The 133,239-nt window shown below is 26.7% G+C and overlaps 4 protein-coding genes across 8 annotated transcripts; 2 read left to right on the top strand and 2 right to left on the bottom strand.

Annotated features, from left to right (window-relative positions):
• The first annotated feature begins 36,143 nt into the window (after positions 1 to 36,143).
• Positions 36,144 to 37,571, top strand: LOC135931906 (translocon-associated protein subunit beta-like). 2 transcript variants are annotated; one of them, XM_065469223.1, is made up of 5 exons: positions 36,144 to 36,363; positions 36,407 to 36,505; positions 36,680 to 36,791; positions 36,931 to 37,008; positions 37,339 to 37,571. In XM_065469223.1, the coding sequence occupies exons 1-5, from the start codon at positions 36,164 to 36,166 to the stop codon at positions 37,456 to 37,458; spliced, it is 609 nt and encodes a 202-aa protein (XP_065325295.1). In that variant the 5' UTR covers positions 36,144 to 36,163; the 3' UTR covers positions 37,459 to 37,571. The 2 variants fall into 2 exon arrangements, with proteins under 2 accessions (XP_065325295.1, XP_065325296.1); XM_065469224.1 differs by lacking the exon at positions 37,339 to 37,571 and adding an exon at positions 37,054 to 37,324.
• Positions 37,572 to 43,542: 5,971 nt separating this feature from the next.
• Positions 43,543 to 44,136, top strand: LOC135930374 (DNA-binding protein HEXBP-like). The gene has a single exon (XM_065467167.1). It carries the CDS (start codon positions 43,543 to 43,545, stop codon positions 44,134 to 44,136), a length of 594 nt encoding a protein of 197 aa, XP_065323239.1.
• Positions 44,137 to 56,602: 12,466 nt separating this feature from the next.
• On the bottom strand, positions 56,603 to 56,983 carry LOC135930368 (uncharacterized). Its single transcript, XM_065467158.1, has one exon. The coding sequence runs from the start codon at positions 56,981 to 56,983 to the stop codon at positions 56,603 to 56,605; it is 381 nt and encodes a 126-aa protein (XP_065323230.1).
• Positions 56,984 to 70,195: 13,212 nt separating this feature from the next.
• LOC135931357 (uncharacterized) lies at positions 70,196 to 127,311 on the bottom strand. Of its 4 annotated transcripts, XR_010573020.1 has the most exons (4): positions 124,854 to 127,311; positions 75,093 to 75,173; positions 72,813 to 73,008; positions 70,814 to 70,950 (listed from the first exon to the last, which is right to left on the bottom strand). XR_010573020.1 is itself a non-coding variant. In XM_065468410.1 (3 exons), the coding sequence occupies exons 1-3, from the start codon at positions 126,849 to 126,851 to the stop codon at positions 70,772 to 70,774; spliced, it is 2,376 nt and encodes a 791-aa protein (XP_065324482.1). In that variant the 5' UTR covers positions 126,852 to 127,311; the 3' UTR covers positions 70,196 to 70,771. The 4 variants fall into 4 exon arrangements, 3 of the variants coding, with proteins under 3 accessions (XP_065324482.1, XP_065324483.1, XP_065324484.1); XM_065468410.1 differs by lacking the exon at positions 75,093 to 75,173 and having other exon boundaries at positions 70,196 to 70,953; XM_065468411.1 differs by lacking the exon at positions 75,093 to 75,173 and having other exon boundaries at positions 70,196 to 70,950.
• Positions 127,312 to 133,239: the final 5,928 nt, after the last annotated feature.

Genomic DNA, 133,239 nt, shown 5'->3' with positions numbered 1-133,239 from the left:
CCAATTTTGGGTTAACTAAATTTTGAAATCATGTTTTTTTTATTCAATTAAGGTTGTGTCCAGAACATCGAAAAATTAAATTCACAAACTTTCAAAAATATTAGTTAAAATATAGTGATATTAAAATATAAATTAACGAGCAACTTAAAAAAAAAAGGCAAATTAGAAAAAATAACTTGTTCAATTTTTAAAGGCAATTTTGCTTTATTTGATTCGAAAATGTTTATATTAATAATTAATTAATCTGGAATTTAAATAAATTATCGCTCTCATCACGTTCATCCTAAAGGGGTCAAAAGAATTGAGATTTTCCACTGGTTGAACCTTCCCTCGAATTCCTTCTTTTATCACAACCTTAGGATATTACCAATTTTAAATTAGTTAACATGAATAGTAACACAGCGAATGGTTTCTAACATCCCGGTCATTTATCGGTAATTGATAATATCCATCTGGTTGTACAGATTATAACCAGTGCCATGCCGACAATTTTGGCGGTCCAGGGCAAATTTGCGGTCCCTTAAAAAAACACAATTTACCTAAGCTTTTTTGATAATTTTTCGTAATGAGAAAAGCATATATATTCTATTAAATTCATAAATGAGTAACGCACTTTAAAAATGAATATAAACATAAACTAAAATATTGTAATTTAATTTGTTCTCGCTTTTTATATGCAAAAGAGGATAATAATATAACGATGAGTCGATATTATTTTCTATTGAAAAAAGAAGAATTAACAAGTAGGTTCTGTGCCATAGAGGATCGTAGGTAAGTTTTAATTAATTTGATTGAGAAGTTGCGTTCTGCGGATGCCACGGTAGTTGGAATGGTTAAAGTACCTTAATACATTGGATATATTTGATAAGGCTTCATTTAGCCTTGTGTTTATATAGCGTAAAGTTTTCAATGGAGTTTTTATGGGATTCTTGCTTAATATATTCACTAAAATTTTTAATTCAATTAGTAGATCTTGCGGATAAATTTTTCTAAAGTATCCTAATTTGTGAATAAAATATTTAATTGACAACATTTTTCTTTAGCTATCTTATAGGCGCATTTATCAATCCTCACATATTAAATAAGATACAGATCTTCAAAGAGTTTTAACTGCTGGAAACGTTCTTCCAACGAATTTTGCTTGATCTAGTAATGCATTGAAAAATTCAATCTCATATTCTTTTTGAGGTTCATGCATAGGCGTGTCGTCTCCTTAAGAAAATTGTTTTTGAACTTTACATTTACGAATGAAAGTTATTGAAGGAACTACTCTTCTAAACTCATTTCCTATTCCTGCACAAGCTCTTTCGCTAAATTAAAAAATTATGAAAGCCGTTCCTTAAAGAGATCTAAAATATCTTGCATACTTTCTATAAGTGTAATTGTTCTTCCCAATTCAATATTGCTATTTTGCATGACTTTACTTACTAATTCACCTGGGTTAATATGTCAAACCAGATGACAAGAGTTACCAAAAATGGAAATTGTTTTAATACTCTAGCCAAAATGGCTTCTGTGCAGTATATGGAGAAATTAGTTTTTTAAGATAGTCTATTTGTTGCAACGTAAATATCACCAACCTGATTTTGAATGGCCTAACGGGGTTAAGATATAATTATTTATATGATCCTTCATAATTTGCCGAGTTGAAAGAGAAAAGAAAATATATATTCATTGGACATCGCCAAAAAATTACTTTACCACTATTGATGATCGTGTCATGTCATCAAGCAGCAGATTTAATCTGTGGCAATCACAAGGCATAAAAACACTTTCCGATTTATTTACAATATTTGGGATTTAACCCCTTTATAACCTACTTTTATATTTGTTCCGTTATCGTTACCTTGTCTATGACAATTTTTTATATCTAATTCCAAATTTTTAGATAATGATAAAATGCTTCTACCATGACTTGGCCAGTACAGTAGTGTTGTTAAATAGACTGATTTGGGTCGATTTTTAAAAACAGCTTAAGATTTTAGCCGAAATAATATTATGTAAACATAAAAAATTTGCTCATAGATGGCAGACAGATTTCTACCCTTATTACCCAAATCTCGAGGCTTACATAATATTATTTTAGCCAACATTACTTGCCAGTACTGGAATCGATTTATCCCTCATTCATTTTATCGGAGTTGTTAGTTCTACGTTTTGGCGTATGTTTGATGTTCAGTTTAATATTACGGAAAAATATATTGCGTTTTTAAAAGCATCAAAAATTTTTTAAGCGTTTATCTCCTATCAAGTTAACAATTTCATTTTGAAATCGATATCCAAGGTAATGATGAACTTCACTATCCTTAATTTGAAGAATGTGGTCGATATTATTATATCAAATTTCGATAAATTTCTTTACCAAAAGATAAATGAAGTTATTTTCTTTACTAAAAATATAAATCAAATTTTTTGTTATAAACATATATGGTTAGGCATGCCAAACCTAATTTATACATGGATTTTTTTACAAAAAAAAGTATATACAAATAAAATTCTTATTTTCAAGAGGATAAAAATAATTGAGTAAAATTGCAAAATTTGGCGGCCGGGGCTGCTCCCACTTGTCTTTTGTCTGCACGGCCCTGATTATAATATAGTATTTTCCTATACATGCTCCCTATGTAATACAGGTTGAGGAAAACAGGCGCTACGCTTTCCAATGTAAATCTCGATAGGAAACCTCCCAAAATACTGCACAATGGACATCATCAAATCCAGACCCTAAAAAGAGCTTGCATCAGTGGTGTGTTGTATAAAAGTGTAACGGTGATGGGGGGGGGGGCAATTTTTTTTATTAACGAATATAAATAAATAATTTATTTATGTTATACTTTAAAAATAATGTCAAAATTTAATACCACCGATATATATACAAATTAAAAAATATATAAATATGAATTAAAAGATTTCCATAAATCCTTCATTCCTTCGTTTTCTGTGGGATGCATTTATTTGAAACGATTTTATTCAACCCGCGAATATTCATTTTCTATATCATTATATATGGATCTGGAATCCCCTCCGATATTTAAAATCTATTAATAGGAACATTAAATTTGACAAATTAATTACTCTTAAACCTGTTTTATTATCTACCTAATCAAAAATTCATAAAATAAAAAACCTCTTTAACATTAAGAAGTAATGTTGGATAACGTATCCATATAAGTAACTTTTTATATTTTTTTATATCTTCATCGATATATTGTCGAAGCTAATCAATTGTTTCATAATTATTTAATTTGAACAATATATATTTTAACAGATTATTCAACAAAACTATATCAACGAGTCGAGCTAGACTTTAAGGAAACAATTCTATCTTTATTTTTAGACTTAATAATGCATTGCTAAAAAGCAATTAATCATATGTATTTTATTATATAATCTTTTTTTAAGAAAATATTCAGTAAACTTTTTTTAAATATTATTTTAATTAATTTTTTATTAAATTAAAAATAAAGATTAAAATAAACTTGTCAAAATGTACCCGACACGAAATCCGATGACATGAATCAGTTGCAGTTTTTTTTGAATTAATAGACCCAATAATTGTTGCATTAGAGGAAATACATGATTGGACCGATATGTCAGTGTTGGCAGAAGCTAATGGAATATTGAAAGCAATTCAAGATCCTGAGTTTTTATTGATTGTACATTGCATTAACACTCTTCTGTCACACAATATTATTATGCAGAGCCTTGCAAAGGGTGAACCAAGAATGGTTCAAGCATTATTCTTAGGAGAAGAAGCATATGATGCTATTTTACATATAAGAAAAAAAATGCTGATTGTGAATTTAGCAAGATTCTTCTTAACAGTTCAAAAAAGGTGCATTTATATAATATGATAATAAGCATGCCAAGAATTGAGTACATAGGAATATTATTTCCACACAATCAGTTGAAGAGTATTATAAAATTACGATTTTTATACCACTTATGGATACATTTTTTAACTCAAATTAGAGAACGCTTATTGAACCATAAACTATTGCTCAATATCCTCTAATCCGTTTGTGTGCATCTCGGATGAGATTAGAAATAAAATTCAGTATTTATATATGCTTTATTTGCAAGATATGGTAGGGAGCTAATTGGAAGTAATAACCGAATATAAATATTAGCTAGTGTTGCGTAATCGGCTAATTTTAGCCGACTAAAAACGGCTTAGCCGAGATTTTAGGTGGAAAAATCGGCTAAGTCTAATTAGGTATAGCCTAAAAATCAGCTAAACCTAATTAGGCTAAGCCTAAAAATCGGCTAAACCTAATTAGGCTAAGCCTAAAAATCGGCTAAACCTAATTAGGCTAAGCCTAAAAATCGGCTAAGCCTAAAAATTGGCTAAGCCTAAAAATGGGCTAAGCCTAAAAATTGGCTAAAATAAATTAGTCAAAATTCTGCATCGATGCTTAGCATTAATTATTATTTATTTATTTTAGTAAAATAATTTATTTTATTTATATTTAATGTAAATATTTTATTATTATCAACAAATAAACATGATATAATTTAATATTTTTTATTTATATTATTATATTTTGAAATGAAAATAAATTTATTTATTTGATGTTTTTTTAATAAAAAAAATAATATGCTGCTATATTGTAAAAATTGTAATATTATTTATAATATAATTTATTAGTGATTTTCACAATCTTCTTTGTAAATACATCTTTTATTGAGGAATTATATTGTAAATTTTATTAGATAAATAAACAATCTTTTAGGTGAAATCTTTTATCATTTTTTTAAAATTATCTATTTATTATTAAATAAGGTGGATTTTATGAAACTTTTTTGATGTTATTTTATATGATCTTTTTAAGGATAATATTTTAATGTGACAATTGTCATAATCGTTCTTTTATAAGTTTTTTGAATTTTTTTGAAGGAAGTATGTTAAAATAAGTATTAATAACATGTGTAAATACAAATTTAGTGAAGATGTACCAATGAAAAGTGACAATTGTCATAATCGTTATTTTTAAAGTTTTTCGAATTTTTTTGACGAAAATATGTTAAAATAAGAATTAATAACATGTGTAAATATAAATTTAGTGAAGATGTACCAATGAAAAGTGACAATTGTCATAATGGTTAATTTTAAAGTTTTTTGAATTTTTTTGACGAAAATTTGTTAAAATAAGTATTAATAACATGTGTAAATATAAATTTAGTGAAGATGTACCATAGAAAAGTGACAATTGTCATAATCGTTATTTTTAAAGTTTTTTGAATTTTTTTGACGAAAATATGTTAAAATAAGTATTAATAACATGTGTAAATATAAATTTAGTGAAGATGTACCAATGAAAAGTGACAATTGTCATAATCGCTATTTTTAAAGTTTTTTGAATTTTTTTGACGAAAATATGTTAAAATAAGTATTAATAACATGTGTAAATATAAATTTAGTGAAGATGTACCATAGAAAAGTGACAATTGTCATAATCGTTATTTTATAAGTTTTTGGAATTTTTTTGAAGAAAATATGTTAAAATAAGTATTAAAAACTAAATATAAATTTAGTGAAGATGTACCATAGAAAACTGACAATTGTCATAATCGCTATTTTTAAAGTTTTTTGAATTTTTTTGACGAAAATATGTTAAAATAAGTAATAATAACATGTGTAAACATAAATTTAGTGAAGAACCAATGAAAAGTGACCTTTGTCATAATCGTTAATTTTAAAGTTTTTTGAATTTTTTTGAAGAAAATATGTTAAAATAAGTATTAATAACATGTGTAAATATAAATTTAGTGAAGAAGTACCAATGAAAAGTGACATTTGTCATAATTGTTATTTTTAAAGTTTTTTGAATTTTTTTGAAGAAAATATGTTAAAATAAATATTAAAAACATGTTTAAATTAAAATTTAGTGAAGATGTGCCATAGAAAAATGACAATTGTCATAATCGTTATTTTTAATTTTTTGAATTTTTTTGACGAAAATATGTTAAAATAAGTATTAATAACATGTGTAAATATAAATTTAGTGAAGATGTACCAATGAAAAATGACAATTTTCATAATCGTTATTTTTAAAGTTTTTTGAATTTTATTGACAAAGATTACTTAAAATAAGTATTGATAACATGTTTAAATAAAAATTTAGTGAAGATGTACTCTAGATAAGCGACAATTGTCATAATGGTTATTTTTAAAGTTTTTTGATTTTTTTTGACGAAAATAGTTAACTTGCATCGCTATTGATTTTAAAATAGAAAAAAAAGTTTACCCAAATTTTAAACAAGATTGTAAGGTGAAAATTGGTAAAAAAAATAATAATTTTTAACTTAGGATTAGATATTATGATATAAATTTTGCATATTAATTTCTGACCCGATGAACAAATGTAATAAAATGCCAATTTGCTCCTGTTTTTGGGGAAGAATCTATTATTACCATATGTTTTTCTATGGCATATACTCAGGCAATTTTAATTTTACAATCTATATTTTTACCCATTTACATCAAAGAAATTTTAAAAATAACGATTATGACAATTGTCACTTTTCTATAGTACATCTTCACTAAATTTTTATTTAAACATGTTATTATTACTCATTTTAACATATTTTCGTCAACAAAAATCAAAAAACTTGAAAAATAATGATTATGACAATTGTCGCTTATCTAGAGTACATCTTCATTAAATTTTTATTTAAACATGTTATATATACATATTTTAAAATATTTTCGTCAAAAAAATTCAAAAAACTTTAAGAATAACGATTATGACAATTGTCACTTTTCATTGGTACATCTTCACTAAATTTATATTTACACATGTTATTAATACTTATTTTAACATTTTTTCGTCAAAAAAATTTAAAAAATAACGAATATGACAATTGTCACTTTTCATTGTCTTTACTAAATTTATATTTACACATGTTATTAATACTTATTTTAACATATTTTCGTCAAAAAAATTCAAAAAACTTTAAAAATAACCATTATGACAATGTCAATTTTCTATGGTACATCTTCACTAAATTTTATTTAAACATGTTATCAATACTTATTTTAACATATTTTCTTCAAAAAAATTCAAAAAACTTATAAAATAACGATTATGACTATTGTCACTTTTCTATGGTACATCTTCACTAAATTTTTATTTAAACATGTTTTTAATACTTATTTTAACATATTTTCTTCAAAAAAATTCCAAAAACTTATAAAATAACGATTATGATAATTGTCACTTTTCTATGGTACATCTTCACTAAGTTTTTATTTAAACATGTTTTTACTACTTATTTAACATATTTTCTTCAAAAAAATTCAAAAAACTTTAAAAATAACGATTATGACAAATGTCACTTTTCATTGGTACATCTTCACTAAATTTATATTTACACATGTTATTAATACTTATTTTAACCTATTTTCTTCAAAAAAATTCAAAAAACTTATAAAATAACGATTATGACAAATGTCACTTTTCATTGGTACATCTTCACTAAATTTATATTTACACATGTTATTAATACTTATTTTAACCTATTTTCTTCAAAAAAATTCAAAAAACGTATAAAATAACGATTATGACAATTGTCACTTTTCTATGGTACATTTTCACTAAATTTTTATTTAAACATGTTTTTAATACTTATTTTAACATATTTTCTTCAAAAAAATTCAAAAAACTTTAAAAATAACGATTATGACAATTGTCAATTTTCTATGGTACATCTTCACTAAATTTTTATTTAAACATGTTATTAATACTTATTTTAACATATTGTCGTCAAAAAAGTTCAAAAAACTTTAAAAATAACGATTATGACAATTGTCACTTTTCTTTGGTACATCTTCACTAAATTTATATTTACACATGTTATTAATACTTATTTTAACCTATTATCTTCAAAAAAATTCAAAAAACTTATAAAATAACGATTATGACAATTGTCACATTAAAATATTATCCTTAAAAAGATCATATAAAATCATCAAAAAAGTTTCATAAAATCCACCTCATTTAATAAAAAAGATAATTTAAAAAAAATGATAAAAAAATTATAAAAGATTTCACCTAAAAGATTGTTTATTTATCTAATAAAATTTACAATATAATTCCTCAATAAAAGATGTATTTATAAAGAAGATTGTGAAAATCACTAATAAATTATATTAAAAAGAATATTACAATTTTACAATATAGCAGCATATTATTTTTTTTATTAAAATAACATCAAATAAATAAATTTATTTTCATTTGAAAATATAAAAATATAAATAAAAAATATTAAATCATATCATGTTTATTTGTTGATAATAATAAAATATTTACATTAAATATAAATAAAATAAATTATTTTACTAAAATAAATAAATAATAATTAATACTAAGCATCGATGCAGAATTTTGACTAATTTTTAGCAGATTTATATAGGCAGCCACTTTTAAAAGTAGCGCGTTAATTGCAGGCTTAACCTAATTAGGCTTAGCCGATTTTTAGTTTTAGCCGATTTTTAGGCTTACCTAATTAGGCTTAGCCGATTTTTAGGCTTAGGCTAATAGGCTTAGCCGATTTTTAGGCTTAGCAACATTATAAATTATTATATCTATCTTTTATATTTTATATAAACTAATAAAAATATATTTATTATTCCCCCCCCCCCCCTCCCTTAGAAATATTCTGGCTACGGCTGTGCTATTGATATATAAATGTATATGTTGCATAATATAATTTATTAATAATATCAATCATAATTTTGTTTTATAAATTGATATAAATCGATGAGAATATATTCATTATTGTTTTTGCGCGATTTGAAAATTAAAATAAAGAAAATTCACAGCAAAACAATAACAATATTTAATTCTATACTTTGAAGATTTAAGAAATTATTACTTTTATTATAAAATTATAAAACATTAGTGCACGTTGACATCAAGATATCGCAAATATTCTTCAAAAAATCTGGACATAACTCTATGGCACAGTTCATAACAGAGGATTCACAAAGGGATATACATAATGCAAAAGTAAATATTATTTTTACCTATACAAATTTTTGTTTGGGGATAATAAATTTTAATTAATTAAAATTTTACGAATTTTTGGAGATATTTAATATTTTACTTAATTAAAAATTGTATGTATAATTAAAATTTTTTCAGAATAATAATTTTTATTAAAATACAGATTGGCTATACATCTTGTTAATTTTCGTAGGAATTCTCCTCCTAAAATTGTCACTTTTTAAGAGTGAAAAATGTTTAAGAAATTAATTGAAGCTGATTTAAAGAATGAATAGTGGCAGTTTTTTTCTTCATATTACATGTCGTTTACATTTATTATATTTGTAATTAAGAAAATTAGTAAGAAACGCTCTATTAGAGAAGAGTGTAGTTAAGATAGCCATTCCCATAATGCCAATAGACAGTCAAGATATTAACATTCTGGGCAGTCATGCAATACATTAAACCTGTCTGAAGAATCGAAAACTTTTTAATTGAATTTGGAAAAAATTAAAGGAATCCCGTGGGGATAAATTGCAATATTCCAGTGATGAGGAAGCCAATACGGAAGTACAGCTTGATTGTAAAAATTCGGAAGTATCGAATGATATAATTAATAGTTTAAATTTAATTTTGAGAGAAATTAAAAAACAAATACCTGTGTCTGTGATTGAGAAACTTATAGTGGTTAAAAAAATTAATAATTTAAGATCAAGTGGAAAATTGATGAAAGATTAAATTTTATTTTACTAAAAATAAAAGAAATTAAAGGGATTAAAAAATCTTTCTAGTGAGATGTATATGTTAAAAAGTTAAAGTAATAATGTGATAACTATTATTTGTGGCCGAAAAGATCAAATTGAAAAAAAAATGTTTTTCTGGGGACAGAATAATTAATGAATTTTAATTAAAAAATAAGTCATAAAGATGTCATCGATTGTTACTATATAATTTTCAATAAAATCATATAAAGGACAAGAGACCATATATTTAAGATAATAAATCATTTAATACATATAGTATTGTAAAAAATCCTTTGGATATATTTAATAAAAAAGACAATTTTCATGAATGAGAGTTGTAAATAGAGTTTTAACTCGAATAAAATGAGTTGCAGTGTTGGAAATTTTTATTCTCATTTTGATAAAACAGAAATTTCCAATAATCTGAATAAATAGATTATGATAATAAAAAAGTGAGAAATTGGGAATTTTTAATAAGAGAAATTAGTGATTTAGAGGCTGGTAAATTCAAGTACTAATTTTGTCATGAATATTAATTATATTGAAAGTAAAATTTCGGATATAATAATATAATTTAGCCTATTATAATGCATAAAATTCCAATGACTGGGAGAGAGAATGGACAGTGTTCATGCCCTTATGGTAATTTCGAAATTGATAGACATAATATTGAAATGTTGTTTGATAACAGTGCAAGCATTTTAATAATATCTAGTGATTATTATAAATATTGGCCCTAGGGTATACTCGAAAAAAAACATCTGTATTAATTATAAATATACTTTCTAGGCTGGTAATTGATCTTGTAAAATTTTAATATCCAAAATTTGAAATAAGATAGAAAAATAATTGAGCGGGTAATATATTGCAATTTTACCATAAAATTTTAACAGGCAAAACAAATTATAAATTATTATATAGCCTAATCCCTCACCTATAAATTAAAAAGGTATTGGAGTTATGACTAATTATGTGAAGTGCGCTATTTTTGCCATTTTAGCACTAGTTTAAAGTGGTTAAAATAAATTTGAACCCAACTTTATTGTTTTATTGAACAAAATATTACTTGTTTGACATAACTAATTACCATAAGGGAATTTTATAAATTATCATACATTCATTTATTCTTCTCCTTTGGGACTATTTTTTAAAAATTTTATTCCATATAACATATAAATTATTGATTCATATTCCTTTTTGCTCAAAAATATCCTTATATGTTTTAGACATTAATATTTAAGAAATATCTCTTTGCATTTTTATTCAGACTGATATACTTTTTTTTTACCCATAATGGCTTTACCATATATTATAATCGTTATTGCACTTCTAGTTAAGCTATAAACATCAAAATTTATATTATAACTAAGACTAAGGAACATGTATACAAATTTTTAAATCATGATAATAATATGTCTTGCTAAAAACAAATTATACTAAAGGGTAATTTTTATAATTTTTGTGTAAAAAACGGTTTTGGCCAAGGGAGATTTTCCAGATATAGGTAAGAAATTATATCTCAAAATATACCTTGAAGCCAAATTTAGTGTTTTTAGGTCAAGGGGTAAAAAGTTATTCACGCGTCTATCGCTTTATCCCGGTATCCCCTATTATGTTGTAAAATTTCATAATAAAAATTAAGACATTTAGGCTCATCTCAAGGAAATTGCCGTTACCTCATTAAAATTTATATTAGTCTATCTTTAATCACATGACCTGTCAAATTTGTTATCAAAAAAATTATTTAACTTTATCTAATTCATATCTCTCAAACCTTTAATTAACCACCAATTCTATCCCATATCTCTTTAGCCTTTAATCCTACTTCTTATCTTACCTGTTATTTACATGTTTTAACTCTAAATATTTCTGCTAATTAAAAAATTCCCTTCAGATAAATATTCCTTGAGTAAGCTTATATTATGTTGAGAATGATTGAGAATGAAAGTAAATAAAAACAATACACAATTATGACTTATGAACCACGAGAAAAAGATATTATAGCAAAATATAATAAAAATCATAATTATTTGATAAAAAAACTCATTAAGAAAATTTGGGAAACTATAGGGGAAATTTCGAATTTCTCCGGGAAATATAAATTTTAAATAAAATAATTTTTAATTTGATAATTCGATCAAAAACAAAAAAAATAACTACAAAATAAAATAACTTTTGTTTGATTTAATTATGTAATGATTACGCAGATATATTTGTTTTAAATCAGAAACGTATGAATAATTTTTATGATTTATTATACGTTTTTTAAAATAATGTTAAATATGATTGGTAATAAAACGTAATCAACCTGAAATTCAGTGTATCCCCAAAACCAAGAAATTTCAGAATCCTCCCTCTAAGGTTAATTTTTAATACATGATATACATTATCCAATAAAATGAGGGATTTTTTTTTGATTTTGGGGTAAATCATGAAATTCGGTTGATTTTAAAAAATTTTAAATTAATGCTTTAAAATTTAGTTGATTAATTTTTTCCTAAATTACATGTAATAATTTTGGTAAACTAAAAATGACTTATTTATAAAACGGATCAAATAAACATTCTGGTTGAAGATTTATATAAGATTCGTTTAGATATTTCGCATCAACAAGCTCAAACAACTCACTAACCCATAATTTGGCAAGTATGAAATCTTATAGGAACTTACAACCGGAAACACATTTTTATTTATCAACGATTGTCATCTTATCTCTATTAACAACACCTATATCTAGCCGAGTCACACCTGGGTCTTTAGATAAATCTAGGAAAGCTCCAATCATCGTTCCATTTCAACAAACAATTGAGAATAATAACATTGCCAGTTATACTCTTAAGAACAATTTTATACTGAAATTTCTTTCAGATGCAATGGCATTGCGGGTGAGAAGAGAAGTCACTGCACCTGATTTTACTACAATTCCTAAGGTGATGAATTTTACATCTTTTACCAAATCAAAAAACAAATTACCTCCTAAACCTAAGCCAAATAAACAAGCTAATTCCTCTATAAATAATGTTACATCTGACACATTAGAAACCTTGACCCCAACGATCTCAAATATTACTTCCAATACAACAACTATATCCCCTCCTGTAAGTAATATAACGATATCTAACGCATCAGAAACATCGCCTTCAACGACCTCAGTTGTTACTTCCATTACAACTTCTGTAAACAATTTTATAAGTAATTTAACAACATCTAACGCATTGGAAGCCTCGCCTTCAACGACCTCAGGCGTTACTTCCATTACAACTGCTGTAATTACCCCTGTAAGTAATAGGACGACTTTTAACGCATCAAAAGCCTTGTTTCCAACGACAACAGGTGTTACTATATCTACTTCTGTGAGTGGTATAATGACATCTAATTCCGAATCACCCACAAGTACAAATGAGTACTATTGCTACTTCGATTTCGCCGATATATTTAAAAACGGCTAAATCAAGATTTTTACCAAAATAATATTAAATAAGTGAAAGGTTTAGCTTTATTGGTAATACCTCGTTATTTTTATGTAATAATATTAATTTACCCGTTTTTAAAATATGCTAAGCCGAAGGTAACACGACATGTGAGACATCTGTTTCAGTTATTAATACAATTTTTTATTTACTTTTCACTACAGCTAATGTTAATACTACAAGCGTAAATACTACTATACTCTTAACTAATTTGAGTACAGAAGTTTCTGCCACTACAAATGAGACTTTACCTACCAAAGGTGACTTTCCATGGTGGTGGTGGATACCCTTATGTTGTGTGTTGTTACTTATTCTTATCATAGTCATCATATATTATTGTAGAAGATCACCCCAAAGTAAATAACCTGGTTTTTTTTGTCGGTATTTTACCAATGTTTATAATTAAGCAATTCTTTTTAAACTAACAAAATATCTTGCAGTAAAATTGTGTAATCAGTGAATACATGTATTGCCTAGGTCGAGTTATGTAATTTCTTACAAAATTATCGGAAATCTATCGAATAGGCACCCGACATATGCTGGAATATACTTTTGAATATAATATTAAAATTTAAAAACGCACTAAACAAATGAATTAGTAGTTTAGCGCATTGTTTCTATTTTACATTTTAATTATCTGATTTTGCCAAATATGTATTCCAGAATGTTTGGAATACTTATCTTACAAAAGTGATATATAATTATCATTAATTTTTTAAATCATTTTTAATTTTTATACTAGCAATACGAAAATTGACTAAAATTTAAATCAGTCAATATGTATATTCATTAATTTATTACACGAATTGTCTATAAAAATACATTATACTATTTATTAATTTATATTCTAAAATTTATCGGCTATTGAACAATTATACTAATCTTATGAGTTGATATTAGAGCCCTTAAAGTTAGCCCGAATCATAGCTCTTCGGGCTGCTTGAAAAATATATAAAAAATTCAAAATCACATAGAGAATAATTTTTTTTCTTATTTATTAAAACATAATATTAATAATAATTTAGTGATAAAAGAACAAAACCATTAGTTTTTTACTCACTTATCTTCATAAAAATCAGGGTACAATTATTTGGATTTATGACTGATATTTTATCGGTCAAATAGACAACGATAAAAATGCTTTTTATTTATATATTTCAGAGACCTGCAGAGGTACCATTTGTACGGCCCGGCCCGGATTCTTTTTTAAAAAATTTTTTCAGCCCGGCCAGGCCCGGGTTTTTTTCAAAAATTATTTTCGACCCGGCCAGCCGGGCTTAGAACCGGGCCTGCAAGTCTCTGATATATTTAAATAAAAATTTCGGACCGGCACCGATAATAAAGAAAAGATCGGGTTACCTCAGGTCAAAAAATAAATACAATTTTTGGGCTGAGCAGGGAGCCGAAAATAATCGAATTTGCGGAGCAGGGCGTATTTAAAGAATAATTTTGTCATAATATAGAAAAATATAAATATGTATTTGAAATATAATAATTTTGCATTTCAGTTAATGAAGGAGATGGTCCCTTAAAAACGTTGATCAATCCAACTTTCAATGTAGATGATGTATTCCGAGAAAAAAAGAAAAAATAAACGAAATTATGCATATTTTTTAATATATAAACTATTATTTAAGGAAGTGTAATGTGTTTTTGAATAATATATTTGTATAAATATATTCAACTACAAAGATTTTATTGAATTAGACATGATGCTTTGCATCGAATTTAAAGAATGTAATTTTCAGTGAGTTTTTGTTCTAGCAGCTGGCATTCATGAGGTGAGTATACGAATCTTACTAGATTCATTGTCATAATAACTATTATATAAAATATGAATATATTTTTATTTAAAATCGGTCTTAGAATTATGGTTATAAATTATATCCTATAATCTTTTTCCAATATAAAAAGTAAATTATGCACAATGTGACTGAGTTTGACACATTGGTTATATCATGAGTACAATTAAATATCAGTTCTTACTATACTAATTAAAATATGCTAGTTTTTAAGAAAAGAAAGAAATAGTTTAGAAGCACAGGCGCATCCAGGATATTTTCCAAGGGGAGGCTATAAAATTTTTTAATTTATAACGTCATATTCTTTATTTGTTTTTCAGTGAACTGACGCATACCTATGTATGAATATAATATAGAATAAAGCTAACGCAATATAAGAAACTATTGAATAAAATAGAAAGGGTAAATGGAATTAAGAAAATAAAGAAATATTTTAGATCAAGTTGATATTATATGAATTATTTTATAAGACAATAACTATAATGTATATGACAGTATATCTATAGTATATAAACAAAAATCCTAGCTATCATGTAAATATATAATGATAGCATAGGCGTAGCCAGGATTTTCCTAAGGGGGGGGTTAAAAAATAACTGGGGGCTTCGCTTCCAGACCCCATTTGGGGTGGGCCTGGCCCGCTTTGCCCGGCCTTCGGCCGGGTTACCTTAGTCTATCTCTATATATAGTCATAAAATATTTTTACAAGATAGGAGGTTAATTTTAATAAAAAAAATAAGCCTGGAACAAATATGAAATATAATTTTATTAGTTTATATAAAATATAATAAATTACTTGTATATACATTAATATAAAAGCATGGTAATAATTTATTGCAAACAAGTATAAAAAATTTATTTATAAAAAGTAAGTAGACATATAGTTGATATTCCTCTACTATATAGAATTGATAACAAAATACTAGGTAAAATTCCACTTTTACAGAAATATTTGACAGTTAGAGAATATATTACAGTTAATATTTTAACAAATTTTACTAATCAATTCTTTTGATAATAAATATAGCAGCAATTTGCATTCAATTATTTAATGCCATCTATTTATTTTAAATAAAATATGATATTAAAAATTAATCTTCATATTATTCATCCCACAAATGTCTTTAAAAGATATTTTTGATGTTCTTATCAATATTTTATAGTTTTCTGTAAAATATATAATATTGGTAAAAATTACTTGATTGTCATCTATTGATAAATAGATATACTGAAATAAATCTACGACATATAATATTCCACTGTTTGTATTGTGCTTTAATTTTTTTATTTAATTTATGTTTTAATTTATGATTTAATTTTATCAAATAATTAGATTTTACTTTTATTAAGATAAATAAATTAAAATTACTCACTTTATAAAAAATTATATTTGATAATTATAATTCATTTCACTTTTGTCTTAAGACTTATCTTTGGCTTATATTCCATTTCTTAAAAACATTTTTGATTCTATAAATGCTTTTTTCCAAAAATGTATAAATTATGATGAATAGTTTTATAAAAAAGTATCTACTTTTTCTTTCAAATTATTGTTTAAGATATATGCATACATTTTTGGAGGTCAGAGAGTGGGAGAGGACTAAGGGGGATATTTTTTTATTAGCTTAAAATGATATTCACAAAATGTGATAAATTTCTGAGGGGGGGGGGGATTTATTTTTGCACCCCTGGCTACGCCTATGAATGATAGCATAAATTATTTAACGGATATTAATCAGAGACCTGCAGGCCCAGCCCGGGCCATTAATTGTATGAATCAGGGCCGGGCTTAAAAAATAGAAAATCCGAGTAGGACCAAGAGCCAACTTAAAAAAATCAATTCAAATGTCAGCTGGGAAATCGTGAAATGGAGCATTTAATATTCATTTATACTGCTCATTTATTCAAATTTTGAAAATTCTGGGTCAGGCTGCAAAATAATAAGAAATAAAATCCGAGCAAAGTCGGGTCGGCAAAAAATTTTCAAAATATCTTGGGTCGGGTAGAATTTTTTTTCCAAATTGCCTAGCTTAAAATTTGGATCAGTGGCCATGAATTTGCTTATTAAGATTTGGGTACCAAACAAATTTACTTCTTTTCTTTAAAATAAAATTTGAGTCAAAGCTTTATCTTTAATAGTATCTTTGAGCTAGACAAAGTATAAATCTGAAAGTTGTTTTTTTTGTCAATTAAAAATATTTCATGTATTAACTATCCATATACTGTGTCAAATGGTCATAATATATTATTTAATAATTTTATTATAAATATGAGCGAAACTGGAGGCATTAATAACTGAAATTTATATCCATAATTAGTGCCTATTTAGTATATTTACTTTAGTTCGTTTGGTAGATATTCTTAATAAGAATTCGGCCTCTAATGTTGTCAAAGCTTCTCTCCTTTCTCCAGGCAGTCCTAACCAGGCTAAAAATGCGCGCTGATGCAAGTTCAGGCATTCATCGTTATTATAAAAAACTAACCCATTTCTTCCCTGCTTTAAGGTAATTTATTTTTAAGGATTCCGGCAAATCATAAAAAATTAAGTGTATAATAATCTTTTCAAACAAGATATCAATATCATATGGTATTTTTAACATATTTATTAAATCAAAATTCATCAAATGATAGTTTTTGTTTCAGAGTCATAATAATAATACATTTATAAATAGACATAGTAAATCATATTTTGATTGTAAATATTGTAAAAAATTTTTAATAACGATATCTTCTTCGTTTGAAAGCCATCAATTAAAATTAAATTCGCACAATTTAAAATCCTCCCTTTTAGTAGCCACAAAATTTATCATCTATTTTAAGCTATAAGGACGAACAGAGTTGAACCATTATTTTGTCCACTTTATTAATAACATATCTTAGATTGCAACTTCATATTAAGAGCATTTATAAACTTCCTACATGTAAAACCATGCCGTGTCTATATATGCTTCCGCCAATTAAGTTTATTTTATTTTAAATCATGTTATATGTCTTTTATTTTAGTCAGCGTATAAAAATTTTTAATATTTTATTGAGTCATAGTCGTAAAATTTATAATATTTTATTGAGTCATCATCGTAAAATTAATATTATTTTATTCGTCATAAAATTAATATTACTTTCGTGAGTCATAATTATAGCAAAAAATATATTTTTTATTCGATTATTAATAAATTTGTATTTATTTGTAAAAATTTAAAAAATATAAAAATCCTTTAAAAAGGGAAAAATCATTCATTAAATTTATTATTAGATTTTTTAAAATATAATTGATTGATTAATTCTTTTTAATAATTTTTTTTGAATTGATTAATTTTTGGTTTCCGCGTTAATAGATTATTATATATTTAAATTTGTGTGAATATTAATAAAGTAAAATAAAGAGTCGAAATTGTGTGTAGCATTAAAAAAAAATCGTGTGTTATAACTATAAAATTGGTGACCAAGACGTAGTGTACGGGATAATAATTTTTTTTTAAAAATAATGTTGAAAACCATGTGGTAGGAAAAGCGTTGTATATACGGAATAACGTTGAAAACTAATTAGTGGGAAAAGCGTTGGATATACGGAATAACGTTGAAAACTAATTAGTGGGAAAAGCGTTGAATATACGGAATAACGTTGAAAACTAATTAGTAGGGAAAGCGTTGTATGTACGGAATAACGTTGAAAACTAATTAGTGGGAAAAGCGTTGGATATACGGAATAACGTTGAAAACTAATTAGTGGGAAAAGCGTTGTATATACGGAATAACGTTGAAAACTAATTAGTAGGGAAAGCGTTGGATATACGGAATCACGTTGAAAACTAATTAGTAGGGAAAGCGTTGGATATACGGAATCACGTTGAAAACTAATTAGTGGGGAAAGCGTTGTATATACGGAATAACGTTGAAAACCAATTGGTAGGAAAAGCGTTGTATATACGGAATAACGTTAAAAAATAATGTAAGGAAACGTTAAAGGATTGTGGAACACATTTTTTTTTTAAAGTACACTGAGTGGCCAAATTACATGGAAGTGCTGCCTGTTTTAGCCGAAATTTTTTTTTTGTTTTGTTTATTAAAAAAAAAAGGAAAAAATCCTATTGTACGGAAGTGCTGCCCGAATTTTACTAGATATAAATCTATTATACGGAATTTACCCAAATCACATTAACCTGTTACACGTAAGTGCTGTTTAAATTTTATCCATCTGTTACACGAAATTTGCTCTAATTGTTGTCATATCTAGACTTATAAAGTGTGGATGTATATGTGCACCATTGGATTGTTTACGCTCTTAATAATATCGTATCTGTTGACATTGCAAGTAACCAAGATTTTTATTTTGAAACTAATCATAAAATTTTTATAACGACGGGATGAAAAGCTTAAAATTTGTTAAATACTGGGAGATACAGTACAATATTTTTGGAGAGTTGGTTATACTAGTAATATGGATGTGTAGTTTGATATGGGGAAGAAGGATGAAGAGAAGCCCCAGTGTTAGAATAAAGGGACAAACTTTGACAATAGAAGGACATAATGGAGAAGAAGATGTGATGGGAAAGGTGACGTGGCTACCAGTTCAAGAGTTAATTCAAGGGTGGATGAAGAGTGATGTAAATGAATTAGTCCGTAGACCAGAGAGGCGAGAGTCCTACGATAGTCAAATGTGGGGAATGCAGAGGGGAACAAGAGAGAATTCACAAGGAAGAAGAATAGAAATGAGACGGGGTTTTGATTCTCGTGGAAGAGGAAATATGAATTTAAATTGTTATAATTGTGGAAGACAAGGACATATAGTCCAGTGGCGTCATTAGGAGGGGCGCGCAGGGGCTCAAGCCCCCTAAAAAATTTGAATAGCCCCCTGAAGCAAAAAAGATTTTTTTTTAATGGTTCCTTAATATCCCCTTAAACTAAAAAGAACTTTTTTTGATTGTCCCCTGTTTGTTATAATTCTATTAAGTAATATATAGATTTAATTTTATTATTTAAAAATTAATAAGACTATCTAAATTTTATTAGATTATATTAATACATATAAATTATATTTTCACTATGTCAGCTTGCAATCAAATTCTTTGTTAAAAATAAAATATCAATACCATGCATAATGTTTAAATATCAATTTAGCATTAACAGTTGAAGTTTAATTGATTTTTATTAATTAAATTATTATATAACCCTAATTAAATAAATATAAAGATTTATTAATTGAAAATTAACAAATTTAATATTGTAAGCCGAGTTTAAAATCACTATTTAAATAAAATGACTTTGCGATTTAAAAATTTAAGTATTAAAGACTTTATGAAAAAAACTAAAGATAAAAGTAGCAATAATCTTGAGGACCAAAGAAGAGGATTCAATAATAAAGCTGGTGATGAACAAAATATATTTCATACAGTTTTTAAAATTCAAACTTTGATTTAGTTGAAAGACGATTAATTGTAGTTTTAAAAGATATAAATATTGAAAACAAAAATGTTAAAAGAAAGAAAATAGGTAAATAAATTTATACATAAGTCTGTGTCCAAAATGTTTTGAAAAAATCCTTAAAATTTTCACAAATTAATAACAAAATACTTTGGACATTTAAGTTTTAAAAAATAAAAATTTATTAGTTAATTATCTATTTTAATGGAAGGTTTCTTTTTCACTTGATCATAATTGAAGTTATATGTTTTTCCTATTTCCTCCCAAATTTGCCTAATTTCTATAGAATTTCTATTTAAGTCATTTTTCACCAGAGTATTAAACAATATTGATTTCTTTAGTTTTCACGTTAAGCAAAAATTGTTTTACAATATATTTTCAGGAGCAGGACACTAGAAATGGGAAATTTTTTTTAAATTTTTCTATTATAATCACATAAGGTGATGTCAAAATATTAGCTAAATAAAACATAGTAAATATTTTCTATATAAATAGTCAATATCTTAAAAAATCATACACTATTATTCTTTTTACATTAATAAAGATAATATTGGCTAAATTGTTTACTCAATCATTCTTTCATAATTTGATAATTATATATTTATTTGTTTATCCTAACTTAATAATAAACTAAATTTAGAATAGTTTGCTTATTTATATATATTTTTGAAAAATGGACACTATAATATGGAATATTACTTTTTATATATTATATTTACAAAAATAAATACACTGAAAAGAAATACATTTTAAAATTAATCTTATTTAGATTCATTGAATAATAAAGAAAGTATTGTGAATGACATGATTGTAAATAATGTAAGTACAGAAGGAAAGAAAATAGGATTTAATAAATATTTTAATGACAATAAAAAATTTCATCAATAGTTATATTAAATACTTAATACCAATATATTATATGGGTGAAATTATGATAAATTTTAGTATATAATTACACAAATTATATTATTAAGCAAGCGTTTTACAAATTTAATAAATATTTTAAATGACAAAAATTTCATCAATAGTTATATTAAATATTTAATACAAATATTTTATATGGGTGAAATTATAATAAATTTAAGTATAATAATTACAAATTATATAATTAAGCAAGCGTTTTACAAATTTAATAAATATTTTAAATGACAATAAAAAAATTCATCAATAGTTATATTAAATACTTAATACAAATATATATATCTTACAAATTATATTATTACAAATTTAGTAATTATTTTAAATATCATTTTTCTTTAATAGTTAAAATACTTAATAAAAATATATATCCTAAGGATAATATAATAAACTATAATATAATTATAAATAATTTAGCACTTATAAAAAAAAAGTTAACTAAACTAAAAAAGATAATATAATTTTTTTGTAAAATATAACGCATTGTATTTTTTCCGGAAAAACTTTGAACACTTTTGAAATTCAAAAATCTGATTTTACAGAAAATGTAAAACATAATATTGCCTATGAATTTTATAAAATTTTCCATAAACTTTTTAACTTACTATAATATATATTATTTTTTCCATATATTTTTTATATAAATTATAAATGACATTGGGTTTATTATAAATTAATACTTTCATAAATTTCGACTTATATGGTATATTCCCTAAGCAGCCCTTCGGAGAAATATATTAATATTAAAATGATCTAATTTATATTACATCTAAATTAAAGTTGCTAACTTTTTAAGAAAAACCCCGAGGCCAATGTGACATTTTTCGACTAAAAATATAGTAAAACCCAATGACATATATAATACCTAGACTGAAGATTCATTCATTAAAAGTGTACATCAATGCAAATCAGCTGTAGACACCATCTTGGTTACACTAATCATTATTATAATTTTAAACGAGAGCCTAATTTATTCCTATATCTGATGCAAACTTTATTAAAGAATTACCGGATCATCGAGATAATAAGGAAACAAGTTATCAATTTAATAGTAGTTTTTAACATGAAAATAATTACTATATGTGTTACCAAAATGGCGGGTCCAGCTGATTTGCTTTTAACGACGCTTAAAAATGCATCTTAATGAATGAATCGTCAGTCTAGGTATTATATATGTCATTGGTAAAACCCTACTATGTTGTCAACACAATGATCAAATTTATATCTTACACATAATCATAGTCATTATTTTCAAAAGGAATTTATTTATGGATAATTATGTGCTATCAGGCATTCTATCAGTGAACTCAAAATCATGCCAAAATATATATTATAATAATGCATTATTGTATATAATGGATTTTATGAAATTATTATTCGAGTTATAATTTTATAAGGGATAATTACATGATTGTCAGAGTCTAAAAGTCGTTGTCTGTTAAGAGTTAAATCTGACTCTTGTGTTATGTAGGAGTCAAAATTTAAGTTTATAAAGTCTGAATATTCGTAATTTCAGTATCATTGAGATCCTATAACTTTAATAGTAAGATCAGGTCAATAGGAATCCTCGTTAGAGTAAAGTACTTTTACTGTGGGTAATGCTATAGCTATTAAGACTACTATAGGGGTGGTAGTTCATAAAAATTCAGTTATATTTATATGCGTCGTTTTAATGACAAAGTTTTTGATACTGTTACAGCGACGCATATAAAAAATACTATAATAGTTACTCCTACGATAAATCTTATCGCAAAATGGTGTAGAATAATTAAATGTTCAAAGGATGAAGAGAGTATATCTTGTAAGAATAAGGCACGTCTTGGGTTCATTTTTAACTATAATATTATTTATAGTTAAAAGTTGTTAAAGAAAGATTGAAGATATTTCATTAAAAGTATGTGTAGAAGGAGGAAACCCTATAGAGTATTCTAAACGGGTTGAATAGGCTGAGGTGATAGAGACCTTTCGGTCCGAAGATAGAGTGTCCCATAAGATTCACATAAATATAATTAGAGCTATAGTTGATATAATGGACCCTAATGATGAAACACTATTTCAAAATGTAAATCTATCAGGGTAATCTGTATACCGTTGAGGTATGCCCGCTAATCCTAAAAAGTGATGGGGAAAAAAGGTTAGATTTACCCCAATAAAGGTTAAGAAAAATTGTGGGAGACTAATTTTTATAGGGGTTGAAACTCCCAGTACTAAAGGCATAAAGTGTATAACTCCAGAAGATGGAAAATACGGCTCCCATAGAGAGAACATAATGGAAATGGGCGACTACATAGTAGGTGTCATGAAGTGTGATATCAAGGGAGGAAGATCTTAAAATAATTCCTGTTAAACCCCCTACTGTAAATAAAAATAAAAATTTTAATGCTCAAATTTGAGAAATAGAAAAATTGTTAGGAGATCCGGATATAGTTGCCAGTCAACTAAAAATTTTAATCCCTGTGGGGATAGCAATAATTATTGTGGCAGATGTAAAAAGGGCTCGAGTATCAACATCTAGTCCGACTCTAAATATGTGGTGTGCTCATACAATAAAACCTAACTCTCCAATTCCTGCTATAGCATAGATTATGCTAAGATGACCAAAGGTAAATTTTTTATTGGCGTTATCTGTTAAAATATGAGAGATAAGACCAAATCCGGATAAAATTAAAATATAGACTTCAGGGTGCCCAAAAAATCAAAAAAATGTTGAAAAAAAATAGGATCACCCCCACCAACAGGATCAAAAAAAGAAGTATTGACATTTCGGTCTAAAATTAGTACTGTTAATGCTCCAGCTAATATAGGTAAACTTAATAAAAGTAAAAAGGCGAATAAGTGAAGATCACAAAAATAATGATAGTTTTTCTATAGGTATTCCGGCTGGGCGAAGGGTAATAATTGTGGTAATAAAGTTTATAGCTCCCAGTAATGATCTAATTCCTGCGATATGCAGTCTTAAGATTTCCAAATCTGTAGATGGTGAGGGATGACCAATTAGGGAAGAGAGGGGTAGATAAAGGGTTCATCCAGTTGCACAACCTGATTCAGTTATACTTCTTGTTAATAGAAGAATTATTCTAGGAGGAAGTAACCAAAATGATATATTATTTATTCGTGGGAAGGCTATATTAGGAGATGAAAGTATTAGAGGAATTAATCAATTACCAAAACCCCCAACTAAAATAGGTATAATGGCAAAGAAAATTATCACTAGGGCATGAGAGGTAACAATCATATTCGGATAATTATTCTTAAGGCAGTTCCTAAAAATACAGACCAGAATCCAAATATAAAATACCAATATCTTTATGTGAGGTAGATGTAATTCATCGCATATTATATATATTTAGGATCAAGTTATATTTTAATTTAAATTACAACTTGATCCTAAACATATATAATATGCGATGAATTACATCTACCTCATGTTTTAAAAAGTAACTTTTTTATATTAATAATATTTAGCGAGATGATAGTAGAGAAGTTATAGAGGGAGTATTCTTTTATTTGCGAATTTTTTTTAGGGGGAGGGGGTATATAGACAGCGTCTACAAGACAGGATTTTCATTGGATGCAAACCCCCTTCAAAAACCTTTGCCTAACCTTCTAAAAAATTACCGCCGCCTGGCGGCGGTGTCTTTTTATTATTATTTTTACCTATTTAATTTATTGATACTCTTTTCAAAGAATTTATAAAGGATAACTTAAATTAATCTATCTCTACTACCATCTATCGATATTTTGTGAATATAAATAATTTATTTTTTAGATAATAAATTCAATTAAAACTCCCATTATTTACAATGAATTAATTATTATGGCATTATGAGCTTGCTGAAATATCTAAACCTTAAATTACATTTAAAAGGATAGTTTATTTGGAAAACAATGTGTATGATTGTTTGCAATATATAGATTTGGTCGATGAATTGTATTATAATAATTCCATAATAAAAGTATTAATTTTTACAGCAATAAATTTTGTCTTATTTCATCTCAAGATTTAATAGATAACCCCCCAAAAATTTTATCCTACCCCCATTAAAGCAGCCTACCTCCTACCCCCTCAAAAAATAGGATGCAAACTGTTCCTACCCCTCCCGCTCATGTAGACGCTGTATATAGATTTATGATAAATATCTACATCCAGTGAAAATCTTGTCATGTAAACAAAAAATTTACTAAGTTATTAATAAGTAAAATAAAGTATCATTTCAATCGAAACACCAAGTATATTGGTCTTTTTATCAATTTTATATTAAATTTTTTATTAACAATATATCTACAACTATTTTAAATTTAATAATATATATTTAATATGATTTTATTAAATCAGACACTTTATCAATAAAAAAAAAATTAGAAGTAATATCATATAATGCTGTTAAGTTAACAATTTTTTTTATTAATTATCACATATTTTTTTTTTCTCCGTAACTATTTCCCCGTTATTGATTTGTATAACTTTAAGTTCTGTCAGGCGTTGGTTATCTTTTAAAAGGCGAATTAATGAATATATGTCCGGATGAGCATTTATTGCCATTCGCTTGAGGGAATGGTGATATCCTTCGAGATGAATATTACTGCGAGGACCTTGAATCTTATACCTAATACCAAACAATGTATTAAATGTTAAAAATATTAAAAACTTTTATATAAATTGTGAGGAATTAATAAAAATGAAATAATTACCTGGTCCAAATTTGATGAGGAAAGATTGCATCAGAATTTATCCAGGTAGTATCCATATATATTAAGAAACTTAATATTAATGGGTCATTGGCTGCTAGATCTACACAAGAATCACGGACCACTTGAATGTCCTCTCTCTTGCATAAAGGTAATACACTCATCCTTCGAACAATAGTGTATACAGCAGTCTCTTTTTTATACTGCTTGACTAAGCCTAAATGCTGAACTTTACGCCAAATGGCCTGCGTAAAGTGGAAGAAGCAGCCCAAAAATAAGTTATGTTACAACTATATATAATTTAAACTTTACCCTTTACTAAAATATTGGGAAATACAAATTGTAGAGCAGATTTCGCTCCTGCTTCATAGTCGGTTTGTGCCATGTCTGGTAAAAACTGGATACCATTCAATGTCCCATATTCCACGATTATTTGAAATAGCTCAATATATGACTCCTTCCTTTTATCTGGAAGAAGTGCATATATGATAGGGATCATCGTTTGATTATACATGATATGTATAGTATATAATTGGCTAAAAAAACGTGGACCTGTGTAAAAAGTCCCATCCATATAAATGAATTTTGTATAGGAAGATAAACTGACTAAAACATGACAGACCCAAATACAATAAATTTGTTATTATTGTTTTTTATTAAGAAGCTATCACCACTGAATGTTGTTATCAATTCAGTGGTCAATACAATTGTGTCATTGCTAATGGGAATATTTGGCCTGGTTTGTTTTAAAACACGGTTAATCGTGTTTTTAACGGAAATAAAAGGTGGTAAGGCTCCTGGATAATTGATTATATCTGGATCTTCAGAGCATTGTTGGTTTAATACCTTTAGATAGATATTCATCCTTGTATCTAAAGGATTTTGTTGTACCGTTGCTTTTACTGTTTGCAAAGTTTTTAATTTGCGAAAAAGTATAGCATGATTTTGATGTTCGTGCATTTTGGATATTGTGTATCCCTGAATATATTTACACGTCACTTTACAATCAGCTTTTAAGCAACGGTAGTAAATTGTATTCCTGTATGTACCGTTGTAACGGTAAAGAAAATTTTGAAAAAAGAGCAATGATTTGCTCTTTTGGCTATCGATAAATGTCGGTTCCTCTAAAATATAAGAAATTTTTTAGATGTTTATATAGAAATTTACCAAAAATATGTATATTTTCATTAAAATCTATTAGAGATTCTGCAAATCCATAATTATCCATATTTTCTAAAAAATAATTGCCTATATATATAGTGATATATATATTTTCATTAAGAATTATTACTTTCTATTTCTGAATTAATTTGATATGTTGGGAGCATCTATATTTTATAGATTAAATTGATTTGTTATAAAAATGTTACTTTGAAAATCAGGAATATATGGGGAGATATATGAGCAAAGAGGGGATGTGTAAGCTGAATGACTTTGAACCTATTTTAAAAATTGTGTTTAGATAATGGTTATATAATATGTTGTACCTAAAATTATAATATTTATTTAATAGTATTTATAGTTTTTAACTTGGATTTGAGAGGGTCAGTGATTGCCCTTGGGAAGTACTTGCTATTGGAATATCACCTATTTTAAAATTTGTGCTTAGATAATGGTATTATAATATGTTGTACCTAAAATGACAATATTTATTTAAGATTGTTTATAATATTTAACCTTGATTAGGAAGATTCAGTGATTGTCCTTGGGAAGTACTTGCTATTGGAATATCACCTATTTTAAAATTTGTGCTTAGATAATGGTATTTTAATATGTTGTACCTAAAATGACAATATTTATTTAAGATTGTTTATAATATTTAACCTTGATTAGGAAGGTTCAGTAATTGCCCTTGGGAAGTACTTGCTATTGGAATATCACCTATTTTAAAATTTGTGCTTAGATAATGGTATTATAATATGTTGTACCTAAAATGACAATATCTATTTAAAATTGTTTATAATATTTAACCTTGATTAGGAAGGTTCAGTGATTGCCCTTGGGAAGTACTTGCTATTGGAATATCACCTATTTTAAAATCTGTGCTTAGATAATGGTATTATAATATGTTGTACCTAAAATGACAATATTTATTTAAAATTGTTTATAATATTTAACCTTGATTTGGAATGTTAAGTGAAGGTGCCTGAGAAGTAGTTGGTAATGGATCATCTTTAATATTGAGTTTTTTGTTTAAAAATTATGAGATAAAATATTCATACCTTTAAAATTTGAATTGAGTTGTTCTAAGATACTATTAGATGATAAAGGCAAAACACCTAAAAATATAATAATATATATTTGTAATTAAATTTAAATACCTTGGATTGGTTTACAGGTTTCTGCATGACTTTTAGTTATACTAAAGTCGCAATTTATGCTGAGTTTTGCTCTGCCGCCGCATTTTTTGTTGCGGCAATAGTAATATATGGCACTTTTACCAGATTTATGTAGTAAATATTGATATCCCAAATATTCTATGTAATTTTTATTTTTGTTTGTTTTCTAAAAAAAAATTTTATATGTAAATTATATTAAACATACTTTGATTTCTAATTTCCTAAGCTTAAGTAATTTAGCTAAGTTTTTTGCGACGGTTTGAATCTTCATAGTATTAAATAAAAATCGTAATCTAGATCAAATATTGGTGGCCATCTTTGGTAATCTTTTTGGTAATCAAAATGGGTGCCTACCAATGATATATTTTTAGCGCTTTTTGATTTAGCGATATAGAACCGATACGAATTAGATCTGGGTACTAAAACAACTGGTCCTATGCAACCTATATTAGGTGCCTATCCATATATTGGAATGGGTAAAGATAAACGATGCTTTCAAACTCAGTGGTACAAATCCTTTCCCTGGATTGAATATAGCATAACCAGAAACTCTATTTTTTGATTTCCTTGTCGTAATTTTCCCACTCAACCTCAAAAAGGATACCTTTTTAATCAAGGTTATCAAAAATTTCGTAAGGTAAAAGAATACTTAACAACTCACGGAGCAACAAATGGTCATGCAACAAATGTAATTCTCTGGAACCATTTTAAACAATCATTGATAGAAGGCACCATTAAAGAAAAAATTATAGCTCTAACTAAATCAACAATACTTGAAAGAAGAGAATATTTGAAACGATTATTCAAAATTATAATACTATGTGGTAAGTTGGAACTTCCCCTTAGAGGTCATTATGAAAGTAAGACAAGCAATAATCAAGGAAATTATTGTGAAATATTAAACTGTTTGAAAGAGTATGATCCATTTTTAATAGCATATAAACCACCAGGCAATGCTCATTATTGCTGGTTAATGATGCTTACTACCAAGTGAATGTATGGAAATATTTTAAATACCAATCTAATTTGCTAAATACCGACCAAAATTTATTAAAATGTAATAATACCCTTATTATTTAATATATTAATACGGAATCACGTGGTCGAGTCCGGCCTTCTATATATCATCCCCCCAAGAATGGAACCACCAAGTTAGAATAAGAAAAAATTGACATGATGATTCCCGGGATTCGAACCTGGGAGCATGGGATAAGTAAGAGAAGCTCTTGCCTACTAGGCCATAGAGGCTATCCAGAAATCACGATTTTTCAAATATATATTATAAATATATTTGGTAGTTCCTATCCAAATGAAAAATGAACAAAATTCAAATTTGATAGATGGTACCTTAAGGTAGTAAGCATCATTAACCATTATTGCTCACCTCAATCACAAAATCAAATGCTATCTGCAGCTGGAAACTTAATCGTAAAGTACATAGCATCAGAAATAAGGGAGGCAGGCTATTTTTCTGTCATGGCTGATGACACTCGTGATGTTAGCTCATATGAGCAATTTAGTATATGTGTTAGATATGTTGATAAAACAAAAACACCAGAGGAATCTTTTATATCTTTTCAAAAAGTTGAAGACTTAGATGCAGAGTCATTAACGAAGACAATAATAACAACCTTAACAACAATTCCATAAATGCAATTTGCGTTGCTCAAGCATATGATGGTGCAAGTGTTATGAAAGGGCATCTTTCAGGAGTCCAGGAAAGATATCGCCAAAATCACAAAATGGCTATATATGTGCACTGCTATGCGCATAAACTCAACCTTGTACTGATCTCTGCCTGCAAATCAGTACCTCAATCTAGAAAGTTTTTTAATGTATTAAAAGGTATTCATGCTTTTTTCTCAATATCTGTTATCCATCACAATAAATTTCTTGATTTGCAATTAAGATTAGGGTTAAAATCCAAAAATATTGATGCCTTGAGTTCTACACGTTGGGGATCCCATATTAGAACTATAGAGGCAGTAAAAATGACTTTCCCTGCAATTATTTCTTATCTAGAAAATATAGACCATGGTGATGTGGTGAAAGCAAAGGGAATTTTAAATATTCTTTTACAATATGATACAATTATGTGTATGTTTATATTCCAAAAATTAATCTATGTGTTCCAATATTTCTATTTTTTTGCAAAAATCAGATTCGGACATATCAACAGCATTGGCTCTTATTGAGTCTCTTATCAGTTCTTTGTCAAATTTAAGAAATAATTCGTATTTTTCTTCATTATTTACCTAAGTAAATAAATTTTGCAATTTATATAATATAAAAATAACAAATAAAAGAGCAAATATACCTTCTACCATTTTGAATAATTATATTCAAATAGATGATATTGTTTCTTCTAATCATTCTGATCAAACAGAAACTTTTTATAAGTGTCATGTCTTTTATCCAATTTTGGATATTATGATAAAAGAATTAAAAAAGAGATTTTGCCAAGAAAACACAGATATTTTAATAGCTATAAATGCTTTACATCCCTCCTCCCCCCTTTTTTTAAATAATGATATCATTAAACCTTTTATCTTACATTATAATCTTCCTGATCCAATGGAAGAATACATAATATTAAAGGCTTATATTTTAACCTATATTAAAAAACACGAATCTACGTGTAAATCAATAATAGATTTGATAAAAATCTTACCCATAGATATATTCCCTCGTATATTTAATTGCCTTAAAATTGCGTTAACTATACCTTTTAATTCCTGCTCATGTGAAAGATCGTTTTCAGCATTAAAACGGGTGAAAACATATCTTTGATCGACAATGGGTCAGGAACGATTAAATTCGTTGGCTCTATTGAGCATAGAAAAAAATATTATTAATACCATTCCTATAGATCACATTATAGATGAATATGCAATAATGACTAGCCGGCGTAGAGAACTTATTTTATAAATAATTTAACCTTATAATTTTTGAAACGCAATTTTAGGCGTTAGTATCTGCGAGTAAATATATCGTTTAATATTTATTTTATAAATTTTTTTTTTCATCCAAAATTAGCTTAAAGACATGGTGCTTATAAAAAAATTCTTTTTGAGATAGGAAAAAATCAGAAAAAAACAGTAAATGCTTTCTTTTGATATGACCAAAGTTTCTGAAAAATTTAATTAAAAATATTTGAATACATTGACAATACAATAATATATAAGATCTTAATTGCTTTCATCATATCACTATAGTACTTATTTTCTAGCTCCAAAATTATTTATTTCTAATTTGGCACACTTAAATTGTAAATAATTCAAAGGCTTCAATATATCTGCATAATTTCTTCCAAACATAATTTCTTCCAAGATTTTAGGTGTTTTTGCTTTATCAATATATCTAACATACTAGATTTTGATATGAGTTAACATCTGGAATAAGCGAAGTAAATTCTGAAGGGGAAATAGGGGTTCATGATTCTAGGAATAGGGTTTCATGATTCTAGAAGGGAAATAGGGGAGAATATTTTGGGAAGAGAAATCGGGGGAAGTAATAAGGGGAACGCATTGGGGAGTAATCGGGGGAACTCATTGGGAAGTAATCAGGGGGACTCCTTGGGGAGTAATAGGGGGGACTCATTGGGGAGTAATTGGGGGGACTCATTGTGGAGTAATCGGGGGACTCGTTGGAGAGTAATTGGAGGGACTCATTGGGGAGTAATCGGGGGGACACATTGGGGAGTAATTGGGGGGGAGCACATTGGGGAGTAATAAGGGGGACTCATTGGGGAGTAATCGGGGGGACTCATTGGGGAGTAATTGGGGGAACTAATTGGGGAATAATCGGGGGAACTCATTGGGGAGTAATAGGGGGGAACTCATTGGTGAAAGGTAATTCTAAGGGGGTAATTGGGGCGAATTTCTAAGAAAAAAATCGGGGAGAATAATTCTAGTAGAGAAATGGGGAAGATCTGTTGGGTGGAAGACGATGGGAATTTTTGGAATGAAGGGAGGTTGCCCGAGATGTGGATGAAGGAGATCGAAGAGTAAGAACAAAAGGGGAAAGGAAAAGCGTGTATTCGAGGAGTTGAAGTGGAAATAAAGAAAACGGATCTGCGTAACGACACGGAATTGCAAAATAAAGAGATGAAATTAGGAATAATCGAAGTGCAAGAAGGAGTACGTAAATTAGTGGATAATTATCAAGAAATTTTTGATGAAGGTTTAGGATGTCTGAGAGATTATGAAGTTGATATCAAAATGAAGGAGGGCTGTATGCCAAAATTTTGTGGATTGCGACGAGTACCGTTCGAGTAACGGAGAGAAGTGGAAATAGAATTGGATGTGTGTCCGGTGGAATACAGCGAGTTGGCAACGCCATTGGTGCCGGTAAAGAAGGCCAACGGAAAGCTCCGGTTGTGCGCGGATTTTTGGGTCACGTTAAACCCGTGGGTAATGGAAGTGAAATATACCTTGCCGCGAATTGAGGAGATATTAGCCAGTCTTAAAGGAAGTATATATTTTTCAAAGGTGGATTTTTCAAATGCCTACCTACAATTGCGGGTGAAGCTAGAGGTGCAGCATCTATTGACCATTACTACGCCGAAAGGATTGTTTGCGTTTTGTAGATTGCCATTTGGACTTAGTGTATCAGCTCCTATTTTTCAGCGAACTATGGCAGCCGTTTTTCAAGGCCTAGAAGGAGTTTTTTTACTACATGGACGATGTGTTAGTAACGGGGGTGACTCTTGAGCAGCATACCCAGAGATTAGAGGAAGTATTCCGAAGAATTAAGGGTAAAGGATTGCCCGCGAGTGCCTAGAAAAGTGTGTTGGGAGTATCGGAGGTGGTGTATCTAGGACACAAGATTAATGGAAGAGAAGTAAGACCATTGGATAAAAATATGGCCGGAATAACCAGTATGGTGAGACCAAATAATAAAGTGGAAGTACAGGCTTTTCTAGGGATGGTAAATTATTATCATCGGTTTGTGGAAGGTTTTGCGCAGATAGCGGCACCATTGTATAAATTACTGAAGAAGGGAGAACGATTTATATGGGAAAAGGAACAGGAAGTAGCGTTTGAAGAACTAAAGTGTCGAATTGGGAGAGAACCTATTCTAATATGCTTTAATAACGATTTGAAGGTGATTTTGGCCGTAGATACTTCTAATAAAGGTGTAGGAGGAGCGTTATTACATTGTCTAGACGGCCTGGAGAGACCTATTTTGTTTTTCTCAAGAATTTTTAGGGCGGCGGAAACTAGATATTCGGTTATCGAGCAAGAAGCTTTAGCCGTTATTTTTGGATTGACAAAATGTAGGGAGTACTTAATAGGGCGTAGATTTTTGATATACACAGACCACAAACCGTTGGTGCATCTTTTTAGGAAAGATAATAAAGAGCTAATGTTATCGCCTAGACTACAGAGATGGCTATTACTAGTGGGCAGTTTTGACTTACAATTAAAATATCGGCGGGAAAGAGAGAATTATTTACTGGATATTCTTTCGAGATGTGGAGCGAGAGAGAATGTCGAAGATAGTGGGTCGAAAGGTAAGAAGGAGGAGGATGAGCATGAATTGATTAGGGATATGGCAGGAATGTCTAAAGGAGGACCGGTAACGTGGGAACAACTCAAAAAGGCCACGTTAAGGGATAGCGAATTAACACGTATCAAGGCATGCATAAAGGGGCGGAAGATATGGCGAGATGCAAACAAAGCTTACAAATATATAGAAAAAGATTTGGCCATAGTAGATGATTGTGTGGTACGAGAGAATAGAGGTGTAGTACCGCTCAAATTAAGGGATACTGTGTTGACAATGATACATGCGGGGCATCAAGGAGTGGAGAAGATGAAACAATGGGGCAGAGAATATATATGGTGGCCGGGAATGAATAGAGATATAAAGAATATCAGTAGGAGTTGTTTGATGTGCAATACGTGCCAAGATGCCTCATAAGGACAGTGTTTGACCAAAGGCGACGCAGCCGTGGGAGAGGATAAATGTTGAAATCTTTGACTTTGAGAATAAGATTTATATACTAGTGGTGGACGCGTACTCAAAATGGGTGGAGTATGAGGAAGTAAGGGGGTTAACAACGCAAGTAGTGAAAACGTTGAAAAATCTATGGGCCAGGTTTGGAGTTGCTCAAACGATAGTATCTGGCGGAGGTCCGGCGTTTATCAATGTACAATTTAAAGCGTTCTGTTTGGAAACTGGAGTAAGACATATTTTAGCACCACCATATCATCCGAGCTCGAATGGTCAGGCAGAAAGGATGGTATCGGTTGTCAAGAACTGGTTAAGAAAATTAAAGTGTGGAGATGGGGAAATTTGGATAGCAGTAGCATATTATAACAACAGTCGAAAAGGGAAGAACAATCTCCAGCCAAAAAGTTTTTAGGGAGGCGAACCAGAATACTATTGGATTTATTAAAGCCGAAACCCCAACAAGAGACGGAAAGGGAGATAACAGAAACGCCTGAGTTTGGAGTGGGACAGCCCGTGTGGGCAAGAATATATGGCGGTACAAGAAGGTGGAAATCCGGGGTGATCATGGAAAACCTAGGACACAAATTAAATCGAGTGCAATTCACCGACGGGAGAGAGGGATTTCGGCATCGGGACCAATTGAAAAGAGGAGTGGAACCGGGAAGATAGCGATCGGGGATATGAGGAGGGGCAATATGGAAATAAATTATCTAAAATTATAAAGGAAAATCATGTTGCAGAAATGTATCCTGAGAGAATGTCCAATATAAATACCTGAGTTTATAACATCTCGCTAGAATAGGAATCAATATATGTATATTCTGTTGAAAAAGATTGGAGTGCGAGGTTTGGTTTTCAAATAGTGGGGGCGTGTTATATATGTCTTTTTATTTTAGTCAGCGTATAAAAATTTATAATATTTTATTGAGTCATCGTCGTAAAATTTAAAATATTTTATTGAGTCATCGTCGTAAAATTAATATTATTTTATTGAGTCATCGTCTTAAAAATAATATTATTTTCATGAGTCACAATTAATAAAAAATATATTTTTTATTCGATTATTAATAAATTTGTATTTATTTGTAAAAATTTAAAAAATATAAAAATCCTTTAAAAAGGGAAAAATCATTCAATAAATTTATTATTAGATTTTTTAAATATAATTGATTGATTAATTTTTTTTAGTAATTTTTTTTGAATTGATTAATTTTTGGTTTCCGCGTTAATAGATTATTATATATTTAAATTTGTGAGTATTAATAAAGTAAAATAAAGAGTCGAAATCGTGTGTAGCATTTTTAAAAAAAATCGTATGTAATAACTATAAAAAATCATAGAACAACTTTTATTATTTTTATATAAAAAATATTTTTTAGAGAATGATAAAATATCATATCAATCGCTGTTATAAGTGTTAACCATCTAATAGGTACAAGGTACATGACGTAAAACAGGTAAGGAAAAAAATAAGAAAGATTTAAAAAATTTTAAACCAGTCATACATGCCTTAACCTATTTCTTGTTTTTCCAATTTTTGTAAAATTATACCGTTTTTATAATCAAGCGGCTCTTAATTATTAATTATAAGTGTAATTTTTATGAGGAACTCCATGCTTCAAATTCATTTCGGAATTTCTGCTAATAGATTTGATAATTGATATGGAAGCCCACATAAAATTTAATTCGTTTAATAATTAATCAATATCAGTAAAGTATAGACCTCTCTATTTTCATAAGTAAGTTAAATTATAGTTGCTGTTTCCTAACGGACACTATAGCGATAACTTTTTTTATTCCAATCTTCTATCCTTCTTTTTTCACGTCTACACGCGTATGAAGTCTTATAAGATAAATATTATATTCTTTTGTTCACTTTTGGCATTATTTATCCTGAGTTATTCTCAAGATAGTGATAAACATGATATAAAAACTACCCCTGCATTTTTAATAGCATCTAAAATATTAGTCAATAAATATGTTGCTCAAGATAAAGACCTAATCATTGTTTTTAATATTTATAACATTGGAGATGAGTAATTATATATAAATGATAATATAATTATTATCAATTTAAAGTGCTGCTTATGATATTACGTTGAAGGATAAAATATTTGATGCAGATTCTTTTATTACAGAACATGGTATAGCAGATGTTAAATGGGATAAGATTAATGCGTAAGAATTTATTTTAGAAATAACGTTTAGAATTTATCTTAAGATAATATTTATCTTTAAATTATTGGTGATGTTCCTTTATTATTGTCAATTAAAAAATATATTATAGTTAATGGTTAGATTATTTATTATCCTTGCTTTTTATATTTTTAATTATAAAAATATTAAATCTAGTAAAGAAAATGTCACGCACTCTATAATATTGAAACCTAAATTTGCAGGCAATTATAACCTAACATTTGCAGAGATATCATATCTTGATTCACCCAATTCAGTTAAACATCAAGTTAGTTATGTCTAATTAAACTGTATAAAAAATAGCATAAATTGAATAATTATTAATTTTATATATTATATTGCATTGCATAAGTAACTTCAATTTTTATTAAATGACATCAATTTATAAAATGAAATAAATTTACAAGTCATTCTATACAAGTGCTCCTGGTGTTGTCCATATTATACCGTTGAAGGAATATCAAAAATTGTTTTCATCTCATCTGGTAAATTATTTAAAAATTTATACCCAAGACTAGTTTTGTTAAAAGTTACTTTAGTTACAACCATAAAAAGATTACTAGTTCGGTAACTGGGACAGTTTCAATCCATAAATTTTTTATCAATCTAATCTGATATTTTCTAATATTCATATAAAACCAATATTTTCTATGGAAACTTGTAGTCCAACTTCTGTTTTTATAAAATGACCATTTTATACTTACATAATTTTTATTTTTTTTAATTTATCATTGTGCAACAAATTGTTATAAAAATAAATTTTATTAAATTTAAACATCTTAACATTTAACCTTTTTAATGATATAATTAATCAGATTGATTGGTTTACATTTGCCATTATGACACTTCCTTCCTTGCTCATTCCTTTCCTATTTTGGTACAAAAGCAAAACTAAATATGAAAATATCTTGAAGAAAAACACAAAAAAAAAATAATTTAACAAAAATATGTATATTGGGCACAATAAAATTATTGTTAGAAAATATCCTTTAAATTGATAACCAGATTGATTATATTTCAATATACACCATATATGTGTAAATGAACATAATAGACAGATTTTTAGTTTGAACATTATATAATGAATATAAAACTACTTAAATAATTATTTGAATATTTTTTGATTCATAAAATCAGAGACCTGCAAGACTGGGTACATGGGCCAGGCCATATTTTATTTTTTTTAATAACCTGGGCCAGGCTTACAAAAAATTTTTTTTTAAAAATCACCCAGGTCAGGCCATATATTATGAGACTAAATATCCTAGATCACCATTATTGGCTATAAAAAATTAATGTAATATATTTTAAGAAAATCATGGCTGGATCGTAATTAAAAAAAAAAAATCTAGACTAGGCCTGAAAATATAAAACCCAGGCTGGCAAATGGTATCTCTGCAAAAAATCTGGGGCCATGCAAATGGTACCTCTGCAGGTCTCTGCATAAGGTATATTATTTTTTTTAATTACAAAAGAATTAAGGCAAATTTTATTAAGAGTAGCTGGATTTTAATGTTAAAGAAGACACCATAGCATTAAATAGAACCTACTTATTAGGGGTGTACTGATACCACTTTTTGGTGGCCAATCTTATCCGATATTCCCTAAATTGATATTGGCTTATTACCGATCCGATAATCAAATTTTGTATTCTGTAAAGATACCAATGGTTCTAATTTTAAATATACTTTTTATTAGTATAACATCTAAAATCTAACTATACCATAACTTATGTCATTTAAATATATTATAATGATCAGTTATAGTTTATATTCAATTTAATTGCAATTCTAAAAGTATATTTTTATTGTTAAATTACTTTTATATAATAAGTAATAACATTAATCTGTATACATATTTAGTAATAAACAAATATATTATGAAATTTGAAATAAATTAAAATAATATTTAATATTAATATATCGAAGATTTCTTTTTAAAAATACCAAAATTTCCAATTTATCAGAGATCAGTCTGTGACAATGCTAACTGACAATATCACCAGCTTCACTAAAAACAGATTATGCAGAGATTATCGCACACTTTTATAAACACAATGCGCAAAAAAAATAACAATATGGCAGAATGTTTATTAATTAATTATTATTATTAAAAATATATAATAAATGGATTTCGATTTTATTTATAAAAATAAATAGATATAACTTTTTTTAAAAATTTTATGACATATTTTTGTTAAAAACGTCATTTTTTATCGGATCGGATCAGGAAATTTTATAATATTGGCCAATAACCGATATTTTAAAATGGGTGAAAAATTGGCCCAATCCGATAAAAATATCGGTACATCCCTACTTTCTATATTATTATCTTCATACAGAATACGAAAGTTAATAATCCCTTTTAGTGTGTCAAAAAATAGGCAAATAGTGAATGATCTCAACTCATCTAATTGAAAAAATTATTTTAAATAAATTCTGGTGGAGATGGGTAATTTAAATTCTAAATTATCATTTATTTAGAATTAATAAATATAGGACTATTGGGGGGGGCACATTAAGTTTTTATTAGAGCTAACAAAATTGAGTTAAGAAATTTGTGGTAAAAATTTGAAAATGTATTTAATAAAGATTTTTTATTATTTACATTAAAATGGTATTATAGTTTTTAGGAGATCACTGCTTTTTTTCTTGAGTTTTTTAAATCTGTGAATGTTTGATAACCCTCCATCTTGTAATAATAGATTATACATAAAAAAGAAATAAACTTTGGGTAAAATAGCTTCGTACTTGGTCGCTGTGGATTCAAAAGAAGCTTAATGTAACATTTTTGTTATCTATCAATCTTAGTATAAAGTATAGAATAATTTTGAAGCCCTACATGCCATTAGCCAAGCAGAAATAATCATGCCATTAGCCAAGCAGGAATAATATTTCAAAATTTATAAGGTTTGTACAGTATAGAAAGTTATGAGTTTTTGTCAGACTTTGCCTTGGATATAAGATATTCATTCTAAAATATCAAATTTATTCTAAAATCTTTGGGTTAACAATTATTTTCCAGGAGTCTAAAAATTAATACGACCATTTATTTACAATTGTTGCTCGGTAGGTTCTAAACCTCATATTTTTAAAGTAGAGGTTAGCTCAATATTTAAGCTGAACACATTAAAAACAGCTTTTGATCTAACACCATATATGAATTTTGAATCTAATTTTTTAAAGCTTATCTTTTATCACTCATTAATTAGGAGTAAGAGTAAATTACAAGGATCAAGATTAAACAATATGATTAATATCTTGATGATTAGAGATTTTATAATATATTAAATTAGAATTTAAATGTAAAATGCCTAGATTTAAAAACAACGTCGATTTCTGAGCTGGTCACTAATTAAAACTCCCCTTCCTCCTTTCTTAAAGTAAACGCAGCTATAAAAAACAATACTATAGGCATATTTTATTTTAGAATCTAATTTTTACATAACAAAAATTGTAATAACTATAAAAAAAAATCTGACACTTTCCAAAGATACTATAATCGTATAGAATAGAAGTTTGACCTTTTCTAATTCCGATTATAAAAGTGAACTTAATATTACATTATTATACAATCGCTCAACCTTAGTACTAGAGGGTAAAAATTTATCTAATATAATTGTTTTTTCTATTACACCTTAATCCATCTTATTTTTGGTGAGCTAAAGATAATCCCCCCCCCCCCCCCAAAAAAAAAAACAACTCAATCTGAAGATAATAAAAAAATATCAAAGCTGCAACCAGAGACATTGAGTCTCATATTTTATAATATACGATATAAAAAGGGATTTTTCATAATAATGATATAGCAATTTCGTTTATTCAATTTTTTAAAATTATTAGTCTATATTTTTTTTTCAATCTTTAATTGATATCAATCTTAGAAACATTCTTGTTTTGGTAATCACTTATTTTGGGGTACATCAAAAGTCACTTTATTAGCGTGTCCAAAGTTAATAGCTATTATAAAAGTTCATATGTCCAAGTGACGAGGCGTCAAGTTTACTACTAGGGAAGCAATAAAATTTTTTTATTTTATTTATTAGTCAAACCATAAAAAACTAAGATTTATAGATCAAGTACTGAATTATAAAAGTTATTACTAGATTTTAAATTTTTCAATAATTTTTTTTCAATAGAAATCAAAGCTAGATTCGATAATCGATTTTGACTCATTCTGTTTCTACAATAAGATTTGATTATTTTTAAAGATGAAAACCCCCGTTCTGCAAAGTTAAAATGAATTTGCATAATTTAAAAAACTCTTTAAAACTTTTCATCAAATCGGTATTAATTAAAAATTCAAGCATAAACATTTTTTCTCTTTCTAAATTCATCGTCACGAAACACTACCTTTAATTCGGTTTCCAGCTTGTGTAAGTCGAAAAATTGAGAATAAGTGTCAATAAATATTTTGGGAAATTTTGATCAAATATTTGAAATTTACTAATATCTAACAATTTGACGAATTTGATATTTTTTAATGTATCAAACCGAAAATCAATTTCATTGATTATAGTATCTATTATTTTAATTATCAAATTTTTATAAAATTCTCTTGTATTAGGCAATCCGGATCTATTACGTTTTTTTATCTAAATTGTCTTCAATATTTTCCTTTACATTTAAATTTCTCCAAAAAACATCAAAGTTTTCTATGCAATATTAAATTTGCTTCCATCATTTTTTAACATAGTAAATATAATAGTAAATTTTTTTAAGTAGGAAAAATAATAGTAAATTTTTGAACATAGTAAAAATAATAGTAAATTTTTTAACCTAAATTTTTTGTCGTAGTAAAATATTATAAATCTTTTTAACGTTATAAAAAATATATTAATTATTTTAAGGAAGTAATTTTATTTTTTTTTAGCATAGTATAAAGATTATATTAAGTTTATCTAAGAATTTTGTAAAAAAAATTTCAAGGGAAGCAATGCTTCCCTTGCTTCTATGGACGCTTCGTCCCTGATATGTCCAAAGTTAATAGCTATTATAAAAGTTCATATGTCCAAATTCAAAATATAACATGATAATATTAATGAATAAAAGGAAATTGCCAGGTAATTAAATTATTTTTCTTGTTTTAAGTAATTATGTTATTTGAAAATCGGGAATTTTTTTTATATGGAACTAAATACCAATATTTATATGAAAGCCATGATTAAAAATAAATTGTGAATGTCTTTTGATAAAAAATTCCATGTATTTAAAATTACATAATTCTATGTATTTTATTATAATTCTGGGAGGAGAGCTTAAACCTGTCCTTTCATTCCTTTGTTTAAAAAAATGTTTATTTTATAAAAAGTAATCTTCAAAAATCTTTTTTAGTCGGTGATTATTTTTTTATATCGGAAAAAAGAGTTGTTAAAGTAACGTTAGTAGCGGTATCTAATAGCACGCTACTAAAAAAAATAGGAATAGCGATGCCGCTCTCCTTTTTAGAAAAGTAGCTAAATAGCAAGTTACTACACTTACTTTAAAATTTTATATAATATACTATCGAATCGAAATATCATAATTATATCATTAATTTTAAATTTACTTATGAATTTATATTCAAAAATCAGGTTTATAAATCTAATTTAACATAAATTTCTGGCAATGGAGATACACATGGGAGAGAATTTTGAGGCAGAACTACGTATTTTCTTCAGAAAATGATATTTTGGAATTACCCTTCTCAAAATTTGCAAAATATTTTGATCTTAATAATAAAAATATCACAATTTAAATAGATGCATAAAATAGCGAAGAGCAATATCGTTCAGATCAAGAAGCTTTAATTTTAAAAAACATCTAAATATTGTCATAATTGGGAGACTTTGATTTGTAAAATTTGATTTTTCGTAAAGTCAGTATGTATTGCATTTGATGAGTCATTTTTATTTTTATAATTTTATGTTTTAGTTAAATTGGTGAGTCATTTTTTTTTATATAATTTTATGTTTTAGTTTAATCGCGTTGACATTTTATTTTTAGATTTATAAAAGTTAATTATTGTAAAGTCATTATGATGATGGGGTGTAATTATTTATTTGTGATGATTATTGCTTCCCTATAAAAGGGAAGCGAAAATTGTAAATTTTTAATTCATTTTTTTTTTGAATTCATTTTTAATTTTAATTTTAATTATTTTATTTTTGTTAATTTTTTTTTATTATTTTTTATTCTGAAATTATAATTAGTTGATTTAAATAAAGTTGAAATTAATCGAATTTTGCGTTAAATCATTTTTCGAATAAGAAAAACTTGAGTAAGCGGACGGCACAACGTGATAGTTGGTGCCGTGACCAAACAACAAAGGTAAAAACAATTGTTTTTTATAAATTATTTTTCGGGAAATATTTTTGTGGAGCTCTGTGGTTGATAAGACCGTCAATTTGCGAAAACAAGAACCGTCAAGAGCAAGTACCACCTTCAAGAATAAGTACCGTCAAGGACAAGTACCGTGTGTAATAAGGGACCGTTTGAGTCAGGAGGCCGTCAAGAACAAATACCATCAAAAGAGGTGACCTTCAAGTGAAAATTTTAAAGACGACGTAGAGTACACGGAAGTGCTGCCCAAATTTTTGCCTATATAAATCTATTAGAAGAAAATCCGAAAAAGTTTATTAGAAGGCAAGTTACACGGAAGTGCTGCCGATTTTTTTCAAAAGACGTCAATACACGGAAGAGTTTAAAGATTCGCGGAAAGTATTGATTTTTTTTTTGAAATTGATAAATGTATATGTGTATTATTGGAGTTTTTACCTTATTGATTTTATCTTATTGTCTGACGTTACAAGTAGTTAAGATATTTTTGGTGAAATTAATTATTAATTTTTTGTGAATATTTTATAAAATATAGTATTACTAGATTGAGTTACTTGGGAAATATTTTAGGAAAAATTTAAATACGTAAATATTTTAATGAAGAGTTTTAAAATTACGAAGTATGTGGAGTTGCAATATAATGTACTGGGAGCGGTGGTAGTGTTGATGATATGGTTGTGTAGTTTATATTTTGGAAGGAGAATGCGAAAAGAGAGGAGTATTAGGATTCGTGGGCAATCTTTGTTGGTAGAAGGGCATAATGGAGAGGATGATAGATTGGGGAGAGTGACGTGGTTACCGGTTCAAGAAATAATGAAGGGTTGGGTCAATAATGAAGAAATTGACCGGTTAAAGAACGAGAGGATAGATGACAGACATTTGGACGTTTACCGTGGACGTCAGGACATGCCGAGGCCGTTCAGCAGTGGGGGACAGAGAAGTCGGAATGGTAGATGTTATAAATGTGGGGAGATGGGTCATATTGCGGTGAATTGTAGAGATGTCAAATGTTTTGCGTGTGGGGAGATGGGACATATTTCGACATATTGTCCAGGCAGAGCAGAGAGAATACGTTGCGTGGGTTGTGGAAGATTTGGACATGTTTTAAAAGATTGCCGAGTGGGAAAGGTAGAAACAAGGGCAGGTTTTCCACAGAGAGGAGAGACTTCGGGGGCTGTGAATATGAGGAGTATGACGGAGATAGCTGGAAAAGGTGGAAAGGATATTGGAGAGGAGATGAAGTGTTTCAAGTGCCGAGAAAGGGGACATTGGGCCAGAGATTGTGATAGAGATTGACTATATGATGGGAAGGAGAGTAAAATGATGACCGTGGCGTTAGGAGGAGGCAAGAAAGAATTGAGAGTTAAAATGTTGCAGCAGGAAGTTCAAAGGGAGTTAAAGTATCTGCCGAGTCCGAGGGTATGGTTCGATATCAACGGGAGGATGGTATCTATGCTATTTGATACAGGAGTAGCTATTTCGGTGATAGGATATAAGGATTTTAGAAGACTTTGGCCGGGTAGTAAAATAATTAGAGACGTTATGCAAGTGAGGCAGTTTGATGGGGAGATGGAGATGATGGGAAGAGTGCATATTGGGGATGTAGGGAGAGAAGGATGTAAAGTATTAGACTTATGGATAATTAACCGAGACGTTGAGCCGGTGATGGGTTGGGATTGGATTACAAGTGTGGGGGCCGGAGTATGGATGTTGAGAGTATTTGCGCGATGGGGAGTATTTGTGGCGATCGAGGAAGATATTCGGGAAGACTTGATAAATATAGTCCGCGAGGATGAGGAGGAAAGAATGTCCGGAGGAAATTTGGAATGGATGGAGGGCCGAGATAATATTGAAGTAGACGAGGGAAGATCCATGTTTTGGGGGGAAAGCGAAGGAAATGCGAGGGAAGATATGTTGGGGAGAGGTCCGATTTATGTAGATGGAGAAATAGGAAATATCCAAGACAGTAGATATGGAGTAGTGAGGCCGCTGGTTAGTGAGAGGAGTGAGAATTTTGTAGAACAGGGAGTTGTGGAAAATTTGTGGGAGTGTTGAGAGGGAATAAAAGATGTCCAAAAGGAGGTGAAGAGTTAGTAAAGAGTATGGAGAAATCTTTGGGGAAGAGTTGGGTTGTCTAAAGGGTTATGAAGTGGAGATTCGGATGAAGTATGGATGCGTACTAAAATTTTGTGCTGTTCGTAGAGTACCTTTTGAATAGAGGCAGGAGGTAGGGAAGGAGTTGGATCGTTGGGTAAAGGAGGGTATCGTGAGTCCGGTTGAATACAGCGAATGAGCGACGCCTTTGGTACCCGTAAAGAAGGCCAATGTAAGTGTGAGGTTGTATGCGGATTTCCGTGTAACGTTGAATCCATGTGTGGTGGAGGTGAAGTATCCGTTACCCAGGATAGAGGAGATATTGGCCAGTTTAAAAGGAAGCAGATATTTTTCGAAAGTGGATTTTTCGAACACGTATTTGCAATTACGGGTAAAAAAAGGAGAGGCAGAGGTTGTTGACTATAGGGAATCCCGGAAAATAATTCCCCGGAAAAAAAATCCCGGAAAAAAATTCCCGGAAAATAAATCCCCGGAAATTAATTCCCCGGAAAAAAAATCCCCGGAAAATAAATCCCCGGAAATTAATTCCCCGGAAAAAAATCCCCAGGAAAATAATTACCCGGAAAAAAATTCCCCAGAAAATAATTCCCAGGTAAATAATTCTCCGGAAAAAAAATCCCCGGAATAAAATTCCCCTGGAAAATAATTCCCCGGAAAAAATTTCCCCACTATACATTGAATTGCTAATGCATTGCTAAACTGCATTGCTAAAAGGCAATCAATCATTATCAATTATAAATCAATCAAAAATTTATTACGTATATTTTTTTAATGATAATTTTTTAAACTTTTTTTAAAATATATTTAAATCATTTTTTTATTATAAATGAAGAATACTGATTAAATGATATAGTATATAATTTTATTTTTATTTAATATTATTAATAAGAAATTTATTTTTCTAGCTTATTAAAACAAATATATATTTTATTCAATTTTAAAAATTAACAAATATATATCCGTAAGAGGGCGTTATATGTTTTAATATGTATCATTTTAGGAAACCGGAATGATGATTGGATAGAATTTTTTTTATATTTGGGTATATATATACATATGAAAAACCTAAAAATTAAAAATTTTTTTAGGTTTCTTTGATGTTTAATGAGTAGGTTTAGAATAGTAAAATAATGGAAATTTTTTAAAGTAAATATTGCTGGCGTTATTTATCAAAATCTCTTTATACGTGTATATTTACGTGCTAAGCATTATTCTAAAAAATATTTTGAAAATAATTTGATTTGACCGATTGCCGAGCTCAAAACCGACCACTCACTAAATATTCGATTGATTTGAAAAATGTTGATTTTCGTTTTATATATCTATAAATACGTATAAAACATAATCCTAATAATTCTTCAGAATTAATTTTATCAAAATTTTTAAATATTTTATTTGAGAATTATTATTTCGTTGATTTATTTATAGGGAATTTTTTCTCCTAATTTTGTAATTTTAATTATCTTAAAAACGGAGATTTTTTTTCCGGGGAATTATTTTTCTAGATTCTATTTTAATATAGCTTACATTTAATATATTTATTGTAGCTTTCATTCTCTTCGCTACACTGCACAAGGTACGATTCCCAAACAATTTATTTTAAATGAAATAGTTACATTTCTCATATTTAAATAAATATATTATGCTAAGCTAACCTATCTCATATTTTACTTTTAATAAACCTTTTATCGGTCCGTTGTCTCACCCCCTCCTTCATTATTATATAGGATTTAACTTGTAATATACAATAAATTTATTGAATTTAAAACAAATTAAACAATAACATAAAATTTATCGAATTTAAAAACATTTAATGGTAAATCTAAATATATTTCCGCGAATATGAAGTTAATGATTTATTTTCAAAAAAGATACTCCAGCAGTAGTCCGCCAACATATTTATACGATTCTTGCCGGGAATTTAAATTGAAAACTTAAGACCCCCCAAAACGAAATTCTTTACCATTTTTCTCAAAAAGCAATCGATAAAAAATTATAAAAATTAATAAATTTATAAGGAAATATAAATCTAACACTATCACCAATTTTCAGGGATTTTCATTTGATACTTTTTAAAATATATCCGTATTACCATTTTTGAGATTTCGAAAAGTTGCCTTTATACGATAATATTTTTAAAACTTGACGTGAAGGGAAAACTTAGAAAACGAATTCGAACTCAGTGTCAAATTCTGCACCAAAACTTGTTTTTATTTATTTTTTCTCCCATTTTTCTTGTCACACAGTACAATTAATAAAAATTGATAAAGACATAAATATTAAATAAAACCTATACAATAATTTTAATCTATATTTTTTCAACTTTTAGGTAGAGATATCAACATCCAAGGATGTTTTTATCATCTAACTCAATCAACTCATAGAAAGATTCATTAATTGGGGTTAGAATCATCATATCGGAATGATCCAATGTTATGCTTATTTGCAGCTATGATCGATGGATTAGCATTCTTACCTATACACGATGTCAAACGAGGTATGGAGTATTTAAAAACCATTGTATCGGATGAAAACAATGAATTATTGTTTTATTTTGATAAAAATTATGTGAATGGAGAATTGAGACATGGGAAAAACTCTCAAAGGCAAGTAGAGCCATTGTTCCCACCAGAAACATGGAATGTGTTCAATGTTACGATTGCTGGGGAAAATCGAACAAACAATGTATGTGAAGGATGGAATAACCGATTTAAGCATATTGTAGGCAACAAAAAACCGAAGATATGGGAACTACTCGAAAAAATAAGGATGGAAATAGCGTTTGATATGGGAAAAATCGTCCAATGGAATATTGGGACATACACTCCCAAAAAAAATCGTATTTATGCAACGAAACAAACTATTTTAAAAAATTTATGCATTGATTATTTAGAAGAGAGAAGGGACTTGCCCAATTTTCTCTCTTCAATTGGAGAACATATACGTTCTAGAATTGTTTCTTTTGAATAATATAATTTATTATTCTATATATCATTTAATAAAATTATAATTATTTCTTTTCTGTAACTTTTGAAAAAAATTCATAAGCAAAATAATAATTGTTAGATTAGAAAAATATAATATTCACTGCTGATAATCACCTCTGGATGTATTTTGATTAAAGTGGTCAGCATTTTTCATTACTTTTGGCAGTATTTAATTAAAATTGGGCAGTAAAAAATATAATTTTGCAAGTTTTATAGTGATTTTGTATTCAGTCAGTTAAATTCTTAAAGTAGGTAAATACTTCAGTAAAATAATATTTATCAAATAGAGGGTATCAGATTGAATTGCTAATTTCCTATTTAGCCACAAAATTTATAAAATTATATTATTTAATAGCTTAACCTTGTAAAAACAAAAAGGGGCGCTATTTAAGAGTCAGTAAACTGTGAAAAGCCTTTTATCATATTTCTAAAAAAATGATTAAAATTTGTGTAAAAATAATTTTTCAATAAATACCTAAAAGTTGATGAAAGTGTGTAAAGGTGAACTAGATTTATTTAACTTTCGTTTTATTATTTAAAATCTCAAATCCTCGAAGAAATTTGACTTTAAAAAACATTTCTATTTAATTAAATACTGCAGAGCAGATCCGGGTCACGGGATTTTTTTTCCGGGGAATTATTTTCCTAGATTCAAATTTACTAGTAATATAATTTGAAAATTGTTCATTTTTGTTTTATATATCTATAAATACATATAAAACATAATCCCAAAAAATATTTTAAAAATATCGTGGTTTGGCGGATAACCGACTCGTATATGTTTTACTCGTAATTATAGATATATAAAACAAAAAATGAACATTTTTCGAATCATATTACTAGTAAATTTTATCAATCGAATATTTAGTAAGTGGGGTTTTGAGCTCGGCAATCAGTCAAATCAAATTATTTTCAAAATATTTTTTAGGATAATGCTGAGCACGTATATATATACGCGTATAATACAAAAATGAAGATTTTTCCATGGATAACGCCAGCAATGCAGTATTTGGTCATTCGGTCGGTTTTCGGGTCAAATCACGATATTTTTAAAATATTTTTTGGGATTATGTTTTATACGTATTTATAGATACATAAAACAAAAATCAACATTTTTCAATTTATCTTAATAGCAAATTTGATCAATCAAATATTTAGTGAGTGATCGGTTTTGAGCTCGGCAATCGGTCAAATCAAATTATTTTCAAAATATTTTTTAGAATAATGCTTAGCACGTAAATATACACGTATAAAACAAAAATGAAGAGATTTTGATAAATAACGCCAGCAATATTTACTTTAAAAAATTTCCATTGTTTTACTATTCTAAACCTACTCATTAAACATCAAAGAAACCTAAAAAAATTTTTAATTTTTAGGTTTTTCATATGTATATATATACCCAAATATAAAAAAAATGCTATCCAATCATCATTCCGGTTTCCTAAAATGATACATATTAAAACATATAACGCCCTCTTACGGATATATATTTGTTAATTTTTAAAATTGAATAAAATGTATATTTGTTTTAATAAGCTAGAAAAATAAATTTCTTATTAATAATATTAAATAAAAATAAAATTATATACTATATCATTTAATCAGTATTCTTCATTTATAATAAAAAAATGATTTAAATATATTTTAAAAAAAGTTTAAAAAATTATCATTAAAAAAATATACGTAATAAATTTTTGATTGATTTATAATTGATAATGATTGATTGCCTTTTAGCAATGTAGTTTAGCAATGCATTAGCAATTCAATGTATAGTGGGGAAATTTTTTCCGGGGAATTATTTTCCAGGGGAATTTTATTCCGGGGATTTTTTTTCCGGAGAATTATTTACCTGGGAATTATTTTCTGGGGAATTTTTTTCCGGGCAATTATTTTCCGGGTATTTTTTTTCCGGGTAATTAATTTCCGGGAATTTATTTTCCGGGGATTTTTTTTCCAGGGAATTAATTTCCGGGGATTTTTTTTCCGGGAATTTTTTTCCGGGATTTTTTTTCCGGGGAATTATTTTCCGCTTACCCCAAAGGGGCTTATTTGCTTTTAGAAGGTTGCCGTTTGGGTTGAGCGTATTGGCACCTATGTTTCAACGGACGAGGGCGGTAGTTTTTCAGGGATTGGAGGGAGTGTTTTATTATACCATGTTTTAATAACAGGGGTTACTCTAGAGCAGAACAATCGAAGGTTGGAGGTGGATGAGTATTTGTAGCGTGTTACAGGAGTGGTGGAGTCTTTTCAGCGTGTATGCAAAATTGGGAGTCCGAAATTTTTTTTTAGTAATGAAATAAATTAAAAGGATTTTAGGTTGTAGTTACTCTTAGAAGAAGACGATGGAGGAATAATAATTATGGAAATATGTTCGAATAATCGATGGTCAAAGGTATCCACTTACAACAATAACAGAAGAATTTCTAGGGGTGATCAAAGGGATTGGGGTCTCAAGGATTGGTTAAAGGGGGGAGGTGTCATAATTGGGATACTTTGATTTGTAAAATTTGATTTTTAGTAAAGTCAGTATGTATTGCATTTGATGAGTCTGTTTTAGTTAAATTGGTGAGTCATTGTTATTTTTAAAATTTTATGTTTTAGTTTAATCGTGTTAACATTTTATTTTTAGATTTATAAAAGTTAATTATTGTAAAGTCCTTATGATGATGGGGTGTAATTATTTATTTGTGATGATTATTGCTTCCCTATAAAAGGGAAGCGAAAATTGTAAATTTTTAATTCATTTTTTTTTTGAATTCATTTTTTATTTTATTTTTGTTAATTTTTTTTTATTATTTTTTATTCCGAAATTATAATTAGTTGATTTAAATAAAGTTGAAATTAATCGAATTTTGCGTTAAATCATTTTGGGAAGATATCAACAATCGAATAAGAAAAACTTGAGTAAGCGGACGGCACAACGTGATAAATATATTTTTTTTCTCTTTAGCTTTCACCTTTTCTGTGGTAAGCTCCTTCAATATCTCTCTCCACTATCTCGTTTATCTAATTTATACTTCTTCATATTAGCTCTAACTTTATGGCCCCATTGAAGTTTTGGCCTTCCTTTTACGTTTAATCATCACGTCCAAACTCTCAACCTTATTTCCTATGTAGTTCATAGGCCTTCTCATTGAATGCCCATACCACCTAAGTCTGTTTACCATTATCTTAGTCTTAATGGGCACTACCTTTAAACTTCCTAGTATTCTTGTACTTCGCACCTTATCCTTTCTTGTTACCCCAGCAATCATCCTCAGCATTCTCATCTCCATAGTTTGTAGACTTCTCTCGTCTGATTCTTTGGTTGGCCATGTTTCCGAACTATATAGAATAGTTGATTGTACTATGGAACTGTAAATTTTTCCCTTCAATTTGTGTGGTTGTCAAAGAGCACTCCAGATAAAGATCTCCACTTAATTTTACTCTTTACCTCTTTCTCTATTGTGCCGTTTGTTTGTATAGTGGAACCCAAATATTTGCAGCTTTCAATTGCCGATATCTGCCATTCATTCATATCAATCAGGGGCGTCGCTAGCCTTCACAATATCAGGGGGATCAACTAAAAAAAATTTTATGGGGGGTTTTGCCCCCATACCCCTAAATTTACGGTGTCATTTATTATATTATGCATACAAAATAAACTAGCATATAAAAAATCACATAATGCAATAATATATTTCTTAGTTACATTGAAAAGGTTATCAAACTAGTATAATTCTCTGTAACCATAGACAATGTTTTATAGAATGGACTAATAAGGAAAAATTTATAGGCCTAAACCAAATCAACAAAGGAGAGAGTATAAACGACCAATTTAAATCATAAAACTATATGGTGGTTAGAGCTTCCTCTTAGATGAAATTATGGAAGCTAGATAAGTAATCGAGAAAATTATTGTGAGATATTAAATTTCTAAAAGATTATCTTCCATTTTAAATAGTGTATAAACGACTACACAGTTGACCATTATTGTTTATCTAAAATATATGCTCTCTGCCGTTATAGTAATAATCTTAAATTACATAGCAACACAAATAATAGATGCTGGTTAATTTGCAGTAATAGCCATGACACTCACGATGTAAACTAATATCAGAATTTATTATGTTGGATAAATTGATAAAATATAAACACTAAAAATCTTTGGAAGAAATAATTATGCAAATATATTGAAGCATGGAGTTATTTACACGGCAATGCCATATTAGAAATGAAACATTTTCTAACTATAAAATAATAACCAGAATGATATGATGAAACAATTAAGATTTTATATATTGTTGCACCACCTTGGTATATTATATCTTAAAATAATAGTAGTTTGTAATAATATCAAAAATATACTTGTATTAAAAATTTAACTCAAGACTGTTTTTCGAAAAAGAAAAAAATATCTTTCCTAAAAACACGTAAAAAAGAGAAGAATTGATATCAAATTTATTACATCTATTGCAGGATGAATAATAAAATGTTTAATTTTAAAAATCATATATAACTAAATAGATGGCTTTAAATACTTGAATGCAATTTGTTATTATATTTATCAGAGACCTGCAGAGGTACCATTTGCACGGCCTGGCCTGGCTCAGATATTTAAAAAAAAAAATTTTTACGGCCCGGCCCGGATTTAAAAATTTAAGGCCCGGCCCGGATATTTTAAAAAAAAATTTTTTACGCCCCGGCCCGGCCCGGATTTAAAAATTTAACTCGGAATTTTTTAAAATTATATTCGGCCTGGTATATACAAAAATTCACCTATGAGGTATTTTACCATATTTTTCAGCGAGTATTATCGCTTATTATTTAAAAAATACATGTAAAAAGCTAATATTTTGAGAATATTATATTGAATATATAAAAATTATAAAACTGTTATTTATAAAAATTGATATTTTGAGCATATACTATATTTTATATTACATTTATAAAAATAAAACTAATATTCATAAAAATGGTAATAATATTTGTCATATACTATATTTTATATTACATTTAAAAAAAATAAAACTAATATTTAATTTATAAAAATGGGAAATATTTTGAGAATATAATATATTGTATTTAATTTACTACTTAATTTATAGAATAAAAATAAATCGCTATTTAAAAAAATGCATGTATAATAAATAATATTTTGAAAATATAATCTAATTGCACAATATTAATATAAATTTTTAACAAAAGAAGATAATTGTATTATATAATATTGTAAAAAAAAATAATGAAAAATGTTGGATTAAAAACTTTCATGACTCAAGGTAAATATAATAAATGCAATAAATATTTGACAGTTTGCAAAGTAAAAAACCAACAAGATTGACGAAACCCTATACTCAAGAAAGATATTAAAAATTCACAAATTATCATGAAGAAAGAGAAGCATATCTACCTTTTTAGGTTGAAGATTACTTCTTCTTTCTTCAAGAATTCTCCCAGTAGTGGAAAAATTCCGCTCACAGCTTGCACTTAAAGCAGGAATTGCCAATTTTGCTAAATTTGGAAATTCGCTTTGATGAGCCGCCCACCACTCTAACAAATTATCCACCTTAAATGTTTTATCTATTATTTATGTAATTATAATATTCTTCATCGGGTATTGACATATTACCACAATTACCTTCTCCCCATTTGTCATAAAACGATTCAGTTTGTTTAACAACAGTCGTATTTTGATTGGTCGATGGTATTTCATTTACTTTCTTAACCTCTTGTAATTTAATATAATCTTTTATATAGTTTTCCGTCATTTTGCGATCTGTCCCTGACTACATACGTAATTGCTTGAATTTGGGACAGATAAAAAGAGAAATAAAATGATACTTGTGTAAAACAAATTTTTTAATTAAAAAATGCTTTATATTAAGTAAAATCAATTTTATTTCTCCTTTTTCGCTTTGAAAGGTATTACAAACTTTAAGAAGTGATATTCCTTTATTTGATTGTTTTGGTAAAATATATTCTAAAAATTTAGATATGAATTATAAAAAAATATATTAATAATACTTGAATATTGGGGCTTATTTAAGATATTCCTTTATTTGATTGTTTTGGTAAAATATGTTGTAAAAATTATATGAATTATATAAAAATATATTAATACTTTGAATAAATTTGCAGGAAATTAATAATTAGATCTATCTGTGGGTGTTAGGTAGTGTTAACCATCACCCAATATTATATTAATCATAACTATAATATAATATAATCTTATAAGTAAAAATTTTTATAAAAAATATTAAGGCCCGGCCCGGGTTTAACAATCTTAGGCCCGGCCCGGCCCGGATATATTTAAAAATGTTTAAAAAAAATTTTTTTAGGCCCGGCCCTGCAGGTCTCTGATATTTATTATCAAAACCATTTATTAGCAAAATTTATTATATTATTAAATATAATATATTATATAACTGTCAAATACGTCTATAAAAGTGCCATATATCTAATATTTTATAAACAACTGTATATAGTAGAGGATTATAAACTATATGTCTACTTACTTTTTATAAAGAAATCTCATATACTTATTTGGACCTTGAAAATATTTTTAAGATATGATAATAAAATTTCAAAATAAATATACAGTTGATTAATCATTTTGAACTCGAAAATTACAATATTAAATTTGTTAATTTTCAAATAATATATGATTATATTTATTTAATTAGGGTTAAATAATAATTTAAATAATAAAAGTCAATTAAATTTCAACTGTTAAAGCTAAATTAATATTTAGTGAGTTATTGATATTATATTTTTAATACAGAATTTGATTGCAAGCTGACATAGTGAAAATATAATTTATATGTATTAATCTAATCTAATAATTAAAATAATATTCATTTAATAAAAATTTAAATAGTCTTATTAAATTATAAATAATAAAATTATATCTATATATTACTTAATGGAATTATAAAAGAAATCATTTAGTGGGCAATCAAAAAAATTTATTTAAGGAGCCATTAAAAAAAAAAATTTGCTTCAGGGGGCTATTCAAATTTTTCAGGAGGCTCGAGCCCCTGTGTGCCCCCGCCCCCCTAGCGACGCCACTGATATCAATGCTCTCTGTTTCATCTCCTCCTATCACCATATACTCAGTCTTTTCTCTATTTACTTTTAGTCCGTGCTTTTATAGGATATTTATCCAGCTCATTAATCTTTCTTTTATTTCATCGGATTCGGCAAGTATCACAATATCATCTGCAAATATCATATTCCACGGGACTGTTTATGGTATAGACTGTGCTAATACATCTATTACTGTTATGAAGAGAAGTGGGCTGAGAGCCAACCCTTGATGAACTCCCTCGGTTATTGTGAAGCCTGTTGAAGTGCCAGTTGTGCTACGGACCATTGTTGTATGGCCCATATACATATCCTGTATTATTCTTACTTATATATTTTTCGGGAATCTTTTTGTGGCATAGCGCCCACCAGATAAGTTTTCTTGGGATTCTATCGAAGGCCTTTTCTAGATCGAGAAAGACCATGTGTAACTTTTTGTTCTTTTCCCTGTATTTTCCACTCATTTACCTAATTGCGTGGATAGCATCAGTTGTTGATCTTCCGTACTAAAGCCAAACCGAGTCTCTCCTATTTCGATTATGTCTCTTAATCTTATTTCTATTATTTTTTCGTATAGTTTTAGACAGTGTGACATTAGTTTTATGCCCCTGTAATTTTGACAATTGTGTAGGTCCCCTTGAAGATAGGAACTAGATAGCTCAGCCTCCTTTTGGAGGAACCTCTTCATTTCCAAGTATTTTTTTGTATAGATTTGTGAGGAAATGTATTTCATCATCTCCTACTGGTTTAAGGCTTTCTATTGGAATATCATCTGGACCCCTAGCTTTGTTGTTTTTCATATGCTTGTTATGTTATTGGTGGTATAAGGTTTTGACATGGGGAGCGTTCATCATATTTTTTAAATCTATTCATTATTTCTCTTATCTTTATTATCAATTTACCATATTTATTCTTGATTACTTTTGTTTATATCCCTAGAATTCTTTTATCGCCGTTTGGCTAATCTATATATGTTATTTTGCCCTTCTTTGGTATGTAGTTCTTCATACATGTCATCGTATGCCATAGCAACCGCCTTTGTATCTATTCTCTTGGATTTTTTGTAATTTTTCTTGTCATCTGGGTTTTTGGATTTGTACCATATTTTATATAGGGTTTTTTTCTCCTTTATAGTGGTCTGTACCTCTTCATTCCACCACCATAGTTCTTTGTATGATTTGTTGTCCCCCCCCCTTTTCAGGTTTAGTGTCGATTTGTCAGTGTCTATTAATCTGGATGAAAGGTCTGTCCACATTTTTTCACTGACTTGTGAGGAATCTATTGTTTCAATGTTTGCATTGATTGCAAATGCATCTGTCATTGTTTTTAATTTCCCCATTTGATGCATGGTTCAAGTTTTATCATATTTTGAGTGGATTTATTTGAGATGTGTAAATATATGACGTAGCTTGTGTTGCGCGGCAATATCTTTTCCTGGGATAACTTTGCAGTCTATTACATCTTTTAATCTTCTGCAATAAGCATGTAATCTATCTGGGTTTTTCTTGTACCACTTTCATATGTTATTAAATGACTGTCTTTTTTCCTATAGTAGGTGTTGGTTAAGGCAAGGTCGAAGGGTTGCGCAAATTTTAATGCTCTCCTTCATCATTTCTTTCTCCATAGCCAAAACCACCATGATGCCTTTTGTAGCTATCTCTTGATTGCCCCACATGTGCATTTAAGTCACAACCAATTATGACTAGGTCATCCTTAAGGATTTCCATTTCAGCTCCATCAAGGATAACCCTAAAGCCATCTTTCTCTTCTTCCTTACAATCCGTTTGAGGAGCATATACTGAAAGGATGTGTAGCATTGATTGACCAATGCAGAGTTTTATCTTCATTAGTCTATAAGAGATCATGTTGACTTCTACTACCGAGGAGGTTAGATCTTGACTGAGGATGATGCCGATACCGTTCCTATTGCTAACAATTCCATTATAGTACAATTTATACCCATCTCCAATCATTAAAGTCTTCTGACCTTTCTATCTCGTCTCTTGTATGCACGCTATATCTACTTTTTTCTTATTCAACATTGATGCCAATTATCTCGTCTTACTTTTAAGTGTCCCAATATTCAAATTTGCTAACTTTGTCTTCTTTGCTTTTACCTTTTTCGCAGGATAGAAGTCTAAACCCTTAGTACCCGGCTGTTCAAGCCTGTCGGTGACCGGGGTGTCATATCTAAGCTCCGAAATTCATTTTACAATGTCTTTACACATCAGTCATCGAAGAAAAATCCGAAAATTTTTGCGTTCCTTACCAGGATCGAACCTGTGACCTTCTGTTTCCAAGCCTACATCATAACCCATTAGACCAATTAATTTTAATAAATTTATTTTCTATTAAATTTAGAAAGTCTAAAAATTATCAAAGAGATTGAAAAATTTCTCGATAATCTTTGTGTGTGAAGAGGTTACATCCAATAAATCAAATTTAATTCATGCTAAATTAATTTATCCTACAGCATCAGAACCAGGTGTTACTTAAAAATTAACTCATATAATAATAATCAATTTTATAATTGATACAGTTCAACCAATATCCTTGGTTGATATCTCTTGTACCAAGATATCATGTTGGCAGAAGTATGGCAAGAATTTTGGATTGTTTCCAACAAATGAATGAGTGCTTAAATTAGATCTATCAGATGGTTTTTACATCTGCACTACAGCAGATTGTTGGAGCTCATGAAGTTATAATTTCTGATCTTATATTAACTTAATTGGATCCCAATTTAATTGAACGAACGGTGAAAAAGGATCGCTTACATCAAGATTCGTCAAAAATTAAAGGAAAAAAAACGAACTTCGTAATCTTTTACATTGTACCTTGTTTATTTTTTATTGGTTTTATTACAATATTAGATAGCGTTATAATTTTATTCTTGTATACAAAAAAAGTTTACGAGTAGCATCTGTGCCTCGGTTGCTTGTTATAGAGATTAATTAAGCAATCACTTTATAAACTTCGATCTGGGTTCGAATCCAAGAAGGTCCAGGTTTTTCTTAAGCCAACTAGGTGGTCCCATATATGTTATATAGAATATCGGGTTAAATTTATATTAAAATAAAGTGGGCCCTATTGCATTTTAATAAAAGTTGGTAGTGGTATAGCAAATTTTGATGTGGTTTTGCAAATTACTCTATGACGACCAACATTATAACCCATTTTTTGTCAAGAAGCATTAAATTAAAACATTATATTGGACTAAGCTTTCGAATTAACGTTCCATAAACTTCATGTTGAGGACTGCGTCTTAATATGAAATTCATATCCAATTTTGCAAAATATAAGTCAATTCAATATATGTATAGTTTTATTTTGTTTATAAGTCGGTTTCTTTTTTGTGGTTCACAAAACTGATTGAGGAATCAGTAAATGGTAGTCAGGCTCTAAAGTCAACCCAGATATTTAGTTTTCTACAACTTCCATTCTGGCATGATGATAATTTTGGCAATTTTATTTTTATTTTGATGATAACTTTTGTTTCTATCTATCAAACAAATTAAATTAATAAACAATTAAGCATAAGCATCGATAAAATTTTTAGAATAAATCCACTTTCTAAACGTAATGTTGACCAAAATTTTTCTGCCTTTAATTTTCTTTTATATTGGGTACTATACTGGTCATAGTTTTAGTAACCAATAATAAAGCATGAAACATTGGCATATATTAGTGTTGTTAAACGGCTCGTTTTGAGCCGATTTTTAAAAACGGCTAACTCATTACCTCATCCATAAAAATATTACCCAAGCCTGAAGATTTTGCTCATAGAAGGAACAAATGTATAGACATATATTTTCGAAATCTTGAGGCTTAGGCAATATTTTTCTGGCTAAAATATTGAGTTAGCCGTTTTTAAAAATCGGCTCAAAACGAGCCGTTTAACAACACTAGCATATATTTTAAGATGAATGTTTCCATTCAGTCAACTAATGTAGATTTATAAACAGTCAACTAATGTAGATTATATAAAGATATTGTATATTTTTGAGAAGCAAAATAAGCATAGTACAGAAAAATAAGAAATACCTGATCATCATATTTTGTAAGCAGGATCCGGAGAGAGGGCAAATGTGGGATTTGAGATGAAGCTCTCAATTTTTTTTGGTAAACAACCCCTTGGATAAAACCTGGCTACGCAACTGCACAATCATCTTGGATAAAAGCTACGAATATTTTGTTGGGAATTTTTCATTATGACAATCATATAATCAATATAACTCCGCTTATTTTGTTAAATTGAGTTTATTTAAAAAAAAAAATTTTTTATGAAAATTTATTTTATAAATTTATTTTTTTGGTTATAATGATTTTCAAATTTGTTTTTTATGTTTTTTTAACATGCCTAAGCATGTCCTTGCGGCATGTTTTATCTTGACTGTTATATTCGCTTTGTGAATATGTGATCGACGATTGTTAAGTATTAATTTGAATATGCAGTCTAGGAATTTTTTTTTATGAACTTGAATAGACTTGTAATTTTAATTATTTTTTATGAATACTTGTAATTTTTATTATTTTTTATGAATACTTGTAATTTTTATTATTTTTTATGAATATTTAATATACTTGTAATTTTTTTGCATATTAAAAAAATGTATATTTTAAAATAAAAGTTAGTGTATGGTTTTATATTGAAGAAACTTATTTTAATAGTATAAAATTCGAGATTTGGTTTCGTAAGATTTATTAACCGAATTATTTAATTTTTTATATATTTTTTTTTATTAATACTAGTCCATTAAATTCATTAAAGTCTCTCCCACGAGCCTTCGACAATTTGATTACAATTCATATAAGGAATTGTAACATTGGTACCTTATATTGATTGATCCAGGAGGTCAGTCTAATTATATTTTGGAACTAGGTAAAAAAAATAAATATTTATATATAAATTTTTAGATATTTTTCGGTTAAAAATAAAAAATTTTGTTTATGTTATATAAATTTCTTATCATATTATTGGTTTTATTCGTATTTTTATATTTATTTAATTTTTTAAGATTAATCAAGATTATTTTAATTAAGTGGTTATTGAATACGTTACAATGTATATTACACAAATAAATTTATTAAGTTTAATACTTGAAAATATAATTATAATTATATATGTGTTCTAGTTTTAAGTTTTACTTTAGGATTAATAGTAGGAAGAAATACATCTTTTATAAGATTAGAAAATAAAGAGTTAGAAAAAATTAAAAATGTTAAAGAAATGAAAATAACATAAGTCAATTAGATAATGTTAGGTCAGTTAAGTGTTACAGTTGTGGAAGATATGGACACATTTCGAGGCAATGTGTATTAACCGAACATTTGAATTGCTCGAGATGTGGACGTAAAGGCCACAGAGTTACCAATTGTAGAAGTTTCTTGGAAAATAATTTAGTGTGTTTAAAATGTGGTCAAAGAGGACATGCACAAGAGGCATGTAATAAATGACTATATAAAGATAAGGATAATTTTATAAATTATAATATTAATAGCATATCTGATTTTTATAATTTTAGATATAATTTAGGAATAAATGATAATAATATTGATTTAAAATATATGAATAAATATAATGTTGATGATAAATATTTTTTAAAGGAAAAAGTTGAAATAGAAAACGTACGTAAAATTGATTTAGAAAAAATAATTAGGAAAAATAAATGTCCGAGGATTAAGATAAAAATAGGTGAAATTGAAATATGCTTTTTATTGGATACAGGAGCTGAGATTAATTTAATGAGTGTAAAAGATTTTAATTAATATTTTTCAAAAGAAAGATTCATTGCAAAGAGAATAAAAGTTAGACAATTATACAGTAGCATGGTTAAAATTCTAGGTTTTTATGTGATAAAATTGTTAGATATAAATAAGGAAGTAAGGTTATGGATTACGACACTAAAGATGGAGCCTATTTTTGGAATGACATTAAGAAGATAGGTCCTGAGTATAATTGGTGGTCTTTGTTTGGAAATGTCCGTGAGAACAACAAAATAACGAAGGAGATAATAAAAAGTGAGGATAAAGAGAAGACTGATTTACCTTGTTTAAAAGTCAAACAAGATATAGTTCTCGATGAACTCAAAAATCGAACACCAGAATTTTTAATTAGATATAGAAGTAACTTAGAAGAAAATAAGGAAACAAGATATATAAAGACAATAGAGGTAAATACAGTCGAAGACTGTTAGAGATGGACAATATTTAGAATCATTAAATTTGTTTTTTATATACATTCATACATTAATTTGTTATTATTATTAAATTAACCATTTTTAGCATTAACATTTTTAGGTTAATTGATTGTGAATTGATATAAATACATGTTAGAAAAATATAAAATTTAGTAATAAAGTATTATGTGATAAAATATTTAAAACTTATTTGTTGCCTTCCATCAAACTTTTATGGTGGCAGTGGAAAAAGTATCAATGGACACTGGAATGGTGGAAATGGACATTGGATTACTCTAAATGAAATAAATATCAAGTTAAATATCATAATTCTGAAAGATTATAAATTCTATTGGATATCATGTAAGAAATTACAAATTAGCAATGAAACCATTCGAAATAAAATAAAAAAAATGATATAATTATAAGCACAAATAAAAATAATTATAAAATAAAGTACATATTTGATGAACTTAAATTTTTTTTGAAATAAAGTAAAATTTAATTGATATGAATTATCCTATTTGGAGTGAAGACAATATAAGGAATTATATTGACGAAGTAGAAAATTTTTTTTTAATTAATGAAGTTAGAAATAGCAGCAGATATTTAATTTATAAACTGCCTGATCATCTATATGTAAAGATGAAGGCATTTGAACCAAGAGTCAGAGATTCAACTTTAGAGGAAGCTATTACAATATTGAAATTATTATGTAACTATAAAGTAAGAGCAAATATAAAAGTCAATGATACTAATATTAGAGAAAACATTAAAATTAAAGAAACTCTTATAATTAATTCAAAATGTGAAAATAATTATTGTGATGATTATAAAGACAATGAAATGTCTATAAAAGTCGATGATACAAATATTAGAGAAAACATTAATATTAAGGAAACTCTTATAATAAATTCAAAATGTGAAAATAATTATTGTGATGATTATAAAGACAATGAAATGTCAACTAATGAAAATTTTCAGTATAATGACTTTAATAACTATGAAATTTTAAATAAAGAAAACTCTGATGATACAAATATAACAAGTAACACAAATGAAATAGATGAAATCTCTATATGGAAAACTTTAAATAAAATAGAATCCACGATTTACAGTAAAAAAAGTAATTGTAGGAACTGTGAAATCTTATTTATACTTAAGATGAAAGGATTTAAATTTAAAAATCTCTTAAAGTTTTAAGGAGGGAGAAGTTATAAAAAAAGATATGATTAATAATATATCTCATTTAAATCCTTAATTTTGACTTTATCAATGGAAAATTATTTTTTGACATATAAAAATAAACAAAAAAAAATAAATAAATATAAAAAAAACTATATAAAACTCAATGTAAAATAAAAATAAACAAAAAATATATAAATAAAAAAAAATGATATAAAACATTATAAATAAAAAAAAAACGATATAATACGCAAAATAAATAATATAAAAAATTGTATAAAACGCGACACAAATAATAAAAAAAAAACATTAAAACGCGATTCTTTATACATTCTTACAAATTCAATATTATTTTCTAAATGATGATTATATTCAATTGGATCGATTCTTATATTCAATTGGATCTATTCTTATGATTCCTAATTATTCTTGATTCACTAATAATAATGATAATGATTTGAAAAATAATAATAAAAAAAATGATAATAATGACTATGGAAGGTGAACAAAAACAAATAAGCAAAGAGACGAAACGTTAATAACAAACCAACGAGGTGAAAACAAGCCAACGATAAAACGTGACAAAAGCAAGACAACGCTAAAAGATAAAAGCAAAGTGACATATGAAACGATAATAATAGTAAAAAATCAAGAACATCGGGACGATTTTTCGGCACTCAAAGAGACCTAGGCTGGATTTCTTTGGAGGGTGGAATGTTAGAGATGGCCAATATTTAGAATCATTAAATTTGTTTTTTATATACATTCATACATTAATTTGTTATTATTATTAAATTAACCATTTTTAGCATTAACATTTTTAGGTTAATTGATTGTGAATTGATATAAATACATGTTAGAAAAATATAAAATTTAGTAATAAAGTATTATGTGATAAAATATTTAAAACTTATTTGTTGCCTTCCATCAAACTTTAAACAACAAGGGATTAATAAGATGGTAGAACTAAATGTTGTTGAGGATAATTTTAACAAAGAAATAATTTGAATAGATATAAGGAAGTCTTTAAAGAAGAATTAGGGACTCTTAAAGATTTTGAAGTAGATATACGATTAGAACAAAATTGTCGACTTAAATATTGCGGCACAAGAAGATTGCCGTTTTCAATGTTACAATTCCTTATATGAATTGTAATCAAATTGTCGAAGGCTCGTGGGAGAGACTTTAATAAATTTAATGGAACCTAGTATTAATAAAAAGAATATATAAAAAATTAAATAATTCGGTTAATAAATCTTACTACTCCTGTTTTTCGCTAAACAAATTTTATATCTTGAATTTTTCACAACAATACTAAATTTCTTCAAATTATAAAATCATACACTTACTTTTATTTTAAAATTTTTTCATTTATATACATTTTTTTAATATGCAAAAAAAAATTACAAGTATATTAAAAATTCATAAAAAATAATAAAAATTACAAGTATTCATAAAAAATAATTAAAATTACAAGTCTATTCAAGTTCATAGAAAAAAATTCCTAGACTGCATATTCAAATTAATACTTAACAATCGTCGATCACATATTCACAAACTAACAAATTATATAAAAATATAATTCATATTCAAATTAATACTTAACAATCGTCGATCACATATTTACAAAGCGAATATAACACCTCCACCCTTAATACTAACCTTCCACTGCATCTTTCGTTGGTTCCCCATTCTCCCGCACAGAAAACGCTGTATTGTTACTTGAGGTCTCTACTGCTATTGGACAGAACCTCAACTTGTGCATCCCTTCCCACGACCAACATTCTAGACAGTTTTTCTTCACCCAATATGGTTCAATTCTTCGTTCGAATCGCTGTCTCTTGGGTACTACCTGCAGGAGTTCCCCATATCTCTGTTGCGCTTCCTTTCTCGCAGCTTCCATCCATCTGTTAGATTCTACTGATCCATCCACCTCTCTAATTTCCATCTTTATAATCTTATTTCCTAAGCGAAAGTATGACGCCTTCTATAAAAATTACTATAAAAATATATACATATTCCATAATCTTCTAATGATCTACAATATATTGTATTCTATCCACATGATAATTCTCTTAACCGTTTTAATCATAATAAATTATGATTATCATAATTAGGTCTATCATCAATTTTATTTAATCAAGAATTATGATTCTCCTAATTAAGTCTATCATCAATTTATCTCTTTATAAATTATGATTATCATAACTATGTCTATCATCAATTTCATTCTATCTGAAAATATGATTCTCATAATTATGTCTATCAACAATTTATTTTTTCTAATTATATCCAATATCTCTTTCTTGCCCTAAGCTTCTATGTCTTACTTGTTTCAGATGTCTAGTAAAGGTTCCTTCTTGTCCTTCAATTTCTACGTTTTTTCTTCCTATATTCTTACTTACTATACCCTTCCCCCATTTAACTGGACCATCAAACAGTAGAATCCATACTAAACTTCAAACTTTAAATTTCTCATCATATGTATTATCCTTTTGCTTTATCTTTTCTTTCAAAAAATCTAATTTGTTTTTCTACCTAAAAACATCTCTGCTGGTGAATTTCCTTTGCCAGTCTTAGTATTGTTATATGCTAATAATAACAACCACCATTTTCCCTCTCCATATTTTTCTTTTTTTAACCAGCTTTTAACAATAGCTACCATTCTCTCGGCTTGCCCATTATTTCTCGGGTAATGTGGTGGCGATTCTAAATGCTTAATATTCCACCTATCACAAAATTGTTTAAAAACTCTACCTTTAAACGCTGGGCCTCCATCTGATATCAAAGTTTCCATTAATCCATATTTACCTGCAAAATCTTTTATTTTAGTCAACGCTATTTTCGTCGTTAAACGTGAAACTTGTTGACAATCTATCCATTTCGATCCAGCATCTACCATGATAAAATAATTTCTTTTTTCATATTCTAAAAAATCTATATGTATTCTTTTACCTGGAATGTCCGTTTCTGGCCATTTATCTGCTTTATTCTTTGCCGGTGCATTAGCCCACATGTTACAAGTCTCACAGCCTCTAGCTAATTCTTCAATTTCACTATTCATCTTGGGCCACCAAATATATTCTCTTGCTTTATTCTTCATTCTTTCTATGCCTTGATGTCCTGTATGTAATACGGCTAATGTATCTTTTCTTAACTTACTCGGTATCACTAATCGATATCTTCTCAATAAACAATTGTCTTCTATATTTAATTCATTCCTTATATTCTTAAAAGCTTTGTCTTCACTTTTCCAATTAATTCTTCATCTTTTTTGGATATCTCCTCTACTCTTTCGAACGTTATCGGTTCTTCTCTTGTATCTATTTTCAAAGCTCTTATAACTTTACTATTTAATTCTTCTTCCTCTTCTATATATTCTAAACTATTGATTACTGGATCCTTGTCTGCAATGTCTTTATTAAAAAATCTCGATAATATATCTGGTAAACAATTTTGTTTACCCGCTCTGAATTCTATCTCAAAATCGAAATTACCAACTAAAATTAACCATTTCTGTAATCTTGGTGAAATCATAAGTTCTTTATTTTCTTTCTTAAATAAATCTACCAACGGGTTATGATCCGTATATAATACAAACCTTCTTCCAATCAGATATTCTTTGCACTTCGCTAGCCCGAATTTCACAGCCAGAGCCTCTGTCTCGATCGTGGAGTAATTTTTCTCAGTGCTCCTAAACCGTCTCGATAAAAATAAAATCGGTTTCTCAACATTATCGGTCATCTGTAATAAAACTCCTCCTATACCTTCATTAGATGCATCAACCGCTAATATAATATCTAATTTCTCATTAAAACAATTTAAAATCGGTTTCTCTACCATCTTTATTTTCAATTTTTCGAAACTTTTCTCTTGTGCTTTTTTCTCCCCATTCAAATCTTTTATTTTTCTTTAATAAATCATACAACGGTGAGGCAATTTCTGCAAAATTTTGAACAAACCGATGATAATAATTCGTTGCTCCTAAAAACGCCTGTACTTCAGTTTTATTATTTGGGGCTCTCATATTCATTATCTTATCTATATTCTTTGCAATTGGAGTAATTTTATTTCCCTTTATAATATGTCCTAAATACTTTATTTTTCTTCCTCCAAAAACACTCTTATTAATATTAGCTTTTAAACCATTTTCTAATATAATATCTAACACTTTAACTAACCTAGTATTGTGTTCTTCTTCTGTTCTACCAGATATCAAAACATCGTCTAAATAATACATTATTCCCTTTATTCCTTGAAATAACGCCGCCATAGTTCTTTGAAATGTTGGAGCCGATACTTTCAAACCAAATGGTAAACGACAAAAAGCAAATAATCCTCTATGCGTTGTAATCGTTAATATCTTACTTGTTTTCTCACTCAGCTTTATTTGCACGTAAGCATTCGAAAAATCTATCTTTGAGAAAATTGTTGCTCCTCTTAAATTAGCCAGCAATTGCTCTATTCTAGGTAATGGATATCTTTCGTTTATTATCCACGGGTTAACTGATACTCTATAGTCTATACACAGTCTTAAACTATTATCTGGTTTTCTTATGGGAACTAACGGTGTTGCCCACACACTATTTACTATTGGTTTTATAATTCCTTCTTTTAACCATTTGTCTAATTCTTTAACTATATCTTCTATCCACGAAAACGGCAATCTTCTTGTGCAGCAATATTTAGGTCGATAATTTTCTTCTAATATCTACCTCAAAATCTTTAAGAGTTCCTAATTCTTCTTTAAAGACTTCCTTATATCTATTCAAAATATTCTTTATTTGTTAAAATTATCCTCAACAACATTCAGTTCTACCATTTTATTAATTCCTTGTTGTTTGTCTTCGATTGTATTTACCTCTATTGTCTTTATATCTCTTGTTTCCTTATTTTCTGTTACTTCTATATCTAATTAAAAATTCTGGTGTTCGATTTTTGAGAGAGGCAGAATGGAAAAGTGAAGACAAAGCTTTTAAGAATATAAGGAATGAATTAAATATAGAAGACAATTGTTTATTGAAAGGATATCGATTAGTGATACCGAGTAAGTTAAGAAAAGATACATTAGCCGTATTACATATAGGACATCAAGGCATAGAAAGAATGAAGAATAAAGCAAGAGAATATATTTGGTGGCCCAAGATGAATAGTGAAATTGAAGAATTAGCTAGAAGCTGTGAGACTTAAAACATGTGAGCTAATGTACCAGCAAAGAATAAAGCAAATAAATGGCCAGAAACTGACATTCCAGGTAAAAAAATACATGTAGATTTTTTAGAATATGAAAAAAGAAAATATTTTATCATGGTAGATGCTGGATCGAAATGGATAGATTGTCAACAAGTTTCAGGTTTAACGATGAAAAGCGTTGACTAAAATAAAATATTTTGCAGGTAAATATGGATTAATGGAAACTTTGGTATCAGATGGAGGCCCAGCGTTTAAAGGTAGAGTTTTTAACCAATTTTATGATAGGTGGAATATTAAGCATTTAGTATCGCCACCACATTACCCGAGAAGTAATGGGCAAGCCGAGAGAATGGTAGCTATTGTTAAAAGCTGGTTAAAAAAAGAAAAATAGGGAGAGGGAAAATGGTGGTTGTTATTATTAGCATATAACAATACTAAGACTGGCAAAGGAAAATCACCAGCAGAGAGGTTTTAAGGTAGAAAAACAAGAACTGAATTAGATTTTTTGAAGGAAAAGATAAAGCAAAAGGATAATACATATGATGAGAAATTTAAAGTTGGAAGTTTAGTATGGATTCTACTGTTTGATGGTCCAGTTAAATGGGGGAAGGGTATAGTAAGTAAGAATATAGGAAGAAAAAAAGTAGAAATTGAAGGGCAAGAAGGAACCTTTACTAGACATCTGAAACAAGTAAGACTTAGAAGCTTAGGGCAAGAAAGAGATATTGGATATAATTAGAATAAATAAATTGATAATAGACATAATTATGAGAATCATATTTTCAGATAGAATGAAATTGATGATAGACATAGTTATGAGAATCATAATTTATTAAGAGATAAATTGATGATAGACATTATTATGAGAATCATATTGATGATAGACAAAATTATGAGAATCATAATTTATAAAAAGATAAATTGATAATAGACATAATTATGAGAATCATATTGATGAGAGACATAATGATGAGAATCATAATTTATAAAGAGATAAATTGATGATAGACATAATTAAGAGAATCATAATTCTTGATGAAATAAAATTGATGATAGACCTAATTATGATAATCATAATTTATAAGGGTTAAAACGGTTAAGAGAATTATCATGTGGATAGAATACAATGTATTGTAGATCATTAGAAGATTATGGAATATGTATATATTTTTATAGTAATTTTTGTAGATGGCGTCATATTTTCGCTTAGGAAATAAGATCATAAAGATGGAAATTAGAGAGGTGGATGGATCAGTAGAATCTAACAGATGGATGAAAGCTGCGAGAACGGAAGCGCAACAGAAATATGGGGAACTCCTGCAGGAAGTACCCAAGAGACAACGATTCGAACGAAGAATTGAACCATATTGGGTGAAGAAAAACCGTCTAGAATGTTGGTCGTGCGGAGGGATGCACAAGTTGAGGTTCCATCCAATAGCATTAGAGACCTCAAGTAACAATACAGCGTTTTCGGTGTGGGAGAATGGGGAACCAACGAAAGATGCAGAGGAAAGTTAGTCTTAAGGGTGGAGGTGTTATATTCGCTTTGTGAATATGTGATCGTGATCGACGATTGTTAAGTATTAATTTGAATATAAATTATATTTTTATATAATTTGTTAGTTTGTGAATATGTGATCGACGATTGTTAAGTATTAATTTGAATATGCAGTCTAGGAATTTATTTTTTTTATGAACTTGAATAGACTTGTAATTTTAATTATTTTTTATGAATACTTGTAATTTTTATTATTTTTTATGAATTTTTAATATACTTGTAATTTTTTTGCATATTAAAAAGATGTATATTTTAAAATAAAAGTTAGTGTATGGTTTTATAATTGAAGAAACTTATTTTTGTGGTATAAAATTCGAGATTTGGTTTCGTACGATTTATTAACCGAATTATTTAATTTTTTATATATTCTTTTTTATTAATACTAGGTTCCATTAAAGTCTCTCCCACTAGCCTTCGACAATTTGATTACAATTCGTATAAGGAATTGTAACATTAACACTGCTTACAAAAAAATATAAGGGGTGAGCCATAATCATGAATTAAATAGCCTGCCAGCTTCTTCAATAATTTTGTATGACATCACATAATCAAAACTATATTATTTTGTATAATATATAAGATATGAGTGAGGGCATGATTTGAGCTAAGTTGGGATTATAGTTATTTGCAACCAAAAGTAATTTGTATTTTAATGTATGTTGTTGTAATATCCATCCAAAATATAGATTTATTTTTGAAATTAAAATTTAAAAAAATCTAGGATTCGTAAGTTTAATTTAAGCATATTGAGAGAAAAACTATTCGTGATAACCAAGCTGGCTTTAGGAATTCAAAAATCTTTAAAATATTATACACATTTATTTGAAGATATAAAAACGAATTTAATAAATTTTTTTTGGAGAGAAGGGAGTGGAAGGTGGATTTATTTTTTAAAAAAATGAACGCAAATTCAGAACTTTGTAATTCAAACATCCTTTTAATTATTATATCCAAACAAATATATTATTTAGATAATTCAAAATATTCAATCTTACACATGCTGAAATATTGCTGATTACAGTATCGTACATAAAAATAAAGTTAAATGTTACTATTTGTTCCTTATTATATGTACATTTAACGATCGTCAAACATAATAAATTATTAACAAGTTATATATTTTCGAGGTAATATACATATATAATTTCATAACAAAATTTGGCATCTAGTCATTTTTGGCATTACACTGATGGATTGACAATTATTCGGCAGTTATATATAAGGTGCGGAGGAAGAGTGAGGGGGGGGGGAATATATAGAAATTTTATATTTCGATAAAATAATTATTACTTTTTAAAAAAATATGACAAATGTTGCCGTTTATCTCAATGGTCCTCATTATCTCCTAACCTGAAATTTTAAAAAAATGTATGAATAAACAATATTCTTTAAAATATCATTTGTGAATTTATTTTTTTTAAGAAGAAAAGAAAAAGGTTTTAATGGAGAACTGTAAGAAATAAAATATCTACTGGCATGTTTTTTAAACAATATATGAGGTGATTTTATTTTATATTTAAAAAAAAGATTATAAGACTGATAAGTGGTCTGGGAACATTATCTGAAGGAGTAATATAATTCGCGCGTATTATTGGAAGTAACTATTATTTTTCCAAAGATTTATCAAGCAAGCTGATTATTGATACTTATCGATTTAAATTAAAATAAGCACTGTCATAGCTCATTTTAGGACACAGAAATCTTAGCCTGGAATATGTTACACTTTTAAAATTTCCAGCGATCGATTTGTTGGGAACGGAGTTGTTAATGGGTATAGATGGTATCATATCTCGTATAGAATAACATTGTCGTATTTCTTCTACATCTTCTTAAAATATTTTTGTTATGAAAAAAATTAATAAAGTATAAAATACTTTAATCAATCAAATCAGTAACTTAGTTGAAATATAACTTACACTTTTCACTATAAAAAATTATATTAAAAACTTCTTTACCACAACAGGATATTGTTAATTGTATCTCAATTTTTAATCTAGGCAAAAATCATTTCAAAATAATATTACGTTTTCTACGTTTTTAATTTTATTGTAAATTTATTCTTAACCTTCAATATTATATAGTAAATAAATAAATTAAGAGAAGAAAGCATCACAACTCAAATAAATCTAGAAATGGACAATTTTATTCTTAACACACTGTATATTATGTCGCGTGCCTGATGTGAGAAATTTTAAAAAAAAATTTAAATTAGTAATTAGGAATTTAAAGTTAAAAGTTATATAGCAGCAGAAAATATAGGAGAAACCGAGACTATACGATAATTGGGATAGAAAGACAAACATAGATAAATTTCTTCTCTTTCGGTCGAATTGTATTAAACTTGGTCAAAAGATGTATTTCTATATCATTTAGTAGTAGGAAATACGCATTCAAAAGATATTGATCAAAATCAATTTTTCTAGCTCTTTTTCGTCAATTTATTTTTAATATTTTTTATTTTGAGGAAAAATTACCATTTTGAATTTTATGAGATTTATAGAATATATATACCACAATGCCTAAGCCCCTGTAGGTATACGGGAACATGTAAAATGGCAAATTTGTGAAGCAATAATTTCCCAGGAAAACGACTCCAAAATATTTTTATTGGATTTTCTGCCCGTGGAATCACTATTCCATATTAATTTTACCAATTATATTTGTAATGATCTTTCTAGAGGTGTAACCTATTTGACTTTATTCTCATTGATACCTAAAATGCAAAGCAAATCTCGGAAAAGTTGATGCGTCTATAGCCGATTCTCTATCTGGTTATGATAGCAATACACTTCTACTTCAGGGGGGGGGCAATCGTCATTGAACTATAATGAACGTGGAAAAGAGAGGAGGAAATAAATGGGAGGGGGGAGGGAGGTAGAGATTATAGTTTTTCTGAGCTAATTTTGATGGTTAGGATCCTATTTTTAATAAAAATATTCAGATGGTAGGTTAAAAATAGATTTTTCGAATAAGGAGATTTTTAGAGATGCAATTTGTCATTCAGTAAAAATGCAAGGATTTGATATATTGCCCTAATTGGGCATATCGTATTTGTGCCAGGAATTATTGAAGTTGTGCAAGTAAACTTAAAAGGTTAGAAAACTGCAGGTTCTGCAGGTAAATATTTTTTATATCCTTATTAATTAATTAATTTTTTTATTATGCTATTAAAAACTTATTTAAATAAATTACTAGATAAATAATAAAGTAATATAAATTAGAAATATTTCATTTAATCGAATAAAATAAATAGTTTAAATCTTTTAATAGTAAATCATGTTAAATTATTAGGAATAATAAAATATAATTTAATAATATTTATCCGCAAGGGAACGTTTATTATTATTTAATACTATATCTATAATATAAAATAATGTACAAACTAATAAATTTTGAGAAATTAGACATTTTGTAGCAATTATAATTTATGAATTTAGATACTAAAATAGCGGGAAAAAAAATATATTTACTGCTAAATCTATTAAAATAACTCAAAAATTGATATATTTACCGAAAATTTGAATATTGAACGCTAAGATACTAGCCTATTATTCATACTGAATAAAATTCATGAAATGCTGACAATTTTGTTATTATACTAAAAAAACATTTTTTAAGATACTGGTAATTTCGAATAAAATACTTGAGAAATAAATTAACGTCATTTATAATTATGTTTTATAAAACTTTTAAGACGATGGTTTGTAGAGTAATTATCGCATATAAAAGTTGGCTCTCCTCCATATTCGAATTGAGGTAACAGGTAAGGACATCTATTAAGTACTAAATCGCAAAAGTCAGAACAAGGTGATATGGGAGTATCTTTATCGCTTCCGATGTAATACGGGAGCCTCACGCTACAGAGCCATAATTTGTATGCATTCTTTTGGTGATTATGTGAAAATAAAATTAAGTAACAATAAAATTATAAAAAATAAAATATTTTACAAAATATATTTCCCTATTGGTTAGCTAACTTTTAATAAAAAATTGATACATTCATAATTTATAGAGAATCATTGTGCTATCTTGTACTCGTATCCCATTTAAACTATTCATTTAGTATGAAATTTTAATATATCATATATAACACATTTTATATCTTTTTTAAATTTCCATAAAAATATCGGATTCACAGATTCGTGAGCTTGCAGTGCGTTCTAAAACTATATGTTTTAAAGTGAATATACAATTCTACAAAAATCATTTTATGATAAATTTGTAAAAATAATAATTTTAAAAAAAATTCATACTCCAAACTAAAGGGATTTTTAATTTCTTTTTTTTAAATTGTAAAATTAACATTTGTGACATATAGGAAGAAATTACTATTTTTATGAAAATTAAATGAACAATATAATATAGATTTAAAATATTTTAAATTAATTCCATAATTTTTGATTTTAATTGTCAATCGAGCAAACTCCAAACCCGAGATTAATTTGCCTTCTCAGGTAAAGTTGAAAAAAATCATCTAACTCAAGCCGATTTCATAAACCAAGTTTGCTAAATAGCTTTTGTTTGATATTTCTTAATTATATTTTTAAGCTAATAAAAAATTTCCGCCCCCCTCTTATATCCACCTCCTACCCAGTTCTTTCTCTCCAAAAACCGCGTATAATAAAACTATTTTCAAAAAAAAATAAGTAAAAGTTAATAATATTTTTTATATATATTTTAAATGTGATACTGTTAAAAGTCTTCAAAGGGGACACCTAAAATCCAATAAAAATTAGCTTATACCTCAAAAAGAAACTAACTTAATAAACGCGGTTAAGCTGTTTAACTGGGCTGGATTAAGGTAATTTACCAACTACTCCAACTGTATTCATCAAATCACCTATTCTTACTCCTCACAAACCGAGATTCATTCAGTTAACGAGTGGGAAACTTATTTATCTAAAATTAACAGTTTTAAATTAAACATTAAACTTACTCTTTCCTTTTTAGCTAAAATTTATATATTACACGCCCAATCCTTCAGAAAGACTCAGGGCGTTCTATTGGAATAAAATCTTCAAAATATTATAAAATCCAATATCCCTTTTAGACATTACCGTAAATCGACAAAGTATATCCACAAATTCTACATCTAAAAGAAAGGATGGCAGCATCTTTCAGAAGAATCATCAAAAATCACAAGCTACTTAATGAAAGAATTTGAATGTGGAGTTTCTAACCAGATTATACTAAAGTCCGCCCATAATTCGAACTAACGTTACGCTTTTATGTCATAAACCTGAGAGTAGGAGTTTTATTTTCACAACATTAAAACGAGGTTTAGAAAATCGATCCTTCAATTCCTCGTGTGCAATTTCCCAATTAATACGGGGTTATTCACGACCTGAGAATATAATTTATTCAATTTTAACTCCAATTAAATATTTTCTCAATTTAGAATTTCCTAATTAAAAAGAATTGCCAAATCAAACTCAATGATCGAAGAACAAACACGTCAGGCACATTCAAAAACAAACTACAAAACTCGACCTTATAAATTTCTAAGAAAGGACGTTATTAATAACCCAAGGAAAAGAAAAGCAACCATTTTACCTCGTTTCTCTTTCAAAGGACTATATTTACCTGATTATTTTTAAATTTTCTATTAATATATTTTAAACTATATTTGAAATTAGATAACTAGTTCCTCATTTAATTAAATGTTAAGTTTCTACCAATATTACACAAAGTATTCAATATTATTTTACAAGTCTAAAATTTTATATGTAATACCCATTCTCTTTCGAAGTAAAAAGTCTTTTCAATTATTTTTAAGATAAAACCATAAATCCTGGTCTAAAGGCCTCTCTCAGGCTTGGGATTTTTCCGATATAGGTGTATTGGTAAATTTAATATTTCACATAGATACTGACTTTTAATATATTTTTTATTCCCATTTCCATTAAAATTTTAAAAAACTTCTGATATTAGACATATAAAATAATAAAATGCCTTGGATAGAATTACCTTGGATCCTAAATATCCCAATAAGGGGCTTTGCCTCCGTCAGAATATCTCCTTTAAATCGCTTGCTACCTAGAAGGATTTCTTTATAGACTTAATTATTTAGTCATTTTTTAGCATATATTTTTATATAATCACTTTTAAAATTATTTGGCATATTTACTTTTTATAGCATGTTTTATAATAATATATCGATATTAAGAAACAATAAAAAAATAAATAAAATAAAAGTATATTAAATATTAATTTAAATTTTAAATTAAAATTAAAATTTAATAATTGTTTATGACATAGATTACAATTAAGTGGAGGTTTTAGAAGAACATTTTGTTATAAAAAAATAAAGTATATTTTATAGTATAATATACTCTATAAGTTTAAATTAAATTATCTATTATGAATATAATCTAATTATTTATATTTAAAAACTTCGCCAAATTGAGAATTAAAAAAAATTTATTGATCAGCATTATAAAGTAGAGCTCTGAAAATTCAATTTCTTTCGACATGAGCCAGGCCAGCCAGAATTTTTTAACTGAAAATAATAAAAAATGGAACGAATTTTTAATGAAATTGAATGAAGTAAAAATTATTAATCGATTTGTCCTTAACACAGAAAATTCTAATTATCATTTTTGATAAAAGAGCCAAGTTCTTATAATGTATACAAAATTTTAACCCGAGCTAGACTTCGGACCGCGCTAAACTTCGGGCCGATATGCAAGAATTAATAAAGTTTTTATTGTTTTTATCTTTTCCTTTCTTTTTTTAAACTAATGATAAAGTTTTTATTGTTTTATCTTTTCCTTTCTTTTTTTAAACTACTTTAATGGATGAAATATTTAGGAAATAAGAGCATTAGCTACCTTCATAGATTCTTTGGAAATGGACGTCAATAGCTGTGCACTATGAATTTGGAAGTGACCATTTTCGTCAACCCCAAATTCGATCAAATGTAATAGCTTTAGCATCATAAAAGTATATATTTTTTTCAAGGAACCAGATCCGGTTCTAATAAAATTTTATACAACTGATTTATATATGCCGTATTATTGCAATCAACGGGGATTTGGTATCTTATAATTTTTTTATCATTTATTAAAATTCGATTTTTAAATTCGAAAAATCTGCTATGACGCTAAATGTATTCCAGCATATACAGAGAACCTACCCTATAAATTTTTGACAATTTCCACATTAACATTTGTTCATTTTATTGTTTATATTAAAAAGCTATATAAAAATAATGTAAAATTAAGATTAGTTCAAAAATTCACATATGAAAGGAAGGGGGGTGGGGGTCCAGTTACGGTATGTCTCTGAGATTAACATACTATGAATTTTGAATAAATTTTTTATACTTATAAGATGAGATAAAAGAAGACAGGGGTTAGTTGGGGCTTTTACTCTTTATAAACGTTTATAAATTCCAACACATTTATTTATTTTAACCATACTATGAATTTTGAATAAATTTTTTATACTTATAAGATGAGATAAAAGAAGACAGGGGTAAGTTGGGGCTTTTACTCTTTATAAACGTTTATAAATTCCAAAACATTTATTTATTTTAACTCATTTACGCCTAGTGAGATCATTTATCATCATAATTTTTAATCAATTTATTTTTATATTTATAAAACCCATTGTTGAGACACATTAATTTTCAAAATCACTATTTATTATTTCGTAATTAACCTGTCAAAATTATTATTTTATTATATCAAAATACAAGTTAGTAATTAGATATTCAAAATTTTTACATTTTTAAATTGATAGCCATTTAAGTGTATATAAATCAAAGTAACATGTTTACAAAAATAAATTCTTCAATAATTAATATTAATATGATTTTTATGAAGAAAATGCTAATTGGTAACTTTGGTATTTTCTAATGTAATTTTTTGCATAATTTTTTTGTTAAATATTGAAAATATCATATATATATAGGTTATTTTCCATTTACAAGCGTTACTATGATATTTGCAAAAAAAGAAAGTGTAAATTTTTTTTTCCATTTTTACGTAGATTTTTTTTTATAATTTTTTAGATGACCTCAACATCTATAATACCAGAGGGAGATATTTCTGAGACAGTTGAGAAGAAAATGTTGCTACAACAGTAGATCTAAATATAACCTATAATATTTAACCAGATATTGGATTAAAACTTGAAGTTTATGTTCAAATAATATGAAAACCCTTTGACAAAATAATGATTTATATAAATATAATACAGAATTTAAATAAAGTTTTCCCCTTCTAAAAAACTTATAGACGATGATGATATTATTAACAATTTAGTTGGGCAAACTAATATTTATACTTTGGTTCGGACTGGACCGATACCCTCGGACCGGACCACGGTCCTTAAGAAAAAGATCGATCCAGACCGTGGTCCTAAATAAAAAGACTGGTCTTTTTATTTGTTTAAAAAACATATTCTTTTTACCTAATTTAATTTGTTTTATCATTTTATTAAATAAAAGAGTATTATATAAACAATATAAAATTAATTATGAATAATAAAATAATTAATACAAATATTTAATTTAAATAAATGCAAATGTCTTTGTTTGTAGAACTGCCATGGAAGGAATTAGAAGAGGGACTTTAAATTTTTGTTCCTTATAAATATTCTTCAAAATATCCATGCATTTTAGTATGTTATTGGCATTATCTGTAGTACAGGCCAGTATATTCTCCTCCAATTGATATACATCAATTACTTCTTTTATAGCTAAGGATATTTCTTCAGAAGTATGAGGAAATGGGATATGATTTATATCAAGTAAAATATTTTTTAATGTAAAAGAAAAATCAATATAGTGTGCAGTAATAGCTATGAATGAAATTTTATTTATACTGCTCCACATATCTGCGGAAAAGCTTATTAAAGAATTATTTTTATTTAAAATATTTTTTAAAGAATTGCTTAGTTTCTCAAAATTAGCTGTATAAAAATTTTTAACCTTGTTTTTAGACCAAATAGCAGTTGAGTTTAAATATTTAATTAAATTATGAAGACTTGAACTTTCAAAAGTCTTCGACAGTCCATTATTACCCATTTTATTATTAATTGGTTCATATGTTCAGTTTGAAATTTATCCAATGGTATTGAAGAAAGTGATTTTGTGATTGTGGAGGGCATATTAAAATTAAGAGTAGATTGTGTTTTTGAGATATTTTCATTTTCATCATTAGAAGTATATATTTTATGTTTTATCAGATGTCTGCTTAAGGTACTTAATTATTTTATTAAGAATAAGGTTAAGTTATTTTGACAATGAATTATTCAGACTTAAGAAAAAATAGAACTGTATAAATAATAACCAAAATATTTTAATAATAATACTGCTTATTTTGATTAATTTATTGCTTAAAAAATTATAAACAATTATTTTGTTACTTGTTGCTGACGATACATTAAATTTGGTACTGCAGTGAACACATATACTCTATGTTTTTTATTGGGACTATAAAATGTTTCTTGGACAAACTATGGTTTTCATATAGTAAAATAAAAATTAACAAAATCTAAAATAACTCCTCTAGAAAAATATCATAAAATAAAATATACAAAAAAATTATATTAATTGAATAGTAAAGCAAACTTAAATATTGATAAAAGACCGGTCCGGACCGTAAAAAATAAAAAGACCGGTCTGGACCACGGTCCTCAAAAAAGATCGGTCCGACAATCGGTTCGGTTTGGTCCCGGTCTAAGACCGATATGACCGAAAGTAGTCATTCTTTTTAACAATTGAAATTATGCAAAAGGGAGGAAATGCAATCAGAGTAAGTTTTAGTCACCAATAAAAGAGCACCTATAGAGTTTCGAGTAATTACGTCAGGTTTGGAGGTATCAAAGAATAAGGAAGAGAAAGAAATGTTGTGGGATTACAATATTGTTGTTATCAATATGGTCATTGTTAATATTTAAAACTATATCATTATTTAAGAATTTACATTTGTGCCTATTAAAACCACAGAGGGTAAAATTTTTAAGACATTTGGACATCTTTTTGAAGGTTTAAGACAGGCGCGTAACCAATGGGGGGGGAATCCCCCCCAATCAAAATTTTACAAATATTTGAATATCAATTTTCCAACATATTATTCAAAAATATTAATAAAATGGAGAGATTGAAATCAAACGATAATTTATTTTATTATTATATATATTTATTTTATTAAATTCAAAATTAGTAGTGAGTTAGAATCAATAAGTGCTTTTAATAATATTTTAATTATTAATATAATTTTTTAAATATTTCTCATTTTTTTACATTTTGTAGAACAGAAGAAATAGAAATACAAAAGTTAAATAAGGCTAAGCATGAAAAAAAGTAATGTGTCGTCAGAAGCGATATCATTATTGAATTCAATTGATCAATCAGAGTTTATCATTGCTGCTAGTTGCATCAATAAATTATTTTTAGCTCACTACTTTGTAGAAATTTACGAAAACCAAATTTAGGTTTGGTTCATGATTTGGCAGAAAATATACAGAGATGAAAATAAATATTGGCTCAACTGAAGAATGTTATAAAATATCCATTTTCATCTTAGATACTTTTTTATCGCAAACAAAAGTACGGTTTTTAGATAAAAAACAAGTCTTTAGCAATCTTCAAGTTTTATTACCCAAAGATCCTTCTTCGTTTTCTAATGCCACTATTGGTTTAATTAAATATTTAACAAAATTTTATTCCTATGAGATTGATAATGAAATAAATTTAATCAGTGAATTCGAATTGTGGCATAAATATTTACTACGTTTAGCTATTTTACCTGAGCATGCTATTGATGCACTCAATCGGTGTAAAGAAACCTTGGCTCAATTTCCTAATATTTTGAAGTTGTTTTATATTCTTGCATGTTTGCCTATCAACATGTACGAATGAAAGAACTTTTTACAACTTGAGATGGTTGAAAACATATTTACGAAGTACTGAATCTCGGCTAAATGGGTTAGCTCTGTTAAATATCCACAGAGATTTGGTTCCAACGACAAACGAAATTCTTGATGAATTGGCAACATTCCTACGAAAATTAAAAATCACATTATAATTATAAAACATATTTTGTATAATATTGTATTTGATAAGAAGTTAAAAAAACTTGTTAATTTAATTATTTTCTAGTCAATATTTTATGCACACTACTATTAGTATTTTCAATAAAAAAATTATATTCTACTTATATTGTATGAGAATTTAAGCTGAGGCTAGTTTTTAAAGCAAATTTTATAAAAAAAAATGACATTACACTTTATTTCAACATTTAAAAAAACCTTTACAATTAAAAAACTTTATTAAATATAATATACCTAACTTGAAATAATAAAAAAATAGGCTTGTAATATCCATAAGCACGAATTAGTAAATAATAGTTAAAAATTGAAATATAATTTTTATTAAATTATGAATAATTTAATGGAATAGCTAAAACATAAGACCCGGCCGAAGGCTGGGGTAAAGCTGGCCGAACAGGCAAAAGGGGTTTAGGGGCGAAGCTCCCAAATAATTCCCCCCCCCCTATAAGAAAATCTTGGATACGCCACTGGTTTAAGATTATAATTTATAGTTTCTAAAAGTTGTATACCACTGGTTTGGGAATTACTATGATTCAAGATTTGATTTTCCATTATTGGAAACAAATCATGAAATGAAATAACCACAACAAATAATTTGTTTATAATAGTGAATAAAATTATGAAAACAATTTATAAAATTTTCTTTGTTCTATCTAAGACAAACATAAGGAGTAGAAAAATATATGGTTTGATCAATTAATTATTAGGAGTATAAAATTGCTTATGTTGGCTCTACCACCTCCAATAAAATTTACGGGAAAAGCCTATCAAAAGTACTCTCACCCCCTCTCCTTTTATAATATTCTATATAGCTATGCCTTTATATTTGTTTCTTCCTTTAATTTCTATTCCTTTTATAAAATTGTTTATGCCAACCCCCATATTTCAAGAACCTATAATTTATATCAGAGACCTGCAGGCCCGGCCCTAAACCCGGCTTTTTTAAACATATCCGGGCCGGGCCTAAAAATTTTTTTTTAAATATATCCGGGCCGGGCCTAAAATTTTTTTTTAAAATATATCCGGGCCGGGCCTAAGATTGTTAAACCCGGGCCGGGCCTTAATATTTTTTATAAAAATTTTTACATTATGAGTTAATGGTTATAAGATTATATTATATTATAGTTATGATTAATATAATATTGGGTGATGGTTAACACTACCTAACACCCACAGATCGATCTAATTATTAATTTCCTGAAAATTTATTCAAAGTATTAATATATTTTTTTATAATTCATATCTAAATTTTTACAACATATTTTACCAAAACAATCAAATAAAGGAATATCTTAAATAAGTCCCAATATTCAAGTATTATTAATATATTTTTTTATAATTCATATCTAAAGTTTTAGAATATATTTTACCAAAACAATCAAATAAAGGAATATCACTTCTTGAAGTTTGTAATTCCTTTCAAAGCGAAAAAGGAGAAATAAAATTGATTTTACTTAATATAAAGCATTTTTTAATTGAAAAATTTGTTTTACACAAGTATCATTTTATTTCTCTTTTTCTCTGTCCCAAATTCAAGCAATTACGTATGTTGTCAGGGACAGATCGCAAGATGACGGAAAACTATATAAAAGATTATATTAAATTACAAGAGGCTCAGGAAGTAAATGAAATACCATCGACCAGTCACTGTTGTTAAACATACTGAATCGTTTTATGACAAATGGGGCGATGGTAATTCTAATAATATGTCAATACCCGATGATGAATATTATAATTACATAAATAAAAAAATAGATGAAACATTTAAGATGGATAATTTGTTAGAGTGGTGGGCAGCTTATCAAAGCGAATTTCCAATTTTAGCAAAATTGGCAAAACGGGTATTGGCAATTCCTGCTTCAAGTGCAAGCTGTGAGCGGAATTTTTCCACTACTGGGAGAATTCTTGAAGAGAGAAGAAGTAATCTTCAACCTGAAAAGGTAGATATGCTTCTCTTTCTTCATGATAATTTGTGAATTTTTAATATCTTTCTTGAGTATAGGGTTTCGTCAATCATGCTGGTTTTTTACTTTGCAAACTGTCAAATATTTATTGCATTTATTATATTTACCTTGAGTCATGAAAGTTTTTAATCCAACATTTTTTATTATTTTTTTTTGCAATATTATATAATACAATTATCTTCTTTTGTTAAAAATTTATATAAATTATATTAATATTGTGCAATTAGATTATATTTTCAAAATACTATTTATTATACATGCATTTTTTTAAATAGCGATTTATTTTTATTTTATAAATTAAATAGGAAATTAAATACAATATATTAAATTCTCAAAATATTTTCCATTTTTATAAATTAAATATTAGTTTTAATTTTTTTAAAAGCAATATAAAATATAGTATATGCTCAAAATATTATTACCATTTTTATGAATATTAGTTTTATTTTTATAAATGCAATATAAAATATAGTATATGCTCAAAATATCCATTTTTATAAATAACAGTTTTATAAATTCAATATAATATTCAAAAAATATTAGCTTTTTACATGTATTTTTTAAATAATAAGCGATAATACTCGCTGAAAAATATGGTTAAATACCTCATAGGTGAATTTTTGTATATACCAGGTCGAATATAATTTTAAAAAATTCCGAGCCGGGCCTGAAATTTTTTTTTTAAAAAATATCCGGGCCGGGCCCTAAATTTTTAAATCCGGGCCGGGCCTTAAATTTTTAAATCCGGGCCAGGCCGGGCCGTAAAAATTTTTTTTAAAAAATATGCGGGCCGGGCCTAAAAAATTTAAAACCGGGCCGGGCCGTGTAAATGGTACCTCTGCAGGTCTCTGATTTATATTGATTAAATAGTATGGATCTTTCTACACGAGATTTTTTTTACATTTAAAAAAAATGTGTATTCTTTATTTTTAATGCTGTAAACTTTCTAAAAAAATCGAACGCGTTCACGTTCACTTTCAATAAAAAGGAATGCATTCACGTTCTTTCAAAATTTTATGATAAATTTTTTTAAAATTTAATTTAATATAAATAAATGTCTTATATTTTTTAACAGAATATATTTCATGTTAAAAAATAATATAGTTTTATTATGAAAATATAATTTTAAATACAATATATAATATAGCGAATAAAAAGATATTTTTATTTATAAAAAATTTTCTTATTGATTTTTAATAACAATTGTTTTTCAAAATTTTCATCATATAGAAGAACGCTTTGCAGTTAATACGGCATTAGCTATACTAAAAACGCGTTCTACAGGGCAGATGAGGGGATTGCGGTATTATATTTAATAAACAACCTTTTTAACGAGGGGAATTTAATAAAAACATCTATTGTTTTGTCCTTTGCTTCAAAAAAATTGAGACAAGTTTTCTTCCTCCAATCCATCCTCCTCGTTTTATTTTAAATTTATCAATTATAGCATTTATATATTGTAAATAAAAATATAAAATCCTAGGTATAGTAGATTCAAAGAAATCATTTTTATATTAAAACTTTTTATCATATAAAAGTTAATTATTTCTACAATATATAAATAATTTAATTTATACTTCAAATTGTGTTCAACAATATATAAAGTCCTAGATTAAAATAATAGTGATTAGATTATAATTTTAAAAAATGACATCTAAAATAAATTTTAAATGATATCAACCATTTTATCTATGTTTATAATATATAAATTTAATGATTTTTACTTAGAACAATCTAAAATAAATTATTAACTGGCTACTTAGTTATATTATATAAAATATTAATTAATATTAAAATCAAATGTCGTTTTAAATTGGAACTTGAAGATTTTGAAAGTGATAATATACTTTTTGGGCACATTTTACATTTGATAAGTATTGAATTAATTCCTTCAATATAGGATGTAACTGTAAAATATTTATCATATTTGGGCCATGGTAATGTTAATTCATCAAATTTTGAATTTTTACTAATCTATTAAATTAAAATATAAACATTAATATTCAAATTAATACTATATAAATAACTTGTTAAAAATGAAATGTGAAAAAAAAAACAGCTGATTAAAAAATATAAGATCTTTTTCTTAAAAAATCCAGATTAATATTAAATTTTTCAATAAATAAAAAGTGTTTTTAAAATTGAATGAACGTTAAATTCGAACGTGTTCGCCAAAAAAGGAACGCGTTCATGTTAAAGTTCGTCAAAAATAAAAGGAACGCCGTTCATCATTTTTTTCAAAAAAAATGAATTTAATTCACGAACGCGTTTAAAATGAACCCGTTCCTTTACAGCACTATTTATTTTAAAGAAAAATTTATAAAATAATATTACTTTTTTAAATTTTTTAAAATATAAATTATATATAACTCCATACTTATTTTTATCATCCTTTACCGCCTACATGAAATTCTAAATAATATATTAAGGAAAATTAATTTTTAGCACCACAGTTCAGTTGCATAATAGCCCTCTCACTCCTTCGTATTTAAAAATTAAATACAAATTAACTAAATTCTTCCTTATTGTAGTTTATTTATGAAATATATTTGGCTATTTGTGTATAAAATTTTTTTTTTACTTTATATGTATACTTACTTTCATAGACCTCTATCACGTGGGAGAAAGAATGCAATAAGTTCAATACCCCCTCCCCTTCCCTAAGCCAATTATGGTCTTATCTAAAATTTTACCCACCTCCCACTAAAATGTTACCCCTTTATCCACTCTAAATTTAATCAAATCAAAATTAGTAAAAAAAATAGGAAATTCAAATAAAAATTAGTAAAGAAAAGGAAATCTAAACTCTCCAATTTTATTCAAATGACGATAATATTTTGATAATTCCCCATCCCTCTCCAATTGAAATGAGGATCTGTTATACCCCTTCTCCCGTGGTAGGTGTCTAGGGGTATAACGCGATAACTTCATTAATATAAGGGGGTATTATGATTTTTAGAATTTTTTTATTCAATAGCATCATAGGGAGTTCTTTTCCTAAAAAATTTCTTATATCAAATTTGAAATATTTTTATGGAATATATGCCCAGGAATCATCCAAAAGTATGCCTGAGAGATAAGTAGGAAGAATATACCACAAATGGATTAAAGAAAACATTTTAAAGAATTTCTTAAATAAATTATAGTATTTTAAATATTTTTTAATATTTATTTTCAAACGAGAGTCATCAGGATCCCGTACCTTCACCAATAAAGGGTGAAAAATTAAAAATGTAAGAGTTCTGTTACGCTTCAGCTGCTTAAATTTTAAATTTCATTCGTTTACGGTTTTAAAAAAATTATAAAGATTTTTTCGGGTTTTGAAATTTTTGTAATATTTGTATCAAATTTGTCTTAAAAAAAAATAAAAACAAAGCAAAAACGTGGATTAATTTTATTGAAAAAATATACAATACAAACTATAACAAAGTTTAATAAATATTTAATATTTATCAGTGAAAAATAACGTATACATTGTATGTGTTTCCAGAGTCCACAATTTTTAATTAAATAAGATTTGATATATTTAGTAATTGTAATGATTTTAGTTAATTATTATAAATTTAAATATAATCAAGACAAAAAATAGAAATATTTTATTTCAAAAAATCTGGCGAAATTTAAACAATACCTCTATAAAAAAAAATCAAATTTAAAAAAAGTGTCTTATCAATTCATAAGTATTGTAAAAGTAACTAGTCACATTTTGCAAAATAATAACTAGGAAAGTAACTACAAAGTTGCTTTTTAAAATACGTAAATAATAGTCTCAGCTACTTAAAGCACACCTGTGGATTTGTTTAGCCTATGGAAGCTTATGTTCAGAGTAGGTCTATTCAAAACCGAATCGAATAATAATAAAAGAAAATAGTAAATTATTTGTTTTGTTCGAGTACGAGTACGAGTTATTTGAATAAAAAGAATAATACGAATATTGGAAAAATTATAATTATTTATTTATTTATTCTACCAATAATTCGGTTAATTTGTTTTATTCGAATCATATTGAATAATTATATGTTTTTTAATAAAATTTAAATTATCATTTCTGTTTATAACCTATCGGGTGGGGGGGTGAGGGGTTTATTAGCTTAAAAATGATATTTACGAAAACACATAAATTCCCGAAGGGAGGAGAATTTTCCCTGCTCCCCCCACTCCTACACCACCCCTACGTCTATGAACATTCGATATCTGACCAGGCCATATCAAACTCTAGTTGATACTTTGAAATTATTTTTTTAAATTTATTTTATATAATCCAATTTATAAATATAAATTTTTTTGATCAAAATTTTTATGGAAATTATCATTTGTTGTGAAGGGTAGTAATATAATTTTAGTATATTAGTTGTTAACATTGAAATCCATCCCTACTATTTTACTATATTTTCTGGATATTTTATCTCCTTTATTCCATCCTACTTAACTTAAACAAAAGTTTACTTATTAAAAAATTATACAAAAATAAATATTTTGACATATAATCTAGTGTTGTTAAACGGCTCATTTTGAGCCGATTTTTAAAAACGGCTAACTCAATAATTCATTCAGAAAAATATTACCTAAGCCTGAAGATTTTGCTCATAGAAGGAACAATGGTCTAGGCATATATTATCGAAATCTTGAGGCTTAGGCAATATTTTTAAAATATTGAGTTAGCCGTTTTTAAAAATCGGCTCAAAACGAGCCGTTTAACAACACTAATATAATCCTTACAAGCAAATAAATCATTATGTATACATTAAATTTTAATAATAAAATTTTGCATTAAGTGTAAAGTAAAATGTAAACGCAGAGTTAAAAATCGATATGATCTTTTTTATGTATATTTATAACATTTAATTTTAATTTTAAAATAATGTTGTTCAAACGTTAATTGAGCGTGTCATATATTAATGTTAATGTTAAACACACAAATTTATTTATACTATATATATTTATAAACTATTTTAAGATAATTAAAACTTGTGCATCATTATTAGATAGCTAAAACTCAAGGGTTTTGAAAAAAAAACTAATTATAGAGTCAGTTTTACAAGAATAGATTTAAAATATGATTTTATTGGTAGGATTACATTTAAATTATAATCCATATTAACTTAATGTAAAGAGTATCGGTAGTTTTATAAAAACATATAATTTCATCAAAGTCTTACTAAGACTTCTGGCTGCCCTTGGCGAAAATAAATTTGAATGTCCTTTAAAAACCCACAATTTAACTAAACTTTTAAAAAAAAATTAAATTCATCATTTGTAAAATGGAATTCGTGAATAAGCAGCTTAGGATATGAATAATATTTATGTAGTTATGTAAACGTTACTACAAAAAAGAAACGCGTTACCGTTACTCGTTACGTCTGAAAAAGGAACGCGTTACCGTTTCTTGTTACCTTTTTAAAAAAGGTACGCGTGTTACTGACTATTCAAAAAAGTAACGGTTTACTCGTTACTTAAAAAATTAAATATTATATACAAAAAAATATTAATTTTTTTCCTATATAAATAATATAAAAAGAATATATAATAAGCTAAGATCTATTTACAAATTTTTTTTTATATATATAATTATAATAAAAATAAAATTATACAAAAATAATATATTATATATAAGATACCATCTTTGTAACAACTTTTTATTTAATTTTAGCAACAATTGATTCCAAAATTTTGATCAGACAAACAAGAGCGCTTAGTGCTCAACACAGCTTTCGCCGTGCTAAACACACGTTCAATTGGCGCAGAGGATGGTAGAGTTGTATTATATTTAATAAATAAAAATTTTAATTAGGGGAATTTATTAAAAATATTTAAAGAATTATCTTTATTTTGAAAAAAACTTAATAGATCATCTTCACAAGGATCTTCATTCATTTCCTCATCAAATTTTTTTTTATCTTTATCAGAAAATATTCTGGTATGTGTTTTGGATAAAGGAATTACGTCTGCTCTTTCTTTAAGATCTTTTTTCTAACTGGAAATAAGTTCTAGAATTCTTCCTTTGGTGACCTCCAATTTTATTCCTGGCCAATCCAATTTAAATAGCGAGTGAATTATTGCAGATAGTATATATTATATTTCAAATTATTGAAAAATTGAAGGAGTATCTAATGATATACTTTATAGAATTACAGATCATGAGTATAGAACAATGGGATGCCCCAAATTAACCTACTCCACATATATAACGAGAATTCCACGACAAATCAACATAAATTTCAACCCGGCCCCCTCAGATTTTTATAAAATTTTTACTAAAGTTTGCACATTACAATTAAAAAATTTTTTTTTTAGCCTCGAACTCCAAACAGTAACTAAAATAAAGGCCTCTTAAATTAGAAAAATGGGACATTTTGGGCAAAATACACTCCTTTTAATATTAGATATCTTTGTATATTGAGCTAGAAGCGTCACTTATATTTCTTTATATAACCTAATGGTAGGTATTTAAAATTATATCATAAATATTTTTTACAAATGTTAAAAACCGGGATTATAAAATTAAATCGAAATTTTTTTTCTCTTTAATTTATATAGCTACATGATCAATAAATGAATATGCAAAGTTTTACATAAGGCCGATCACAGGCTTATAAGATATAGTATGTTAATCAATAATCAAAGTTATTAATTGTAATATATTTAAGCCAAAATATTTTAAATATTTTATGTATTTAAATAAAAGATCAAAAATATGTTTAATTCGTTTATAAAATTCGTAAATTTTTTCTTTTTTTTAAACAATGGATAATACGTTATGAAATCCTAAGATACTTCCTTGGATGAGTAACCAAAATAAATTATTAACAATTAACGATAAAATTTGCAGTGTCTGATGATGGAGAATCCCACTCATATAATTATTTTTGCGAAAAGACATACAATTTTAGGGCACTTAAAAACAAAGATGTCCTAAATAGCCCCGGTTCCCCTATTTTATCCATACAATCATTACCTTTCATTTGATACCATTGACAAAATATTTTTAAAATTTTTAACGCCTTACTTATTACCATGATTTAGGACCTAGGGTTATAATTAATAAAGAAGAAAATAAATAAAATTCATTTGATACTCGTATCATAATTGTATTATAAAAAGATTAAGCAAACCTAACCTCCTATGATGTAAATTATCTTTAAAAATATATTATATAAATAATGTTAGGTAAATAAATATATAATAAAATATCACGATAAACGGCACTTAAAAATAAAAGGATATTTAGAATATTATTTGCCGATAATGTTTTTTTTTAAATAAAATACTGAAAAATAGAAAATTTCTACTTAGCAAAATGGTCTTTGATTTTGTTCCAAACAAAAATTTAAAAATATCAGTAAAAATTTTTTTTCTTTATAAGTATTTTTAATTCTGAGCAATTTAGGAAAAAATATGGAGCGGTTTCCAACTTCTAATCTTAGCGAAATAATACAAATCCTTTCAAATAATGCATAAGAAACAAAATTTAAAGGTACCCTAAAATATTATAATTTTGGCTCCCTCGTTTGCAGGACCTGTATTTCACTCGTGCTAACATTTAGTGAAGCATTAAAATAAAATATGGCAACTTAAATTGGTAGATAATGATGAGCAGAGTAAATATAACTTTTTGCTTAAGGGTGGGAAGGGGGGGGGGCAAATTATTTTAAATTACATATTTCGATCATATCTAGTAATTTTTTTCTCATACGCTGATGATAGGTTATAAGTTAGTCATTTTAAAATATGGGATTTATGAATATGCAACTTAGAATAAAAATTTTTATATCTTTTTTATATAATTTGAAATAAATTATTATTAATAATATGTATAAAATTTATTTTAAAAAATTACAATTAACTTTTAAATTATTAGTAAATTTCTCATTTCGGACTAGCTAGCTTTATATCTTATGACAAAATGTGAGTAATATTTTTCCTTTTTTTATCAATAAATTTTAAGAATATATTTATTTTATCCTTTTCGAAAAAATTTGAAAATATTTAATGCCCTCTACTAATTTTTTTTTCAGAACCCCCTTATTGTGAGAGTGTAAAATAATAGCAGTTATATGACTCCGGGGGAAAAAAATAGGGATAAACTCCACGAAAAAAATTTCTCCGGAAAAAACCCCTATAGATCACCAAAGAAAAATAAATTATCATGGATTATTTTTATTATAATAAAATAAGTATTATATCATTCCTGGGAACCGAATATTTGTAATTTGACTTAACTGCACTTTATTATTAACTTATTCTTAGTCTACTATTAAATTTTATCTGAAATGTTCCCACATCCAGAATTATTATAGTAAAGACCTAAAATTCTAATTCATACTATCAAATAGATTTCAATAAGTACCTGAATCCATTTTAATGTTTTTAATTGTAAAAAAATGTATTTATTATCAAGGTTGTGAAAACCTAACTGGGATTTTACGGTATCCTAACTTCATAAATTAACTTTTTTTTATTTACATTATCTATTATTTGTCACTTAATCTATAATCAAATTTTTTCAAGATTAATATAGATCAAGTTATTCTAAACTACACTATCAAGAAATGAGAAATTTTTTAGTCAGCGTCTGAATCAAAACTGGTTCATAATTTATCAATTTATATTTATATTAAAATATTACATCACGTTATGCCATCTAAATGTCAGTAAAAAATCAGTAAAATAAAAGTATATATTTTTCTAAATAGTCAGTTTAATTAAGCTAATCTCAGCATACAAATATTATATAATATAAGAGAATGATCTCACAAGACATAACAAAATACCAATCTTAATTTACTGAATAACATTTAATTTTCACGGTAAATTATAAATCTTTTTGTATTGTGTGTGGGGGGGGGGGGGGAGATTTTCATTTTCCCCTATATCGTATTATATATCGTTATATTATTTTCAAACTGAATAATTATTGAATTAAAGAACAAAAAACTTATGTATTGTCAATTTTGTCAAAAATATTTTTGAAAGATGGTTAGAGATATCTAGAGCAATTAATTACCTTAGTGCCTTTTCAGAATCATTCCTTTATGCTAAAGTTTTTATTATATATTTATATATTTTTAAAATATAATAAATTTGGAATAATAATATTGGTGGGGTCGTATATAGGACGCCTTAAATAAAAATTCTTCTACATTATCTAAAGCCAAAACATTCGGTGGCGTTACCAAAGGAGGCAAGGAAAAGTGAGAAATTTCCCTCTTCCTAACAAATTTTAGTTTCCGTAAATAATTTCGAAACTAAAGAAAAATTGTCCCTCATACACTTCCTCTAGTCCCCTCTCCCCAAAAAATGAGTAGAATATGTCAATATAAATAATGAGTTTCAAAATAAAAGTTAATAATTTTTTGAAATAATAAATGTAATCTAAATTTTGAGAAAAAGAATTTAAAAATGTAAAACTAAAATTGTTATTTAAAATGTATCCCGCCAAAGGCCTTCAATGGAGGTAGATTTTTAATAAAAATTTATGCTGAATGAAAAGAACAAAAGAAATCTCCTCTACCCCCTTTAGAAAATCCTGGATATGTAATTATATCATTTGTAAGATATTATTTTATGATAATTCAACATTGATAATATATAGCCATAAGATGTTTGATAATAATATTGAATTATCAAATTATTCATTATGATGAATATACTATGATTTTATATAATGATATTTATACGGGTTTATCATCAAAAAAAAAACTTTTTTAATTAAAATAGATATCGATAAAAAATATAAGTTGGATTTTATATGATAAGTAGGCATTATAATAAGTATGAAGAGTAAAATTGAATTAATTAACAATATTAATGTGAGCTATAAATTATTTAGATGTTAAAAAAAATAATATTCATATTTCATATCAATCCGATATTCACAAATCCATAATTCGAAGTATGAGATTTTATCTAACTCGCATTTATTTTCTTCCTTCCTTCCTTCCCTCCTTCCTTTAGTTCTTTATTAAATAATTTTAATTTACAATTTTGCGTTTTCGATATCAAAAAGAATTTTTTTACAATAAATAATTAATCACAACTTTTGACTTTTTGAAAGTAGTAAACTAATTACTAATTAATTTTTTCACGCATCTAAATAAATCTTTATTTGAAATTGAGAATCTAATAGTTCTCGAGAAATTACATACATGAAAAATCTAAAGGCTATAATTGGAAATTTCTGCAAATTTATAAATAGGAAATTTTTCTAAAACGCTTAATTTTATTATTTCAGCATATATAATGCTGAAAGTTTTCATATGACTGAACTGTTGTTTTCTAATAAATTACGAGTATTAATTATTATTTTTTTCTTCCTTTCTAAAAAATCCCTATAAATTATAATCCTATTGGACAGAGGATTAATTAAATAGTTAAGAGATGATTTCTAAAATAAAATTATATTTCAAATATACCAAATTTTAAAATTATTTTCATAATTAAAAACTAAAATAAGCTACATATATAAGTTCCAAATGTTCTCTAGAGCGAGGGGGGGGGGCACAAAAATTTGCCTTTTTTTGTAAATATCTTTTTTAACTAATAAAAAAAATTCCCCCTATATTTCCTCAAAAATATACAATATATCACTATAACTAAGCAATAAAGATGCCTACAAAGATTCCAATTGCCCGACCTACCTCGGATTTATAAAAAAAATAATTGTGAACTATCCCGTCTGGGATTTTTTTAAAATAAATTCGGTCTGGCCAGGCCTAGGTTTCTCATTTCGACTAGGCCCGTGGGTATAAAAAAATTTCTATAAAATAATTTTGAGATGATATATGAAATAATTTAATATAGTATTTAATAGAATTATCTGAATTGACATCCGTTAACCTATTTTGCATATTGTCTAAAGGCTAATATAATGATTTTCGTTGATACCAAAGTGTCTACTGTTTTCCTTCATAATTACTCAAGTTTATTTATTTCCCCAGCTTCTTGAACTATTTTATATCTTCTACTTTAGAAATGTTAAATAAGTTTTCATTTAGAAAATATAAAAGAGATTTAGAACCTACCAGGCTTATATTTAAACGATTTTAGCAAGAATTGTTTTCTTTATTGATTTTTCAACTATAGGTAAACTGATTTCTTGTTTAAGTCCTTAAAAATAGATTGGATAATTCAAATTGAACATCATACATCAATTAGAGATCTGATAAGAATTCACCACTTTCTAATCGGTGAACAACCCGTTAAATTTTGCATGCTAAAATTGGCTGAATTTTTTTTTGAAATGCATATATAGAACCTCATAGTTATGCTAAACTGCCTTAACAGACGAAGCCTGCTAGATACCCATCGAACATCAAGTATTCTTCCAATCTTCACCAACCAAATGCCTAGTTCAGACACTATTTGATCCATTTGAAAATTTCTGGTGGGGCATGCTAAAAGAAATTTTAATCGGTAGAGGTCCTGGTCCACTCGACTACAGCCCTGAGATAAACTACTGCAATAAAGATATGATATTGTGACTTGTTCAGATTCAGTTAGTACTAAAAACACATGTAATTTGTGCTTTTCAGTTTGTACATATAAACAACAATATTTAGCCTTATTTAATTAATTTAATATATAATAATTCAGAAATATACTGTTTTTACATGTACTCTTGTCAAAGTATTTAATTGATTTGACTATACAATTATTTACATTAAATCTAATAAGAGATAAGCCAAATCTAAAAATTGTAAACCAACTAAAACGTCGATATTATAATACTCGAAACAAATATTGCATAAGTAATGTTATAATATATATTTTTTAAAGTTTTGTTCGTTGTTGAGATTCAAGGATAAGGCGTTATATAATATATAAATATTTACCATCAAAATATCAGTTTTTTTAAAACATATTATTATATTAAATATGGTTTATTAAGTGTAATGAAAAATATAAATTAATTCTCATAATTGTCGGTTTTATAAATCAAATCAATCATTCATCAAACCATTTTATTATATATATCGTTTACATTATAGTATACATGAATTTTTTTGTTATCAATTTATTGTAAAAAATATCAATGATTTATCGAAATTTATAATTTTAAGTCAAAGTGATCATCTGTATAAATGTAAATATGTAAAAAGATTGAAAAAAAAAACAATAGTAAATATAATATTTTTTTAAAATTTTTTTATTATTCATATAAAAAATTATTTTAAAAAAAATTGAAAATTTTTATTATTAAATGACATAAGATAATAACAATAAAAGAAAGAAAAATAAATTTCCTCTTCAATGCCAATTGGTACAAAGAACTGCCAGCCTCTTATTTTTGATCTTGAGACAAACCAATTATGTATGGGTGCCAATCCTGCTTTCATTATAAAGTAAATGCACAACTCCTATTTTTGCAGTTCCCCTATCCTAGAAAAATTTTGTACGATCATTCCAATCTGAGTATTATTTTTTCTCAAGAATCTAAGTTCGATTCGAATGGAATGTTGAAAAAATTTTTAGATATTTCAAGGAAAGTGAAGAAATTATAAACGCTGCAATAAAAAAAAATTGATATTATGCTCTAAAAAATATTATTCAACAAATAAAGTAGGAAAACAAAATGCTTTCAAATTTTTGCCAAGGTTCTTGATCAGTGCGAATTAAATTTTAAAATCAAGGTCCGATCGACTTGGAACTCCGATAGGAAGGAACCCTTTTTTTTATATATATATAGGATCTTCGGTTAAGATTCCAGTATAAAAAAAAAATTGTAAAGGCTGGTTTTGGTAGAATTTAAAATTTTTTTAAAAGAAACAAAGATTCAATAATTTTTTATTTTTTAAACAAGGTGCGCATATATAGCCTTTTCTCTGTGATGATAGAATATATTTTTCAAAACTCTCTTTTAACTAAATATATGTAGCTAAGACAGATATTTCTATTGCTGCTAAACGATAAGAGTTTTCCTTCGCAAAATGTTAATAAATTTTGGTCGGTATTTAGCAAATTAGGTTGGTATTTACAATATTTCCATACATTCACTTGGTAGTAAGCATCATTAACCATTTTATTAGGTATCACCTATTACAAATTTTTTAAGACATTATAAAAAATATAAAATGGCTGACATCATTCCATGATATGATAGGTCAAGATAATAAACAAAAAGTATTTGATGATGAGGTGGAAAATAAAAAGGTTGGATATATCTAAATTCATGTAATAAAACTTGTTATGGTTTATCGGTTAAAAAGTTATTAAAAAAATTATAATATTATTATTTATAAATTTATCACATTGTTTAATTTAAAAGATGTTTGTATTATATGTAAACATGACTATAAATATTTTCATAATTTTGAAGATTGGTTGTAATGCAGAATATGTAAGGGTTGGGCGCATGGGTCCTGTGCCAAAAAAATTTCTATTTTATTTGTTATAATTGTAAATAGAATATTATATGAATAAAGCAATATAGTTATATATGAAAATCTGAAGAAAATTTATTTTTGTCTCTAATAAACCACTTGATTCGATTAGCTCCATCTATGATCTATACCACGGGTTCGGGGCTACTAGATTAAAAAATGACTTTTACTAAAACTTTTTTGGAGGAAAAATTATTAAATATTTAAAAAATATAACTGTGTATATTTATAGGCGTGTTTAAGATCGATTGGTATTTTGCAAAATCTTATACGATCATTATTTTTGAAGCTAAGATGATTTTGACAAAAATTGAGCCGACTAGCCCTGGTCTCCCCTAGAATTGATGTCCCTTTAAAATACACAATCATTTAAAAATAAAATAAATGAAAGCAGAAGAAAACCGGGGGTGGTTTTTTAATGATATGTTGAAATCTTGAAAGGATGTGCAATTATATTTTTTCACTGCAACATTTTAATGCTAACCTGATGTGGACTTCATGGAGTGCAATAGATTGCACTTAGTTACGTTGGAGGCAGAATTTATGGTCAAGTTAAATTATGGCATGACCTGTTAAATATTTTATGAATAATCTCAGGAATGGCTGGAAATATTTGATCAAAAAAATTAAATCTCCAATTAAAGAAATTTTAGTCTTTATAAACTTTTTGATATTATTAGATTTATCTATATTTTTTTATACAAGTAATATAATCTGAATTTACAAATATCTTAATTCATTTATTTTAATAGAATGCACTCGCAGGTCCACATTAGTTAATTTTAAATTTTTGCTATATTTCATTAATATTTGAAAGATAAATATGTATAAGCGATTAATTTGTAATATATTGATTTCCTTCTCCATTGGTTCAAACTTTTAAAACAGGATCCAAATTACAATATAGTTGTTGTCTACTCCTACGATGAAGAATGAATAAACAAATTTTTAATTAATATAGCTTATCCGAGTTCGTATTATTTTGAAATTATAAAATACGTTATTATATATAAATGAATCAAAAATAAATATGTCACCGGTGGGACCCGGAAGGCAGGACAATCGGAAGGGGTCCCCCATATAAAAAATATGATAAAAATTCTACCACAAATAAGAATAATTATAAATTTAATTAATTTCTATCATTTGTATCCACTGGATAATTGACTTTAACGAATAAAAACCAAAAAGAGGAGTCTTACCGATATTCATATGGTTTTTTGAAATAGGTTTTTAATATAAATTTGTCCCGAAAATATAACAAAAAAAATAACTTGACCTTTTTGATTATAAAACTCTTGCCTAATCCAACCTAAACACCTATATGGGTGGGTATTTTTAGAAAATAATAACAAATATATTGTTTTTTTAAAATGTATTATAACATTCATGAATAAGTAGCTTAGAATATCAATTAGTAATATGTATGCAATAGTAAAATATAATTTGTATTAAATGACTGTAATATTAAGCATAATGATGTAATATTTATATACTTTTTAAATGTAAATAAGAAACATTGGCGGCCCCTAAAATAGTTTAATTTTGGCAATTCAGGGCCCGCTCGTTTGTTAGGGCCTGGCTGAGTTTTGAGAATCCCTTTAAGTGTAAATTCGTCACTATATAATAGGAGAGTCCAGTGGGGATGGGGGGGGGGGGTCGAAGGAATAACAATGTTTTAATACTAAACTAATAACTATTAACCATTATTTAATTTGTTGTGAATATGTATTTATATGATTAATTTCTTATCTAATTCATCTTTTGTTAATTTTTTTGGTGTGATATATTTTTCAGAAAAACGTTTTACCTACAAATTGTAACTATGATCTTATATTTTTGCTTATGTCAAAATATATTTATCTTGATAATGTACGCATGTTCAGTCTTAACTATATAATAGAAATTATTAGAAGTTTATAGTTTAACTAAAAGATTCAGTCTTAGCTATAAAATGAAAGTTATTAGAAGTTTATAGCTTAACTAGAAGTCATCAAAAGATTATATAATAATTATTATTTTAGGGTAAAGCGGTTGTGGGGAAAACGGTTAAAATGCTTCGTCTGATTAAAGTTGTAAAAAATTTAAAAATAATCTTTAAGCAAAAAGGATTAATAAATAGTTTGTGGAATAAATTATTTTTAATAGTTGCAAAGGTGAAGAAAAATTAAAATGTGCTAAGTGCCTTAAATGGGTACCATTAAAATGTGATAATTGTGTTAATTTTTTTAAATTCCCTTATTGCATTTATTAGTTTATTATAAAAAGTAATATATTGTCAAAATGTTAAAATTTTGTCAAATAAAATCACAAAGATTTCAATCTTATTTTAACCAATTTATTCTGGTACTTAGCCATTTTACCCTGAGTATGGAGTAAAATGGTGAAATTTCTAATTCCATATAAATAATTATAGCTCCTGAAATATTATGGGTAGAGGACTACATTTTCTATTTTATACGCGAGGGCCTGGGCTATAAATTGTTCGCTTTTAATGTTGTTAAAAAATCTTGAGTGTAAAAATGCAAAATATTGTTTTACCCAGGTTTATCCTACTGTAAAATATGTTGGCTGATGTTTAGTTTGAGAATTTTGAAGATCAAGTCAATTTCTTAATACATATTAAAGTCAGCGGCGGTGGCAAATAATTAGAGAGAATTTTTAATCAAATTACCTTTGATTAAAATACAACTCTTGAAAGAGAACCTCATTTGCTAAAACTTATCTAAGATTTATTAATTCTAACTTACGGTCACAAGACAAATAAAACATAATTTTTAATTATTTTTTTAATTTATAAGAATTAAGTAGATTTTTTAAAAATGGATTAAATTTTTGATAATTTTTAACTCTTATCAAAACAAAATTTGTTAAGGGGGAAAGCTTCATGTTACAATTTAATTTTTTTAGATTAATCACTTAATATTTATATGGGAAGTTTAATGCTAAGTTAATCAATAAAATTATATAAATACTGATTATTAAATTTTTATTAACAATTACATTTTACTTTTAAACATATAATATAATATATATTTTTTACAATATCAAGTCATTTAGTTTTAAAAAATTAGGGCGAAATAAATTATATATTCGTCCCTAGCGTCAATTACATCAAGGCTGAAAAATATAAGTCGAAAATATTATATGGAAATTTTTTTAAATAATCATTAAATAATTTTATTTGATCTCATAATTTCTAATAAATAATGAACTGCATTATTCTAGTCTATTATAACTTCAGACCCGTATCAAATCTCGGCGGATGAGCTCAACTCTGCCATGATAAGCCAGATTAAATCTAGACTAAGATTTTTGGGGTGAGTCATTAAAGTACTATGATTTAAAAACACTCAAGAGATCGAAATAAAAGAAATACCAGACATGGTCATTCATGGTCGATTATTTTTCCCCCACTAGGATTTAATATATTTTAATTTGTAAGCTGACGAGTTGAAAAGCATAAGATAGATATTTTAAGAATCACGTTCTTCTCAACGACATTTCTATAAAACAATGTATACAGTAAAAACAAATGACGAATATTTATGAATCGGAGGGATTTGTGGCCATATAATACCTAAATTTTTTTAAAATAACCTTTGTTATACTGGGCAAAATATTTTTAAACTGGAAAATGGGAAAAATTTACAAACTCGGCCAAGCCTAGCGTGTAGGTCCCTTTTGCATATCTATAATTTACGTATGGTATATTTGACAAATTAAATTTAAGTACTCAAAGCGCCATATAAATAAATTGAATACATTATTAAATTGAATAATTCCTTACTCACAATCGGTACGATCAAAAATTTAATCTTAAAAATATTTAAAAAGTGAAAATAAATGATTTTTTTAAAGAGATTTTTTAGATGTAAATTTTGAATTTTTAATACCAAAAATTTTAAATATTTACGAATAATTTTAAATAATACAGAGAGTTTTTGAATAATTCGATTGTCAACATTTAGATAGAGAATAAAAGTTTTACTAGCCATCTGACAATGATAAAATATATTTTCCGATTAATTTAAGACTATCTTATATTCTAGTTCCTTGTACTAGGTACCCCCTACCCCCTCCCTCCAAATTGAAAGAAAGAAAGAATTTATTGCAAATCTTAAGTCCACATAGTGCAGTGTTACCTTTTGTAAAAGAATAATTTTTGTTTTTCACTTTTTTTTTACAAAAATGCCTCTTTTCTAAAAAAATGAATTATTGTCATTATTTTAAAAAATTATTAACTTTTACTTTTTCTTTCATATGATTATTTATAACGATAAAATTGTATTCATTTTTGGAAAAGATAGGGTGAAGGATATATAGGGGAAAGATTTCTATTTTTTATTCGCTTAAAATGATATTCATGAGAGCAGGTAACAACCCCCTCCCTCTTTTCCCAGCTGCGCCGATGTTTGTAAGATATAGATTCTATTTCTAATATATTTATAATTATAAATATCTTTATATTAAGACATTCAAAACTATTATCATAAAGATAAAAATCTAACTCCATTCAAGCCATAGAAGTTTGGTTCTAATAAAAGGACAAATGCTATATCATGTCCTTACTTTTTTAAATCTTATATTAATTAATATATACTATAAATAATATTAAATAATATCAAATAATATGACTAATAAAGGCTATAAAAAATTTATATACTTTTTACATTTAAATTTTTTAACAACTTATAATTACATTATTATATTAATTGTAAAGTCGTATAAATGAAAAATGAGCATGAAAAGAATAATCTTAAAGAAAAGAAAACTTTTTAAATAATTAAAAAATACATAATATCGAAAAAAACGATAAAATATTCAACGTTCATTGATGAATAATAAAATTTTGGCCAAGACTTATCATTACTGTGTTTCTGACTGAAAATTAAATATAACATACGAGTAAAATGTTACATAGTTAAATTATTTCGAATTAAAGGTGTTCCTTTTATACGGCACGATCTGGCTTAGTTTGGACATAAAGATTTTAAAATTAAGGGCTAATATGAATCCATACATTAAAATATTTTTAAATATATGTCTTATTCCAATTGGTTAATATTATGAGTTGCTTTAAATATAAAAATGGAAATTTAACGCCAATCCGATATGAAATAATATCATATAAATATAAATATTTATTGGATAAAAAAAATATTTACAGTTGATTTCGAATAAATATACTGAGATAAAAAAATCAAATAAAAGTAGTAATTAAAGCAGAAATTAATCTTTAAAATTTCTTATGTAAATAATGCAACTAATACCTTCTATTAGTTTAAGAAAAATTTGTTAAATTTTATTGAAAATTCTAATGACTATCATATCAAGTAAGGTTTTACGTCACTAGCAACCGTTGAGTAATTTTTTAATCTTTTAAAAGTATGGACTATCTAGAATCTTTTAAAGGGGAGGGCTATAAAATTCCAAAATTTAATATTTAAAAAAAAACTATGAATATCTTCACTCAATAACGAACACAATTTATGTTTAAATTCAAAGATATGAAAACAATCGCATTCTCTACTTTCATTTCCTCATTAATTGTCATCTTGCCTAATAGTTTGACTTATCACTTTACTTCCAGCAGCTGAAGAAGACACTTTCATATGGAATGATTACAACTTGGAAACATTTAGTCATCTTAAAGTGTACAACTCAATTGCTCGTTTCTTCGCTTTCATTGATATTAACTCAAAATCTGAAGTATAACTCATTAGAAAATGGAGACTAATAGCTTGGCTATCTCTAGCAAGAATTTGGGACTTCTTATAGCAGAACAATTGTATATGGACAGCTAAACAAACCAAGAAGAGACAAAAAAACCTTTTATCTCGAAATGATCAAGAATAATCTTTTATTACTTTATTTTTTTTAAATACTCATATTTATTCATATATTTGATAATATGAAATATTTTTCCAATCGTTTCTATATTTAAGTAAACCTGTGAACGATTCGTCGCACATTCAGGCATTGGATCTATGGAAATATCGAATTCTTATTGACACCCCTTTACCTGTTACTTGCAAACAAAAGGAATGGGACATTCCAGTTGTTGCTTGCTGCGTCACAACTACTATCAAGCATGTAACCCTAGATCGTCCTTTTTTTCGTCACTGATGGCTCAAGGCGACATTTTTATATTTATAATCTCCTCTACATTAGCCACATTTGGTAGCCGTGCTTTAACCTTCTTCAAGGAACTAGGTTTTTTTTATTCGTAAATAACTCAAGGAAGGTTATTGCCTTAAAAAGACTCTCCACTGTTATTTATAAATCCAATTACATCAGTTTCATTGGAAGCCACCTTCCTACGGAGCTATCCTAACTTTTTTTAAAATCCTTTTTAATTATTTTTTTTTGTATATAATAATCCTTTTTACATATTTTAATTTTATATTCTTATATTTTAACATATGATGTTAAAATTATGATGAAGTATATATTATTAAACTAATATTTATATTGTTATTATATATAACTTGTAACTCTACTTACTTAATTTTTATCATTAATAAAGATATAATGTATAAAAAAGAAAAAGCATATAATGATTTAGAAGGATATTTAAAATGAAGAATGCAAAACAATAGTACAAATAATATTATAAGCAGTAAATAAATAATAATGAGAAGAGAAAAAAATTGGTACTTAGGTTAAAGAAATGCCTATTTATTGATGAATATATATAATATATCAAAGGATTGCATAAAGGTGATATAATTTGCTCCAATCATATTAATTTGTGATCCTTAGTTGAAGGTAAATATGATAGAGGCGATAATTTAGGTCGAAGAAATGAGAATCGTACGAAGGAGACTTAAAGGATTTCTAGCCTTCGAAAAATATAATATAGTTAAAAATCGTTTATCCAAAAAGTTATAATTTGTTGAGAATAAAGCTGAATACATTAATATTCAATGTACTAAATTATCTCAAAACTAGATTTATTATAGCTTTATAGAACAACTATTTTATTGTAAGAAAGGTTTAATAATATTATCTCATCTTTACCTAAAAAATCTTAAATTTGTTTTAGTTTATTATCAAAAAAGATACATGAAAGATAGTTTTATATTTTATTTGGCGATAAATGTAAAACATTTTAATCATTCCGTTTTCGATAAACGTTTTGAATAGTGAAAAATTATTAAAAAATCTTTACTCCACTAGAAAAAATAAAAATAATTCTAGGCTACTCTATCGCTTTCTTTAAATATGATATAGATGTATTTTTTAGCGTTTCTTTTTGCGGTAGCCTTATCCATGTTTATTTAATTTAAATATCGGATGTATATATTTATAAAATGATACTTAAAATTTTGGTAAAAGTTGACGTTAGTCAGAAATAAAAATATGCTGAAGAATATCTGAAGGAAACAACTGACAGATTATTTTAGATCTTTGTTTGTTTAAAATAGACATATTAAATTTTTTTAGATTGAATGGACGTAAAAAACGAACGCGTTTGTCATAAACAAATGAGTAAGTATGTTCATGTTTCAAAATTCGTCTAAAATATAAGGCCCAGTTCAACAAGTCTTTTCAAAAAAAAGACAATTATTCACGAACTTGTCCAATTTGAATGTGTGCTTTAATAGTATAGAGTAAAAAATAATTTACAATAAACGACTTTAAGCAATATCAAGCATAATTTATATTTATATGTTTTTTAAATTTCTTTATTTATTTTTTTTAATTTTAAAATTGCATATGAAACAAAATTTGATGGCCCGTAAAATAGATTCATTTTGGTGGCCAGTGGGGAGGGGGGGCCTCACCGGCTCATCATTTTACACCGTTTTAGAACCACAAGCGATGAAAAAAAAATATTAAAAACTAGATTGAATATAAAATGCTAAGGTATTTTGTTAAACAGGAGATAAACCCCATGCACCACTTTAGTTAACAATATTCCATGTTTAAAAGCATGTTAATTTTTCATGTTTTTTGTATCGATTTGTTCTTTAATATATTTTTTGGTCAAAAAAACATTATTAAAAAAATTTAAAATAATTTGTAGAAAAATATTTTTTATATACAAAAAAGTAGAAAAAAATAAAGTTGATTTTTTAGGAAAAGTGGTCGCATAATTAATTATTAATTAAAGGGAATACTTAAATCGGGAAACAAACAGAAATTTAAAAAAATTAAAACAGATAACATTGTTTATAAATTACAAGATTTCTGAAACCAGAAATCAAACATTAAAAAGAGAATATAAGCTTCATAAACTATAATGTTTATTCGTAGTTATAATATTGCATTATAGATGGCTTTTGCATATATTTAAAATATCCGCATCGTAGAGACCAAATAATATATATACAACTATATAGTGCAAATTTAGATTATTTCTCTGTGGATACTATTTGGATTTTTATTTTACTGTAAAGTATTTTCTAAATACATATGTATATCCGTTCCAATTTATTAGGATTTAAACTATAAGCATAATAGCGAAAAATTATTATATTGGACGAGAAATGTATCAAAAATTTTAAACCATTAAACATAATATTTGTTATTTATGAGAGCTAGTTACTCTCTAACTTCAACCGTTTGAAGCTATTTTGCTGTCATTGAATTATTTTCGTATTTATGAACAGGCCAGACTTTAAAATTTGAGATTAATCTAATCCAATTAAATTTATTATTTCAGGGTCCACCAAATATATTATCCAATTCATATTCTAAGCAGCTTAATCACTATTCCTATTTTAAGAAATATGAAAGCTTAAATAAATTGGGAGTAAACTGCCACGAAATCATTTTGGCTTAAGGCGACTAAAACTCTTGACATGGCTCTTTATATAACCAATTCCATTGGAATTATAAAGAATTATTTACATAAATTAAATTTTTTTTAAATAAATAGAGCATTTAGTTAAATTTTATCCCTAATTTTTTTAAAACATGTAATTCAATTTATAAAATTTAATATAATAGGATGTGTAATAATTTTTGCCATCTGACTCGTTTAAATATAAATGAGAAGGTAATTATAATAATTGTTTGAGTATATATGTTAAAAAATATGTGAAGATTTGATTTAAAAATATAGTTTAAAAATTCTCGAAAATTTATTTTTAAAAATTACAGATACCACTTTCCGTTAATACTTAAATAAGTTCCATAATATTAAATAATCTGAGGTAATAAAACATATTCAGAATCATAAAGTAATAACCATTTAAACATTTTTTTTTAAAATAATTATAATTTATTTTTCTTAAAAAAAATAAATTCGAAAATTTATATTTGGACCAACGTATCCTGTAGCGCGGTAGTTGGTCCATCACATTATGTTAGTTGGTTCACAAATTGGGGTCTAAATATAAATTCAATTTAATTTTTTTAACATATTTTTATAATACCAGAGGGATTTTAATATATTAATTTACTGATAACATCATAAAAGGCAATAATTTAAGTAAATGAAATTTATTTAATGGATCTTTTGAAATCTTAAAGATTTTTGTAAAAAAAAATTAAAAATCATTTAGAGTAAAGTATCTCATATTATTTAAAAAAAAATTATATTAGTTAAAAGACAGAAGCGAAATAAAAGAACTAACCGAAGACCTGTAAGAGCTAAATCAAAGGACTTAACCGATTTTTTTAAATCCTGGAAAACCAGGAGCTTTTAAATATTTTGTCATGAGATTTTTTGGTTTGCTTTTGTTTTTTATTATTTTGGGGTTCTTTAACAAAAATAAATTAAAAAAATAACTCTAATTTTAATATAAATGGGTAGGAAAATTACATTTTTTTAATTTATCAGATTTCTTATTAAAATAAGACACATTTATTAATATATTCTATATTTTAATCTTATATTCTGAATAGTAAAATTATTAATAATTTCAAAAATATTTGATATTATTATGAAATAAATTTAAATATAATTACAACGCATTTTATTATTAAAAGATAAAAGATTTCAAATTAAAATATTTACCAATTAAAGAATTTTAACGACCAGAACTGGACCGATGACCAATTACGATCGGGTTGAGAAACGTTATAAAAAATATAATCCGGTCCTGTCCGGTTCTAAGGTTTTTCGGTCGTACCGCACTGTTGACCTTAACTCTTAGATTTGTATCTATTCTTTTAAAATTATTTACAATCTCGAAATAAAATATGCAATAATTGCTAGAAACAAACCAATCATCAATATGAATAATATGACCTTTAATTTTATAAATTTCAATTAAAATCATATTCATTTTCATGTTTTTATCTGAAAAATTGCAAATTAAAAATTAAGAACTTTCCTAAAATCTATTTAATAGGATTTTTAAAGATTTATTTATAAATTTTGTTACTTTAGTATGCTAAAAAATATATTTGCCTTCGCAAAAGTTAAAAGATAAATATTTTTCAAATCTTTTTTAGCTAATGATGTATGACCCAATTATTAGATTTAAATTTTGACTTTTGTAGGATGATAGTTTATAAATAAATTGGAGCGGAGTAACTTTCTGTTCCCCAAGATGCCCCTTAACTAATTGTAATCGGTCTTTAGTTTTTAATATTTTAGACATGATCATTAATTGATGGCGTTAGCAATTCTATTTAGTTTATAATTTAATTTATTTTAACTATAATAATATCCGTATATTTGGTTTAGCATTGGACCCGTTTCAATACATTTTTCTCCTAAACATGCGGACTCACCTATTTTTAGGTTTGAACATCTAAATCTTCCTTTTTCTATTCATTTGGAGTTATAATTAGTTTATAATAATACTATTAACAGGGGAAAGCGGCCAAAATAAGAGTTCAGGTGACTTTGGTTATTTTTGTTATCAGAAATAGCGGCATTGAGTTTAGGGTATAATTAATATTGCGTTTTTTAACACAAAAAAACGTTTGTTAATTCACACATTACCATTTTAAATGCATCATATGAAATTTACGGAAAAACACGAAAGCCTCAATTTTTAAATATTAGGATATTTCTGATAATATTAATTATAAAAAAATTGAGTTATTTTATATATATTGTACATAATTTTTATATTTGTCAAATTAATTTTGAACAAATTATTTAAACCTAATTATAACTAGGCGGGGATTAAAAAATTAATTAAATATATATTACATACTAGTAAAAATATATTGATGTTATTATAGTATTATTTTTTTTATAAAACAAAGCAAAATCTTTCAATTAAAAACCAATAATTTTGAAAACTATAAATTCAAAATAATTTATAAATTTTTTATTATTATTAAGTGTATAAATTCAGATATTAAGGCTTCGATCGCGCTAAAATAATGAAAACTAAGTCCTAGAATTAGCGAAAAGTTTTTAATATTTCTTTGCATTGAGAGAGAACGGGGTGATATGGCAGCTGAGGTAAAAACGAGCTAAACTATAAATACTATCTATCATATGTTCATGATCTTTACAGTCAATAGATATTTATAAAATAGATTTTTCGCATTTTTTATATGGCAAATATGCGAAACATGAATTGCCAGGAGCAATGACATCACAATATATTTTAAGTGGGTTTTCTACTTGTGGACAAACCCTGATATTTAGCCGAGTTTAACATATTTAATCAACTATATTATTGATTTTTAAATTTAATTATCATGTCTCTTTCTAAAGCCATTATGATTATCTTTCTAGAGAATAACCATTTTGGATAACGTTATTCCTAATGATATCCTAAACGCTAATATAAGCTCGGAACAGCTGATGAGTCTATAACCGGCTGACTGTTTAACGATGATAGCACACAATATTACCACGGGAGGGGGGGGGGTGTATAATTTAAGATTGTCATTAAATTATAAATGGAGTTGAAGGGAGGTAAGAGAAGGAGGGTAGTGGGTATAATTTTGTTAAGCTTTTGAAGATTTTGCTAAAAAATATTTAAGGAGTGTGGAGGGAGAGGGGAGAAGGGGTGAAGGGGTGAAAATTTTTTGGTGGGAAAATATTGTCATAGGCTTAGGCCTATATATCAAGATTTATAACCCCCAAAATGAGGGAAAACATCTTCAAAAATTATTACTGCAACTTCATATAATTTCCTTAAATGTAAAAAAGATTTTCTCTAAAAAAAAATTTGAATTGTGCAGTGTTGTTAAAGATAATTTTAATAGTAGCGCTATCACTATCACTACCGTTTTTAATTTATAATTTTTTTAAAATTATTTTTACGTAACTCTAATTCCACAAATAAAAAATATATCTAAAATTTCAAATATATATAATTTGTTTATTTTTTATTGCATCTCAATAATAACATTTCCATACTGCTATCCCCAAATCTAGAGCGACATCAGAAAGTATAAGCTATGACTAAATAATAGGTTCAGCACGCAATGGAGTATTAAATTTATTATACCTATTTTTATAAAAGAAAAACCAACAAAAATTTTATTTGAGTGTTTTTAGATTCAAAAGAATGCGTCTAAAGGATTTTCAATAGTATTATTATTTATTTTAGAAAAATTATCTCTGGCTAGGGTTGAGTCTAAAATTATAACAGGAATAATTAGAATAAAAATTATGTAGGGGGTAGTGGTATAAATGACCATGTTTGGAGTGGCCAGGCCACCACCCTTTAACTTTTTATCTATTGAACTAGTTTCTCTCAAAATTGGTTGAGATGTGAAAAGATTGAATTGGTTATTTTTTAGCATGTTATAATAAAGTTTATAAATTTGATGAGTAGTTAATTTTAAGCATTTTTAAAATCCATAGATGAGTCTGATAAAATGAAATGTTAATATTTATTATAATTTATAATTAAATTCTTGAATAATATCTTATAGCACCATGTTTGAACAGGGCCAGAAAATAAACTCACATAAACTCATCTAGCTCAAAAACTATTATAGATATACAGCTTTTCAAATTTTATTTTAAAGATTAAGGATTGGGCTATACTTTGATATTAAATTTGTTTGATATATTACTTTTAAATGTTTCTTCGTTAAATACTAGTCTTGTTTGATGATATAACCTTCCGGCTCATCTTACAATGAAATTTATACCCTGTGTTAATATTTTTATCGCGATTGAAATATTTTGTGAATTCAGGAGAAGGAAATTCCATATTATCATCATTTTCCTGTAGTATTATGTAAATTTAAGATGGTACGAAATTTAACATTTTTATAATTTTGTTATTATGTATATTTAACATTGTACGAAATTTAAGATTTTTATATTTGAATAATAATAGTTTAATATTTATATGTTTATTCTTCGAAAATTGGTAATATTTGTACTAGATTTAAGAATTACATATTTGAATAATGAGATTTTAATTTTTATATAGTTGATTCTTCGAATATTGTTTAATTTTTTATATATATATATATATTTTTAATTCTTCGAAGTTCAGTTTTGGATAATTTGGATTCTTCGAAAATTATTTTATTATTATTTTTTAAATTGGATGACATTTTGAAGATAAAATTAATAAAAAAGGAAAGAGTTAATAAAGAAAAGGTAAATATACAATTTGATAAATTAGAATTATTATTATATATTTTAGGTACTCAAGGGTAAGTAATTAAACATCATTATTATTAGAATTAATCTTTTATTTTAATAAAGAAAGATTTAACAAACTTTGAATTCTTAATTGCTCTCCCACTACTGAGTAAACACCCTGAGGTAAGTTCGGATTTATAACAATTTGGACCGAAGTAAATCAGGGCCTGTTAGATATTCACGTAGGAATTCAAAGGTAAAAACAAATCTATTTTATGTTATGTAAATTATTATTACTTTTATTTATTATAGTAGTAATTTTATATTTATACAATTTTTTTAAATTATTTAAAATTATTTTAATCAAGTGGTTATTGAGTACACTTTAATGTATATTACGCAAATAAATTTATTAAGTTTAATACTTGAAAATATAAGTATAATTATATTTTTGGTGCTAATTTTAAGTTTCACGTTAGGTTTAATTATAGGAAGAAATACGACTTACGTTAAGATAGAGATTAAAGAGTTAGAAAATATTAAGAATATATTAAGAGAGGAAGATAAGAAAAGAAATATAAACAACTTCATACGAACGGATAATTACAGACAGATAATTTGCTATAGTTGTGGTCAGCCGGGCCACATGTCGCGCCAGTGTGAGATAACGAAGAATCTAAGATGCGCGAGGTGTGGCAAGAATGGCCATGTGGCTATAAGTTGCAGAGTAAACAATTCAATTGTAAGGTGCAATAATTGTGCCCAAGAAGGACACACACAAGAAAATTGCAATAAATGACTAAGAGAGAAATATGTTAATTTTAATGATAAATTTTGTAATGATAATAATTTTTCTAAGGATGATAATTTTAATTCAGGTAAGAATAAATATTTTAATGATAAATTTTGTAATGATAATAATTTTTCTAAGGTTGATAATTTTAATTCAGTTAAGAATAAGTATTTTAATTTTAAGGATAAATTTTGTAATGATGATAATTTTTCTAATGTTAATAGTTTTAATTCAGGTAAGAATAAATATGTTAATTATAATGATAAATTTGGTAATGATAATAATTTTGGTAACGTTGATAATTTAGTAGAAAATAAGAATAAAGATTTTAATTTTAATAATGATAATTTGGATAATGTTGATAATGCTAGTGCAAGTAAGAATAATTATGGTAATAAGAACGAGAAATTTTGCGATGATAAAAAGTGCTTTAACGTTGATAATTATAATTCAAGCGATATTAATAGAAGTGATATAAAGATAAAAAGTAGAGATTTTGAAATATATAGAATTAAAAAGGCAACTAGGGTAGACGTACTAAAGATGGAATTAGAGAATTTTTTAATGAAAAATAGATGCCCTAGAGTAAAGATAAACATGGAGGAAGCAGAAATTTGTTTTTTATTAGATACAGGAGCAGAAATTAGTTTAATAAGTATAAAGGATTTTATGAGATTTTGGCCAGAGAAAGAGTTTGTTACTAAAAAGATAAGAGCCAAACAATTGGATGGTAGCATGGTGAAAATTTTAGGGTATTATAGGGTAAGGTTACCAAGAGTTAATAAAAGTATAAATTTGTGGATAACGACGTTGAAGATTGAACCGATTTTAGGATGGGATGATATAAGAACGTTAGGTCCAGTTTATAATTGGTGGAAATTTTTCGATACTATCCCTGTAAGTAATGATGAAAATAGTGAAAGGATAGATTTCGATAGATTTAAGTTACCTATTATAGAGGATAAACAAGAATTAGTTCTCGATAAACTTAGAAATCGAACACCAGAATTTTTGATCAAATATAGAAGCAACTTAGAAGAAAATAAGAAAACAAGAGATACAAAAACAATAGAGGTAAATTCAGTCGAAATTAAACAAGAAATTAATAATATGGTAGACCAGAATGTTGTTGAAGATATTGTTGAAAAAGAAATAAAGATTATTTTGAATAGGTATAATGAAGTCTTTAAAGAAGAATTAGGTACTCTGAAAAATTTTGAAGTAGATATACGATTAGAAGAAAATTATAGGCCTAAGTTTTGCGGCATAAGAAGATTACCGTTTTCCTGGATAGAAGAGATAGATAAAGAATTAGATAAATGGTTAAAAGACGGAATAATAAAACCAATAGTGCATAGTGAATGGGCAACACCTTTAGTGCCCATAAGAAAACCAGATAACAGTTTAAGATTGTGTATAGACTATAGAGTAACAGTTAATAAGTGCGTAATAAATGAAAAGTATCCACTACCTAGAATAGAACAACTGCTAGCGAATTTAAGAGGAGACACCCTGTTTTCAAAGATTGATTTTTCGAATGCTTATTTGCAAATTAAGGTGAGTGAAAAGACAAGTAAGATACTAACGATTACAACTCATAGAGGTTTGTTTGCATTCTGCCGATTACCTTTTGGTTTGAAAATATCAGCGCCAATATTTCAAAGAACGATGACGGCGTTATTTCAAGGAATAAAAGGAATAATGTATTATTTAGATGATGTTTTGATATCTGGTAGAACAGAAGAAGAACACAATTCGAGATTAGTTAAAGTGTTAGATATTATATTAGAAAATGGTTTAAAAGCTAATTTGAAGAAGAGCGTTTTTGGAGTAAAAGAAATAAAGTATTTAGGACATGTTATAAAGGGAAATGAGATTACGCCAATTGGAAAGAATATAGATAAGATCATGAATATGAGAGCCCCGAATAATAAAGCGGAGGTACAAGCGTTTTTAGGAGCAACAAATTATTATCATCGGTTTGTTCAAAATTTTGCAGAAATTGCTACACCGTTGTATGATTTATTAAAGAAAAATAAAAAGTTTGAATGGGGAGAAGCACAGGAGAAAAGTTTCGAAAAGTTGAAAATAAAGATGGTAGAGAAGCCGATTTTAAGTTGTTTTAATGAGAAATTAAATATTATTTTAGCAGTAGATGCTTCTAATGAAGGTATAGGAGGAGTTTTGTTGCAGATGATAGATAATGTGGAGAAACCTGTTTTATTTTTATCGAGACGATTTAATAGCACTGAGAAAAATTACTCAACGATAGAAAGAGAGGCTCTAGCAGTGAAATTCGGGCTTACGAAATGTAAGGAATATCTGATAGGAAAAAGGTTTTTATTGTATACGGACCATAAGCCGTTGGTAGATTTATTTAAAAAAGAGAATAAGGAACTTATGATTTCACCCAGGTTGCAAAAATGGCTAATTTTAGTTGGTAATTTCGATTTTGAAATAAAATTCAGAGAAGGTAAACAAAATTGCTTACCGGACATTTTATCAAGATTGTTTAATAAAGACATTGAAGACAAAGAACCAGTAATCAATAGTTTAGAATATATAGAAGAAGAAGAAAATGTAAATGGTAATATTATAAGAGCGGTGAGAATAGATACAAGAGAAAAACCTATAACATTTGATATAGTAGATAAGATATCCCAAAAAGATGAAGAATTAATAAGAATTAAAGCTTGTTTAAAAGGAGATATAGAATGGAAAAATGAAGATAAAGCGTTTAAAAAAGTTAAGAGTGAATTAAATATAGAAGACAATTGTTTATTGAGATGATATAGATTAGTGATACCGAATGAATTAAGAAAGGAAACCTTAAATGTAATACATTCAGGTCATCAAGGCATAGAAAGAATGAAAAATAAAGCAAGAGAATATATGTGGTGGCCTAAGATGAATAAGGAAATAGAAGAGTTAGCAAGGAGCTGTGAAACCTGTAACATGTGGGCTAATGTTCCAGCAAAGAATAAGGAAGATAAATGGCCAAAGACAGACATTCCATGCGAAAGAATACATGTAGATTTTTTAGAATATGAGAAGAAAAGATTTTTTATCATGGTAGATGCAGGTTCAAAATGGATAGATTGTCAGCAAGTTTCAGGTTTATCAACAAGAGTAGCTTTAGACAAGATAAAGGATTTTGTAGGCAAATATGGGTTGATGAAGACGATAGTATCAGATGGAGGTCCAGCGTTTAAAGGTAGAGCATTTGATAAATTTTGTGATAGGTGGAATATTAGACATTTATTATCACCACCTTATTACCCAAGAAGCAATGGACAAGCTGAACGAATGGTAGCTTTAGTAAAGAGTTGGTTGAAAAAGGCAAAATATGGAGAAGGTCAATGGTGGTTATCATTGTTAGCATACAACAGTACGGAAACAGCAAAAGGAAAGTCACCAGCTGAAATATTTTTAGGAAGAAAGACGAGATCAGAATTAGATTTTTTAAAGGAAAAAGTGATAAGGAGAGAACAAGCAGATAGTGAAAGATTTCCAGTAGGAAGTTTGGTGTGGGTATTGTTGTTTGATGGGCCTATTAAATGGGGGAAGGGTGTAATAAGCAAAAATATAGGAAGGAAAAAAGTAGAAGTAAAGATTGAAGGACAAGAAGGAACCTTTACAAGGCACCTGAAGCAAGTAAGGTGTAGAAGCTTAAGGCCTTAGAGAGAAATGAGAATTATACGAAGAATTAGAAAAGAATAAATTGATGATAGACATAGTAGGAGAATCATAATTTAGAAAGGAATAAATTGATGATAGACATAGTAGGAGAATCATAATTTGGAAAGGAATAACGTGATGATAGACATAGTAGGAGAATCATAATTTGGAAAGGAATAACGTGATGATAGACATAGTAGGAGAATCATACGTTGTAGGAAATAAAAGGGATGTTAGACTTAATTAGGAGAGTTATATTTTATAAAGAGTTAGAGAAGAAAATCTAACCTAGTATAGAGAAATAAGAGTCGAAGAATATATATATATATGTGTATAAAGTATTTTATTTAGATGGCCTCCTATGTTAGAGTGGGTAACAAGGTAATGAAGATAGAGATAAGAGAGGTTGATGGTTCAGAAGAATCCAACAGATGGGTAGAAGCCGCTAGGAACGAAGCGAAACAAAGATACGGAGATTGGATACAAGAAACGCCAACGAGAGGGGGTCGCAGAATAGCGCCGTATACCACAAGAAGGAGAGTGGAATGCTGGGCGTGCGGGGGTGAACACAAACTTAGGTTTTGCCCAAGTATAGAGTTGACAACGTATAGTAATGCGAATGCACCAGGGAGGAACATGGTAACCGCGGCAAACTCGATGGAGTTAAGGGAGAATTAAAGGGGGAGATGTAGTATTATGTAAATTTAAGATGGTACGAAATTTAACATTTTTATAATTTTGTTATTATGTATATTTAACATTGTACGAAATTTAAGATTTTTATATTTGAATAATAATAGTTTAATATTTATATGTTTATTCTTCGAAAATTGGTAATATTTGTACTAGATTTAAGAATTACATATTTGAATAATGAGATTTTAATTTTTATATAGTTGATTCTTCGAAAATTGTTTAATTTTATATATATATATATATTTTTTTAATTCTTCGAAGTTCAGTTTTGGATAATTTGGATTCTTCGAAAATTATTTTATTATTATTTTTTAAATTGGATGACATTTTGAAGATAAAATTAATAAAAAAGGAAAGAGTTAATAAAGAAAAGGTAAATATACAATTTGATAAATTAGAATTATTATTATATATTTTAGGTACTCAAGGGTAAGTAATTAAACATCATTATTATTAGAATTAATCTTTTATTTTAATAAAGAAAGATTTAACAAACTTTGAATTCTTAATTGCTCTCCCACTACTGAGTAAACACCCTGAGGTAAGTTCGGATTTATAACATTTCCCAAGAAATTACTCTGTCGATTTGACCTGTACCAAAATTATCTTCAATATCAATCACTATCGACATTTTAAATTATTTTGAAAACTACAATTTATGCAGATTTAATTCAAAACATTTCCATATTTTTTTAATTCGTTTGTAAATAAAATTATTTAACTTGTAAAAGTTGATAAAAATATTTAAATATGTTATTTTAACAATTTTTTGCAGGTCAAATAATTTTATTTTTAAATAAATTAAAAAATATGGAAATGTTTTCCATCAAATCTGTCAACACTATAGATTTATAATGTAGATTTTTAAAAATAAATTTCAAAATTAAATAAAATAAATATATGAATTACATTTTAACAGTTTTTATGTGCATTTATTATATAAAATTGAAAGCAGCGAAGTAGCGCGTTGCTTTGTTACTTTCTAGCGCGCTAAAGCTAACGCTACTGGAAAAAGCGCTATTTTAACAACTCTGGAATTGTGTAATGTGTTAAATAAGTTAAAACAACATTAAAAAGCGCAAAGATTTGATATAGTGCACTAATTATCCTGAATGGGCTTATATAATTTGTGCCAGAAATTGTCTATTTTATGTAAGCCTTTATTGTAAAGACCAACATTTTTTTAAATATTTGTAATTTGTTTTAATTTTATATTCATTATACCAATAAAATTTTTTAGGTTTTGTGGGGTTAACTTATTTGCCATTTTACCACAGAGGGCATCATTATACCCCAGAAGGTTTGCCATCTTACCCAGATTCGTTGGTAAATACTAAAATCAAAACTTTTACTTAATACTTTATAGCGTCTCTAGTATAAAAGTTAGAAAATTTTTTTTTTATTTTGTGGTCTAATAATGAGGCTATCCAATAATACAATTTGTTTAATCTTATAAAATAAAAATAAAATTTTGTCGCATAAGAGCAAAACATTTGCCATATAACCCCGGTCCACCTATCTATGAAAAGAAAATGGTAACCAACAATGAGTGATAGAAACGAAAAATTTTTTTTATAAATAAGTTTCAAAAAAAATAAATTGAAGCTGATAGCATTTGCCACCAATACTGCTCATATTAACTCTATGTTCGTAATTTATGATATCCGAAATTTAATACTTTAAAAATAATAAAATAAATTATAATGTTATTTTATTTATATCATTATCATTTATAAATTTTATAAATAAAATTATATTGTATTATTATTGATATTCTCTAAGAAAATTTAAAGCTAATTATCTTTTTTATATAAAATAATTAAAAATTAAGCTAAAGCAAAAAAACGAAGAATGTGTTTTATCTTTATTATTTTGTATTATTGGTATATAAATTGCAAAAAAAATATTCAATATAAATAATTTCATTCCATGGTTTCACCGTATAATAATTTCTAATCCAGCTGTTTTAAAGTTCAAAATTTTAAACTTAAAAACAATTTTTTTTCAAAAATATTAATTTTAATTGGTGAATTTTGGTTGTTATTCTTAATGGTCTAGGTATTTTCTTTGCAGTTAGAAAAGAAATCGAAAAAAATTAATAGAAAATTATAAATTTCACATTTGATAATAGATTTTTTTTTAAAAAAATTATATTTTTAGATGAATAATGTTTGGCTTTTATCGATTTCTTTTAACATTAATGAGTGCTTAAGTTAGACAAATAATTGCATACAAGTTAGTTTTTTATAAATAGAGGCTGATATTTTTATATTTAAATATTCTTCGAATTAGGCCAGAGTGTTTTTTAAAATATAATAGGGTGGAGTCTAGGAGAATTCATCTTTTTAAAAAAAATGTGGGATGTGGGTCAATCTGAACTGTCAACCTCAAAATTAGTAACTAGGCCCTGCACACCACCCCCTATCCTCCTCCCCGCAGAGGGTTTACTAATAATAGCTCTGGCCGTGTCAAGACCCGGATTAATTTTTTTGAAATTTATTTCCTGTTTAGCCTATGCTATTCAGCCTTCGAGCTATGAACCTTTTTTGGTTTGTATTAATGTTGTAAACTTTTGTAAAAAATGATGAACCACTTCCTTTTTTTTGACGAACTGTGAAAGCGTCCTTTTTTTTTTGAAGAATACTTCGTTTTTTACTTTCGTTTAATTTTTAGGAAATAAAAAATATTAATTTAAGAAAATAATTTTTTAAGAAAATAATTTTTTAAGAAAAATTGGTTATTTTTTAATCAGCTGTTTTCTTTATCACGTTTGTTTTTTTTTAAACAGCCACTATTTGTGGCCTCTAGTATTTGCATTGCATTAAAATATTTTTATAATAATGATATTTTTAAAAAAAATTATTTAAAAAAAATATATTCAGGTCCTTTTTACGAATAAGAAAATAAAAAAAAAATTCCTTCAAATTAATATAAGAACAAATAATTTTTTTTTAAAAAAATTGTCACAAAAAAATCGATATTCTTTCGCAGGATTTATCTAATAAATTGATGGTAATTTTTTTTAAAATATAAAAAAGAAATAAATGAATATTCCACATTTCTTTCGTATGGTGGAATGGTCTCATGTTATCACTTGGCTTACATCCACCTCTATTGCGCGAACATGAATTGGGACCATTTTTTATATAATATATTTTGCTTAATGATCCTTGAAACAATATTTGTTGCGTAATGTAAGAGAAGAATTATTAATCTTCACTTCTAAATGTCTTGTTCAACCACATGATTGGGAGGTAAGGGTGGGGGGGGGGGTAGGAGGCTACCAAATTTTTTGAAGGGGTTAAGGGGGTAGGCATCGAATGGGGGTCAAATTTATTGAAAGGTTATAAACTACATTTTTGGATGAAATAGGGCAAAATATATTGCTGTAAAAATTTATATAGTAATTAAATTATAGGCCTATTCTAATATACAAAAATTACTAAACATCGGCCAAACTACATATATTGCATACAATAGTGATTTTAAACAAAAAGTTCCCCGCCAAACAGATAAATTATTTTTATAATAAAATTATATCATAATGCCTTCAAAAATAATTAGACTATAAAACCAACAACTATTCACTATAATAATTTCCTGATTAATATATATTGCAATTATATTAATTTCTATAAATTTTGATATTAATAAATAGCATTTGATATTAATAAATAGTATTTGTCAATTATTTACAGCTAGAATCTTGATAATTAGACCATTATTATTAAAAACTGAGTAAAAACGCCTATGTACGTAAATATAAGTTTTTAAAGGGGGAAAGGGGTTGCCACTAGTAAATTTTCTGTTTTGTAAATGATGTAACCTCTCTATGGTCAGCTCAGCAATCCATGATTATAATTATTATAACAATGATGTACCCATATTTCCAGTATAGGTCATTAACGGTTTTGGTTTCGGCGATATTGACCTTTAGTGTTTTAGTATCATGATTGGTTTTGGCATCGGTATTGGCTAAAAAATGAATCGGTACCTCTCTGATTAGATTATAGGTAATTAAATTTTTTAGAAATTTTTTTTCCAAAATTTATCAAATCGTAATTCTTATAATTGTATTTGTCAAAAAGAATTATTTCTATATTTTTTTTATAACCCATTAATAAATCATATATAAAATACGTTTGGCACATCAGTTTGGTAAGGTAAACATAATCGTTTGAATTTTAAAATAGTAGTTAAAAAAATATATATTCAATATTTTTTCCGGACTATTTTAAAAAGGAATTTAATTTGGTATTAAAATTATATATACCCCCCCCCCCCTTTGAAAAATTTATGAGGGTATAAAATAAACTATCTTTTTTGTATCTATCATCTTTCTATTGGATAATTATTCAAATAATTCACCACACCTCTCCCCCTTCTATATTCAACGTTGGTATAAAAGAATAAATCGAAAACATAAAATGATAATTAAAACGTATTACATTACAAAATATCTTAAATTTTTTAAAGAAAATGTCGTCAAGATGCGATGTTTTTTTAAAAAATATATTTTATTATATCATTTTAAATGTATTTAGATCCATTTATAGACCCCCCCCCCCCGACCAATTATAGAAATCCTATACAAGTAAATGTATATTTTTTCTAATAACTCTGCCTGAGGAATTTAATTCTAGAATACATTTCCACCAAGCCATAAGTTATATTATAGTGTGTATTGGAAGTAGCTAGAGAAACTGTCCCTTGAGACAAGTTTACGATCTCCGAGGCTCATGCCTTTAATTTCTAATATTATATGAGAAGGTGTCACTTTTAATGGGTACGATATTTCCTTTTTTAATTTAGGAGTCTACTTTAATTTCAATATAAAAACGCGTATTACACAAATAGCGATCTAATCAAGAGTAGATAGTTATAACAACACCTCAATTAACATATCAAAAAAATAGATGAAGATTTCCCTCACTAAAATATGAATTGTGTAATGTATAACTAATAAAAATTATCACAATATAATATTAATAGTGTTTTTTTAATGCTCGGACTCTCTGAGAGGCTAAGACCTGAATTGAGGCTTAGCAAGTTATTAATTAGGAAGATCTAAAATACAGTGAATTTTAATTTTAGCAAAAGTATGTTTTAAAAATGATCTCAACTGGTTAAATCCAAACATTTATCTGATCCCATGAAAACATAATAATAAGATAGGGTTCGGTTATATTTTAAAAAAACCAGTATGCTTATATTTTAATAAAGTAGAAGCCTTGTTAGTATAATAATAAGTCGAAAATGTCATATAATTTTTTGTAATAACTGTATAAGAAGTTAAGTTCATTAGTATTGAAATTGATCTTATGGCCATTTTTTTAAAAATGATAAATTCAGTTTGGTTTAATAATTTATTATAATATTTTTTTTAAAAAAACATTTACTAACTTGGTCTTGGTACAACAACCCTGTTTTTCTTCTTTAAATTAACATTTTTATTGTTTTATTTATTTTCATGTTCATTATATTATTTTCTGTTTATTTATAACTCGTATAAAACTTTACTTTGTCGTTAAATGCCTATTTTTCCACAGATTTCAAAATATACGGTTTTTTTTAAATTTTAAGTAAGTATAATAATAAAATTGTAAATTAAAAAAATTTCCAAAGCGTCTCAAAAATATTAGAATATAGTAGTATAAAATAGGAGTAGGAGAGCTCATCTTTTCTTAAAGCCTCTTCTCGCCATAAAGTAGATTTTTTTAAATTTAACTGAAATAGTTAAAATTTGAGTTTATAATTAATGATTACTATTAAATAATATTAAACAATACTCGTTATAAAGAAGGAAGCGTCCTAATCGGAATTTTTATATATTTTCAATTATGTAATAATTTCTCAAATAAAAATCTGATAATTAAGATTTGTAAATAGTGTTTAGAAGCTCTCCATTAACCCAGCAGTCATTTTCATCTTTTATTTTATAACAATTTTAAACAAAGGTATAACTTGGAAAAAAACTATTAATAAAATATTTTTAAAAAAAAACTAGAATTAAATTATTGGAGATAAGTGGTTTTTTTCTGCAAAAATATCTATAATTTTTTTTAGAATTAATTGAAGTCAGTTATAAAAATTTAATTGATGAAAATTATTATCACTTAAATGTAAAAAATTATTTTTGAAATACAAAAGTATTATCTACTTGGTTTTATTCGGTGTTATAGTCTTTATATTTGCGGCGACAGACGTTATTAATCTAAAACAAAGAAGTAGGGCCTTAACAAAGGTGCTAAAATTTATGATTTTTAAAAAATATCATTTTAAGCTAATAATCTCAAAACATAACCTCCCTATCTCTCCCCCACCTCCCTCTCCTTTAAAAATGAATAATTAGCTATACATTTTTTTAAATATAATATAGATAATTTTTAAACATAATGACCATTTTATATCTTTTCGAGAAAAAAGGGGGGTTTTCTTTAAAAAATGAAAACCCAAAGAAATTTTTTTTAAAAATGACCCCCCCCCCCCCAATGAAAATCCTAGATAGGCCAGTGGTAGGAGTGAAGTGTATAAAGATTGGTTAAAATAAATAGGGTATCACGTCAATTAAGCCCTCAAATTCTGCGCAGCTTCAATTCGGTGCCTATCTAATAATAATTTATTAGTATAAAACAAAAGGATTATTAAATAGAAGTCATGTTAAGGATTCGTCCTATTAATATATTTTTCATTTTTTTTTACAAAAATCTCAATTTTGATTTTTATAATTTTTAATATAAAACTTATATCTTAAAATGGAATATTTTTTATTATAGTTTTTATACATGTCGCTTGTTTTATAATTTGAAAACTTAAAATATATTTATTTATGTCCAGCTTTTATTTTGTTAAAATTAATATACCTTGTAAGTATACCCTACAAAAATAGAATCGAATAATTGCATTATTCGTATTCGTTTAAATCAAATAATTCATTATTCGTATTCGTACGAATAATAAAATAATTATTCGATTTGATTCGTCGAATATTCGATTCGAAAATATTATTTAACAATAAATTAAAAAAGATCGATTATAAAATTTATTTTGTAAAATTTAACTAATTTTATTAGTATGATAAAATAGAAGCATACATATATAGTATATTTATATATAATGTAGAAAAATAAATATAATATTTATATCATGTATAAGACATATCTGACAACAACCAATTCTTCAAACACAAAGTTTTTAACTATACTTCGGATTTTATACTATCACCAAATGTATATGAGATGATAGCTTTCAAAAATTTATCACAAAATGATAAAATATATTTTAATTAATTTTGATATAAGTTAAAAATAAAATTACATGTACTTATATTAAATTTTATACAGATTTACTTATAAAATATTTTTTACAAAAATGATTTGGATTTATAAGTTTTACTTTAAATATAAAAACTGTTCATAAAATTTACAAATGACCCCCAACATTATTTTAAAAAAGTTAATAGATTATTAATACCTTGTATATGAGTAAATTGTAGGGAATAATAGATTGTCAAAAAGCTATGCAATCTAAAAATACAAAACTCACATCTAGCAATATTTTACAAATAAAGTGGTAAAAATTTAGGCAAAAAGTAAAATTTATGATTTCTCCATCATCAAACAAAGGAGAAATATCTGCATCGCCCGTCATTCTTGAAGGGATAGCTACTAGTTTATTATAATTGTGTATGTGTTATTAATTCCATAAAATAAATACCTTTGTCCATAAAAGAATTTTCTGATGTTGTTTTGGATTATGACGTTATTTAAAATTTTTAAAATATAAAATGCTTCTTCAATATTCCACTAGGAAATTTTATTAAATAAGAATAATTTCAAGTAATTCCTAATTATCTAATATATATATATAATTATTTTTCAACATTTATTAATATAATACTATAAATTATTTTAGTAGAATAATCTCGATCGAATAATAGAAAAAAAATTATTCGACGAATAATATATTTTCCTTATTCAAATTCGATTCGATAATTGTGTTATTCATATTCGTAAAATATGAATCGAATCGAGTCGAATATCGAATAACAAATAATTCATTTTAGGTATACTTGTAAGTTACATTTTTGTATTCATTTGTATATATTATATTTTTATTTATTTATTTATTTTTTAAGGCTAATGTATTATGTAATTTTGTATATTTAGGATTTAATTTTTTTTATTTTAAATTTTATCTTTAAATGAAAATAAATTGCGCAAAAACAATAAGATATTTAATAATATCAAAAAAAATGAATTTAATAAACAAATATTTATACCCAGATTTCTTTGGTGAACCAATTTACCATGTTATAAGATATGTTGATCCAAAAAAAATTAGATAATAGCGATTTAAATATTAAAAAATTTAATTTGATAGGAAATCACGAATTTAAATTGCTTCTCAAGGAAATTTCAAATTTAGGTTAATAATTTAAAATTAATTATTTTTTAAAACCGTTATGAACCGGGTTAAATCGGTTTAAAAATATTTATAACAGTTAGGTTCATTCCTTTTATATTTTCTTTATAATGGTTCGGTTACGGTTCAGAAAATTATAACGGTTCGTTCCGATTTCGCTGTTCGGCTCGAAACCCTGATTTAAATATAACATTTTTTTTTTTAAAATTATTTTGAGGATTTTTAATAAAATGAGTCAATCTTAAAGAAATAAATATTTTTAAGTCAATAATTATTTTCATATCTGATAGATATGATTGGAAAATGCCAACTCTAGCATGAGACTTCCCTTTTATTAATCCCTTACCAATATTTCTAAAAAATTATTTGAATTTTTTTGGATCAATATTAATGTTTTTAAAAACGACCGATTAAGATTTTAACTAAAATAATATAAGATTCGAGATAGTGAGCCAAACCTTGCAATCTATACGCAAAATCTCCTGTTACATAAAATTATTTTGGCTAAAATCTTAATCAGGCCGTTTAACAACACTAATCAAAATACTTAATAACTAAATTGGTCCGCCAAAGAATTCAGGGTATAAATATTGGTTTATTAATTTTTTAATATTACTAAATTTTTTATTGATATTACACATTAGTAAATAAAAAAGAAATAATTAATAGGACCAACATTTAAAATGACTTATATTTAATCATCCTTTTGTTTTATACTAGTAAATTTATAATAAATTGCAACTGTATTAGATACGCGCCGAATTGTTGCCGTACTGAATTGTGGCCGCACCGAATTGTCGTGGAACCATATTTAAAAACAGCTTAAATGATCGGAGCTTAGATATTTGGGATCAGTTGTATCCAGTTTTATGCTTCAAATCGGAAAATTTCGTTGCTGAAAAAAAATGAGTTTTCAATTATATTTTACTCAGTTACCCAAATGGGTGACCAGCAACGAAACTCAAATTAATAATATTATTTATTATAATATAACTGAACTATTTTCTAATATAGCGCTTTTTTTTCTTGAAAAACAACTTGCTTATTTAGTTAAATCATCCGAGTTTCTTTATTACTAAATGGGAGATAAGAATTTGCGTTTTTTTTAAAATATGTTTTTTAAGGATAAATATGAGACTTAACAAAAATTTATTATGTTTAACCGCGACATAAAAAAAATCGATAGTATATATGTATAAACAATAAACATGCTTTTAACAAAAAAGTAATTTGCACGAAATTACTCTTATTTTTTAAAAAAACTAAATATATTAATTCGTAAACTTTCCTTATAAAAAGATTATACAATTACAAATTCAAATTTTTGGGGAGAAATTAATATTTATGTTAATTTTATAATTTAAATAAATAAAAATTATATCAATATTAATCAATTTGTCTTTCACCTTCTTTTTTCATTTTTTTGTTAAATAACGCCTAGAATGTAAATTTGCACTTTGAATTTGAATAGTGTAAGTACAACACATATATATCAACACTCATGAGACCATAAATTTAAAATATTAATATTAGGAAACATTGTAAATAATAAGATTTCTTGAGACTTAAAATATTTTTTAAAAAGTGGAATTACCTAATAAGCAGGTATTCTTACTTGAATTAATATTATATTTCAAATAGCAATTATTTAGATATTAATCAATTTTTTCAGGTTTTTTGGTATCCTTGAGAAAAAAAATCGGCACAATTTTATGAAGGGTAGGCCTTCATAAAATTCACGTTCGCTCATTTTGGGTAGGTCTATGACCAACGTGCTAGATAAGATATTACCCCTTATCGAAATATTTATCTCGAATCTCATGACCAATAATTTTTTATATAAAAATTTTGTAAATTGTGATTTTAGTTCATTTATATTTTCAGCCCTCTAAATTAAAATTCACAGAATATAGCAAAAAATTCAAGTATCTTTTTTCAAATTTAAGTTATGTTTATTTTTAATAGCAATCAAAAAAAATATATTATTATGAAAATCCTTTCCTAAATTAATATTTCAATTTTTAATATTTCGGTCAAAAAAATATTTTTTTAAAAAAATAAGAGTTCGGTAAATATTATATACAAGTAATGTAAGGTGACTTATTCTAACTTTTCTCTTCCACAATTCAAAGCCATTTTGCCACTTACCTATACAAAATATTTAATAATATGGGAATATTCTCAATTTTCCTGGAAAACTTTTTTATTCATCTACATGATTTGTTTATATTAATCAAGATTATAAATAGATACAATTACCTCGCATTCTGAACAGTTCCAATTGATTGAATACATGTCACAATCGATGCGTGTCAGAATCGAATGTAAATCCTTTGTAGATTTCTTAATTAATGTATCTAGACGGTTCAATTTTTTCAAAGTGTTTTTGCATGAATCGAATACGTTTGATCTCTTGAAATTTATTGTTTCGGTATCTGATTTATCTTGATATGAAGCACCTTTGGATATATAGCTAAAATTTTGGAGAATCAAGCTGGCTGAGGAATTAATGGAAACAGGATGCGTTAAGTCTTTTATAGAAAATAAATCTTGCTGGCTTAATAGGTTATACACCGGATATGCATCACAGAAGGATAGATAAGTCTTTTTTAGCATTTGAATCTGCTTATCACCTCGTTTTACTATATTTTTAGGTTTATTAATATTTACAGGGTTTGCGTTAGGTTGTTGAATACCATATCTCTGAGTCTGGCAAATGGATTTGATAACATCCCTTTTGAGTTTGAAATGAGTATTGGAAGAATATACATGAGTTTTATGTGTGTTAATATTTTCCATGTGTTTGGGAAGTAAGTCTTGATTTAAATTGGATATGTTGTAAGTTGTAAAATTGTTTTCTGCACTTGAACTAACTTTGAGCGAAATTTGATTGGCTTCATGCTTGAGTAGATGATGTAAATCATTTCTATTTACTTTTTCTATGTCATTGCTGATTTCATCTTTATCGAACTTTGGTAATATATTGGAAAATGGAAAATATTTCACCGGCTGCATTAAATAATTTCCTTGCTCATAATTTGGATATAGCGAGTTTTCTGATTGCCTTTTTCTGCGTTTTATATGCCGAATATTTTTCGGTGATGGCATTGTAAACCTAATGTTTGAATATAAATATTTTTTAAGTGTTATTACAGTTTGGGAGTGATATGTGGGCGATTTCGCTTGAAAATATCTGGTATAATATGTCTTTACGGTGGACTTGGAGTACAATTTTATAAGGTTAAAGTTAATAATTGAATGCTTGTTAATCTTAAGATATTTTCGCCTTTTATGCCTAATTCTAGTATGGTCCTTTTTAAGTATATATCCAATATAATATATATGATTTAGATAATTGCTTGGTGTTATAATTATGATTCGGGAAAAATTAAAATGATTGTCTGATGATGATAAATTTAAAGGGATATCAAAAGAGTGATTAGATTTTGATGTAATCCTATCAATTACAAACACTGACCAGTTATCGGTTGTGTTATATAAGGCTAGAAAATTAGCAACATATAAAAGGAATCGATCATGTTCTATAAAATTGCGCTTATTTTTCGATAATTTTAATGATGAAAGTTTCCCGTTTTTAAATCTATTACTCAAAATGTCATGAATCTTGATTTTTAGTGATTTATATTTAAATGCACTATTTACATACGGTACAAAGCGTAAAGTATGACTATTGAGTTGTGAATTGAACAGATTTTGACGCAAATAATCTATGTCTAAATTACATAATTTGATTATGAGGTCTTTTATGATGTAGTACTCCTCTCTTTTATAATGTTTAGTTAATTTAAATTTCACCCTATAAAATATGTGAGGCAAACAGATCCTGTAATTCATTGAAGAATAATTAGCGATTCGGAAGCATTTATCGATATAAGGTAATATAGTTTCGGTGTCGGAAGCATAATATAAGAATATCAAGGTATTTGGGTAGGCCATTTTTTTAAAAACCTTTCGCTTACCGTTAAGGTTGTTTATATGTCCCGCTTTGTCGCTACTGTAGGTAGGAAACACTAACGATAGAAACATTGTTACGATCAGCAGAGTTTTAAGGAAAATTGTCAAATGCTTGGACAAATTTCTCACAAATGATAGTAAATCTTTGACGAAAAAATTTCTTATAACCTTTCGACCAAACCGCGAAAGAAGATTGGATGATTGACTAAATGGAGCGCGGAATAAAGAGATTTGTATCGTGTTTTCAATGTGTATTTGTCCATTGTAGAATGTGTATATCATATTTTTTACGCCTAATTAACTTTTGCATGAGTCCAGCGTGTGAAAAATTATAATTTCTAATAATTTCTAAACGATATAATATTTACAAAGAACGTATTTTTTAAAGAAAATAAAATATTTTAAAAAATAATTAAAAGATTGAAGTTTCAAACCAAAAGAAGTGTTTAAATGTTTTCCTTTTTTAAAAAAATGATCATTTTGTATATTCTAGAATTTAAAAACCGGATTTGAAATAAACTAGTGTCGTGTATATCTTCTCCTTCGAACCAATACACCTAATTCTTTAGTCTTCATATTATTATGTATATTTAAATATTCGATTTTTTTAAAATTAAATAATATTTATTGGAAAATGCGTGATTTTTTTAATCAATTATTATAAAGCTTTTAATTGTAGTATACAAATTTAGGAATATTTAATATTTTTCAAAATAAATTCCAATAATAAGTTTAAAATAATTTTTTTTATAATAATCTTTCTATAATAACACTCTACAAAACTACTTTTTTTTTAATTTAAAAAAAAAATATGCTGTTTATTATTGAGATTATAAAATATAGATATAAAAATATATTTTAATCAATAACTTATTGCAGATAACCTAAAATATTTATTATTATTTTTTTATTAAATATTTTATTAAATTTTTATTAAGTTTTTAAATAAAATATTTTAAAAAATTATATCACCACTGTTCACATGTATAAAAGATCGATGCTAAAAACTAAACTTGGAAACTATATATTTTAAAAAATAACAAAAAGATTTTCGTTTCATCTTTTTATTTATAATTCGATGATTTGCCAAAAAAGAGTTTTCTGGGTTTCATGTATATTTTTTTTATTAATTACACCCAGGTTTAGCATTTCGAATTTTTTAATAATTCAAATCCAATAACTCTCTTTTTCGAGTAGTTATAATCGTTCTGATATTTACTTCTAATAAAAATAATTATACATATTTTTTCTAGTGTTATTAAAATGACTAGTTTCAAGTAACCAAGTTATCTTTTTGCTAACTGTAACTATTTACTTCTAACGAAATGTAACTATGTAATTAGTTGCATTTTTTACACATGGAGGTATAATAATAAAAGCATAGAAGAGATCTCCTGACCCTAAGCCATTTTAATTTTTTTTAGATATAACCAGGAATTTTATTTTTAAAATACCCGGGTCGTGCCGTATATTTTAAAATCGAAGATTTTAATTCCCCATTAGTAGTAGCTATACGGGCCTGACCGAAATATCTTTATTTTAAATCCGGGCCGGTGCTAATGGTACCTTTGCACTGGTAAATTCTTATGAGATTTAATTATTTGAAGTGATTATGTGCCATTAAAATATAATATCACATTGTTAATAAAATAGTGGTTATTTTATTAATCATATCCTACTTCTTCTGATTACTGCGGATTGGCTGTAAAAACTATACAAATAAAATCACGCCTTTATATGATAGATTGTTATAAAAGTACCCATAAATACATTTAAAATAGTATATATGCTAGCTGTAAAGTGTTTCCAACTGTTTTTTCTTCAACTTTAAGTCATTTTTTGAGTGTTTTTTTAAATTTAAAATTCTGATTTTACTATAAATGTATTCCATCATGTTTGATGTCTCTCCTATAAATTTATGAATTTAATATAGTTTATATTAGTGTTTCCACATGTTTTTTAATATAAATTATAAATAACTCAAAGGTTAACGGCAAAAGTGTCTACAATTCATAAAATAGATAGTCTAAACATGCTGGAATACATTTCTGGTAAAATCAGAATTTTAAATTAAAAAACTCATATTGAAAATATAACACATTGACTGAAAAAACAGATTGCCGCTAACATATATATATAAATTTTGTTTTTTTTTTATTTCAAGGGAGATTTTTTAGTTATATGTAAACTCCAAGACACATAATTTTATTTTTATTACAAAACTTTTATTTTTATGATAAATTTAATGTATAAATGCTTGTGTACCAGCAAATATTATATTTAAAAAAAATAAATCCATATAATTATTGACACGTGTCTAGACTTTTAGTGTAACCGAAACTATCGACTCTAATCTCATTTTTGACAATTATTGACATGTGTTTTCGATCATACTCATTCCTAGGCTGATCCTAACCTAAACTTCTACTCTGAACTATCCTCGGGATATTATTGAAACTTTTTTTTGTAGATTCTAATCGTAATCCCACTTTTAAATTAATTTATCATGGTAAAAGCGACTACGACCACTACAGCTAAATTTCCTTTGTTAACAAGCTCATGCCATATTCGTCCGGCGATTTCTTTCAATCTCGAGTTCACCCTTTTATAACAGGAAGTAGCCTCTCCAGAAATAATGTAACTACCGTAGTTCCCACCCAATTCCTTGTAGTTTAGGTAGTGATTATGACGGGGGATACAACATTTGTAATTTAACGCCAAAAGTAGTTACTTTTCACGTTATTTTTAAAATATTTATGTATGTCTCATTCATGGGGTTCCTGAAACCGAATCCAAATTTTCAGGATTCGATGAATCTTTTATTAAGAATTTTAGTTTCAGCGAAAGATTGGCCGAGCCAAATCCCAATTTTTCTTAAACAACTTAAAGCTTTTCCTTTATTTAATCTTGTGAAGATGACAAGCTTGTTTTGTTTAACTCATACAAAGTAAGCCATACCTCTTATTCATAGTTAATACAAATTTGTGGCGAATTTTAAAAAATAAGCTTTTTTTTAATATTCTCCGCACTAATTTCTCGTTAACTATGAATGAGAGTTTACTCAGCATGATTTGAATTCATGGCTAAGGTTACAAAATATTCTGTATTTTTGCATATTATTATATATTTCGCCGCGAATTTGGGCTAACAGTGAATGCAGGGTATCCTTGTATTTATCTTTTTTTTACATATATAATTTTTACTAATTTTTATAGCTTCAAAAAGAAATTCATATTTCGTTTAAATTTATTATTCAAAAATCAAAATTTACGGATCGACGTAGAGAAACTTAGAAAATTGAAATTTCTATATTACCAGTTTTTTATTTCGATTTGTTTAAAAAAAAATAAAATTTAAAAAGATTGATATCTTAATTTTGCAAGAAAATATTGTCGGGCATAGTGAGTCGCGTCGCTTTTTCTCTTACACTCATGTCTCCTTTATAGAAGTGCCTATCACTCAAGCAATGCGACATGTATCGCTTGGTATTTTTCACATGAAAGACATCATTATAGATCATAAATTTTACCTATTATCGTGTCGCATCGCCTAAACGATAGGTATCGGATTGCCTGAGTGATACGAGTGAGGCCTCAGTGTCTGCAAATTTTTGAATTAAAATTAGATCCAAATTATTCGACGAGTCATTTAATCTATTGGTTTTTTTAAAAATGTTATTATTTACAGTGGAAAGAAAGAAAGAGAATATTAAGATCCCCCCCTCATACATTCATTATCAATATAACATGATTTCCCTAATTTAAAATTAGTGTTTATTATCTCAATTGCATTTGTTTAATCTAGGGATCAAACTGGTATTTTAGAGTTAGACACCAATTTTGTTTATTTAAGTCAAGCAATAAATTATTAATCCCAATATATTTTTGAAATAAATATTATGTCGTGTTATTTATATATTTATTTTTTGTCAGCTTAAAATGAATTTAATCGTTTTTATTATTTTATTTACACGGTTTTTTTTAAATATAATTTAGTTCCATTTATTCAAATAAACAATTAATTTCGCGGAATAAAAAAAATATCAGTAGTTCTGATTTAATAGATTAGGTGTATCTTTACTTTGCCTTATTTTGGTAATTGAATTAATAAAAATAATGATTATTTTAATGTCTCAAATTATAACTATCTTATTAATAAAATATTAAATTAAATTGTAGTTATCATAGACTTTGTTTTCTAAAGTAAACTTTTGACATATGAATTGCTTTTTGGCATTCAATTAGCTAATGACCAAAAATAGAAACATATAAACCTATTTATCCTGCAGTAAAAAGAATACTGAATTTAATTATTTTTTCTTTAAAAAACCAATTTAGAAGAAATGTTTTTGAGGCTCTTCTTTTTTTATTATATTATTGTAATATTGACTTTTTTTTATATGTGGATGTGTTTCATGATTCAACAAAAATAATAAATTAAAAAAACTTTTGTAATTTATATTAGCCTTATTTCTTTGAATAAAAAAAAATTAATTTTATATTATACTTAGATAAATTATAATAACAATAAGAAAAACCAATCAATATGCAACACATTTTCATAATAAAAACTATGTTTTAAAATGTTAAATCGATTTTTGTTTAAGTCTAAATAACAGTGTATAATTTGCAACAATTAATAATAAATATATAATGGTTTATTAGAATTTTTAATAAAAAAAATGAAAATTGTGTATTACATCATGTAGAATGCCCAAAACAAATTTTTTTATTAACATTATTTTGTAGTTATATACAAATAATAATTTTCAAAATATATTACTATGAGTGGTTTATTTTACTGTCCTGAAACTTTTATATTAAACCAATTTCTTAAGCTTTACTTCCAATATCCGCTGTCACGGGGATGAGGAGGGGGTTATTATATAGCTATTACTCATATTTTTTTTTATAAATAGGGATTGAACTAATTCCTACAATTTTTTACAGCAATTTTAAAATTTAGAAGTTAGGATTTTAAAAATCTTGCATGTAAATTATTAAATAAAATTTGTTCAAATTTTTTATTCGGTGTAGATATACATAATATAATAACAAAAAAGTGTCCAATTCGTATTAACTTCATTATTCTCCCCCACTATATTTTTAATAATCACTTCTCTTCTTTTATCATCAACTTCAAATAAATATTCATCGCAATAATTTCTTTTTTTTAAAATACTACTTTGAGTGTCATATTTCCTTTTTTTATTAACAAATAATATTAAAAAATCTTTTTAAATAAAAAGTAATAAAATAAAATTTTAATCTCAACAGAAGGATCGAGAGAGAGAGAGTAATCTTCTAATGATGTATATTAATGACAATGCCATTTTTTAAATATCAAGAGAATATTTTTCACTATTGAAAAAAATATTTAATTCATAAAATTATTTTTCTTATAGTTCTCATAGAATTTTATTGAAATAATAAAATTACAAAAAAATTATATTTAATTTTTAAAAAATTCCTATATTTTTTATGGTGTCTATTCAGAAAAATTTCTGAAATTCATGGTTATCTTATATTTGTAAAATAAAGAAATATATGAAGACACCCATGAACTTTTTTTCCAAACATATTAAAAAGATCATATAATATCTAATAGCTGTATTATTGCATGATTGCTGAAATTTTTAAAAGCCATATATAATAATGCTCTTCTAGATCATTAACTAATCGGGCATTGTTTCATCTGGCATGAACAATGTTGTATTTAAAAATTTCTTCAAATAGAGTAAATTGATAAATTTTATCTGCTATTATAAAATGATCTGTATTATTTATCGAGAGCGCTCTCTGAGGTTATAGAGACTTGCATCTTAGGAACCGAGTAGAGGTTCTAACATTTATTGACTTTAGTAAGGGAACTATTGGATTAAAATAATAAAGAAAGACTTTTGTGAGAAAATTATAATTTAAACTTCATTTAATGTTCTTTCATAGCAAATATCTTAATAAGGAGATTTTTAATTGTTGTCTGGTAAGTAAACAATTGCTTATCTTGTATTTTGTTAACTTAAATAATCATCAAGAATTTAGCAATTTTATTCGAATATAAACAGATTTTGTATATATTAATTAAATTATAAGTTTGAATTCAAAACACATATAAAATAAGATATTTCTAAATTATGTATCACCATTGTTTGTAGATTGTGATAGCCAAAGTTTCCAAATGTTCTCTAAAACATTTTTTTGAAAGAGTTAAATTTGTATCCGATTGAACCTTTTTCTCTAGTGAGGGGTCATACATACCATCCCGCAAAATTGTAATTCCTTTAAGATAATTCTTTCAGAAGTAGGGTTGCTAGCAATTAATTCTCTAGATTTTAACCCAATAAAATTGTTGAAAATTTATTCACATAGTTTTTATACAAATTCATTTTTTCGTAGGTTTTTCTTTAAAGTATTTAACCAGATCCCTAATGACACTTCAATATTCTGATGATAAAATCTCAAAATGATTTCAAGTCATAAACATTTTTAAAAGAAAATTATTATTTCTGTATTATAAAATTAGCCTTTTGATTTTTAATTATCTGTGGTGTACCATTGCATAAGTCACAATTCGCATTTATATTTCTTAAAAGCATGTGGATTGTTCCATTTTTAAGCAATAATTTATGATGTTTTAACATTGCCGTACGATTTTAATATTAATAGATATA

This window comes from Gordionus sp. m RMFG-2023, chromosome 1 (genome assembly GCF_954871325.1).
Source record: "Gordionus sp. m RMFG-2023 chromosome 1, tfGorSpeb1-WG-v2, whole genome shotgun sequence".
NCBI classification, from domain to species: domain Eukaryota; kingdom Metazoa; phylum Nematomorpha; class Gordioida; order Chordodea; family Parachordodidae; genus Gordionus; species Gordionus sp. m RMFG-2023.
The sequence above is the reverse complement of the archived record's forward strand: the minus strand, read 5'-3'. Positions and strand labels throughout refer to the sequence as shown.

Excerpts from the sequence above, each read along its gene's own strand:
- LOC135931906 (XM_065469223.1), top strand. The coding sequence starts at position 36,164 with ATGAAGTCTTATAAGATAAATATTATATTCTTTTGTTCACTTTTGGCA. Across the intron at positions 36,364-36,406 it reads ATTTATAACATTGGAGATGA|TGCTGCTTATGATATTACGT; the intron begins GTAATTATATAT and ends ATCAATTTAAAG. Across the intron at positions 36,792-36,930 it reads CCAATTCAGTTAAACATCAA|TCATTCTATACAAGTGCTCC; the intron begins GTTAGTTATGTC and ends TAAATTTACAAG.
- LOC135930374 (XM_065467167.1), top strand. The coding sequence starts at position 43,543 with ATGCGAAAAGAGAGGAGTATTAGGATTCGTGGGCAATCTTTGTTGGTA.
- LOC135930368 (XM_065467158.1), bottom strand. The coding sequence starts at position 56,983 with ATGATTGGAGATGGGTATAAATTGTACTATAATGGAATTGTTAGCAAT.
- LOC135931357 (XM_065468410.1), bottom strand. The coding sequence starts at position 126,851 with ATGATATACACATTCTACAATGGACAAATACACATTGAAAACACGATA. Across the intron at positions 73,009-124,853 it reads GGAACTGTTCAGAATGCGAG|AATGCATACAAATTATGGCT; the intron begins GTAATTGTATCT and ends AATCACCAAAAG. Across the intron at positions 70,954-72,812 it reads TACAAACCATCGTCTTAAAA|AAGATGTAGAAGAAATACGA; the intron begins GTTTTATAAAAC and ends AAATATTTTAAG.